The sequence below is a fragment of the Calonectris borealis genome, chromosome 22, assembly GCF_964195595.1.
Source record: "Calonectris borealis chromosome 22, bCalBor7.hap1.2, whole genome shotgun sequence".
Taxonomy (NCBI): Eukaryota; Metazoa; Chordata; class Aves; order Procellariiformes; family Procellariidae; genus Calonectris; species Calonectris borealis.
Window position 1 is genome coordinate 3,177,454 of NC_134333.1, and position 140,504 is coordinate 3,317,957.

The 140,504-nt window shown below is 55.8% G+C and overlaps 1 long non-coding RNA gene and 13 gene segments (V, D, J or C); all 14 read right to left on the reverse strand.

Moving 5' to 3' along the window:
* Positions 1–10,659: 10,659 nt before the first annotated feature.
* Positions 10,660–12,503, reverse strand: LOC142091758 (immunoglobulin heavy variable 3-48-like). The segment is given in 2 exon segments: positions 10,660–10,997; positions 12,476–12,503. Coding segments are annotated over 2 exon segments (366 nt in total).
* Positions 12,504–20,661: 8,158 nt separating this feature from the next.
* On the reverse strand, positions 20,662–21,382 carry LOC142091759 (Ig kappa chain V region 3381-like). The segment is given in 2 exon segments: positions 20,662–20,967; positions 21,341–21,382. Coding segments are annotated over 2 exon segments (348 nt in total).
* Positions 21,383–21,879: 497 nt separating this feature from the next.
* Positions 21,880–22,964, reverse strand: LOC142091628 (Ig heavy chain V region 6.96-like). The segment is given in 2 exon segments: positions 21,880–22,405; positions 22,852–22,964. Coding segments are annotated over 2 exon segments (396 nt in total).
* Positions 22,965–34,463: 11,499 nt separating this feature from the next.
* On the reverse strand, positions 34,464–35,424 carry LOC142091626 (Ig heavy chain V region 6.96-like). The segment is given in 2 exon segments: positions 34,464–34,830; positions 35,277–35,424. Coding segments are annotated over 2 exon segments (396 nt in total).
* A 5,120-nt stretch (positions 35,425–40,544) lies between these two features.
* LOC142091636 (uncharacterized) lies at positions 40,545–43,014 on the reverse strand. The gene is made up of 2 exons (XR_012676871.1): positions 42,550–43,014; positions 40,545–41,754 (listed from the first exon to the last, which is right to left on the reverse strand). It is a non-coding gene; the product is annotated as an uncharacterized LOC142091636 (long non-coding RNA).
* A 4,014-nt stretch (positions 43,015–47,028) lies between these two features.
* On the reverse strand, positions 47,029–48,002 carry LOC142091627 (Ig heavy chain V region 914-like). The segment is given in 2 exon segments: positions 47,029–47,403; positions 47,850–48,002. Coding segments are annotated over 2 exon segments (396 nt in total).
* A 4,090-nt stretch (positions 48,003–52,092) lies between these two features.
* Positions 52,093–53,570, reverse strand: LOC142091619 (T cell receptor delta variable 2-like). The segment is given in 2 exon segments: positions 52,093–52,944; positions 53,397–53,570. Coding segments are annotated over 2 exon segments (417 nt in total).
* Positions 53,571–68,110: 14,540 nt separating this feature from the next.
* LOC142091760 (Ig heavy chain V region 914-like) lies at positions 68,111–70,977 on the reverse strand. The segment is given in 2 exon segments: positions 68,111–68,448; positions 70,968–70,977. Coding segments are annotated over 2 exon segments (348 nt in total).
* A 2,903-nt stretch (positions 70,978–73,880) lies between these two features.
* Positions 73,881–75,326, reverse strand: LOC142091622 (T cell receptor delta variable 2-like). The segment is given in 2 exon segments: positions 73,881–74,265; positions 74,718–75,326. Coding segments are annotated over 2 exon segments (417 nt in total).
* Positions 75,327–89,491: 14,165 nt separating this feature from the next.
* LOC142091761 (Ig heavy chain V region C3-like) lies at positions 89,492–90,362 on the reverse strand. The segment is given in 2 exon segments: positions 89,492–89,829; positions 90,282–90,362. Coding segments are annotated over 2 exon segments (396 nt in total).
* A 4,898-nt stretch (positions 90,363–95,260) lies between these two features.
* LOC142091621 (T cell receptor delta variable 2-like) lies at positions 95,261–96,707 on the reverse strand. The segment is given in 2 exon segments: positions 95,261–95,645; positions 96,098–96,707. Coding segments are annotated over 2 exon segments (417 nt in total).
* A 14,091-nt stretch (positions 96,708–110,798) lies between these two features.
* LOC142091762 (Ig heavy chain V region C3-like) lies at positions 110,799–111,669 on the reverse strand. The segment is given in 2 exon segments: positions 110,799–111,136; positions 111,589–111,669. Coding segments are annotated over 2 exon segments (396 nt in total).
* A 4,610-nt stretch (positions 111,670–116,279) lies between these two features.
* On the reverse strand, positions 116,280–122,876 carry LOC142091763 (immunoglobulin heavy variable 4-59-like). The segment is given in 2 exon segments: positions 116,280–116,656; positions 122,796–122,876. Coding segments are annotated over 2 exon segments (435 nt in total).
* An 11,799-nt stretch (positions 122,877–134,675) lies between these two features.
* Positions 134,676–135,614, reverse strand: LOC142091694 (Ig heavy chain V region 914-like). The segment is given in 2 exon segments: positions 134,676–135,013; positions 135,459–135,614. Coding segments are annotated over 2 exon segments (396 nt in total).
* Positions 135,615–140,504: the final 4,890 nt, after the last annotated feature.

The following is a 140,504-nucleotide window of genomic DNA, read 5'->3' on the forward strand; positions in this document are numbered from 1 at the left end:
CACAGGACTCAGCAGGGACCAGGCTGTTGGGGCTCCTCAGCAGAGCAGGGACACTCCCTCCTCCGTGCTCCTCCTGCACAGCAGGAACCCAGAGCTCCCCCTACGACCTTTGCAGACACAGGACGGGACACCTACTGAGCCCTGACAAAGTGTCACCGTCTTGACGAGTACCACCATTTTGGGGAAGATTGCCCACTCCGCAGTGGCCCTCCACACTGCCCCTCCAGAGACTGTGCGAATCCTTCCCCTGCCCTCTCTTTCCATGGGTGCTCCAGCCTGGCCCCCTGGGGAGGGGATCCGCAGGACAGGGGTGGGAAAGGGACTTGCAGAGGGTAGAGGAACCCAGTGAAACTGGAGGCTGGGAAAAGAAGCAGGGGCATGCAGGGCCAGGGTGGTGCGGGGTGCCCCAGGGCCACTTGGGGCTACCTGGCTACTACGTGGTAGGACATGCTGGGTTCCCTATGGCCTCCAAACCCATGGAGGGCTGGAGTGTTATTCTGGCCCAGGGCACCCTCCGTATCCTTCCCTCTTAGGGGCCCCCACTGAAATCCATGCTGGCCCTCGGTGTGCACACATGAGCATACATGCACATGGAGCCAACGCTAACCACAGAGCAAAGAGACTCTTCATCATGTCCGGGGGAAAAGACACTCTGCAGCTCAGCTCCTGCTCTCGCACTACTCGGGGGCTCCCTGAACAACATGAGGTTTTAAACTCAATTCAACTCTGGATTTCCATGTTCAAATTTTAGTTCATCAATGCTCGTTGAGCTGTTCCTTAAACAAACCTCTCTCTGTCGCTTTCTGCCTGTGAGAGAGACTGGGAAATATGGACGAAGGTTAACAACATGTTCATGGTTTGTGTGTGCCTGTGGGAGACTCTGCTGCTGCTGCTGCAGCACCTCTGTGCCTGTTTCTGGGGAAAGCCAGCCCAGACGATTCCTGAGAAGCCTTCTTGCAGCCAACCACAAAAGACCTGGTGGGATTTAAACCCCCTCCTTCCCGTTCTGCCCTGGCCCTGCCTGTGTTTCAAGCACTGTGCCCTTTTCCAGCTCTCTGGTGCTGCAGAAATAGGTGGCTGTGCCTGCAGCTGACGGCGAGAGCACTTCCAGGGACAGCTGGGTCCTGGAGGGGTCCGCAGAGCTGGTGACTCGGGTCTGGAAGGATGAAGCAATGTGCTGGAGTCCCGTGAAAGGATACTGCTACACTATATGCTGCAGCTCTCTGCCAGGAGTCTGACGGATCCAGTCCCAAGCGTAGCTGCTGTCGCTGATGGGTACACCAGAGATGTGGCAGGTAAGCGTGAGAGACTCTGAGACATTCCCTGCCGTGGGGCCAGGGGCCTCTGTCTGCACCTGAGAAAGGGCACCTGCAACCCCGGGAGACAAGGATGAACAGGGAGTGACAGCTCAGGCTGACGTACTTGGGAGAATCTGGAACAGGGCCATCAAGATGACAAAGGGACTGGAGCATCTCGCCGATAAAAAAGGCTGTGAGAGCTGGGACAGTTTACCGTGGAGAAACGAAGGCTCATGGGGGGATCTCATCAAAGTACAGAAATACTTGAAGGGAAGGCGGAAAGAAGACCAGGTGCCGCTGAACATCAGAAAACACTTTTTCAGTGTGAGGGTGAGTGAGCACTGGCGCAGGTTGCCCAGGCAGCTTGGGGAATCTCGATACCTGCAGATATTCAAAAGCTGTCTGGACATGGCCCTGGGCAACTGGCTCCATTGCACCAGGTGACCTCTGGAGGGCCCTTCCAACCTCAACCATTCTGGGAAAACAGGGCCGCAAGAGCATGCTATGTTCCCCTTTGTGGCACCCTCATATTCCTCCACCACCCCTCTCCACTTAGATGGGACGGGCAATGACCTCGTGCACACGTGATCCCACATGGCCAGACTGGCTCCTGCTCACCTCTCCCCAGCTCCTCGCTGCTCACACACCTGCTCTGCTCTGGTTTCACACATCTCTGGACCTGTGACCCCAGTCCCAGCTCTTTGCCCCAAGCTCAGCCTGGACACTGTCTTGGCACAGAGATGGGCTATGACACCCATGTACTGGGTATCCACTGCAAGGTTTTGGTAGCAGGGTGCTGCAGGACAGGACAGGTACTGTCTCATGCTTGACACAGACTGTTCCAGCCAGCTCGGCAAGAGACCTGCTGCAGGACAAAGGGGTCCAGCACCTCCAGCAAAGCTGGAGTCAAAAGAGGGTGCAGCAGTGTGAGAAGTGAGGAAAGAAAGTGGAATCATCACCTCAATTTATGCAATATTTGAGCCCATGTGCCCATTGCCTCAAGTTATGCAATGCATGAACGGGCATGCTATCGTCCTGTGTGAAAACCTCCAACTCCTCTTCTGACCCTGTCTAATTAGCAAGGATGGGCAATGACACCGCGCACAGGGTGTTACACATGGCCGGAGCAGCTCCTGCTCACCTCTCCCCACCTCCTCTCTGCCCGTACATCCGCTCTGCTCAGGTTTCCCACATCTCTGGACCACTGACAGCACCCAGCCATGAGGAGACTCCCCCTCTCTCTGACCCCAGGCACAGCCACTCACTGACTCGCCCCTGAGATGGGCTGTGACCCCCGTGAACACGCAGGAGGAGCGAGCAGGAGGGGAGGAAGCTGATGCTGTTGGGGCACGCGCTGCGTGTCTCTCACTGTGGTCCCTGCAGGGTGCAGTCATAGGGCGCACTGTCCCCCAGCTCCAGCCCCGGGATGATCAGGGTCCCAGAGCTCTTGGCAGCCTGGCAGGAAAACCTCTGGCGGGCAGAAGGGGCTGTGTGGCTGTAGGGGCCTCCCTGGCCCTTGCTCTGCAGCAAGTACTGCAGGGGTCCACCGGGACGCTGACGGTACCAGGCCACGTAAATATAGGAGGCGTTGGAGCTGTAAGTGCATCGCAAGGTGCCGGTATTCCCTGCTCGCCACCGCACCGCAGACCTCGTCGCTCGGATCTCATCACCCTGAAATGCACCTGAAACAAAAGCAGGGCTGTTCACCCACCACTCTGCTCTCACTGGTGCAAGGTGGCTCACAAGGGGGTCAATGGAAGCAGGCAACGCTGTTGCCAAAGGCCGAGCTTTTTTCGGGCCCCAGGGTCGAAGGAGACCAAGGGAAGGCAGAGAGGGGCTGCAGGCAGGCAGAGCGGCCACGCTGGTTGGGTGACAGAAAGACACTGAAGCATCTCCACAGAATAAAATAGTGCATGTGGGACTCAGGAGGTGGAAACTGGCAGTGCCGGGAAAGGAGCTCTTGCAGAAAGGCCAGGACCACCGGCGGGGCGCAGTGACGGCCCCTCTCTCCCTGGGAATAGTCCTGCGCTGCCCCAGCACTCACCGGCTCCAAGTTGAGCCCATGAACGAAGATGATGGCGCCCATGTGTGAACATATTTAAGAGAGCTCAAAACAGTGCCCGGCAGTGTGAGAAGCAAGGAAATAAATGTGAGAAACAACCCTGCAGACACCAAGGCCAGTGAAGAAGCAGGGGGAGGGGGTGCTCCAGGTGCCACAGCACAGATTCCCCTGCAGCCTGTGGAAGAGACCAGGGCGGAGCAGGTATTTCCCTGCAGCCTGGGCAGGATCCCACGGCAGAGCACGTTCGTATGCCCTGACGGAAACCGGGGTCTGTGGAGAGCCCACGCTGGAGGAGGTTTATCCTGAAGGACTGCAGCCCTTGAGAAGGAACCACCCTGGAGCCATTTGTGAAGGACTGCAGACCAGGGGAGGGAGGAAGGAAGAGTAGAGATGAAGTGTTATGAACTGACCCCATTCCCCATGGGCCACTCAGGGAGAGGAGGTAGAGGAATTGGAAATCATGGAATCATAAAATTATAGAATCATTAAGGTTGGAAAAGACCTCTAAGATCCTGTCCAACCGTCAACCCAACACCACCATGCCCACTAAACCATGTCCTGGTTTAAACTAAACCTGGAGGAGACCAGGGCTGCCCCCGAGTCGGACACAGCTGAATACAGCCAGCTCAACAAGGACCCACCGCTGGCCAAAGCTGAGCCAATCGGCTAAGCTGGTGACGCCTCTGTGGTAACATACTGACAAAAAAGGTAAAAAATGCTGCACAGCGTTGTCGCAAATGAGTGGTTTGGAGGCCGCTCAAAGAATCACTGTTGACGGTATTAGCAGAAAGTGATTTTAATAGAAATTTATACAAGCGCGACTTAGCAGAGTTCAATGGCAAGGTTCACTCTATCACTACACGGATGAAGCGTACAAAGGAAAAGAGCATGGGAAACTGAGAAGTCCTTGGCTAATGAAAACACTACTTAGCAACAACTACAACATGAGCGTGTTATCAACAGTCTTCTCATACTAAATCCAAACCCCAGCACTAGGCCAGCTACTAGCAAGAAAATTACCTCTATCCCAGCCGAAGCCAGGGTATTGTGTTAGAACTGAGTTGGGATGATTTATACAGAGGCCGAGAACGAAAAGGTTAAGGGAGACCCTCCCGCTGAGTCACGAGGTTCAGAGAAGATCCGGCTGGATCTAATCTTAGTCTCAGACTTGGCCAACGGCTTATGTCTGATACAAAAAGGGTAAGGAGGCCCTCCTGTTGAGTCACGAGGTTCAGAGTAGACCCGGCTGGGCCTAGCCCTAGTCCCAGACTTGGGCAACAGTGTATGTCTAAAGATTATATGTTTAGCAGCAGTCTAAGGTTCATTTACAATCTTAAGCTAGATCATAAGATTTTAGCAGACTGTATTTGCTAGCAGGTACTTTCATCAATACACACACACACGGATGCAAAGATGGATAAATATACAAAGATATATCTGTTACAAATCCCCCTCGAGTTCAGCGAAATACTCACGTAAAATGTCTTGGCATTTCTCAACGGACAAAGCGTTGAGCCTCGAGGAGTATTGCAGCCCAGGTCCTGTGCCAACCGGCGACGGTCCTCCAAATATCACAAATCGAGAGTTTGCAAACTCTGAGGAGCGTTTCACTCAGAGGGAGCTTCTGGGCACAACCCACTGCGGTCCAGGAGAGCTCAAAGGGTCTCACTTAGGACCACCATTTATAGGTGCACAGATGATTGACTTCAGTCATCTCTAAATTTCCACCCTGGCCACAGGCCAAGGCGGTAGTGACTAAAATTCTGAAGGTTTTGGTGTTGTTACAACTGAGCTACAACTCAAATAAGATGGCGCCTGGGACAGGCACTGGGAGTGCGTTCCCAGCGTCAGCCATGCAGAGTTTCAGATATGGTCAAGGAGCGCTCAACCGCCAGACTCAGTACACCAAGGCTGAGGTTTCATGGGAATTTCTGAGATCAACAAGCGGCCCAGGGGAATGGGGGGAAGATGCACCACCACAAGCGTCTGCAAGAGAGAAAAGTAAGAAAAACGGTGAGATAAAAACCCCTGCAGACACCAAGGTCAGTGAAGAAGGAGGGGAAGGACGTGCTCCAGGCACTGGAGCAGAAATTCCCCTGCTGGCCATGGAGAAGACCATGGTGAAACAGGTTGTCCCCCTGCAGCCCATGGAAGCCTACGTCAGGGCAGATATCCACACTGCAGCCCGTGGAGGATCCCACACCACAGCAGTCAGATGTGCCCTGAAGGAAGCTGGTGCACGTAGAGAGCCCAGGCAGGAGCAGGTTTTCAGGAAGGAACTGCGGCCCTTGAGTGGTCCACGTTGGAGCAGTCTGTTCCTGAAGGACTGTACTCTGGGCAGGGCTCCCACGCTGGAGCAGGCCACGAAGGACTGTACACCATGGGAGGGACCCCACGCCAGAGCAGGGAAAAAGTGTGAGGAGGAAGGAGTGGCAGAGACGTGAAGTGTTACAAACTGACCACAAACCTCCTTCCCCATCTCCCTGCGCTCTTTGGGGTGTGGAGGAGGTAGAAGATTCGGGAACGAAGGAGTGAAGTTGAGCCTGGGAAGAAGGGGGGCGGGGGAGGCTTTGTGGTTGTTTCTCATTATCCTACTCTATTTTTCATTGGAATTACATTCATTTTTCCCAAGTCTGTTTTGCCTGTGATTGGTAAGTGGTCTACCTGTCTTTAGTTGGATTCATGAATTTTTAATTGTATTTCTTCCCAATGTCCCACTGAGGAAGGGGAGTGAGAGAGCTGCTTGGTGGGCATCTGGCAGCCCCCCAAGGTTAACACACCAGAGTGGCAAACACAGCTAATGGTATCCTGGCAGCACCAGCAGGAGTTTTCCCAGCAGGTCGAGGGAGGTGGTCCTTCCCCTCTGTCCGACACCGGTAAAGCTTCACCTGTAGTACTGTGTCCAGTTCTGTCCTCCCCAGTACAAGAGAGACATGGACGTACTTGGGAGAGTCCAGCAAAGGACCATGAAGATGACGAAGGGTCTGGAGCATCTCTCCTGTAAAAAAGGCTGTGAGAGCCCGGACTGTTTACGCTGGAGAAATGAAAGCTGGTGATGGATCTCATAAATGTACAGAAACACCTGAAAAGAGAGGGCAAAGAAGATGCAGCCAGGCATGAAGTCACATGAAGCAATAAACCTAGGGAAAAGAAGGAGGAAAGAGGGAATTCGGAGTCACGACTTTTGTCTTTATGTTCTTTATGTTGCTTGGTTTGTGCACGCAGCTTTTGCTTTACTTCTTACACTCCCTTTATCTCAACACACAAGTTTTCTCACTTTTACCCTTCTGATTCTCTCTCCCACCCCACTGCGGGTGACTAAGCAAGCAGCTGTGGGGGGCTCAGCCGCCTACCGCGCTTAGGGACGGTAGGCTGCCCACAACCTTGTCCTCTTCAGTTTTGAATATCTCCAAGAATGGAGACTACACAGCCTCAGGTATTTACACACGCTGACAAATCTACCCACAGGATTTTCTCCTCTGGATGCAGTAGTCCACAGTCTCACCAGTGCTGAGCTCAAGAGCAGCCCATCCCAATGAGCAAGGAGTCAGGTAAAAATGCCAGGAGCCTGCACGGATAAGCAAGGCTAGGGAAAACGCGGGCCCACTGCTGAATGGGATAGGGGACGTGGTGACACAGGACATGGAAAAGGGCTGAGGTACTGAATGTCTTATTCGCCTCAGTCTTTACAAACAAAACGGTCCTTCAGGAATCCCAGGTCCCAGAGTCCAGGGGGAAAGGCTGGAGCAAGCAAGATGTACCCTTTCACAGCCCATGTCACTCAGCACTTATCTAGTCCATCATGAGTGGCTTTGTCTACAGTGTTTCCAGCGCAGTGGGAAGTCCGGGCTGAGCGCGTAACTCAATTCAGAATACACAACATCCACTCTTTCCTCATCCACCAAGACCCGTTGTCTTATTGTAGAGGGCTTTAAATTTGGTTAAGGACCATTTCCACTTCACAGAGCCATGCTGACTGTCAGTGAGGAAGGAGGGGGAGGAGGTGCTCCAGGAGCCACAACAGAGATTCCCCTGCTGCCCCTGTTAAAGACCACGGTGATGCAGGTTGTTCGTCTGCAGCCCACGGAGGTCCACGGTGGAGCAGATACGAACCTACAGCCCAAGGAGGACCCCACGCCGGACCAAGGGGATGTGACCTGAAGCAAGCTGTCACCCTGTGGAGAGCTCACGCTGGAGCAGGCTCCTGACAGGAACCATGGTCCCGTGGAGAGACGAGCCCACACTGGAAAAGGCTTTCTAGCGGGACCGGTGCTCCGCAGGGGACTCATGCTGGAGCAGTCTCTTCCTGAAGGACTGCACCCCGTGCAAAGGACCCATGCTGGGGGATTTTGTGAAGAACTGCAGCCCACGAGAAGGATCCACACTGGAGAAGTTCATAAAGAACTGTGCCCCATGGGTGGGAGCCCACGCTGGAACAGGCAAAGAGCATGAGGAGGAAGGGGCGGCAGAGGCGAAGTGTTATAAACTGACTGCAACTCCCATTCCCCGTCCCCCTCTGCCACTCGGGAGGAGGAAGGCAGAGAAGTCGGGAGTGAAGTTGAGCCCGGGAAGAAGGAAAGGGGAAAGGCAAGGTGGTTTTAGATTTGTCCTTATTTCTTATTATCCTACTCTGATTTTGTTGGCTGCAAAGCAAATCCAGACATTGGCACCTGCAGCTGTCAGACTGCAAGCAGCTGCCTTAGCAGCAATGGCCAGCGTGCAGACCACGGGATGCGGGGCTGGCAGGGGCGCCTGCCAGAGCACGTGGCCCACATAATAGTGCACAAACCTCCTTACATCAAAGGAGGCAACTGGCTGCTATGAAGCAAGAACGGCCAAATTGTCAAAGTCACAACTGCCCCGTACCTCCAGCATTTGGAAAAAAACAGCCCTGCTAGGCCAAGGCTTTCCGCCAACACAGCTGCAACACCGGGAGTCCAAGGGACTGATAGGGCTCCGTGGACACACAGTACGGGTGAGCAATTGTCCTCCGGGTGACACTGGCAAGAAGACTGTGGGCGCATGCATTAATTATTCCATGGGTAGACCCTTCTACATCTACTTATACCGTCGACATTGAAGAATGTTGGGAATGGGCCGTGGCTATATGGGTGTCTTTGCGTAAACTGCCACGGATATCCCATGGACACCCTCAGCCTCTTTTGTCCTCTGCACATCAGAAGACATGTCCCTTAAAAGCCCCACCGGATGCAGTAACATCCCACGAAATGGGAAAACTACTCTTGCAGTCTACCAGCTGTCCATGAACCGCAGAGTAACGTTCATCTAGAGATAGTGGGACTTCACACATATTACACACAGTGACCTCGTGGGACCACAACAGAACCATTACATATTGAGAGAATAGTACCATTAATAGGACCATACAATCATGGAATCATAGAATCATACAATGTCTCAAGTTGGAAGGGACCCATAAGGATCATTGAGTCCAACTCCCTGCTCCTTGCAGGACTACCTAAAACTGAACCCTATGACTAAAAGCATCGTCCAGATGCTCCTGGAACTTTGACAGCCTTGGTGCCCTGGCCACTCCCCTGAGGACCCCAGTGACCGACCACCCTCACAGGGAAGAACCTTTTCCTAATGTCCAATCCAAACTTCCCCTGACGCAGCTTCATTCCATTTCCTTGTGTCCTATCGCTGGTCACCAGAAAGAGGAGATCAGCACCTCCCCCTCCGCTGCCCCCCTTGAGGAAGCTGTAGACTGCGATGAGGTCACCCCTCAGCCTTCTCTTCTCCAAGCTGAACAAGCCCAGTGACCTCAGCCGCTCCTCCTAATCTTGCCCTTGAGGCCTTTCACCATCTTGGTCACCCTCCTCTGGACACACTCTAATAGTTTGATGTCCTTCTTCTATTGAGGTGCCCAAAACTGCACACAGTACTCGAGGTGGGGCCGCACCAGTGCACTGCAGAGTGGGACAATCACCTCCCTCGACCGGTGAGCTATGCTGTGCTTGATGCACCCCAGGACACGGTTGGCTCTTTTGGCTGCCAGGGCACACTCTTGACTCATATTCAACTTGCCATCAACCCAAACCCCCACATCTCTTTCCGCACGGCTGCTCTCCAGCCTCTCGTTCCCCAATTTGTGCGTATAACCAGGATTACCACATCCCAGGTGGAGAATCCGCCACTCGCTCTTGTTACATTTCATAGGGTTGGTGACTGCCCAGCTCTCCAGTCTATCCAGATCTCTCTGTAAGGCCTCTCTGCCCTTGAGGGAGTCCACAGCTCCTCCTAGTTTAGTATCGTCGGCAAACTTATTTAATGTACATTCGAGTCCTGCATCCAGATCATTTATAAAAACATTAAAGAGCACTGGCTCTAAAATTGAGCCTGGGGGAACCCCGCTGGTGACTGCCCACCAGCCTGCTGGAACCCCACTGACTACAACTCTTTGATCCCAACCCGTCACCCAGTTGTTCACCCAACGTATTATGGACTTGCCTAGCTGTGTGCTAGGCATTTTGTCCAGAAGCACCCTCTGAGAGACAGCATCAAAAGCTTTGCTAACATTCAACAAAACCCCACATCTACCAGCTTCCCTTGGTCAACTAGATGGGTGGCCTTGTCATAACAGGACATTAAGTTAGTTAAGCAGGACTTTCCCCTCAAGGACCCATGCTGGCTATGACCAATGACTGCGTTGTCTCTCAAGCGCTTTTTCAATAACTCCCAGAATAACCTTCTCCATAATTTTACCAGGCACTGAAGTGAGACTCACAGGCCTGTAATTACCAGGGCCTTCCTTCTTTCCCTTCTTGAAAATTGGGATAATATCTGCCAGCTTCCAGTCGTCTGGCACCCCTCCAGACTCCCAAGACCATTGAAAAAGAATGGAGAGACGTCCTGGGATAACATCAGCCAGCTCTTTCAGTACCCTGGGATGAATCCCACCGGACCCCATAGATTTATGCACATCCAGCTGGAGCAATGCACATGAAATGTTATGAACAGACACCAAACTCCATTTCACATTGGACCCTGTGCTTCTCGGGGAGCGGAAGGGAATGAAGGAGTGAAGTTGAGCCTGGAAAGGAGGGCAGAAAGGGAGGAAGGTTTCTGTAGGGTTGGGGTTTTTTTTCATTCTCACCATTCAACTCTATTTTCATTGGCCATAAATTGAAATTCCTGCAGTGTGCAGGAAAGGCCAGGAACTCCTGTGGTGCACAGTGATGGCCCCTCACTGCCTAGGAACAGCTCTGAGCCCCCCTGCCCCAGCACTCTCCTGCCCAGCACCTCGCTCACCCTGTGCTGGGCCCCAGCAGGTTTGTGTTAAAGCTCAGCTGGATTTCCTGCCTCCGTGGGAAGAGCACAGAAGTAGCGGGCAGAGTCCCGGGGGTGCAGGGCACGCAGGGACAGAGATGACTCGGACCGGGAATCGTCCCGAGAAACCGTGGCTCGACCCTCCACTGACTGCTCGTATTCAATGACTGAGGCATCAAAGCGGATGTAGGACACCCACTCGAGTCTGCCACCGCCTGCCTGACGGTACCACAGAAAGGGATAAACCCCGAAGTCGAAGCCGGACGCCCGGCAGGAGAGGAGCACGGAGTCCCCCGGCGCTCGCAGCCCTCCGCCGGCCTCCACCAGGCTCCGCTGCGCCCACACCCCTGCGGACGGAGAGCGCAGGCAGCCGGGCAGGGCGCGCCCGCGGCCCGAGGCCGTTCCCCCGCCGCCCCGGCGCCCCCCGCCCCGGCACAGCCACCGCCGCCGCCCCCCTCTCTCCCGGCAAAGCCCCGCGCCCGGGCCAATGCCCCGCCTGCCCTCCGCGGGCTGAGCCGCGCCTGCTCCCGGCGCTCCGGCCCGGCCCGCGCCCCGAAGGCCTCCCGCCCCCGCCGCCCTCGCCCCCGTCCCTCTCCCGCCCCCTCTCCCTCTCCCTCGCCCCCCGCTCCCCGCTGCCCCGCGAAGGAAGCCGAGCGCCCGGCGACAGCGCGCCCGGCGCGGGAGCAGCCGCAGCCCCGGCGCCCCGGGGCCCCGGGCCGGGCAGGGCCGCCCGCGGGCAGCCCCAGCCCCGGGCCCAGCCCCGGCCTCGCTGCCCTCCCCGCCCGGCTCTCACCTGCCGGCCCCGCGGCCAAGGACAAGGCCAGGAGCCACGGCCCCAGCCCGGGCGCCATCGTGCCCTGCCGCGCCGGGGCGGCCGGGGCCGAAGGGCCCGCAGGGACCCGCAGAGGAGCCGAGCGGAGCCGCGCTCGGGCCCGCTCCTGCCCGCCCCGCCGGCTCGGCCCCTCGCCGGGGCAGCGCCGACGCCTCTGCCCGCCCCCGACGCGCCCGCCCCGGCCCGGCCCGGCCCGGCCCGGCCCCCCGGTGCCGCGGCCCCTGCGGGGGAGGAGAAGGGGGGCGCGGGGAGGGACGCGGGGCAGGGCCGGAGGCAACGGGGGAGCGCGGCGCCCCGGCAGACGAAGGCTCCTGGCCCGGCGCTCCCAGCGCGGCTCCGGCGCTGTCTCGCCCTGTCGCCCTGCCGATCGCAGCTGGGGCGGCCCCAGCCCCAGCCCGGCCCCGGGCCCAGCCCCAGGGACCGGCTGTCGCCCGCAGCGTCCCCTCGCAGGACCCTCCCCGTGCCCCGCACCCCCAGCCCGCCCTGGCCTCACTCCCATCCCCTGCCCGCGGGGACAAGACACACAGAGGGCTCTGCTGCCATCAGGGGGACCGCGGCAGGCTGCAGAAGTGGGCTGGCAGGAACCTCCTGCAGTTCAACACGGGGAAGAGCAAAGTCCTGCACCTGGGGAGGAACAACCCCCTGCCCCACGGCAGGCTGGGGGCTGCTCAGAGGGAAAGCACATGCTCAGAAAAGGACCCAAGGCTTCTGCTGGACAACAGCTTGACCAGAAATTTGCCCTGGTAGCAAAGAAGGTTAATGGAATCCTGGACTGCCTTAGACAAAGCATTGCCAGCAGGTCAGGGAGGTGATCCTTCCCCTCTAGTCAGCACTGGAGAGGTCACACCTGGAGTACTGGCTCCGCTTCTTGGCTCCCCAGTACAACAGAGACTTGGGCATTAAGGAGAGAGGCCAGTGAAGGCCAAGAAGGTGCTAATGGGAGTGGAGCACCTCTTACATGAGGAAAAGCTGACAGAGCTGGGACTTCTTTACCCTGGAGAACAGAAGGCTCGGGGGGCATCTCATCAATATATAGAAACGTATGAAGGGAGGGCGCAGGGAAGGCAGGGCCAAGCTCTTCTCAGTGGCGATCAATGACAGGTCAAGAGGCAATGCGCACAAACACAGAGGGATCCATCTGAACATCAGGAAACACTTTTTCACTGTCAGGAGGACCAAGCACTGGCACAGGTTCCCCAAAGACGTTGTGGAGTCTCCATGCTTGGAGATACTCAAAAGCTGACTGGACATGGTCCTGCGCAACTGGCCCTAGGTGGCCCGCCTTGAGCAGGGGGCTTGGACCAGATGACCTCCTGAGGTGCCTTCCAAATTCAGCCTTCCTGTGATTCTGTGGAAGACTCACAGGCATGTTCATGTCCTTTGCAGGTGATATGTGCCAGGGCAAAGGGGAAAACTGAAACTCAGACTTTTCCACTCCCCTGATGACTTCCAGAAACAGCTTTTTACAGGAGTGTCAAGGAAAACTCGCTTTCCTCTGACAGCTAAAAGTTTCAAAGTTGGAACTCAAGAGAGAAATCTGCAAGTGATACAAGACTAATATGGGCGGGTAAAACAGTAGCACACAGGAAAGCTGTTCAGCATGGTCCTGTCTGCTGTATTTCTGGCGTCTGCTGTACTTATGGTGAGGGGTCTCCTGTTAGAACTTAGGAAGTGGTGTTCTTTTGTAAAGTTGAAAACCCAGGAGCATGCACATGGGACAGGGTTGTACAACCACGTACACAAACTCAGAGCCTGGCTTCGGAAGGATGGGGAATAACATGCATCCCCATTTGACCGGTTGACTGGCTGCTTCTCGGAGCCTGAGAGGCCTATAGCTGGCCAGAGCTTGCTGCTAGAGGCAGGGTTCCTGGGCAGAGCGGAGGGAATTCAATCACACCCAAAGGCCACTGCCGGAGGATTGCCGGGGGTACGTGGTGGCCTGTTGGCAGCACACGCGGTAAGGAGGAAAGACTAGAGGTCTTCCCCCCCAATCAGGACGCAAGAGTACTCCCAAAGCACTTCCAGCCCCCAAAGCTGTCTCTTATGAGCTCTGGCTGGCCATCGGGCCTGCTGCTGTCCTTTCAGGCTCCCCAGAAAGGGTGTAAGAAAGGGGAGCAGAAGAGGAGCCACTTTTGCTCCTAGGATGGTAGAAGAGCTGAGGCTGTAATGGACCTCTGGAAAAGGTCTGGTTTAACCCTCCTGCTCGAAGCAGGGTCAACTAGAGTAGGTGTACTGGGCCTGGCAGGGATGGAGTTAACTTTCTTCATAGCAGCCTGTATGGGCAACGTTGCGACGTTTTGTGACCAATGCCGTGTTGATAACACACCCATGTTTTAGCTGTTGCTGAACAGCGCTTACACAGCGTCAGGGCCTTCTCTGTTTCTCATGTTGCCCACCAGCTGTACAGCTGACCGCAACTGGCCAAAGGGATATTCCATATGCATGATGGTGTGCAAAGCTGAGGGAAATAAGGAGGAAGGAGGAATGTTAGTCTGAACTAACCCTTATGTGTGATGAATCCGTGCTTTCCTTGAAATGGCTAAACATCTGCCTGCCGATGGGAAGTAGGGAATGAATTCCTTATTTTGCTTGGCTTGCACGTGCAGCTTTTGCTTTGCTTATTAAACTCTCTTTATCCCAACACACCCATTTTCTCACTTCACCCTTCCGATTCTGTCTCCTGTCCCACTGTGGAGGGAGTAAGTGAGCGCCTGTGTGGGGCTTAGCTGCCATCTCGGTTCAAACGACCGCAGTAGGCTGCCCACAGTGTTGTCCAGTTCAGTTTTGAATTGTCACCTCCACAGTAAAAAACGATTTTGTTACATTTATATGAAATCGCATTTTGTGTTTGTTGCCACATGTCCTGTCACTGGGTAACACTGAGAAAACACTGGCTCCATCTCCTTTGCAACCTGCATCAGGTATTTACATTGACAAATCCCCCCATAGCATTTTCTTCCCTACGCTACACAAACCCAGTTCTCTCAGGCTCTCCTTGTATGTCACATGCTCCCTTCCTCGTCTTCATGGCCCTTCATTGCATTTGCTCTGGCATGTCCATGTCTTTCCTATGCTGGGGAACCCAGAACCGGACGCAGTAGTTCACAGACTCACCAGTGCTTAGCTCAAGAGCAGCCCATCCCAATGAGCAAGGAGTCAGGTAAAAATGCCAGGAGCCTGCAGGGATAAACAAGGCTCGGGAAAATGCGGGCCCACTGCTGAATGGGATGGGAACCTGGTGACACAGGACATGGAGAAGGGCTGAGGTACTGAATGCCTTATTTGCCTCAGTCTTTACTAGCAAAACTGTCCTTCAGGAATCCCAGGTGCCAGAGTCCAGGGGGAAAGGCTGGAGCAAGCAAGATGTACCCTTTCACAGCCCATGTCACTGAGCACTTATCTAGTCCATCGTAAATAGCTTTGTCTACAACATTGCTAAGAGTAACAGTGTAGCTAAATTCAGAACACACAACATCTACTCCCTCCTCATCCACCAAGACCATTGTCCTATTGTAGAAGGCTTTCTAGTTGGTTAAGCAGGATTTCCATTTCACAAACCCATGCTGGCTGTTCCCTATCACCTTCTTGTCCTTCATATGTTTGGAAATGGTTTCCAGAACTATCTTCTTTATTTCTTTCAGGCCACAGAAACCTCTCCCAATCACCGTGACATGTTAAAGATTATTGGGAGTGGCCTCCAATGACATCAGCAAGCCCTCGCAGCACTCATGGGTGCACCCTATCAGTTCCCATAGAGTTGTGTCCCTCCCGGTTCTTTAACTATGCCTTGACATTATCCTCCTCCACAGACATAAGTCTTCCTGGCTCTGGACACTCCGAATGGCCTCAGAGACCCGGGATTCCTGAAAGCCACTATTGCCTGCAAGGAATGAGTCAGAGAGGATCCTCCCAGATCCCCTTTGCTTGAGTTTCTGCTTCCTCAGGAGGAACCATTCGTGAGCCTGAAGGTGGTGATCTCTGAAAATCAAGCAGCTCTCCCAGACCCCTCCTCTGTCCAGGACCATAGCCCATGGGGTTCTTCTAGGCAGGTCCCTGAAGAGCCCAGATTCTGCCCTCCTGAAGTCCAGGGCTGTGGTCATGCTTTTTGCATTGCTCCCTCCTCTCTGGATCCTGAGCTCAAACACTGCCTCATCACTGCAGCCAAGGCTGCCCCTCACCTTCACATCCACCACCAGTTCTTCCTCTGATGAAGTTTTCATCAGTGCGCTCCAGAAAACTGCTCGGTTGCTGGTGCCCTGCTGTGCTGTCCCACCAGCCAATATTGCTTCACGTCCGCCATGAGGAACAGGGCCAGTGAACATGGGACTTCTTCCAGTTGTCTGAAGAAGGCCTCATCTAATTCTTGGTCCTGAAGAGGTGATGTGTAGTAGCCTCACACCACAATGTTGATCTACCCTCCACTCCTGACCCGTACGCTATCAGGGGGCTCATCATACGTCCCAAAGCAGAGCTTCCAGCTGCTCTCTCGCAGACAGGGCAACTCCCCCTCCTCACTTTCCCAGCCTGTCTTTCCTAAGCACCCTGGCTCCATCCACTACAGTACTTCTCTAAGCTACCCAACCACATCGCCATGACCCCATAGCTCTACAGCCAAGCCACGGGGGAAACACTGGGTGGGCCATGGTGGACAGGAGGCCAGGCAAAGTGCAATAACCTGCACTTCACCACACAGCGTATGACGTTCCCAGAAGAGATCCTCTTGGATCATAAAGGGTATCAGCCCTTCAACCACACTTCCCTCCACCGCCTTTTACTGCAAGCACGCCAAAGGTCTGTTTCTTGCACCTGCCCTTGCGTCACACCAACCTCTGGTTAGCAGCTGCTAGAAAGAAATGCTGAAAAGTCTGTATTCTCTGTTAGTCGCTTTTTGGTGCACTCTGCTGCAGAGCTGCTCCAGGGTGAGGCCAGCACCACAGTAATACACTGCTTCATCCCCTTGCTTTGCTGCCTCGATCTGCAGTGTGAATCTGTTCTGGGAGCCCTCCACTGTTCCCTTAAAGCGATCCTGGAAACCTTCTCCATAGCTGTCACCCTCCTCGTAAATCCAGTCCAGAGCACCACGCGGCCCCTGCCGGTACCAGAACATGTAGTAGCTGCTCATTCTGCCTCCACTCATGCTGCACTGGAAGGTGACTCCATCGCCCTCTCGCACGGCCAGTTCCCTGACGTGTTGCTCCAAGGCCACCTGGCCAGTGACTGCTGCAGAGTGAGAACAAGCCATTGACCACTCCAAGATTCAGCAAAAGTCAGGGCAATGCTGGTGGAGGCATTGCCATGGCACTGGACCAGCGGGAAGACTAAATCCTCCTCTTTGAACCCAGCTGACAAAGATGGGCAGAGGAATCCAGCTGGTACCAGGAATCAGGGCTCATGAGGAAGGAGACACCACGTTTCCCTCCCTCCTTTTCCCTGTCAGTCAGGGAGCTTGATCTGATTTTCCCACTTGAAGCAGAGGAGGCAGGCTGGACAGAGGTGCCTAAATCATGGCTAGAAGAGGAGGAGGGCTGTTGCCACTGGGCTTCACAGGGATGGGTGAGGAGCTCGAGCCACGGGCAGGTCAGGCTGCAAGCAGTCAGCACAGCGCCACAGAGCCGTGCAGAGCACAGGCGCATGCTCAGATCCTGGGGGACATCACCCCTTCCTTTCACTTACCTAGCACGGGCAATAACCCCACGCACAGGGCAGTCCACATGGCCAGGCCCGCTCTGTCTCGCCTCTCTCCAGCTTCTCTCTGCCTGCAGGGCAGCTCTGCCCACACCTTCCCTGTCTCTGCCTCTGTGACTGCAGCCAGTCCTAGGCCCTCCTAGTCACTCCCTCGGTCCATGACAGCAGTGAAGGCGAGAGGCGGGGGTGGAGGAGCGGAAGAAGTTGAAGCTGTTGGTGCACTCCCGGGTGTCTCTCACCCTGCGGGGTGCAATAACAGAGCGCTCGCTTGGCAGGAAAACCTCTGGTGGGCAAAAGGTGACGTGTTGCTGTAGGGCCACCCCGACCCTCCTCGGAGGAAGGACTGCAGTGTTTATGCTGGGACTGCAGAGCTGGCCCTGGGCATGGCAGGTTGTCCTCCCAGGGGGCCAAGGTCCCTTGGTGCTGCTGTGCTGCTCCAGCATGGGAGCCCCTCAGCCCAGCTCCGCTTGGACAGGGCACCCCTAGGCAGACGTGCTCCTCACCCTGCTCCCTCCGCTCTGGCCCAACACCCTACTCCTCCACTTACTCCCTCGTGCTGACTCTTCTCCAGCTGACTCTTCATGTCAAAGCCCTCCCAGACCCCGCAAGCAGCAAAGCACCTCCAGGGCTCTGGGCAGATGAGATCCAGCATGTGCTTGGCGCTGAAGCTCTGGGGCAGAAGTGCAGGCTCAAGCCCCCCAGGTCACACCCTAAAACTCACGTGCCCAGGACTCAGCAGGGACCAGGCTGTCGGGGCTCCTCAGCAGAGCAGGGACACTCCCCTCTCCGTGCTCCTCCTGCACAGCAGGAACCCAGAGCTCCCCCTACGACCTTTGCAGCCACAGGACGGGACACCTACTGAGCCCTGACAAAGTGTCACCGTCTTGACGAGTACCACCATTTTGGGGAAGATTGCCCACTCCGCAGTGGCCCTCCACACTGCCCCTCCAGAGACTGTGCGAATCCTTCCCCTGCCCTCTCTTTCCATGGGTGCTCCAGCCTGGCCCCCTGGGGAGGGGATCCGCAGGACAGGGGTGGGAAAGGGACTTGCAGAGGGTAGAGGAACCCAGTGAAACTGGAGGCTGGGAAAAGAAGCAGGGGCATGCAGGGCCAGGGTGGTGCGGGGTGCCCCAGGGCCACTTGGGGCTACCTGGCTCCTACGTGGTAGGACATGCTGGGTTCCCTATGGCCCCCAAACCCATGGAGGGCTGGAGTGTTATTCTGGCCCAGGGCACCCTCCGTATCCTTCCCTCTTAGGGGCCCCCACTGAAATCCATGCTGGCCCTCGGTGTGCACACATGGGCATACATGCACATGGAGCCAACGCTAACCACAGAGCAAAGAGACTCTTCATCATGTCCGGGGGAAAAGACACTCTGCAGCTCAGCTCCTGCTCTCGCACTACTCGGGGGCTCCCTGAACAACATGAGGTTTTAAACTCAATTCAACTCTGGATTTCCATGTTCAAATTTTAGTTCATCAATGCTCGTTGAGCTGCTGCTTAAGCAAACTGCGTTCTCTGTCGCCTTCTGCCTGTGAGAGAGACTGGGAAACATTGACGAAGGTTAACAACATGTTCATGGTTTGTGTGTGCCTGTGGGAGACTCTGCTGCTGCTGCTGCAGCACCTCTGTGCCCGTTTCCGGGGAAAGCCAGCCCAGACGATTCCTGAGAAGCCTTCTTGCAGCCAACCACAAAAGACCTGGCGGGATTTAAACCCCCTCCTTCCCGTTCTGCCCTGGCCCTGCCTGTGTTTCAAGCACTGTGCCCTTTTCCAGCTCTCTGGTGCTGCAGAAATAGGTGGCTGTGTCTGCAGCTGATGGCGAGAGCACTTCCAGGGACAGCTGGGTCCTGGAGGGGTCCGCAGAGCTGGTGACTCGGGTCTGGAAGGATGAAGCAATGTGCTGGAGTCCCGTGAAAGGATACTGCTACACTATATGCTGCAGCTCTCTGCCAGGAGTCTGATGGATCCAGTCCCAAGCGTAGCTGCTGTCGCTGATGGGTACACCAGAGATGTGGCAGGTAAGCGTGAGAGACTCTGAGACCTTCCCTGCCGTGGGGCCAGGGGCCTCTGTCTGCACCTGAGAAAGGGCACCTGCAACCCCGGGAGACAAGGATGAACAGGGAGTGATAGCTCAGGCTGACGTACTTGGGAGAATCTGGCACAGGGCCATCAAGATGACGAAGGGACTGGAGCATCTCGCTGATAAAAAAGGCTGTGAGAGCTGGGACAGTTTATCCTGGAGAAACGAAGGCTCATGGGGGGATCTCATCAAGGTACAGAAATACTTGAAGGGAAGGTGTAAAGAAGACCGGGTGCCGCTGAACATCAGAAAACACTTTTTCAGTGTGAGAGTGAGTGAGCACTGGCGCAGGTTGCCCAGGCAGCTAGGGAAGTCTCCATGCCTGCAGATATTCAAAAGCTGTCTGGACATGGCCCTGGGCAACTAGCTCCAGGTGGCCCTCCTTGAGCAGGGCCATTGCACCAGGTGACCTCCGGAGGGCCCTTCCAACTTCAACCATTCTGGGAAAACAGGGCCGCAAGAGCATGCTGAGTTCTCCTTTGTAGCACCCTCATATTCCTCCACCACCCCTCTCCACTTAGATGGGACGGGCAATGACCTCGTGCACACGTGGTCCCACATGGCCAGTCTGGCTCCTGCTCACCTCTCCCCAGCTCCTCTCCGCTCACACACCTGCTCTGCTCTGGTTTCACACATCTCTGGACCTGTGACACCACCCAACCATGACCCCAGTCCCAGCTCTGTTCCCCAGGCACAGCCAGGTCACCGTCTCGGCACAGAGATGGGCTGTGACACCCATGTACTGGGTGTCCACTGCAAGGTTTTGGTAGCAGGGTGCTGCAGGGATGGCCTCTATGATGAGGCCAGGGAGTGTCTCATGCCTGACACAGCCTCATGCTCCAGCCAGCTTGGCAGCAGACCCGCCACAGGACAAGGCTAAGCCCAACAGCAAAGCTCACGGTGCCTAAGGCACAACATACGTGGGAGGAGTCAAAACAGGGTGCAGCAGTGTGAGAAGTGAGGAAAGAAAGTGGAATCATCACCTCAATTTATGCAATCTTTATGCCCATGTGCCAATTGCCCCAACGCCCATCGCCCATCGCCTCAAGTTACAGGATGCATGAAAGGATGTGCTAAGTTCCTCTGTGGGAACCTCCAACTCCTCCTCTGACCCTGTCTAATTAGCAAGGATGGGCAATGACACCGCGCACAGGGTGTTACACATGGCCGGAGCAGCTCCTGCTCACCTCTCCCCACCTCCCCTCTGCCCGTACATCCGCTCTGCTCAGGTTTCCCACATCTCTGGACCACTGACAGCACCCAGCCATGAGGAGACTCCCCCTCTCTCTGACCCTAGGCACAGCCACTCACTGACTCGCCCCTGAGATGGGCTGTGACCCCCGTGAACACGCAGGAGGAGCGAGCAGGAGGGGAGGAAGCTGATGCTGTTGGGGCACACGCTGCGTGTCTCTCACTGTGGTCCCTGCAGGGTGCAGTCATAGGGCGCACTGTCCCCCAGCTCCAGCCCCGGGATGATCAGGGTCCCAGAGCTCTTGGCAGCCTGGCAGGAAAACCTCTGGCGGGCAGAAGGGGCTGTGTGGCTGTAGGGGCCTCCCTGGCCCTTGCTCTGCAGCAAGTACTGCAGGGGTCCACCGGGACGCTGACGGTACCAGGCCACGTAAATATAGGAGGCGTTGGAGCTGTAAGTGCATCGCAAGGTGCCGGTATTCCCTGCTCGCCACCGCACCGCAGACCTCGTCGCTCGGATCTCATCACCCTGAAATGCACCTGAAACAAAAGCAGGGCTGTTCACCCACCACTCTGCTCTCACTGGTGCAAGGTGGCTCACAAGGGGGTCAATGGAAGCAGGCAACGCTGTTGCCAAAGGCCAAGCTTTTTTCGGGCCCCAGGGTCGAAGGGGACCAAGGGAAGGCAGAGAGGGGCTGCAGGCAGGCAGAGCGGCCACGCTGGTTGGGTGACAGAAAGACACTGAAGCATCTCCACAGAATGAAATATTGCATGTGGGACTCAGGAGGTGGAAACTGGCAGTGCCGGGAAAGGAGCTCTTGCAGAAAGGCCAGGACCACCGGCGGGGCGCAGTGACGGCCCCTCTCTCCCTGGGAATAGTCCTGAGCTGCCCCAGCCCTCACCGGCTCCAAGTTGAGCCCATGAACGAAGATGATGGCGCCCATGTGTGAACATATTTAAGAGAGCTCAAAACAGTGCCCGGCAGTGTGAGAAGCAAGGAAAGAAATGTGAGAAACAACCCTGCAGACACCAAGGCCAGTGAAGAAGCAGGGGGAGGGGGTGCTCCAGGTGCCACAGCACAGATTCCCCTGCAGCCTGTGGAAGAGACCAGGGCGGAGCAGGTATTTCCCTGCAGCCTGGGCAGGATCCCACGGCAGAGCACGTCAGTATGCCCTGACGGAAACCGGGGTCTGTGGAGAGCCCACGCTGGAGGAGGTTTATCCTGAAGGACTGCAGCCCTTGAGAAGGAACCACCCTGGAGCCATTTGTGAAGGACTGCAGACCGGGGGAGGGAGGAAGGAAGAGTAGAGATGAAGTGTTATGAACTGACCCCATTCCCCATGGCCCACTCAGGGAGAGGAGGTAGAGGAATTGCAAATGAAGGTATGAAGCACGGGAGGAAGGGGAGAGGTGTAGGCGGGAAGGTGTTTTTAGGTTTTAATTCTCACAATCCTACTCGATTTTAATAGGGAATGAAATAAAATTCCTGCAGTGTGCAGGAAAGGCCAGGAACTCCTGTGGTGCACAGTGATGGCCCCTCACTGCCTAGGAACAGCTCTGAGCCCCCCGCCCCAGCACTCTTCTGCCCAGCACCTCGCTCACCCTGTGCTGGGCCCCAGCAGGTTTGTGTTAAAGCTCAGCTGGATTTCCTGCCTCCGTGGGAAGAGCACAGAAGTAGCGGGCAGAGTCCCGGGGGTGCAGGGCACGCAGGGACAGAGATGACTCGGACCGGGAATTGTCCCGGGACGCCGTGGCTCGACCCTCCACTGACTGCCCGAATTTAATGAATGAGGCATCAAAGCTGATGTAGGACACCCACTCGAGTCTGCCACCGCCTGCCTGACGGTACCACAGAACGGCAGAACGCTCAAAGACGAAGCCGGACGCCCGGCAGGAGAGGAGCACGGAGTCCCCCGGCGATCGCAGCCCTCCGCCGGCCTCCACCAGGCTCCGCTGCGCCCACACCCCTGCGGACGGAGAGCGCAGGCAGCCGGGCAGGGCGCGCCCGCGGCCCGAGGCCGTTCCCCCGCCGCCCCGGCGCCCCCCGCCCCGGCACAGCCACCGCCGCCGCCCCCCTCTCTCCCGGCAAAGCCCCGCGCCCGGGCCAATGCCCCGCCTGCCCTCCGCGGGCTGAGCCGCGCCTGCTCCCGGCGCTCCGGCCCGGCCCGCGCCCCGAAGGCCTCCCGCCCCCGCCGCCCTCGCCCCCGTCCCTCTCCCGCCCCCTCTCCCTCTCCCTCGGCCCCCGCTCCCCGCTGCCCCGCGAAGGAAGCCGAGCGCCCGGCGACAGCGCGCCCGGCGCGGGAGCAGCCGCAGCCCCGGCGCCCCGGGGCCCCGGGCCGGGCAGGGCCGCCCGCGGGCAGCCCCAGCCCCGGGCCCAGCCCCGGCCTCGCTGCCCTCCCCGCCCGGCTCTCACCTGCCGGCCCCGCGGCCAAGGACAAGGCCAGGAGCCACGGCCCCAGCCCGGGCGCCATCGTGCCCTGCCGCGCCGGGGCGGCCGGGGCCGAAGGGCCCGCAGGGAGCCGCAGAGGAGCCGAGCGGAGCCGCGCCCGGGCCCGCTCCTGCCCGCCCCGCCGGCTCGGCCCCTTGCCGGGCAGCGCCGACGCCTCTGCCCGCCCCCGACACACCCGCCCCGCCCCGGCCCGGCCCCCCGGGGAGGGACGGGGGGCCGGGCCGGAGGCAGCGGAGGAGCGCGGCGCCCCGGCAGACGAAGGCTCCTGGCCCGGGGCTCCCAGCGCGGCTCCGGCGCTGCCCGCCCTGTCGCCCTGCCGAGCCCTGCGGAAGGCGCTCGGCGCCTCGGCCGGGCGCTGCTGGCGTGGAAGCGAGCCCCCGCCCCTCCCCCTTGCCCCCCACTCCCTTTTGCACCGCAGAGCTCCCCCTTCCCGCCCACCACCGCACCCTCACAAGCCTCAGGTCGTCCCTCCCATTTCTTGCAGCCTCTTCTTTCCCAGGCTGAACACTGGACACACAGCCGGTCCCCACGTTTAGTGACCAAGGGCATGAAGTCCAGCTTGAAGCTAGTGTAGAGCAACGTACCCCAGGAGCCAATATTGGGTCCAGCCGTGTTTAATGTCTTCATCCATCATTTGGAGGATGGAATAAAGAGCACCCCCCGAAAACTTCTTTTTGGGAGGAGGGGCAGCTACACCAGCGGGCTGTGCTGCCATCCAGAGGGACCTCGACAGGCTGGAGAACTGGGCTGATGGAAACTCGTGCAGTTCAACAAGGTGCACTGGTTTTCGCTGAGAGAGAGTTAATTTTCCTCCTAGTAGCTCGTACGGTGCGGTGTTTTGTGTTTGTGAGCAAAAGAGTGTTGATGACACGGGGATGTTTAACCTCTTGCTGAACAGCGCTTACACTGCTTCAAGGCCTTTTCTGTGTCTCACGCTGCCTCCCCAGCGATTACCTGGGGGTGGGCAATAAGGTGGGAGGGGACACAGCCGGGACAGCTGTCCCCAACTGACAAAGGAGTGTTCCACACCATATGACATAGTGCCCAGCAATAAAACTCAGGGAAAGAAGGAGGCAAGGGATTCCTTTGGAGTTACGGCGTTTGTCTTCCCAAGGAACCGTTCTGCGTGAGGCAGCCCTGCTTTCCTGAAAATGCCTGAACGCCTGCCTGCAGGTGGGAAGTCGGGAATGTGTTCCTTATTTTGATTGGCTTGTGTGCGCAGCTTTTTCTTCACCTGTTAAACTCTCTTGATCTCAACCCATGAGTTTTCTCTCTTTTACTCTTCTGATTCTCTCCCCCATCCTGCTGAGGGGGCAGTGAGGGAGCGCCTGTGTGGTGCTGAGCTGCCTGTCGGGGTTAACCCACAGCAGAAGGGAAAGGACCTCGTACCTGGAAGGAACAATCCCACGTACCAGTACGCACTGGGGGCCATAAAGCCCTAAGGCTCCTGGTGGAAACCAAGTCGAACGTGACCAGTAATGTGACCTTGTGGCTCTATTGGGTTTACATGGCAAGGTTTTGGAAGTAGCGTGGGCTGCACGAGTGGCCACTGTGAGAGGAGACCAGGGCTGCCCCCATGTCGGACACAGCTGATTCCAGCCAGCTCCAAAAAGGACCCACCACTGGCCAAAGCTGAGCCAATCAGCTAAGCCCATGGCACCTCTGTGAGAACATGTTTACAACAAGGTAAAAAATGCTGCACAACGGCTGCGAGAGAGAAAAGTAAGAAAAACTGTGAGATGGAAAGTCCCTGCAGACACCAAAGTCACTGAACAAGGAGGAGGTGCTCCAGGTGCCAGAGCAGAGATTGCCCCGCAGCCTGTGGAGAAGACCATGGTGAAACAGGTTGTCCCCCTGCAGCCCATGGAAGCCTACGTCAGAGCAGATATCCACACTGCAGCCCGTGGAGGACCCCACGTTGCAGCAGTCAGATGTGCCCTGAAGGAAGCTGGTGCACATAGAGAGCCCAGGCAGGAGCAGGTTTTCAGGCAGGAACTGCGACCCATTGGGAGGCCCATGCTGGAGCAGTCTGTTCCTGAAGGACCGTACTCTGGGGAGAGGCCCCACACTGGAGCAGTTCACGAAGGACTGTATAGTGTTGGAGGGACCCCAGACCAGAGCAGGGGATAGGCGTGAGGAGAAAGAAGTGGCAGGGACAAAGTGTTATGAACTGACCACTTCCCCCCTTCCCCATCTCCCTGCGCTGCTTGGGGCAGGGAGGAGGTGGAAAAGTTGGGAATGAAGGAGTGAAGTTCAGCAAGGGAAGAAGGAGGAATGGGGGACGATTTCTTATTTCTGTTGTTGTTTCTCATTACCCTACTCTGTTTTGGATTGGCAATGCATTAATTTCCGCCAAGTCTCTTCTCCTGTGATTTGTAAGCCATCTACCTGCCTTTATTTTGACTCATGAATTTTTAATCTTCTTTTCTCCCCCTGCTCCAGTGTGGAAGGGGAGTGAGAGAGCGGCTTGGTGGGCATCTGGCAGCCCCCCAAGGTTAACACCCCAGAGTGGCCAACGCAGCTAATGGTATCCTGGGCGGCACCAGGAGGAGTGTTGCCAGAAGGTCAAGGGAGGTGATCCTTCCCACCTATTCAGCACCAGTGAGGCCACACCTGGAGTACTGTGTCCAGTTCTGGTCTCCCCTGTACTGGAAAGACATGGACATACTAAGACGAACCAAAGAAGGAGGCTGAGGGGAGACCTTATCGCACTCTACAGCTACCTGAAAGGAGGTTGTAGCGAGGTGGGGGTTGGTCTCTTCTCCCAAGTAACAAGCGATATTACGAGAGGAAATGGCCTCAACTTGCGCCAAGGGAGGTTTAGATTGGACATTAGGAAAAATTTTTTTCCTGAAAGAGTGGTCAAGCATTGGAACAGGCTGCCCAGGGAAGTGTGGAGTCGCCATCCCTGGAAGTAGTTAAAAGACCTGTAGATGTGGCGCTTAGGGACATGGTTCAGTGGGCATGGTGTGTTGGTTTGACGGTTGGACTCGATGATCTTAGAAGTCTTTTCCAACCTTAACGATTCTATGAGTCAATGATTCTAAGGACCATTCAGATGATTAAGAAATGGCATCATGTCTCCTTTGATGAATAGCCGAATGAGCTGGGACTATTTGCCCTGGAGAAGAGAAGGCTTGGCAGGGGGTGAATCTCACCAATGTACAGAAATGTCTGGGGGGCCCACAGAGACAGGACACACGGTGTGGAAAAAACACCCATGCTAACCCCTCGCCCCACACTCCCCCACTCAGCTCCGCATGGCTCCTCTTTGCCCCCCTCCAGCCCTCGGCTCTCCCCTCCTGGCTCTCCCACACCACCTGGTTCCTGCCAGGCTGCAGGGTTGTCCCTCAGAGACCCCTTCAGGCCAGGCTGCACCGCCTGACCCCTTTCCCCCCGAACATCCAGGGGACAGGGGCAGTGTGGGCTGCCTGAATGCGGAGAGGGGGCACAGCACCAAAATGGTCTCTGTGCCCTGCTCTGCCCTGGCAGTTTGTAACCCAAACTATGTCGATAACACACCCATGTTTCAGCTATTGCTGAACAGTGCTTACACAGCGTCAGGGCCTTCTCTGTTTCTCACGTTGCCACCAGCTGTACAGCTGACCGCCACCGGCCAAAGGGATACTGCATTCCGCGTGATGTCCTGCGAAGCAATACATCTGAGGGAGAGAAGGAGGAAAGGGGGATGTTTGGAGTTTGGCATCTGTCTTCCCAAGTAAACATTATGCGTGAGGAAGCCCTGCTTTCCTGGAAATGCCTAAACACCTGCTCGCCGATGGGAAGGAGGATTGTATTCCTTATTTCGCTTGGCTTGCATGTGCAGCTTTTGCTTTACTTATTAAACTGTCTTTATCTCAGCACACAAGTCTTCTCTCTTATACCCTTCTGATTCTGTCCCCCATCCCACTGCCGAGGGAGAAAGCAAGTGGTTGTGTGTCCCCTGACGTTAAGGGGACAGACAGGTTATTTTAGGAATACTTGGCAGAATGATGACAGCATTAAATCATACTTACGATTAAAGCTTTATTTTCTCAATGGGACGTTATGATTAAAAGAGCACAGAATTCATGAGTAAAAACGGCACAGGATTTCTACCGGCAGAATCAATACAGTACAATCTCTAAGACGTGTATTACAGAATTTATAATACCACTTACCTTAATCACCTAAATCCTAAAATAACTTACAATTTCTAAAGATCTGGATCCTCTGCAGATCAGGTCACACCTTATTACATGGTTTGCTGAATCAATATAACAGCCACAATCTAGGCTCAAAGATCCTATAAAAGGATACAAGTTACTCAGCCGATCCTCGGAGGAAGCAGACAACCTTGGAGGCGTCCCTGGCCAGGGGAGGTCACGGGTCTCACTGTCCAGCAGCAGTTCCAGTCCATGTTCCCCCCTTAGGACTTGTAACTGCTCGATTTTATAGACGGTGCTCTGGGTGCTGTTATGCCTCCCTGTCCTCTGACGGGGTCATCAACAACACTTGGTTGGCCGGTGCCTGGGGCCTTTGAGGCCGGCAAGAGAGGGAGTAATCTCCTGGCACCCAGGAACTTTGAGGCCAGTAGGGAGGAGAGGAAGAAATCTGTGTGGTTTGTCTACGTGGTTCACAGGACCTTCAGGGCCTGATGACAACGGGAAAGGGAATGAATTCGTGACCCACTCAGTCAGAGAGAACAGCTGCTTTCCTTCTGAAATGCTGTTCGTTACGCTAACCACACTACCAGGGGTCGGGAGCAGGGGGTACCGGTTACAGTGGGGCTGAGCTGCCTATGGGGGTTCACCACAAGACAATGGAAAGTGCAAAGTCCTGCACCTGGGGAGGAAAAACCCCACGTACCAGTATACACTGGGGGCCGTCCAGCTGGAAAGGTCCTAAGGCCTTTCCTTGGTGGACACCAAGTTGAACATGAGCCAGCAATGGGACCTCGCAGCTCTATTGGGTTTACGTGGTAAGGTTTTGGAAGCAGCGTGCACGAGTGGCCGCTGTGAGAGGAGACCAGGGCTGCCCCCGAGTCGGACACAGCTGATTCCAGCCAGCTCAACAAGGACCCACCGCTGGCCAGAGCTGAGCCAATCGGCTAAGCTGGTGACACCTCTGTGATAACATACTGACAAAAAAGGTAAAAAATGCTGCACAGCGTTGTCGCGAATGAGTGGTTTAGAGGCCGCTCAAAGAATCACTGTTGACGGTATTAGCAGAAAGTGATTTTAATAGAAATTTATACAAGCGCGACTTAGCAGAGTTCAATGGCAAGGTTCACTCTATCACTTACTACACGGATGAAGTGTACAAAGGAAAAGAGCATGGGAAACTGAGAAGTCCTTGGCTAATGAAAACACTACTTAGCAACAACTACAACATGAGCGTGTTATCAACAGTCTTCTCATACTAAATCCAAACCCCAGCACTAGGCCAGCTACTAGCAAGAAAATTACCTCTATCCCAGCCGAAGCCAGGGTATTGTGTTAGAACTGAGTTGGGATGATTTATACAGAGGCCGAGAACGAAAAGGTTAAGGGAGACCCTCCCGCTGAGTCACGAGGTTCAGAGAAGATCCGGCTGGATCTAATCTTAGTCTCAGACTTGGGCAATGGCTTATGTCTGATACAAAAAGGGTAAGGAGGCCCTCCTGTTGAGTCACTAGGTTCAGAGTAGACCTGGCTGGTCCTAGCCCTGTATTTGCTAGCAGGTACTTTCATCAATACACACACACACGGATGCAAAGATGGATAAATATACAAAGATATATCTGTTAAAAATCCCCCTCGAGTTCAGCGAAATACTCACGTAAAATGTCTTGGCATTTCTCAACGGACAAAGCGTTGAGCCTCGAGGAGTATTGCAGCCCAGGTCCTGTGCCAACCGGCGACGGTCCTCCAAATATCACAAATTGAGAGTTTGCAAACTCTGAGGAGCGTTTCACTCAGAGGGAGTTTTGGGCACAACCCGCTGCGGTCCAGGAGAGCTCAAAGGGTCTCACTTAGGACCACCATTTATAGGTGCACAGATGATTGACTTCAGTCATCTCTAAATTTCCACCCTGGCCACAGGCCAAGGCGGTAGTGACTAAAATTCTGAAGGTTTCAGTCTTGTTACAACTGAGCTACAACTCAAATAAGATGGCGCTGGGAGTGCGTTCCCAGCCTCAGCCATGCAGAGTTTCCGATATGGTCAAGGAGCGCTCAACCGCCAGACTCAGTACACCAAGGCCGAGGTTTCATGGGAATTTCTGAGATCAACAAGCGGCCCAGGAGAAGTGGGGGGAGATGCACCACCACAAGCGTCTGCAAGAGAGAAAAGTAAGAAAAACGGTGAGATAAAAACCCCTGCAGACACCAAGGTCAGTGAAGAAGGAGGGGAAGGACGTGCTCCAGGCACTGGAGCAGAAATTGCTCTGCTGGCCATGGAGAAGACCATGGTGAAACAGGTTGTCCCCCTGCAGCCCATGGAAGCCTACGTCAGGGCAGATATCCACACTGCAGCCCGTGGAGGACCCCACACCACAGCAGTCAGATGTGCCCTGAAGGAGGCTGGTGCACGTAGAGAGCCCAGGCAGGAGCAGGTTTTCAGGAAGGAACTGCGGCCCTTGAGTGGTCCACGTTGGAGCAGTCTGTTCCTGAAGGACTGTACTCTGGGGAGGGCTCCCACGCTGGAGCAGGCCACGAAGGACTGTACACCATGGGAGGGACCCCACGCCAGAGCAGGGAAAAAGTGTGAGGAGGAAGGAGTGGCAGAGATGTGAAGTGTTACAAACTGACCACAAACCTCCTTCCCCATCTCCCTGCGCGGTTTGGGGTGTGGAGGAGGTAGAAGATTCGGGAACGAAGGAGTGAAGTTGAGCCTGGGAAGAAGGGGGGCGGGGGAGGCTTTGTGGTTGTTTCTCATTATCCTACTATATTTTTCATTGGAATTACATTCATTTTTCCCAAGTCTGTATTGCCTGTGATTGGTAAGTGGTCTACCTGTCTTTAGTTGGATTCATGAATTTTTAATTGTATTTCCTCCCAATGTCCCACTGAGGAAGGGGAGTGAGAGAGCTGCTTGGTGGGCATCTGGCAGCCCCCCAAGGTTAACACACCAGAGTGGCCAGCGCAGCTAATGGTATCCTGGCAGCACCAGCAGGAGTTTTCCCAGCAGGTCGAGGGAGGTGGTCCTTCCCCTCTGTTCGACACCGGTAAAGCTTCACCTGTAGTACTGTGTCCAGTTCTGGCCTCCCCAGTACAAGAGAGACTTGGACGTACTTGGGAGAGTCCAACAAAGGACCATGAAGATGACGAAGGGGCTGGAGCATGTCTCCTGTAAAAAAGGCTGTGAGAGCTGGGACTGTTTACTCCAGAGAAATGAAAGCTGGTGATGGATCTCATAAATGTACAGAAACACCTGAAAAGAGAGGGCAAAGAAGATGCAGCCAGGCATGAAGTCACATGAAGCAATAAACCTAGGGAAAAGAAGGAGGAAAGAGGGAATTCGGAGTCACGACTTCTGTCTTTATGTTCTTTATGTTGCTTGGTTTGTGCACGCAGCTTTTGCTTTACTTCTTACACTCTCTTTATCTCAACACACAAGTTTTCTCACTTTTACCCTTCTGATTCTCTCTCCCACCCCACTGCGGGTGACTAAGCAAGCAGCTGTGTGGGGCTCAGCCGCCTACCGGGCTTAGGGACGGTAGGCTGCCCACAACCTTGTCCTCTTCAGTTTTGAATATCTCCAAGAATGGAGACTACACAGCCTCAGGTATTTACACACGCTGACAAATCTACCCACAGGATTTTCTCCTCTGGATGCAGTAGTCCACAGTCTCACCAGTGCTGAGCTCAAGAGCAGCTCATCCCAATGAGCAAGGAGTCAGGTAAAAATGCCAGGAGCCTGCAGGGATAAGCAAGGCTAGGGAAAACGCGGGCCCACTGCTGAATGGGATAGGGGACCTGGTGACACAGGACACGGAAAAGGGCTGAGGTACTGAATGTCTTATTTGCCTCAGTCTTTACTAGCAAAACCGTCCTTCAGGACTCCCAGGTCCCAGAGTCCAGGGGCAAAGGCTGGAGCAAGCAAGATGTACCCTTTCACAGCCCATGTCACTCAGCACTTATCTAGTCCATCATGAGTGGCTTTGTCTACAGTGTTTCCAGCGCAGTGGGAAGTCCGGGCTGAGCGCATAACTCAATTCAGAATACACAACATCCACTCTTTCCTCATCCACCAAGACCCGTTGTCTTCTTGTAGAGGGCTTTAAATTTGGTTAAGGACCATTTCCACTTCACAGAGCCATGCTGACTGTCAGTGAGGAAGGAGGGGGAGGAGGTGCTCCAGGAGCCACAACAGAGATTCCCCTGCTGCCCCTGTTAAAGACCACGGTGATGCAGGTTGTTCGTCTGCAGCCCACGGAGGTCCACGGTGGAGGAGATACGAACCTACAGCCCAAGGAGGACCCCACGCCGGACCAAGGGGATGTGACCTGAAGCAAGCTGTCACCCTGTGGAGAGCTCACGCTGGAGCAGGCTCCTGACAGGAACCATGGTCCCGTGGAGAGACGAGCCCATGCTGGAGAAGGCTTTCTAGCAGGACCGGTGCTCCGCAGGGGACTCATGCTGGAGCAGTCTCTTCCTGAAGGACTGCACCCCGTGCAAAGGACCCATGCTGGGGGATTTTGTGAAGAACTGCAGCCCACGAGAAGGATCCACACTGGAGAAGTTCATGAAGAACTGTGCCCCATGGCTGGGAGCCCACGCTGGAACAGGCAAAGAGCATGAGGAGGAAGGGGCGGCAGAGACGAAGTGTTATAAACTGACTGCAACTCCCATTCCCCATCCCCCTCTGCCACTCGGGAGGAGGAAGGCAGAGAAGTCGGGAGTGAAGTTGAGCCCGGGAAGAAGGAAAGGGGAAAGGCAAGGTGTTTTTAGATTTGTCCTTATTTCTTATTATCCTACTCTGATTTTGTTGGCTGCAAAGCAAATCCAGACATTGGCACCTGCAGCTGTCAGACTGCAAACAGCTGCCTTAGCAGCAATGGCCAGCATGCAGACCACGGGATGCGGGGCTGGCAGGGGCGTCTGCCAGAGCACGTGGCCCAAATAATAGTGCACAGCCTCCTTACATCAAAGGAGGCAACTGGCTGCTATGAAGCAAGAACGGCCAAATTGTCAAAGTCACAACTGCCCCGTACCTCCAGCATTTGGAAAATACCAGCCCTGCTAGGCCAAGGCTTTCCGCCAACACAGCTGCAACACCGGGAGTCCAAGGGACTGATAGGGCTCCGTGGACACACACTACAGGTGAGCAATTGTCCTCCGGGTGACACTGGCAAGAAGACTGTGGGCGCATGCATTAATTATTCCATGGGTAGACCCTTCTACATCTACTTATACCATCAACATTGAAGAATGTTGGGAATGGGCCGTGGCTATATGGGTGTCTTTGCGTAAACTGCCACGGATATCCCATGGACACCCTCAGCCTCTTTTGTCCTCTGCACATCAGAAGACATGTCCCTGAAAAGCCCCACAGGATGAAGTAACATCCCACGAAATGGGAAAACTACTCTTGCAGTCTACCAGCTGTCCATGAACCGCAGAGTAATGTTCGTCTAGAGATAGTGGGACTTCACACATATTACACACAGTGACCTCGTGGGACCACAACAGAACCATTACATATTGAGAGAATAGTACCATTAATAGGACCATACAACCATGGAATCATAGAATCATACAATGTCTCAAGTTGGAAGGGACCCATAAGGATCATTGAGTCCAACTCCCTGCTCCTCGCAGGACTACCTAAAACTGAACCCTATGACTAAAAGCATCGTCCAGATGCTCCTGGAACTTTGACAGCCTTAGTGCCCTGGCCACTCCCCTGAGGAGCCCAGTGACCGACCACCCTCTCAGGGAAGAACCTTTTCCTAATGTCCAATCCAAACTTCCCCCGACGCAGCTTCATTCCATTTCCTCGTGTCCTATCGCTGGTCACCATAAAGAGGAGAACAGCACCTCCCCCTCTGCTGCCCCCCTTGAGGAAGCTGTAGACTGCGATGAGGTCACCCCTCAGCCTTCTCTTCTCCAAGCTGAACAAGCCCAGTGACCTCAGCCGCTCCTCCTAATCTTGCCCTCGAGGCCTTTCACCATCTTGGTCATCCTCCTCTGGACACACTCTAATAGTTTGATGTCCTTCTTCTATTGAGGTGCCCAAAACTGCACACAGTACTCGAGGTGGGGCCGCACCAGTGCACTGCAGAGTGGGACAATCACCTCCCTCGACCGGTGAGCTATGCTGTGCTTGATGCACCCCAGGACACGGTTGGCTCTTCTGGCTGCCAGGGCACACTCTTGACTCATATTCAACTTGCCATCAACCCAAACCCCCACATCTCTTTCCGCGCGGCTGCTCTCCAGCCTCTCGTTCCCCAATTTGTGCGTATAACCAGGATTACCACATCCCATGTAGAGAATCCGGCACTCGCTCTTGTTACATTTCATAGGGTTGGTGACTGCCCAGCTCTCTAGTCTATCCACATCTCTCTGTAAGGCCTCTCTGCCCTTGAGGGAGTCCACAGCTCCTCCTAGTTTAGTATCGACAGCAAACTTACTTAATGTACATTTGAGTCCTGCATGCAGATCATTTATAAAAACATTAAAGAGCACTGGCTCTAAAATTGAGCCTGGGGGAACCCCGCTGGTGACTGCCCGCCAGCCTGCTGGAACCCCACTGACTACAACTCTTTGATCCCAACTCGTCACCCAGTGGTTCACCCAACGTATTATGGACTTGCCTAGCTGTGTGCTAGGCATTTTGTCCAGAAGCACCCTCTGAGAGACAGCATCAAAAGCTTTGCTAACATTCAACAAAGCCCCACATCTACCAGCTTCCCTTGGTCAACTAGATGGGTGGCCTTGTCATAACAGGACATTAAGTTAGTTAAGCAGGACTTTCCCCTCAAGAACCCATGCTGGCTATGACCAATGACTGCGTTGTCTCTCAAGTATTTGTCGGTAACTCCCAGAATAATCTTCCCCATAATTTTACCAGGCACTGAAGTGAGACTCACAGGCCTGTAATTACCAGGGTCTTCCTTCTTTCCCTTCTTGAAAACTGGATATTTGCCAGCTTCCAGTCGTCTGGCACCCCTCCAGACTCCCAAGACCATTGAAAAAGAACGGAGAGACGTCCTGGGATAACATCAGCCAGCTCTTTCAGTACCCTGGGATGAATCCCACCGGACCCCATAGATTTATGCACATCCAGCTGGAGCAATGCACATGAAATGTTATGAACAGACACCAAACTCCATTTCACATTGGATCCTGTGCTTCTCGGGGAGCGGAAGGGAATGAAGGAGTGAAGATGAGCCTGGAAAGAAGGAGAGCAGAGAGGGAAGAAGGTTTCTTTAGGGTTGGGGTTTTTTTTCATTCTCACCATTCAACTCTATTTTAATTGGCCATAAATTAAAATTCCTGCAGTGTGCAGGAAAGGCCAGGAACTCCGGCAGTGGACAGTGATGGCCCCTCACTGCTTGGGGACAGCCCTGACACCCTACCCCAAGTACTCCCCCACCCCACAGCTTCCACACCCTGTGCTGGGCCCCAGCAGGTTTGTGTTAAAGCTCAGCTGGATTTCCTGCCTCCGTGGCAACAGCACAGAAGTAGCGGGCAGAGTCCCGGGGGTGCAGGGCACGCAGGGACAGAGATGACTCGGACCGGGAATTGTCCCGGGACGCCGTGGCTCGACCCTCCACGGCTGCCCCGTACCGCTTTGCAGAACCCGCGGAGCTGATGACGGACACCCGCTCGAGTCTGCCACCGGCTGCCTGACGGTACCACCAAAGGTAAAGCTTCCCGAAGTCGAAGCCGGACGCCCGGCAGGAGAGGAGCACGGAGTCCCCCGGCGCTCGCAGCCCTCCGCCGGCCTCCACCAGGCTCCGCTGCGCCCACACCCCTGCGGACGGAGAGCGCAGGCAGCCGGGCAGGGCGCGCCCGCGGCCCGAGGCCGTTCCCCCGCCGCCCCGGCGCCCCCCGCCCCGGCACAGCGACCGCCGCCGCCCCCCTCTCTCCCGGCAAAGCCCCGCGCCCGGGCCAATGCCCCGCCTGCCCTCCGCGGGCTGAGCCGCGCCTGCTCCCGGCGCTCCGGCCCGGCCCGCGCCCCGAAGGCCTCCCGCCCCCGCCGCCCTCGCCCCCGTCCCTCTCCCGCCCCCTCTCCCTCTCCCTCGCCCCCCGCTCCCCGCTGCCCCGCGAAGGAAGCCGAGCGCCCGGCGACAGCGCGCCCGGCGCGGGAGCAGCCGCAGCCCCGGCGCCCCGGGGCCCCGGGCCGGGCAGGGCCGCCCGCGGGCAGCCCCAGCCCCGGGCCCAGCCCCGCGCTCGCTGCCCTCCCCGCCCGGCTCTCACCTGCCGGCCCCGCGGCCAAGGACAAGGCCAGGAGCCACGGCCCCAGCCCGGGCGCCATCGTGCCCTGCCGCGCCGGGGCGGCCGGGGCCGAAGGGCCCGCAGGGAGCCGCAGAGGAGCCGAGCGGAGCCGCGCTCGGGCCCGCTCCTGCCCGCCCCGCCGGCTCGGCCCCTCGCCGGGGCAGGGCCGACGCCTCTGCCCGCCCCCGACACACCCGGCCCGGCCCGGCCCCCCGGTGCCGCGGCCCCTGCGGGGGAGGAGAAGGGGGGCGCGGGAAGGGACGCGGGGCAGGGCCGGGGGCAGCGCAGGAGCGCGGCGCCCCGGCAGACGAAGGCTCCTGGCCCGGCGCTCCCAGCGCGGCTCCGGCGCTGCCCGCCCTGTCGCCCTGCCGAGCCCTGCGGAAGGCGCTCGGCGCCTCGGGCGGGCGCTGCTGGCGGGGAAGCGAGCCCCCGCCCCTCCCCCTTGCCCCCCACTCCCTTTTGCACCGCAGAGCTCCCCCTTCCCCCCCCCCACCGCACCCTCACAAGCCTCAGGTCGTCCCTCCCATTTCTTGCAGCCTCTTCTTTCCCAGGCTGAACACTGGACACACAGCCGGTCCCCACGTTTAGTGACCAAGGGCATGAAGTCCAGCTTGAAGCTGGTGTAGAGCAACGTACCCCAGGAGCCAATATTGGGTCCAGCCGTGTTTAATGTCTTCATCCATGATTTGGAGGATGGAATAAAGAGCACCCCCAGCAAACTTCTTTTTGGGAGGAGGGGCAGCTACACCAGCGGGCTGTGCTGCCATCCAGAGGGACCTCGACAGGCTGGAGAAGTGTGCTGATGGAAACTCGTGCAGTTCAACAAGGTGCACTGGTTTTCGCTGGGACAGAGTTAATTTTCCTCCTAGTAGCTCGTACGGTGCGGTGTTTTGTGTTTGTGAGCAAAAGAGTGTTGATGACACGGGGATGTTTAACCTCTTGCTGAACAGCGCTTACACTGCTTCAAGGCCTTTTCTGTGTCTCACGCTGCCTCCCCAGCGATTACCTGGGGGTGGGCAATAAGGTGGGAGGGGACACAGCCGGGACAGCTGTCCCCAAGTGACAAAGGAGTGTTCCACACCATATGACATAGTGCCCAGCAATAAAACTCAGGGAAAGAAGGAGGCAAGGGGTTCGTTTGGAGTTACGGCGTTTGTCTTCCCAAGGAACCGTTCTGTGTGAGGCAGCCCGGCTTTCCTGAAAATGCCTGAACGCCTGCCTGCAGGCGGGAAGTCGGGAATGTGTTCCTTATTTTGATTGGCTTGTGCGCGCAGCTTTTTCTTCACCTGTTAAACTCTCTTGATCTCAACCCATGAGTTTTCTCTCTTTTACTCTTCTGATTCTCTCCCCCATCCTGCTGAGGGGGCAGTGAGGGAGCGCCTGTGTGGTGCTGAGCTGCCTGTCGGGGTTAACCCACAGCAGAAGGGAAAGGACCTCGTACCTGGGAGGAACAATCCCACGTACCAGTACGCGCTGGGGGCCACAAGGCCCTAAGGCTCCTGATGGAAACCAAGTCGAACGTGACCAGTAATGTGACCTTGTGGCTCTATTGGGTTTACATGGCAAGGTTTTGGAAGTAGCGTGGGCTGCACAAGTGGCCACTGTGAGAGGAGACCAGGTCTGCCCCCATGTCGGACACAGCTGATTCCGGCCAGCTCCAAAAAGGACCCACCACTGGCCAAAGCTGAGCCAATCAGCTAAGCCCATGGCACCTCTGTGAGAACATGTTTACAACAAGGTAAAAAATGCTGCACAACGGCTGCGCGAGAGAAAAGTAAGAAAAACTGTGAGATGGAAAGTCCCTGCAGACACCAAAGTCACTGAACAAGGAGGAGGTGCTCCAGGTGCCAGAGCAGAGATTGCCCCGCAGCCTGTGGAGAAGATCATGGTGAAACAGGTTGTCCCCCTGCAGCCCATGGAAGCCTACGTCAGGGCAGATATCCACACTGCAGCCCGTGGAGGACCCCATGTTGCAGCAGTCAGATGTGCCCTGAAGGAGGCTGGTGCACATAGAGAGCCCAGGCAGGAGCAGGTTTTCAGGCAGGAACTGCGACCCATTGGGAGGCCCATGCTGGAGCAGTCTGTTCCTGAAGGACCATACTCTGGGGAGAAGCCCCACACTGGAGCAGTTCACGAAGGACTGTATAGTGTTGGAGGGACCCCAGACCAGAGCAGGGGATAGGCGTGAGGAGAAAGGAGTGGCAGGGACAAAGTGTTATGAACTGACCACTTCCCCCCTTCCCCATCTCCCTGCGCTGCTTGGGGCGGGGAGGAGGTGGAAAAGTTGGGAATGAAGGAGTGAAGTTCAGCAAGGGAAGAAGGAGGAATGGGGGACGATTTCTTATTTCTGTTGTTGTTTCTCATTACCCTACTCTGTTTTGGATTGGCAATGCATTAATTTCCACCAAGTCTCTTTTCCTGTGATTTGTAAGCCATCTACCTGCCTTTATTTTGACTCATGAATTTTTAATCTTCTTTTCTCCCCCTGCTCCAGTGTGGAAGGGGAGTGAGAGAGCGGCTTGGTGGGCATCTGGCAGCCCTCCAAGGTTAACACCCCAGAGTGGCCAACGCAGCTAATGGTATCCTGGGCGGCACCAGGAGGAGTGTTGCCAGAAGGTCAAGGGAGGTGGTCCTTCCCACCTATTCAGCACCAGTGAGGCCACACCTGGAGTACTGTGTCCAGTTCTGGTCTCCCCTGTACTGGAAAGACATGGACATACTAAGACGAACCAAAGAAGGAGGCTGAGGGGAGACCTTATCGCACTCTACAGCTACCTGAAAGGAGGTTGTAGCGAGGTGGGGGTTGGTCTCTTCTCCCAAGTAACAAGCGATATTACGAGAGGAAATGGCCTCAACTTGCGCCAAGGGAGGTTTAGATTGGACATTAGGAAAAATTTTTTTCCTGAAAGAGTGGTCAAGCATTGGAACAGGCTGCCCAGGGAAGTGGTGGAGTCGCCATCCCTGGAAGTAGTTAAAAGACCTGTAGATGAGGTGCTTAGGGACATGGTTCAGTGGGCATGGTGGTGTTGGTTTGACGGTTGGACTCGATGAAGTCTTTTCCAACCTTAACGATTCTATGAGTCAATGATTCTAAGGACCATTCAGATGATTAAGAAATGGCATCATGTCTCCTTTGATGAATAGCCGAATGAGCTGGGACTATTTGCCCTGGAGAAGAGAAGGCTTGGCAGGGGGTGAATCTCACCAATGTACAGAAATGTCTGGGGGGCCCACAGAGACAGGACACACGGTGTGGAAAAGACACCCATGCTAACCCCTCGCCCCACACTCCCCCACTCAGCTCCGCATGGCTCCTCTTTGCCCCCCTCCAGCCCTCGGCTCTCCCCTCCTGGCTCTCCCACACCACCTGGTTCCTGCCAGGCTGCAGGGTTGTCCCTCAGAGACCCCTTCAGGCCAGGCTGCACCGCCTGACCCCTTTCCCCCCAAACATCCAGGGGACAGGGGCAGTGTGGGCTGCCTGAATGCGGAGAGGGGGCACAGCACCAAAATGGTCTCTGTGCCCTGCTCTGCCCTGGCAGTTTGTAACCCAAACTATGTCGATAACACACCCATGTTTCAGCTATTGCTGAACAGTGCTTACACAGCGTCAGGGCCTTCTCTGTTTCTCACGTTGCCACCAGCTGTACAGCTGACCACCACCGGCCAAAGGGATACTGCATTCCGCGTGATGTCCTGCGAAGCAATACATCTGAGGGAGAGAAGGAGGAAAGGGGGATGTTTGGAGTTTGGCATCTGTCTTCCCAAGTGAACATTATGCGTGAGGAAGCCCTGCTTTCCTGGAAATGCCTAAACACCTGCTCGCCGATGGGAAGGAGGATTGTATTCCTTATTTCGCTTGGCTTGCATGTGCAGCTTTTGCTTTACTTATTAAACTGTCTTTATCTCAGCACACAAGTCTTCTCTCTTATACCCTTCTGATTCTGTCCCCCATCCCACTGCCGAGGGAGAAAGCAAGTGGTTGTGTGTCCCCTGACGTTAAGGGGACAGACAGGTTATTTTAGGGATCCTTGGCAGAATGATGACAGCATTAAATCATAGTTACAATTAAAGCTTTATTTTCTTAACAGGACGTTATGATTAAAAGAGCACAGAATTCATGAGTAAAAACGGCACAGGATTTCTACCGGCAGAATCAATACAGTACAATCTCTAAGACGTGTATTACAGAATTTATAATACCACTTACCTTAATCACCTAGATCCTAAAATAACTTACAATTTCTAAAGATCTGGATCCTCTGCAGATCAGGTCACACCTTATTACATGGTTTGCTGAATCAATATAACAGCCACAATCTAGGCTCAAAGATCCTATAAACGGATACAAGTTACTCAGCCGATCCTCGGAGGAAGCAGACAAAGCTGGAGGCGTCCCTGGCCAGGGGAGGTCACGGGTCTCACTGTCCAGCAGCAGTTCCAGTCCATGTTCCCCCCTTAGGACTTGTAACTGCTCGATTTTATAGACGGTGCTCTGGGTGCTGTTATGCCTCCCTGTCCTCTGACGGGGTCATCAACAACACTTGGTTGGCCGGTGCCTGGGGCCTTTGAGGCCGGCAAGAGAGGGAGTAATCTCCTGGCACCCAGGAACTTTGAGGCCAGTAGGGAGGAGAGGAAGAAATCTGTGTGGTTTGTCTACGTGGTTCACAGGACCTTCAGGGCCTGATGACAACGGGAAAGGGAATGAATTCGTGACCCACTCAGTCAGAGAGAACAGCTGCTTTCCTTCTGAAATGCTGTTCGTTACGCTAACCACACTACCAGGGGTCGGGAGCAGGGGGTACCGGTTACAGTGGGGCTGAGCTGCCTATGGGGGTTCACCACAAGACAATGGAAAGTGCAAAGTCCTGCACCTGGGGAGGAAAAACCCCACGTACCAGTATACACTGGGGGCCGTCCAGCTGGAAAGGTCCTAAGGCCTTTCCTTGGTGGACACCAAGTTGAACATGAGCCAGCAATGGGACCTCGCAGCTCTATTGCGTTTATGTGGCAAGGTTTTGGAAGCAGCGTGCACAAGTGGCCGCTGTGAGAGGAGACCAGGGCTGCCCCCGAGTCGGACACAGCTGATTCCAGCCAGCTCAACAAGGACCCACCGCTGGCCAAAGCTGAGCCAATCGGCTAAGCTGGTGACGCCTCTGTGGTAACATACTGACAAAAAAGGTAAAAAATGCTGCACAGCGTTGTCGCGAATGAGTGGTTTGGAGGCCGCTCAAAGAATCACTGTTGACGGTATTAGCAGAAAGTGATTTTAATAGAAATTTATACAAGCGCGACTTAGCAGAGTTCAATGGCAAGGTTCACTCTATCACTTACTACACGGATGAAGCGTACAAAGGAAAAGAGCATGGGAAACTGAGAAGTCCTTGGCTAATGAAAACACTACTTAGCAACAACTACAACATGAGCGTGTTATCAACAGTCTTCTCATACTAAATCCAAACCCCAGCACTAGGCCAGCTACTAGCAAGAAAATTACCTCTATCCCAGCCGAAGCCAGGGTGTTGTGTTAGAACTGAGTTGGGATGATTTATACAGAGGCCGAGAACGAAAAGGTTAAGGGAGACCCTCCCGCTGAGTCACGAGGTTCAGAGAAGATCCGGCTGGATCTAATCGTAGTCTCAGACTTGGGCAACGGCTTATGTCTGATACAAAAAGGGTAAGGAGGCCCTCCTGTTGAGTCACGAGGTTCAGAGCAGACCTGGCTGGGCCTAGCCCTAGTCCCAGACTTGGGCAACGGCTTATGTGTAAAGATTATATGTTTAGCAGCAGTCTAAGGTTCATTTACAACCTTAAGCTAGATCATAAGATTTTAGCAGACTGTATTTGCTAGCAGGTACTTTCATCAATACACACACACACGGATGCAAAGATGGATAAATATACAAAGATATATCTGTTAAAAATCCCCCTCGAGTTCAGCGAAATACTCACGTAAAATGTCTTGGCATTTCTCAACGGACAAAGCGTTGAGCCTCGAGGAGTATTGCAGCCCAGGTCCTGTGCCAGCTGGCGACGGTCCTCCAAATATCACAAATCGAGAGTTTGCAAACTCTGAGGAGCGTTTCACTCAGAGGGAGTTTTGGGCACAACCCACTGCGGTCCAGGAGAGGTCAAAGGGTCTCACTTAGGACCACCATTTATAGGTGCACAGATGATTGACTTCAGTCATCTCTAAATTTCCATCCTGGCCACAGGCCAAGGCGGTAGTGACTAAAATTCTGAAGGTTTTGGTCTTGTTACAACTGAGCTACAACTCAAATAAGATGGCGCCTGGGACAGACAGTGGGAGTGCGTTCCCAGCGTCAGCCATGCAGAGTTTCTGATATGGTCAAGGAGCGCGCAACCGCCAGACTCAGTACACCAAGGCCGAGGTTTCATGGGAATTTCTGAGATCAACGAGCGGCCCAGGGGAATGGGGGGGAAGATGCACCACCACAAGCATCTGCAAGAGAGAAAAGTAAGAAAAACGGTGAGATAAAAACCCCTGCAGACACCAAGGTCAGTGAAGAAGGAGGGGAAGGACGTGCTCCAGGCACTGGAGCAGAAATTCCCCTGCTGGCCATGGAGAAGACCATGGTGAAACAGGTTGTCCCCCTGCAGCCCATGGAAGCCTACGTCAGGGCAGATATCCACACTGCAGCCCGTGGAGGACCCCACACCACAGCAGTCAGATGTGCCCTGAAGGAAGCTGGTGCACGTAGAGAGCCCAGGCAGGAGCAGGTTTTCAGGAAGGAACTGCGGCCCTTGAGTGGTCCACGTTGGAGCAGTCTGTTCCTGAAGGACTGTACTCTGGGGAGGGCTCCCACGCTGGAGCAGGCCACGAAGGACTGTACACCCTGGGAGGGACCCCACGCCAGAGCAGGGAAAAACCTCTGAGGAGGAAGGAGTGGCAGAGACGTGAAGTGTTACAAACTGACCACAAACCTCCTTCCCCATCTCCCTGCGCTCTTTGGGGTGTGGAGGAGGTAGAAGATTCGAGAATGAAGGAGTGAAGTTGAGCCTGGGAAGAAGGGGGGCGGGGGAGGCTTTGTGGTTGTTTCTCATTATCCTACTCTATTTTTCATTGGAATTACATTCATTTTTCCCAAGTCTGTTTTGCCTGTGATTGGTAAGTGGTCCACCTGTCTTTAGTTGGATTCATGAATTTTTAATTGTATTTCCTCCCAATGTCCCACTGAGGAAGGGGAGTGAGAGAGCTGCTTGGTGGGCATCTGGCAGCCCCCCAAGGTTAACACACCAGAGTGGCCAGCGCAGCTAATGGTATCCTGGCAGCACCAGCAGGAGTTTTCCCAGCAGGTCGAGGGAGGTGGTCCTTCCTCTCTGTTCGACACCGGTAAAGCTTCACCTGTAGTACTGTGTCCAGTTCTGGCCTCCCCAGTACAAGAGAGACATGGACGTACTTGGGAGAGTCCGGCAAAGGACCATGAAGATGACGAAGGGTCTGGAGCATCTCTCCTGTAAAAAAGGCTGTGAGAGCTGGGACTGTTTACGCTGGAGAAATGAAAGCTGGTGATGGATCTCATAAATGTACAGAAACACCTGAAAAGAGAGGGCAAAGAAGATGCAGCCAGGCATGAAGTCACATGAAGCAATAAACCTAGGGGAAAGGAGGAGGAAAGAGGGAATTCGGAGTCACGACTTTTGTCTTTATGTTCTTTATGTTGCTTGGTTTGTGCACGCAGCTTTTGCTTTACTTCTTACACTCTCTTTATCTCAACACACAAGTTTTCTCACTTTTACCCTTCTGATTCTCTCTCCCACCCCACTGCGGGTGACTAAGCAAGCAGCTGTGTGGGGCTCAGCCGCCTACCGCGCTTAGGGACGGTAGGCTGCCCACAACCTTGTCCTCTTCAGTTTTGAATATCTCCAAGAATGGAGACTACACAGCCTCAGGTATTTACACACGCTGACAAATCTACCCACAGGATTTTCTCCTCTGGATGCAGTAGTCCACAGTCTCACCAGTGCTGAGCTCAAGAGCAGCCCATCCCAATGAGCAAGGAGTCAGGTAAAAATGCCAGAAGCCTGCAGGGATAAGCAAGGCTAGGGAAAACGCGGGCCCACTGCTGAATGGGATAGGGGACGTGGTGACACAGGACATGGAAAAGGGCTGAGGTACTGAATGTCTTATTCGCCTCAGTCTTTACAAGCAAAACCGTCCTTCAGGACTCCCAGGTCCCAGAGTCCAGGGGCAAAGGCTGGAGCAAGCAAGATGTACCCTTTCACAGCCCATGTCACTCAGCACTTATCTAGTCCATCATGAGTGGCTTTGTCTACAGTGTTTCCAGCGCAGTGGGAAGTCCGGGCTGAGCGCGTAACTCAATTCAGAATACACAACATCCACTCGTTCCTCATCCACCAAGACCCATTGTCTTATTGTAGAGGGCTTTAAATTTGGTTAAGGACCATTTCCACTTCACAGAGCCATGCTGACTGTCAGTGAGGAAGGAGGGGGAGGAGGTGCTCCAGGAGCCACAACAGAGATTCCCCTGCTGCCCCTGTTAAAGACCACGGTGATGCAGGTTGTTCGTCTGCAGCCCACGGAGGTCCACGGTGGAGGAGATACGAACCTACAGCCCAAGGAGGACCCCACGCCGGACCAAGGGGATGTGACCTGAAGCAAGCTGTCACCCTGTGGAGAGCTCACGCTGGAGCAGGCTCCTGACAGGAACCATGGTCCCGTGGAGAGACGAGCCCACACTGGAAAAGGCTTTCTAGCGGGACCGGTGCTCCGCAGGGGACTCATGCTGGAGCAGTCTCTTCCTGAAGGACTGCACCCCGTGCAAAGGACCCATGCTGGGGGATTTTGTGAAGAACTGCAGCCCACGAGAAGGATCCACACTGGAGAAGTTCATGAAGAACTGTGCCCCATGGCTGGGAGCCCACGCTGGAACAGGCAAAGAGCATGAGGAGGAAGGGGCGGCAGAGACGAAGTGTTATAAACTGACTGCAACTCCCATTCCCCGTCCCCCTCTGCCACTCGGGAGGAGGAAGGCAGAGAAGTCGGGAGTGAAGTTGAGCCCGGGAAGAAGGAAAGGGGAAAGGCAAGGTGTTTTTAGATTTGTCCTTATTTCTTATTATCCTACTCTGATTTTGTTGGCTGCAAAGCAAATCCAGACATTGGCACCTGCAGCTGTCAGACTGCAAGCAGCTGCCTTAGCAGCAATGGCCAGCGTGCAGACCACGGGATGCGGGGCTGGCAGGGGCGTCTGCCAGAGCACGTGGCCCAAATAATTGTGCACAGCCTCCTTACACCAAAGGAGGCAACTGGCTGCTATGAAACAAGAACGGCCAAATTGTCAAAGTCACAACTGCCCCGTACCTCCAGCATTTGGAAAATACCAGCCCTGCTAGGCCAAGGCTTTCCGCCAACACAGCTGCAACACCGGGAGTCCAAGGGACTGGTAGGGCTCCGTGGACACACACTACAGGTGAGCAATTGTCCTCCGGGTGACACTGGCAAGAAGACTGTGGGCGCATGCATTAATTATTCCATGGGTAGACCCTTCTACATCTACTTATACCATCAACATTGAAGAATGTTGGGAATGGGCCGTGGCTATATGGGTGTCTTTGCGTAAACTGCCACGGATATCCCATGGACACCCTCAGCCTCTTTTGTCCTCTGCACATCAGAAGACATGTCCCTTAAAAGCCCCACAGGATGAAGTAACATCCCACGAAATGGGGAAACTACTCTTGCAGTCTACCAGCTGTCCATGAACCGCAGAGTAATGTTCGTCTAGAGATAGTGGGACTTCACACATATTACACACAGTGACCTCGTGGGACCACAACAGAACCATTACATATTGAGAGAATAGTACCATTAATAGGACCATACAATCATGGAATCATAGAATCATACAATGTCTCAAGTTGGAAGGGACCCATAAGGATCATTGAGTCCAACTCCCTGCTCCTTGCAGGACTACCTAAAACTGAACCCTATGACTAAAAGCATCGTCCAGATGCTCCTGGAACTTTGACAGCCTTAGTGCCCTGGCCACTCCCCTGAGGAGCTCAGTGACCGACCACCCTCTCAGGGAAGAACCTTTTCCTAATGTCCAATCCAAACTTCCCCTGATGCAGCTTCATTCCATTTCCTCGTGTCCTATTGCTGGTCACCAGAAAGAGGAGATCAGCACCTCCCCCTCTGCTGCCCCCCTTGAGGAAGCTGTAGACTGCGATGAGGTCACCCCTCAGCCTTCTCTTCTCCAAGCTGAACAAGCCCAGTGACCTCAGCCGCTCCTCCTAATCTTGCCCTCGAGGCCTTTCACCATCTCGGTCACCCTCCTCTGGACACACTCTAATAGTTTAACGTCCTTCTTCTATTGAGGTGCCCCAAACTGCACACAGTACTCGAGGTGGGGCCGCACCAGTGCACTGCAGAGTGGGACAATCACCTCCCTCGACCGGTGAGCTATGCTGTGCTTGATGCACCCCAGGACACGGTTGGCTCTTTTGGCTGCCAGGGCACACTCTTGACTCATATTCAACTTGCCATCAACCCAAACACCCACATCTCTTTCCGCGCTGCTGCTCTCCAGCCTCTCATTCCCCAATTTGTGCGTATAACCAGGATTACCACATCCCAGGTGGAGAATCCAGCACTTGCTCTTGTTACATTTCATAGGGTTGGTGACTGCCCAGCTCTCCAGTCTATCCAGATCTCTCTGTAAGGCCTCTCTGCCCTTGAGGGAGTCCACAGCTCCTCCTAGTTTAGTATCGTCGGCAAACTTACTTAATGTACATTCGAGTCCTGCGTCCAGATCATTTATAAAAACATTAAAGAGCACTGGCCCTAAAATTGAGCCTGGGGGAACCCCGCTGGTGACTGCCCGCCAGCCTGCTGGAACCCCACTGACTACAACTCTTTGATCCCAACCCGTCACCCAGTGGTTCACCCAACGTATTATGGACTTGCCTAGCTGTGTGCTAGGCATTTTGTCCAGAAGCACCCTCTGAGAGACAGCATCAAAAGCTTTGCTAACATTCAACAAAACCCCACATCTACCAGCTTCCCTTGGTCAACGAGATGGGTGGCCTTGTCATAACAGGACATTAAGTTAGTTAAGCAGGACTTTCCCCTCAAGAACCCATGCTGGCTATGACCAATGACTGCGTTGTCTCTCAAGTATTTGTCAGTAACTCCCAGAATAATCTTCCCCATAATTTTACCAGGCACTGAAGTGAGACTCACAGGCCTGTAATTACTAGGGTCTTCCTTCTTTCCCTTCTTGAAAACTGGGATATTTGCCAGCTTCCAGTCGTCTGGCACCCCTCCAGACTCCCAAGACCATTGAAAAAGAACGGAGAGACGTCCTGGGATAACATCAGCCAGCTCTTTCAGTACCCTGGGATGAATCCCACCGGACCCCATAGATTTATGCACATCCAGCTGGAGCAATGCACATGAAATGTTATGAACAGACACCAAACTCCATTTCACATTGGATCCTGTGCTTCTCGGGGAGCGGAAGGGAATGAAGGAGTGAAGATGAGCCTGGAAAGAAGGAGAGCAGAGAGGGAGGAAGGTTTCTTTAGGGTTGGGTTTTTTTTTCATTCTCACCATTCAACTATATTTTAATTGGCCATAAATTAAAATTCCTGCAGTGTGCAGGAAAGGCCAGGAACTCCGGCAGTGGACAGTGATGGCCCCTCACTGCCTGGGGACAGCCCTGACACCCTACCCCAAGTACTCCCCCACCCCACAGCTTCCACACCCTGTGCTGGGCCCCAGCAGGTTTGTGTTAAAGCTCAGCTGGATTTCCTGCCTCCGTGGCAACAGCACAGAAGTAGCGGGCAGAGTCCCGGGGGTGCAGGGCACGCAGGGACAGAGATGACTCGGACCGGGAATTGTCCCGGGACGCCGTGGCTCGACCCTCCACGGCTGCCCCGTACCGCTTTGTACTACCCGAGATGCTGATGAAGGACACCCACTCGAGTCTGCCACCGGCTGCCTGACGGTACCACAGAACGGCATAAACCCCGAAGTTGAAGCCGGACGCCCGGCAGGAGAGGAGCACGGAGTCCCCCGGCGCTCGCAGCCCTCCTCCGGCCGCCACCAGCCTCCACTGCGCCCACACCCCTGCGGACGGAGAGCGCAGGCAGCCGGGCAGGGCGCGCCCGCGGCCCGAGGCCGTTCCCCCGCCGCCCCGGCGCCCCCCGCCCCGGCACAGCGACCGCCGCCGCCCCCCTCTCTCCCGGCAAAGCCCCGCGCCCGGGCCAATGCCCCGCCTGCCCTCCGCGGGCTGAGCCGCGCCTGCTCCCGGCGCTCCGGCCCGGCCCGCGCCCCGAAGGCCTCCCGCCCCCGCCGCCCTCGCCCCCGTCCCTCTCCCGCCCCCTCTCCCTCTCCCTCGCCCCCCGCTCCCCGCTGCCCCGCGAAGGAAGCCGAGCGCCCGGCGACAGCGCGCCCGGCGCGGGAGCAGCCGCAGCCCCGGCGCCCCGGGGCCCCGGGCCGGGCAGGGCCGCCCGCGGGCAGCCCCAGCCCCGGGCCCAGCCCCGGCCTCGCCGCCCTCCCCGCCCGGCTCTCACCTGCCGGCCCCGCGGCCAAGGACAAGGCCAGGAGCCACGGCCCCAGCCCGGGCGCCATCGTGCCCTGCCGCGCCGGGGCGGCCGGGGCCGAAGGGCTCGCAGGGACCCGCAGAGGAGCCGAGCGGAGCCGCGCTCGGGCCCGCTCCTGCCCGCCCCGCCGGCTCGGCCCCTCGCCGGGGCAGGGCCGACGCCTCTGCCCGCCCCCGACGCGCCCGCCCCGCCCCGGCCCGGCCCGGCCCGGCCCGGCCCCCCGGTGCCGCGGCCCCTGCGGGGGAGGAGAAGGGGGGCGCGGGGAGGGACGCGGGGCCGGGCCGGAGGCAACGGAGGAGCGCGGCGCCCCGGCAGACGAAGGCTCCTGGCCCGGCGCTCCCAGCGCGGCTCCGGCGCTGCCCGCCCTGTCGCCCTGCCGATCGCAGCCGGGGCGACCCCAGCCCCAGCCCGGCCCCGGCCCCGGCCCCGGCCCCGGCCCCGGCCCCGGCCCCGGTCCCGGCCGCGGCCCCGGCCCCGGCCCCGGCCCCGGCCCCGGCCCCGGCCCCGGCCGCGGCCCCCGCCCCGGCCCCAGCCCCAGCCCGGCCCCGGGCCCAGCCCCAGGGACCGGCTGTCGCCCGCAGCGTCCCCTCGCAGGACCCTCCCCGTGCCCCGCACCCCCAGCCCGCCCTGGCCTCACTCCCATCCCCTGCCCGCGGGGACAAGACACACAGAGGGCTCTGCTGCCATCAGGGGGACCGCGACAGGCTGCAGAAGTGGGCTGGCAGGAACCTCCTGCAGTTCAACACGGGGAAGAGCAAAGTCCTGCACCTGGGGAGGAACAACCCCCTGCCCCACGGCAGGCTGGGGGCTGCTCAGAGGGAAAGCACATGCTCAGAAAAGGACCCAAGGCTTCTGCTGGACAACAGCTTGACCAGAAATTTGCCCTGGTAGCAAAGAAGGTTAATGGAATCCTGGACTGCCTTAGACAAAGCATTGCCAGCAGGTCAGGGAGGTGATCCTTCCCCTCTGGTCAGCACTGGAGAGGTCACACCTGGAGTACTGGCTCCTCTTCTTGGCACCCCAGAACAGGAGACTTGGGCAAAAAGGTGAGAGGCCAGTGAAGGCCAAGAAGGTGATAATGGGAGTGGAGCACCTCTTACATGAGGAAAAGCTGACAGAGCTGGGACTTCTTTACCCTGGAGAAGAGAAGGCTCGGGGGGCATCTCATCAACATATAGAAACGTATGAAGGGAGGGCGCAGGGAAGGCAGGGCCAAGCTCTTTTCAGTGGTGATCAGTGACAGGTCAAGAGGCAATGCGCACAAACACAGAAGGATCCATCTGAACATCAGGAAACACTTTTTCACTGTCAGGAGGACCAAGCACTGGCACAGGTTGCCCAAAGACGTTGTGGAGTCTCCATGCTTGGAGATACTCAAAAGCTGACTGGACATGGTCCTGGGCAACTGGCCCCAGGTGGCCCGCCTTGACCAGGGGGCTTGGACCAGATGACCTCCTGAGGTGCCTCCCAAATTCAGCCTTCCTGTGATTCTGTGGAAGACTCACAGGCACGTTCACGTCCTTGCAGGTGATACGTGGCAGGGCAAAGGGGAAAACTGAAACTCAGACTTTTCCACTCCCCTGATGACTTCCAGAAACAGCTTTTTTACAGGAGTGTCGAGGAAAACTCGCTGTCCTCTGTCAGCTAAAAGTTTCAAAGTTGGAACTCAAGAGAGAAATCTGCAAGTGATACAAGACTAATATGGGCAGGTAAAACAGTAGCACACAGGAAAGCTGTTCAGCATGGTTCTGTCTGCTGTATTTCTGGCGTCTGCTGTACTTATGGTGAGGGGTCTCCTGTTAGAACTTAGGAAGTGGTGTTCTTTTGTAAATTGAAAACCCAGGAGCATGCACATGGGACGGGGTTGTACAACCACGTACACAAACTCAGAGCCTGGCTTCGGAAGGATGGGGAAGAACATGCATCCCCATTTGAGTGGTTGACTGGCTGCTTCTCGGAGCCTGAGAGGCCTATAGCTGGCCAGAGCTTGCTGCTAGAGGCAGGGTTCCTGGGCAGAGCGGAGGGAATTCAATCACACCCAAAGGCCACTGCCGGAGGATTGCCGGGGGTACGTGGCAGCATGTTGGCAGCACACGCGGTAAGGAGGAAAGACTAGAGGTCTTCCCCCCCAATCAGGACGCAAGAGTACTCCCAAAGCACTTCCAGCTCCCAAAGCTGTCTCTTATGAGCTCTGGCTGGCCATCGGGCCTGCTGCTGTCCTTTCAGGCTCCCCAGAAAGGGTGTAAGAAAGGGGAGCAGAAGAGGAGCCACTTTTGCTCCTAGGATGGTAGAAGAGCTGAGGCTGTAATGGACCTCTGGAAAAGGTCTGGTTTAACCCTCCTGCTCGAAGCAGGGTCAACTAGAGTAGGTGTACTGGGTCTGGCAGGGATGGAGTTAACTTTCTTCACAGCAGCCTGTATGGGCAACGTTGCGATGTTTTGTGACCAATGCCGTGTTGATAACACACCCATGTTTTAGCTGTTGCTGAACAGCGCTTACACAGCGTCAGGGCCTTCTCTGTTTCTCATGTTGCCCACCAGCTGTACAGCTGACCGCAACTGGCCAAAGGGATATTCCATATGCATGATGGTGTGCAGTAGGCTGCCCACAGTGTTCTCCAGTTCAGTTTTCAATTCTCACCTCAATAGTAAAAAAAACATCTTGTTACATTTATACGGAATTGCATTTTGTGTTTCTTGCCACATGTCCTGTCACAGGATAACATTGAAAAAACACTGGCTCCATCTCCTTTGCAACCTGCATCAGGTATTTACACACATTGACAAATCCCCCCATAGCATTTTCTTCCCTACGCTACACAAACCCAGTTCTCTCAGGCTCTCCTTGTATGTCACATGCTCCCTTCCTCATCTTCATGGCCCTTCATTGCATTTGCTCTGGCATGTCCATGTCTTTCCTGTGCTGGGGAACCCAGAACTGGACGCAGTAGTTCACAGACTCACCAATGCTGAGCTCAAGAGCAGCCCATCCCAATGAGCAAGGATCAGGTAAAAATGCCAGGAGCCTGCAGGGATAAACAAGGCTCGGGAAAATGCGGGCCCACTGCTGAATGGGATGGGAACCTGGTGACACAGGACATGGAGAAGGGCTGAGGTACTGAATGCCTTATTTGCCTCAGTCTTTACAAGCAAAACCGTCCTTCAGGAATCCCAGGTCCCAGAGTCCAGGGGGAAAGGCTGGAGCAAGCAAGATGTACCTTTGCACAGTCCATGTCACTCAGCACTTGTCTAGTCCATCATAAATAGCTTTGTCTACAACATTGCTAAGCGTAACAGTGAGGAAAGCGTAGCTAAATTCAGAACACACAACATCTACTCCCTCCTCATCCACCAAGACCATTGTCCTATTGTAGAAGGCTTTCAAGTTGGTTAAGCAGGATTTCCATTTCACAAACGCATGCTGGCTGTTCCCTATCACCTTCTTGTCCTTCATATGTTTGGAAATGGTTTCCAGAACTATCTTCTTTATTTCTTTCAGGCCACAGAAACCTCTCCCAATCACCGTGACATGTCAAAGATTATTGGGAGTGGCCTCCAATGACATCAGTGAGCCCTCATGGGTGCACCCTATCAGTTCCCATAGAGTTGTGTCCCTCCCGGTTCTTTAACTATGCCTTGACATTATCCTCCTCCGCGGACATAAGTCTTCCTGGCTCTGGACACTCCGAATGGCCTCAGAGACCCGGGATTCCTGAAAGCCACTATTGCCTGCAAGGAACGAGTCAGAGAGGATCCCTCCCAGATCACCTTTGCTTGACTTTCTGCTTCCTCAGGAGGAACCATTCGTGAGCCTGAAGGAGGTGATCTCTGAAAATCAAGCAGCTCCCCCAGACCCCTCCTCTGTCCAGGACCATAGCCCATGGGGTTCTTCTAGGCAGGTCCCCGAAGAGCCCAGATTCTGCCCTCCTGAAGTCCAGGGCTGTGGTCATGCTTTTTGCATTGCTCCCTCCTCTCTGGATCCTGAGCTCAAACACTGCATCATCACTGCAGCCAAGGCTGCCCCTCACCTTCACATCCACCACCAGTTCTTCCTCTGAGGAAGTTTTCATCAGTGCGCTCCAGAAAACTGCTCGGTTGCTGGTGCCCTGCTGTGCTGTCCCACCAGCCAATATTGCTTCACGTCCGCCATGAGGAACAGGGCCAGTGAACATGGGACTTCTTCCAGTTGTCTGAAGAAGGCCTCATCTAATTCTTGGTCCTGAAGAGGTGATGTGTAGTAGCCTCACACCACAATGTTGATCTACCCGCCACTCCTGACCCGTACGCTATCAGGGGGCTCATCATACGTCCCAAAGCAGAGCTTCCAGCTGCTCTCTCGCAGACAGGGCAACTCCCCCTCCTCACTTTCCCAGCCTGTCTTTCCTAAGCACCCTGGCTCCATCCACTACAGTACTTCTCTAAGCTACCCAACCACATCGCCATGATCCCATAGCTCTACAGCCAAGCCACGGGGGAAACACTGGGCCATGGTGGACAGGAGGCCAGGCAAAGTGCAATAACCTGCACTTCACCACACAGCGTATGACGTTCCCAGAAGAGATCCTCTTGGATCATAAAGGGTATCAGCCCTTCAACCACACTTCCCTCCACCGCCTTTTACTGCAAGCACGCCAAAGGTCTGTTTCTTGCACCTGCCCTTGCGTCACACCAACCTCTGGTTAGCAGCTGCTAGAAAGAAATGCTGAAAAGTCTGTATTCTCTGTCAGTCGCTTTTTGGTGCACTCTGCTGCAGAGCTGCTCCAGGGTGAGCCTGGCACCACAGTAATACACTGCTTCATCCCCTTGCTTTGCTGCCTCGATCTGCAGTGTGAATCTGTTCTGGGAGCCCTCCACTGTTCCCTTAAAGCGATCCTGGAAACCTTCTCCATAGCTGTCACCCTCCTTGTAAATCCAGTCCAGAGCACCACGCGGCCCCTGCCGGTACCAGAACATGTAGTAGCTGCTCATTCTGCCTCCACTCATGCTGCACTGGAAGGTGACTCCATCGCCCTCTCGCACGGCCAGTTCCCTGACGTGTTGCTCCAAGGCCACCTGGCCAGTGACTGCTGCAGAGTGAGAACAAGCCATGACCACTCCAAGATTCAGCAAAAGTCAGGGCAATGCTGGTGGAGGCATTGCCATGGCACTGGACCAGCGGGAAGACTAAATCCTCCTCTTTGAACCCAGCTGACAAAGATGGGCGGAGGAATCCAGCTGGTACCAGGAATCAGGGCTCATGAGGAAGGAGACACCACGTTTCGCTCCCTCCTTTTCCCTGTCAGTCAGGGAGCTTGATCTGATTTTCCCATTTGAAGCAGAGGAGGCAGGCTGGACAGAGGTGCCTAAATCATGGCTAGAAGAGGAGGAGGGCTGTTGCCACTGGGCTTCACAGGGATGGGAGAGGAGCTCGAGCCACGGGCAGGTCAGGCTGCAAGCAGTCAGCACAGCGCCACAGAGCCGTGCAGAGCACAGGCGCATGCTCAGATCCTGGGGGACATCACCCCTTCCTTTCACTTACCTAGCACGGGCAATAACCCCACGCACAGGGCAGTCCACATGGCCAGGCCCGCTCTGTCTCGCCTCTCTCCAGCTTCTCTCTGCCTGCAGGGCAGCTCTGCCCACACCTTCCCTGTCTCTGCCTCTGTGACTGCAGCCAGTCCTAGGCCCTCCTAGTCACTCCCTCGGTCCATGACAGCAGTGAAGGCAAGAGGCGGGGGTGGAGGAGCGGAAGAAGTTGAAGCTGTTGGTGCACTCCCGGGTGTCTCTCACCCTGCGGGGTGCAATAACAGAGCGCTCGCTTGGCAGGAAAACCTCTGGTGGGCAAAAGGTGACGTGTTGCTGTAGGGCCACCCCGACCTTCCTCGGAGGAAGGACTGCAGTGTTTATGCTGGGACTGCAGAGCTGGCCCTGGGCATGGCAGGTTGTCCTCCCAGGGGGCCAAGGTCCCTTGGTGCTGCTGTGCTGCTCCAGCATGGGAGCCCCTCAGCCCAGCTCCGCTTGGACAGGGCACCCCTAGGCAGACGTGCTCCTCACCCTGCTCCCTCCGCTCTGGCCCAACACCCTACTCCTCCACTTACTCCCTCGTGCTGACTCTTCTCCAGCTGACTCTTCATGTCAAAGCCCTCCCAGACCCCGCAAGCAGCAAAGCACCTCCAGGGCTCTGGGCAGATGAGATCCAGCATACGCTTGGCGCTGAAGCTCTGGGGCAGAAGTGCAGGCTCAAGACCCCCAGGTCACACCCTAAAACTCATGTGCCCAGGACTCAGCAGGGACCAGGCTGTTGGGGCTCCTCAGCAGAGCAGGGACACTCCCTTCTCCGTGCTCCTCCTGCACAGCAGGAACCCAGAGCTCCCCCTACGACCTTTGCAGACACAGGACGGGACACCTACTGAGCCCTGACAAAGTGTCACCGTCTTGACGAGTACCACCATTTTGGGGAAGATTGCCCACTCCGCAGTGGCCCTCCACACTGCCCCTCCAGAGACTGTCCGAATCCTTCCCCTGCCCTCTCTTTCCATGGGTGCTCCAGCCTGGCCCCCTGGGGAGGGGATCTGCAGGACAGGGGTGGGAAAGGGACTTGCAGAGGGTAGAGGAACCCAGTGAAACTGGAGGCTGGGAAAAGAAGCAGGGGCATGCAGGGCCAGGGTGGTGCGGGGTGCCCCAGGGCCACTTGGGGCTACCTGGCTCCTACGTGGTAGGACATGCCGGGTTCCCTATGGCCTCCAAACCCATGGAGGGCTGGAGTGTTATTCTGGCCCAGGGCACCCTCCGTATCCTTCCCTCTTAGGGGCCCCCACTAAAATCCATGCTGGCCCTCGGTGTGCACACATGGGCATACATGCACATGGAGCCAACGCTAACCACAGAGCAAAGAGACTCTTCATCATGTGCGGGGGAAAAGACACTCTGCAGCTCAGCTCCTGCTCTCGCACTACTCTGGGGCTCCCTGAACAACATGAGGTTTCAAACTCAGTTCAACTCTGGATTTCCATGTTCAAATTTTAGTTCATCAATGCTCGTTGAGCTGCTTCTTAAGCAAACTGCGTTCTCTGTCGCCTTCTGCCTGTGAGAGAGACTGGGAAATATGGACAAAGGTTAACAACATGTTCATGGTTTGTGTGTGCCTGTGGGAGACTCTGCTGCTGCTGCTGCAGCACCTCTGTGCCCGTTTCCGGGGAAAGCCAGCCCAGACGATTCCTGAGAAGCCTTCTTGCAGCCAACCACAAAAGACCTGGCGGGATTTAAACCCCCTCCTTCCCGTTCTGCCCTGGCCCTGCCTGTGTTTCAAGCACTGTGCCCTTTTCCAGCTCTCTGGTGCTGCAGAAATAGGTGGCTGTGTCTGCAGCTGACGGCGAGAGCACTTCCAGGGACAGCTGGGTCCTGGAGGGGTCCGCAGAGCTGGTGACTCGGGTCTGGAAGGCTGAAGCAATGTGCTGGAGTCCCGTGAAAGGATACTGCTACACTGTATGCTGCAGCTCTCTGCCAGGAGTCTGACGGATCCAGTCCCAAGCGTAGCTGCTGTCGCTGATGGGTACACCAGAGATGTAGCAGGTAAGCGTGAGAGACTGAGACCTTCCCTGCCGTGGGGCCAGGGGCCTCTGTCTGCACCTGAGAAAGGGCACCTGCAACCCCGGGAGACAAGGATGAACAGGGAGTGATAGCTCAGGCTGACGTACTTGGCAGAATCTGGAACAGGGCCATCAAGATGACGAAGGGACTGGAGCATCTCGCCAATAAAAAAGGCTGTGAGAGCTGGGACAGTTTATCCTGGAGGCTCATGGGGGGATCTCATCAAGGTACAGAAATACCTGAAGGGAAGGTGTAAAGAAGACCGGGTTCCTCTGAATGTCAGAAAACACTTTTTCAGTGTGAGGGTGAGTGAGCACTGGCGCAGGTTGCCCAGGCAGCTAGGGAAGTCTCCATACCTGCAGATATTCAAGAGCTGCCTGGACATGGCCCTGGGCAACTGGCTCCAGGTGGCCCTCCTTGAGCAGGGCCATTGCACCAGGTGACCTCCGGAGGGCCCTTCCAACCTCAACCATTCTGGGAAAACAGGGCCGCAAGAGCATGCTATGTTCTCCTTTGTGGCACCCTCATATTCCTCCACCACCCCTGTCCACTTAGAAGGGACGGGCAATGACCTCGTGCACACGTGGTCCCACATGGCCAGACTGGCTCCTGCTCACCTCTCCCCAGCTCCTCTCCGCTCACACACCTGCTCTGCTCTGGTTTCTCACATCTCTGGACCTGTGATACCACCCAACCATGACCCCAGTCCCAGCTCTGTTCCCCAGGCACAGCCAGGTCACCGTCTCAGCACAGAGATGGGCTGTGACACCCATGTACTGGGTGTCCACTGCAAGGTTTTGGTAGCAGGGTGCTGCAGGGATGGCCAGGTACTGTCTCATGCCTGACACAGCCTGTTCCAGCCAGCTCAGCAAGAGACCCGCTGCAGGACAAAGGTAAGCCCATCAGCAGAGCTGGAGTCAAAACAGGGTGCAGCAGTGTGAGAAGTGAGGAAAGAAAGTGGAATCATCGCCTCAATTTATGCAATATTTGAGCCCATGTGCCCATTGCCTCAAGTTATGCAATGCATGAACGGGCATGCTATCGTCCTGTGTGAAAACCTGCAACTCCTCCTCTGACCCTGTCTAATTAGCAAGGATGGGCAATGACACCGCGCACAGGGTGTTACACATGGCCGGAGCAGCTCCTGCTCACCTCTCCCCACCTCCTCTCTGCCCGTACATCCGCTCTGCTCAGGTTTCCCACATCTCTGGACCACTGACAGCACCCAGCCATGAGGAGACTCCCCCTCTCTCTGACCCTAGGCACAGCCACTCACTGACTCGCCCCTGAGATGGGCTGTGACCCCCGTGAACACGCAGGAGGAGCGAGCAGGAGGGGAGGAAGCTGATGCTGTTGGGGCACGCGCTGCGTGTCTCTCACTGTGGTCCCTGCAGGGTGCAGTCATAGGGCGCACTGTCCCCCAGCTCCAGCCCCGGGATGATCAGGGTCCCAGAGCTCTTGGCAGCCTGGCAGGAAAACCTCTGGCGGGCAGAAGGGGCTGTGTGGCTGTAGGGGCCTCCCTGGCCCTTGCTCTGCAGCAAGTACTGCAGGGGTCCACCGGGACGCTGACGGTACCAGGCCACGTAAATATAGGAGGCGTTGGAGCTGTAAGTGCATCGCAAGGTGCCGGTATTCCCTGCTCGCCACCGCACCGCAGACCTCGTCGCTCGGATCTCATCACCCTGAAATGCACCTGAAACAAAAGCAGGGCTGTTCACCCACCACTCTGCATTCACTGGTGCAAGGTGGCTCACAAGGTGGCTCACAAGGGGGTCAATGGAAGCAGGCAACGCTGTTGCCAAAGGCCAAGCTTTTTTCGGGCCCCAGGAACGAAGGAGACCAAGGGAAGGCAGAGAGGGGCTGCAGGCAGGCAGAGCGGCCACGCTGGTTGGGTGACAGAAAGACACTGAAGCATCTCCACAGAATGAAATAGTGCATGTGGGACTCAGGAGGTGGAAACTGGCAGTGCCGGGAAAGGAGCTCTTGCAGAAAGGCCAGGACCACCGGCGGGGCGCAGTGACGGCCCCTCTCTCCCTGGGAATAGTCCTGAGCTGCCCCAGCACTCACCAGCTCCAAGTTGAGCCCATGAACGAAGATGATGGCGCCCATGTGTGAACATATTTAAGAGAGCTCAAAACAGTGCCCGGCAGTGTGAGAAGCAAGGAAAGAAAGCGTGAGAAACAACCCTGCAGACACCAAGGGCAGTGAAGAAGCAGGGGGAGGAGGTGCTCCAGGTGCCACAGCACAGATTCCCCTGCAGCCTGTGGAAGAGACCAGGGCAGAGCAGGTATTCCCCTGCAGCCTGGGCAGGATCCCAGGGCAGAGCACGTTCGTATGCCCTGACGGAAACTGGGGTCTGTGGAAAGCCCACGCTGGAGGAGGTTTATCCTGAAGGACTGCAGCCCTTGAGAAGGAACCACCCTGGAGCCATTTGTGAAGGACTGCAGACCGGGGGAGGGAGGAAGGAAGAGTAGAGATGAAGTGTTATGAACTGACCCCATTCCCCATTCCCACAGGCCACTCAGGGAGAGGAGGTAGAGGAATTGGAAATCATGGAATCATAAAATTATAGAATCATTAAGGTTGGAAAAGACCTCTAAGATCATCGTGTCCAACCGTCAACCCAACACCACCATGCCCACTAAACCATGTCCTGGTTTAAACTAAACCTGGAGGAGACCAGGGCTGCCCCCGAGTCAGACACAGCTGATTCCAGCCAGCTCAACAAGGACCCACCGCTGGCCAAAGCTGAGCCAATCGGCTAAGCTGGTGATGCCTCTGTGGTAACATACTGACAAAAAAGGTAAAAAATGCTGCACAGCGTTGTCGCGAATGAGTGGTTTGGAGGCCGCTCAAAGAATCACTGTTGACGGTATTAGCAGAAAGTGATTTTAATAGAAATTTATACAAGCGCGACTTAGCAGAGTTCAATGGCAAGGTTCACTCTATCACTTACTACACGGATGAAGTGTACAAAGGAAAAGAGCATGGGAAACTGAGAAGTCCTTGGCTAATGAAAACACTACTTAGCAACAACTACAACATGAGCGTGTTATCAACAGTCTTCTCATACTAAATCTAAACCCCAGCACTATGCCAGCTACTAGCAAGAAAATTACCTCTATCCCAGCCGAAGCCAGGGTATTGTGTTAGAACTGAGTTGGGATGATTTATACAGAGGCCGAGAACGAAAAGGTTAAGGGAGACCCTCCCGCTGAGTCACGAGGTTCAGAGAAGATCCGGCTGGATCTAATCGTAGTCTCAGACTTGGGCAACGGCTTATGTCTGATACAAAAAGGGTAAGGAGGCCCTCCTGTTGAGTCACGAGGTTCAGAGTAGACCCGGCTGGGCCTAGCCCTAGTCCCAGACTTGGGCAACGGTGTATGTCTAAAGATTATATGTTCAGCAGCAGTCTAAGGTTCATTTAAGAACCTCAATCTTAAGCTAGATCATAAGATTTTAGCAGACTGTATTTGCTAGCAGGTACTTTCATCAATACACACACACACGGATGCAAAGATGGATAAATATACAAAGATATATCTGTTAAAAATCCCCCTCGAGTTCAGCGAAATACTCACGTAAAGTGTCTTGGCATTTCTCAACGGACAAAGCGTTGAGCCTCGAGGAGTATTGCAGCCCAGGTCCTGTGCCAACCGGCGACGGTCCTCCAAATATCACAAATCGAGAGTTTGCAAACTCTGAGGAGCGTTTCACTCAGAGGGAGTTTTGGGCACAACCCGCTGCGGTCCAGGAGAGCTCAAAGGGTCTCACTTAGGACCACCATTTATAGGTGCACAGATGATTGACTTCAGTCACCTGTAAATTTCCATCCTGGCCACAGGCCAAGGCGGTAGTGACTAAAATTCTGAAGGTTTTGGTGTTGTTACAACTGAGCTACAACTCAGATAAGATGGCGCCTGGGACAGGCACTGGGAGTGCGTTCCCAGCCTCAGCCATGCAGAGTTTCCGATATGGTCAAGGAGCGCTCAACCGCCAGACTCCGTACACCAAGGCCGAGGTTTCAGGGAATTTCTGAGATCAACGAGCGGCCCAGGGGAATGGGGGGGAAGATGCACCACCACAAGCATCTGCGAGAGAGAAAAGTAAGAAAAACAGTGAGATAAAAACCCCTGCAGACACCAAGGTCAGTGAAGAAGGAGGGGAAGGACGTGCTCCAGGCGCCAGAGCAGAAATTCACCTGCAGCCCCTGGAAAAGAGCATGGTGAAACAGGTTGTCCCCCTGCAGCCCATGGAAGCCTACGTCAGGGCAGATATCCACACTGCAGCCCGTGGAGGACCCCACACCACAGCAGTCAGATGTGCCCTGAAGGAAGCTGGTGGACATAGAGAGCCCAGGCAGGAGCAGGTTTTCAGGCAGGAACTGCGACCCATTGGGAGGCCCATGCTGGAGCAGTCTGTTCCTGAAGGACCGTACTCTGGGGAGAGGCCCCACACTGGAGCAGTTCACGAAGGACTGTATAGTGTTGGAGGGACCCCAGACCAGAGCAGGGGATAGGCGTGAGGAGAAAGGAGTGGCAGGGACAAAGTGTTATGAACTGACCACTTCCCCCCTTCCCCATCTCCCTGCGCTGCTTGGGGTGTGGAGGAGGTAGAGAAGTTGGGAATGAAGGAGTGAAGTTGAGGCTGGGAAGAAGGAGGAATGGGGGACGATTTCTTATTTCTGTTGTTGTTTCTCATTACCCTACTCTATTTTGGATTGGCAATGCATTAATTTCCGCCAAGTCTCTTCTCCTGTGATTTGTAAGCCATCTACCTGCCTTTAGTTTGACTCATGAATTTTTAATCTTCTTTTCTCCCCCCGCTCCAGTGTGGAAGGGGAGTGAGAGAGCAGCTTGGTGGGCATCTGGCAGCCCCCCAAGGTTAACACACCAGAGTGGCCAACGCAGCTAATGGTATCCTGGGCGGCACCAGGAGTTTTCCCAGCAGGTTGAGGGAGGTGGTCCTTCCCCTCTGTCCGACACTGGTAAACCTTCACCTGTAGTACTGTGTCCAGTTCTGGCCTCCCCAGTACAAGAGAGACTTGGACGTACTTGGGAGAGTCCAGCAAAGGACCATGAAGATGACGAAGGGGCTGGAGCATCTCTCCTGTAAAAAAGGCTGTGGGAGCTGGGACTGTTTACTCCGGAGAAATGAAAACTGGTGATGGATCTCATAAATGTACAGAAACACCTGAAAAGAGAGGGCAAAGAAGATGCAGCCAGGCATGAAGTCACGTGAAGCAATAAACCTAGGGGAAAGGAGGAGGAAAGAGGGATATTCGGAGTCATGACTTCTGTCTTTCCCAAGTAACCGTTATGCGTGATGAAGGCCGGCTTTCCTAAAAATGCCTAAACATCCGCCTGCCAATGGGAAGTCAGGAATGAATTCCTTATGTTGCTTGGTTTGTGCACGCAGCTTTTGCTTTACTTCTTACACTCTCTTTATCTCAACACACAAGTTTTCTCACTTTTACCCTTCTGATTCTCTCTCCCACCCCACTGCGGGTGACTAAGCAAGCAGCTGTGTGGGGCTCAGCCGCCTACCGGGCTTAGGGACGGTAGGCTGCCCACAACCTTGTCCTCTTCAGTTTTGAATATCTCCAAGAATGGAGACTACACAGCCTCAGGTATTTACACACACTGACAAATCTACCCACAGGATTTTCTCCTCTGGATGCAGTAGTCCACAGTCTCACCAGTGCTGAGCTCAAGAGGAGTCCATCCCAACAAGTAAGGAGTCAGGTAAAAATGCCAGGAGCCTGCAGGGATAAGCAAGGCTAGGGAAAATGCGGGCCCACTGCTGAATGGGATAGGGGACCTGGTGACACAGGACATGGAGAAGGGCTGAGGTACTGAATGCCTTATTTGCCTCAGTCTTTACTAGCAAGACCGTCTTTCAGGAAGCCCAGGTGCCAGAGTCCAGGGGGAAAGGCTGGAGCAAGCAAGATGTACCTTTGCACAGTCCATGTCACTGAGCACTTATCTAGTCCATAATAAGTAGCTTTGTCTCCAACATTTCCAGGGTAGTCACTGCTAAAAGTGTAACTACATTCAGAATACACAACATCCACTCTCTCCTCATCGACCAAGACCCGTTGTCAGCGAGGAAGGAGGGGGAGAAGGTGCTCCAGGTGCCGCAGCAGAGATTCCCCTGCAGCCGGTGGTGAAGACCATGGTGATACAGGTTGTCCCCCTGCAGCCCATGAAGTTCTACGGTGGAGCAGATATCCACCCTGCAGCCTGTGGAGGACCCCACGCCAGAGCAGGTGGACGTGACCTCAAGCAAGCTGTCACCCCGTGGAGAGCTCACGCTGGAGCAGGCTCCTGACAGTAACTGCGGTCCCGTGGAGAGACGAGCCCATGCTGGAGAAGGCTTTCTAGCAGGACCTGTGCCCCTTTCATTGTATTGTTTATACTTTCATGCATTGTCATACTTTCATTGTATTGCTTCCCCCTGTTCAGCTGAGGTGGGGGACTGATAGAGCGGCTTGTCGGGCACCTGGTGGCCAACCAAGCTCAACCCAGAACACCTTGTCTACTTCTTCTTCTTGATCAGGTGATCGGTAGTAGCCACGTGGCCCAAATAATAGTGCGCAGCCTCCTTACATCAAAGGAGGCAACTGTCTGCTATGAAACAAGAAGGGCCAAGTTGTCAAAGTCACAACTGCCCCGTACCTCCAGCATTTGGAAAAAAACAGCCCTGCTAGGCCAAGGCTTTCCGCCAACACAGCTGCAACACCGGGAGTCCAAGGGACTGATAAGCCTCCATGGACACACAGTACAGTGAGCAATTGTCCTCCGGGTGACACTGGCAAGAAGACTGTGAGCGCATGCATTAATTATTCCACGGGTAGACCCCTCTACATCTACTTATACCGTCGACATTGAAGAATGTTGGGAATGGACCGCGGCTATATGGGTGTCTTTGCGTAAACTGCCACGGATATCCCATGGACACCCTCAGCCTCTTTTGTCTTCCGCACTTCAGAAGACATGTCCCTTAAAAGCCCCACCGGATGCAGTAACATCCCACGAAATGGGAAAACTACTCTTGCAGTCTACCAGCTGTCCATGAACCGCAGAGTAACGTTCATCTAGAGATAGTGGGACTTCACACATATTACACACAGTGACCTCGTGGGACCACAACAGAACCATTACATATTGAGAGAATAGTACCATTAATAGGACCATACAACCATGGAATCATAGAATCATACAATGTCCCAAGTTGGAAGGGACCCATAAGGATCGAACGAGGACGCAGATGAAGGCCCATCCAGGGGGTTGCCCGAGGAGAGGCAGCCAGCCCCACAAATTACGACTGCCTCCGCTAAGAAAAAAAGGAGGGTAATTGTCATTGGTGATTCCCTTCTGAGGGGGACCGAGGGCCCAATTTGTCGGCCGGACCCATCCCACAGGGAAGTCTGCTGCCTCCCTGGGGCCCGGGTGAAGGACATCACTAGGAAGCTCCCCAGTCTCGTGCAGGCCTCCGATTACTACCCACTACTGGTTATACAGGCTGGCAGTGAGGAGGTTGCAGGGAGAAGTCCCGAAGGGATCAAAAGGGACTTCAGGGCGCTGGGGCGACTGGTAGGAGGATCGGGAGCACAGGTAGTTTTTTCCTCGATCCCTTTAGTGGCGGGGCGGAACACCGAAAGGAACAGGAAAACTCATCGGATCAACACGTGGCTCAGGGGCTGGTGCCATCAACAGAATTTTGGCTTCTTTGACCACGGGGAGGTTTCCCCGGCACCGGGCCTGCTGGCGACGGACAGAGTTCAGCTGTCTCGCAGGGGGAAAAGGATTCTCGCATATGAGTTGGCCGGGCTCATCGAGAGGGCTTTAAACTAGATTCGAAGGGGGACGGGGATAAAACCAGGCTCTCTAGAGAAGAGCCTAGGGTCCGCACGCCATTGTCGGGGGAGAAATCGGCAGCCCAGCTCAAGTGCATCTACACCAATGCATGCAGCATGGGCGTCAAACAGGAGGAGCTGGAAGCCATTGTGCAGCGGGGTAGCTATGACTTAGTCGCCATCACGGAAACGTGGTGGGATGAGTCGCACGATTGGAGTGCTGCAATGGACGGCTATAAGCTTTTCAGAAGGAACAGGCGAGGAAGGAGAGGCGGTGGAGTAGCCCTGTATGTTAGGGAATGCTTCGACTGTCTAGAGCTCAATGATAGTGATGACGAGGTCGAGTGCTTGTGGGTAAGGATGAGGGGGAAGGCCAACAAGGCAGATATCCTGCTGGGGGTCTGTTATAGACCACCTGGCCAGGAAGAGGAGGCAGACGAAATATTCTACCAGAGGCTGGCAGAAGTCTCCCAGTCGCTAGCCCTTGTTCTTGTGGGGGACTTCAACTTTCCGGATGTCTGCTGGAAATACCACACGGCAGAGAGGAAACAGTCGAGGAGGTTCCTGGAGTGTGTGGAGGATAACTTCCTGACGCAGCTGGTAAGCGAGCCCACCAGGGGAGATGCCTCGCTTGACCTGCTGTTCACGAACAGAGAAGGGCTGGTGGGAGATGTGGTGGTCGGAGGCCGGCTTGGGCTTAGTGACCATGAAATGGTAGAATTTTCGATACTTGGTGAAGTAAAGAGGGGGGCCAGCAAAACCGCTACCATGGACTTCCGGCGGGCGGACTTTGGCCTGCTCAGGACACTGGTCGAGAGGATCCCTTGGGAGACGGTCCTGAAGGGCAAAGGGGTCCAGGAAGGCTGGACGTTCTTCAAGAAGGAAGTCTTAAAGGCGCAGGAGCGGGCTGTCCCCATGTGCCGCAAGAAGAACGGGCGGGGAAGGCGACCGGCCTGGCTGAACGGGGAGCTCTGGCTGGGACTCAGGGAAAAAAGGAGAGTTTATCACTTGTGGAGGAAGGGTCAGGCAACTCAGGAAGAGTACAGGGATCGCGTTAGGTCGTGCAGAGAGGAAATTAGAAAGGCAAAAGCCCAGCTAGAACTCAACCTGGCCACTGTCGTGAGAGACAACAAAAAATGCTTTTATAAGTATGTTAATGACAAAAGGAGAGCCAAGGAGAATCTCCATCCTCTATTGGATGCAGGGGGGAACGTTGCCACCAAGGATGAGGAAAAGGCTGAGGTACTCAACGCCTTCTTTGCCTCAGTCTTTAGTAGTCAGAATGGTTATCCTCAGGGTACTCAGCCCCCTGAGCTGGAAGACAGGGACGACGAGCAGGATAAACCCCCCATAATCCAAGAGGAAGAAGTTAATGACCTGCTACGCCACCTGGACATTCACAAGTCTATGGGGCCAGATGGGATCCACCCGAGGGTTCTGAGGGAGCTGGCGGAGGAGCTTGCCGAGCCGCTCTCCATCATTTACCAGCAGTCCTGGTTAACTGGGGAGGTCCCGGACGACTGGAGGCTCGCCAATGTGACTCCCATCTACAAGAAGGGCCGGAAGGAGGATCCAGGGAACTACAGGCCGGTCAGCCTGACCTCGGTGCCGGGGAAGATCATGGAGCGGTTCGTTTTGAGGGTGCTCACGAGCCATGTCCAGGACAACCAGGGGATCAGGCCCAGCCAGCACGGGTTCATGGAAGGCAGGTCCTGCTTGACCAACCTGATCTCCTTCTATGACCAGGTGACCCGCCTAGTGGATGAGGGAAAGGCAGTGGATGTGGTCTACTTGGACTTCAGTAAGGCCTTTGACACTGTCTCCCACAGCATTCTCCTAGAGAAGCTGGCGGCTCACGGCCTAGACAGGTACACTCTTCGCTGGGTAAAAAACTGGCTGGACGGCCGAGCCCAGAGAGTTGTGGTGAACGGAGTTAAATCCAGTTGGCGGCCGGTCACGAGCGGTGTTCCCCAGGGCTCAGTACTGGGGCCGGTCCTGTTCAATATCTTTATCGATGATCTGGACGAGGGGATCGAGTGCTCCCTCAGTAAGTTTGCAGATGACACCAAGTTGGGCGGGAGTGTTGATCTGCTGGAGGGTAGGAAGGCTCTGCAGAGGGACCTGGACAGGCTGGATCCATGGGCCGAGGCCAACTGTATGAGGTTCAACAAGGCCAAGTGCCGGGTCCTGCACTTCGGCCACAACAACCCCAGGCAACGCTACAGGCTTGGGGAAGAGTGGCTGGAAAGCTGCCCAGAGGAAAAGGACCTGGGGGTACTGGTTGACAGCCGGCTGAACATGAGCCGGCAGTGTGCTCAGGTGGCCAAGAAGGCCAACGGCATCCTGGCCTGTATCAGAAATAGTGTGGCCAGCAGGAATAGGGAGGTGATCGTGCCCCTGTACTCGGCACTGGTGAGGCCGCACCTTGAATACTGTGTTCAGTTTTGGGCCCCTCACTACAAGAAGGACATGGAGGTGCTGGAGCGCGTCCAGAGGAGAGCAACGAAGCTGGTGAAGGGCCTGGAGCACAAGTCTTATGAGGAGCGGCTGAGGGAACTGGGGTTGTTTAGCCTGGAGAAGAGGAGGCTGAGGGGAGACCTCATCGCGCTCTACAACTACCTGAAAGGAGGGTGTAGCGAGGTGGGTGTTGGTCTCTTCTCCCAAGTAACTAGCGATAGGACGAGAGGAAATGGCCTCAAGTTGCGCCAAGGGAGGTTTAGATTGAACATTAGGAAAAATTTCTTTACTGAAAGAGTGGTCAGGCCTTGGAACAGGCTGCCCAGGGAAGTGGTGGAGTCACCATCCCTGGAGGTATTTAAAAGACGTGTAGATGAGGCCCTTAGGGACATGGTGTAGTGGGCATGGTGGTGTTGGGTTGACGGTTGGACACGATGATCTTAGAGGTCTTTTCCAACCTGTATGATTCTATGATTCTATGATTCTATGATCATTGAGTCCAACTCCCTGCTCCTTGCAGGACTACCTAAAACTGAACCCTATGACTAAAAGCACCGTCCAGATGCTCCTGGAACTTTGACAGCCTTGGTGCCCTGGCCACTTCCCTTGGAAGCCTGTTCCAGTGACCGACCACCCTCTCAGGGAAGAACCTTTTCCTAATGTCCAATCCAAACTTCCCCCGACGCAGCTTCATTCCATTTCCTCGTGTCCTATTGCTGGTCACCAGAAAGAGGAGATCAGCACCTCCCCCTCTGCTGCCCCCCTTGAGGAAGCTGTAGACTGCGATGAGGTCACCCCTCAGCCTTCTCTTCTCCAAGCTGAACAAGCCCAGTGACCTCAGCCGCTCCTCATAATCTTGCCCTCGAGGCCTTTCACCATCTCGGTCATCCTCCTCTGGACACACTCTAATAGTTTGATGTCCTTCTTCTATTGAGGTGCCCAAAACTGCACACAGTACTCGAGGTGGGGCCGCACCAGTGCACCGCAGAGTGGGACAATCACCTCCCTCGACCGGCGAGCTATGCTGTGTTTGATGCACCCCAGGACACAGTTGGCTCTTTTGGCTGCCAGGGCACACTCTTGACTCATATTCAACTTGCCATCAACCCAAACCCCCACATCTCTTTCCGCGCGGCTGCTCTCCAGCCTCTCGTTCCCCAATTTGTGCGTATAACCAGGATTACCACATCCCAGGTGGAGAATCCGGCACTTGCTCTTGTTACATTTCATAGGGTTGGTGACTGCCCAGCTCTCCAGTCTATCCAGATCTCTCTGTAAGGCCTCTCTGCCCTTGAGGGAGTCCACAGCTCCTCCTAGTTTAGTATCGACAGCAAACTTACTTAATGTACATTCGAGTCCTGCATCCAGATCATTTATAAAAACATTAAAGAGCACTGGCTCTAAAATTGAGCCTGGGGGAACCCCGCTGGTGACTGCCCGCCAGCCTGCTGGAACCCCACTGACTACAACTCTTTGAGCCCAACCCGTCACCCAGTTGTTCACCCAACGTATTATGGACTTGCCTAGCTGTGTGCTAGGCATTTTGTCCAGAAGCACCCTCTGAGAGACAGCATCAAAAGCTTTGCTAACATTCAACAAAACCCCACATCTACCAGCTTCCCTTGGTCAACGAGATGGGTGGCCTTGTCATAACAGGACATTAAGTTAGTTAAGCAGGACTTTCCCCTCAAGAACCCATGCTGGCTATGACCAATGACTGCGTTGTCTCTCAAGTATTTGTCAGTAACTCCCAGAATAACCTTCTCCATAATTTTACCAGGCACTGAAGTGAGACTCACAGGCCTGTAATTACCAGGGTCTTCCTTCTTTCCCTTCTTGAAAACTGGGATATTTGCCAGCTTCCAGTCGTCTGGCACCCCTCCAGACTCCCAAGACCACTGAAAAAGAACGGAGAGACATCCTGGGATAACATCAGCCAGCTCTTTCAGTACCCTGGGATGAATCCCACCGGACCCCATAGATTTATGCACATCCAGCTGGAGCAATGCACATGAAATGTTATGAACAGACACCAAACTCCATTTCACATTGGACCCTGTGCTTCTCTGGGAGCGGAAGGGAATGAAGGAGTGAAGTTGAGCCTGGAAAGAAGGAGGGCAGAGAGGGAGGAAGGTTTCTTTAGGGTTGGGGTTTCTTTTCATTCTCACCATTCAACTCTATTTTAATTGGCCACAAATTAAAATTCCTGCAGTGTGCAGGAAAGGCCAGGAACTCCGGCAGTGGACAGCGATGGCCCCTCACTGCTTGGGGACAGCCCTGACACCCTACCCCAAGTACTCCCCCACCCCACAGCTTCCACACCCTGTGCTGGGCCCAGCAGGTTTGTGTTAAAGCTCAGCTGGATTTCCTGCCTCCGTGCGAACAGCGCAGAAGTAGCGGGCAGAGTCCCGGGGGTGCAGGGCACGCAGGGACAGAGATGACTCGGACCGGGAATTGTCCCGGGACGCCGTGGCTCGACCCTCCACGGCTGCCCCGTACCGCTTTGCAGAACCCTCGGAGCTGATGTAGGACACCCACTCGAGTCTGCCACCGGCTGCCTGACGGTACCACCGAATGGAAAAAAGCTCAAAGCGGTAGCCGGACGCCCGGCAGGAGAGGAGCACGGAGTCCCCCGGCGCTCGCAGCCCTCCTCCGGCCGCCACCAGCCTCCACTGCGCCCACACCCCTGCGGACGGAGAGCGCAGGCAGCCGGGCAGGGCGCGCCCGCGGCCCGAGGCCGTTCCCCCGCCGCCCCGGCGCCCCCCGCCCCGGCACAGCGACCGCCGCCGCCCCCCTCTCTCCCGGCCAAGCCCCGCGCCCGGGCCAATGCCCCGCCTGCCCTCCGCGGGCTGAGCCGCGCCTGCTCCCGGCGCTCCGGCCCGGCCCGCGCCCCGAAGGCCTCCCGCCCCCGCCGCCCTCGCCCCCGGCCCTCTCCCGCCCCCTCTCCCTCTCCCTCGCCCCCCGCTCCCCGCTGCCCCGCGAAGGAAGCCGAGCGCCCGGCGACAGCGCGCCCGGCGCGGGAGCAGCCGCAGCCCCGGCGCCCCGGGGCCCCGGGCCGGGCAGGGCCGCCCGCGGGCAGCCCCAGCCCCGGGCCCGGGCCCAGCCCCGGCCTCGCTGCCCTCCCCGCCCGGCTCTCACCTGCCGGCCCCGCGGCCAAGGACAAGGCCAGGAGCCACGGCCCCAGCCCGGGCGCCATCGTGCCCTGCCGCGCCGGGGCGGCCGGGGCCGAAGGGCTCGCAGGGAGCCGCAGAGGAGCCGAGCGGAGCCGCGCTCGGGCCCGCTCCTGCCCGCCCCGCCGGCTCGGCCCCTCGCCGGGGCAGGGCCGACGCCTCTGCCCGCCCCCGACGCGCCCGCCCCGCCCCGGCCCGGCCCGGCCCGGCCCCCCGGTGCCGCGGCCCCTGCGGGGGAGGAGAGGGGGGGCGCGGGGAGGGACGCGGGGCCGGGCCGGAGGCAACGGAGGAGCGCGGCGCCCCGGCAGACGAAGGCTCCTGGCCCGGCGCTCCCAGCGCGGCTCCGGCGCTGCCCGCCCTGTCGCCCTGCCGATCGCAGCTGGGGCGGCCCCAGCCCCAGCCCGGCCCCGGCCCCGGCCCCGGCCGCGGCCCCGGTCCCGGCCGCGGCCCCGGCCCCGGCCCCGGCCCCGGCCGCGGCCCCGGCCCCGGCCCCAGCCCCAGCCCGGCCCCGGGCCCAGCCCCAGGGACCGGCTGTCGCCCGCAGCGTCCCCTCGCAGGACCCTCCCCGTGCCCCGCACCCCCAGCCCGCCCTGGCCTCACTCCCATCCCCTGCCCGCGGGGACAAGACACACAGAGGGCTCTGCTGCCATCAGGGGGACCGCGACAGGCTGCAGAAGTGGGCTGGCAGGAACCTCCTGCAGTTCAACACGGGGAAGAGCAAAGTCCTGCACCTGGGGAGGAACAACCCCCTGCCCCACGGCAGGCTGGGGGCTGCTCAGAGGGAAAGCACATGCTCAGAAAAGGACCCAAGGCTTCTGCTGGACAACAGCTTGACCAGAAATTTGCCCTGGTAGCAAAGAAGGTTAATGGAATCCTGGACTGCCTTAGACAAAGCATTGCCAGCAGGTCAGGGAGGTGATCCTTCCCCTCTGGTCAGCACTGGAGAGGTCACACCTGGAGTACTGGCTCCTCTTCTTGGCTCTCCAGGACAGGAGACTTGGACATAAAGGAGAGAGGCCAGTGAAGGCCAAGAAGGTGCTAATGGGAGTGGAGCACCTCTTACATGAGGAAAAGCTGACAGAGCTGGGACTTCTTTACCCTGGAGAAGAGAAGGCTCGGGGGGCATCTCATCAACATATAGAAACGTATGAAGGGAGGGCGCAGGGAAGGCAGGGCCAAGCTCTTTTCAGTGGTGATCAGTGACAGGTCAAGAGGCAATGCGCACAAACACAGAGGGATCCATCTGAACATCAGGAAACACTTTTTCACTGTCAGGAGGACCAAGCACCGGCACAGGTTGCCCAAAGACGTTGTGGAGTCTCCATGCTTGGAGATACTCAAAAGCTGACTGGACATGGTCCTGGGCAACTGGCCCCAGGTGGCCCGCCTTGACCAGGGGGCTTGGACCAGATGACCTCCTGAGGTGCCTCCCAAATTCAGCCTTCCTGTGATTCTGTGGAAGACTCACAGGCACGTTCACGTCCTTGCAGGTGATACGTGGCAGGGCAAAGGGGAAAACTGAAACTCAGACTTTTCCACTCCCCTGATGACTTCCAGAAACAGCTTTTTTACAGGAGTGTCGAGGAAAACTCGCTGTCCTCTGTCAGCTACAAGTTTCAAAGTTGGAACTCAAGAGAGAAATCTGCAAGTGATACAAGACTAATATGGGCGGGTAAAACAGTAGCACACAGGAAAGCTGTTCAGCATGGTTCTGTCTGCTGTATTTCTGGCGTCTGCTGTACTTATGGTGAGGGGTCTCCTGTTAGAACTTAGGAAGTGGTGTTCTTTTGTAAATTGAAAACCCAGGAGCATGCACATGGGACAGGGTTGTACAACCACGTACACAAACTCAGAGCCTGGCTTCGGAAGGATGGGGAAGAACATGCATCCCCATTTGACCGGTTGACTGGCTGCTTCTCGGAGCCTGAGAGGCCTATAGCTGGCCAGAGCTTGCTGCTAGAGGCAGGGTTCCTGGGCAGAGTGGAGGGAATTCAATCACACCCAAAGGCCACTGCTGGAGGATTGCAGGGGGTACGTGGCAGCATGTTGGCAGCACACGCGGTAAGGAGGAAAGACTAGAGGTCTTCCCCCCCAATCAGGACGCAAGAGTACTCCCAAAGCACTTCCAGCCCCCAAAGCTGTCTCTTATGAGCTCTGGCTGGCCATCGGGCCTGCTGCTGTCCTTTCAGGCTCCCCAGAAAGGGTGTAAGAAAGGGGAGCAGAAGAGGAGCCACTTTTGCTCCTAGGATGGTAGAAGAGCTGAGGCTGTAATGGACCTCTGGAAAAGGTCTGGTTTAACCCTCCTGCTCGAAGCAGGGTCAACTAGAGTAGGTGTACTGGGTCTGGCAGGGATGGAGTTAACTTTCTTCACAGCAGCCTGTATGGGCAACGTTGCGACGTTTTGTGACCAATGCCGTGTTGATAACACACCCATGTTTTAGCTGTTGCTGAACAGTGCTTACACAGCCTCAGGGCCTTCTCTGTTTCTCATGTTGCCCACCAGCTGTACAGCTGACCGCAACTGGCCAAAGGGATATTCCATATGCATGATGGTGTGCGAAGCTGAGGGAAATAAGGAGGAAGGAGGAATGTTAGTCTGAACTAACCCTTATGTGTGATGAATCCCTGCTTTCCTCGAAATGGCTAAACATCCGCCTGCCGATGGGAAGTAGGGAATGAATTCCTTATTTTGCTTGGCTTGCACGTGCAGCTTTTCCTTTGCTTATTAAACTCTCTTTATCCCAACACACACATTTTCTCACTTCACCCTTCCGATTCTGTCTCCTGTCCCACTGTGGAGGGAGTAAGTGAGCGCCTGTGTGGGGCTTAGCTGCCATCTCGGTTCAAACGACCGCAGTAGGCTGCCCACAGTGTTGTCCAGTTCAGTTTTCAATTGTCACCTCAATAGTAAAAAAACCATCTTGTTACATTTATACGGAATTGCATTTTGTGTTTCTTGCCACATGTCCTGTCACAGGATAACATTGAAAAAACACTGGCTCCATCTCCTTTGCAACCTGCATCAGGTATTTACACACATTGACAAATCCCCCCATAGCATTTTCTTCCCTACGCTACACAAGCCCCGTTCTCTCAGGCTCTCCTTGTATGTCACATGCTCCCTTCCTCGTCTTCATGGCCCTTCATTGCATTTGCTCTGGCATGTCCATGTCTTTCCTGTGCTGGGGAACCCAGAACCGGACGCAGTAGTTCACAGACTCACCAATGCTGAGCTCAAGAGCAGCCCATCCCAATGAGCAAGGATCAGGTAAAAATGCCAGGAGCCTGCAGGGATAAACAAGGCTAGGGAAAATGCGGGCCCACTGCTGAATGGGATGGGAACCTGGTGACACAGGACATGGAGAAGGGCTGAGGTACTGAATGCCTTATTTGCCTCAGTCTTTACAAGCAAAACCGTCCTTCAGGAATCCCAGGTCCCAGAGTCCAGGGGGAAAGGCTGGAGCAAGCAAGATGTACCTTTGCACAGTCCATGTCACTCAGCACTTATCTAGTCATTGTAAATAGCTTTGTCTACAACATTGCTAAGCGTAACAGTGAGGAAAGCGTAGCTAAATTCAGAACACACAACATCTACTCCCTCCTCATCCACCAAGACCATTGTCCTATTGTAGAAGGCTTTCAAGTTGGTTAAGCAGGATTTCCATTTCACAAACGCATGCTGGCTGTTCCCTATCACCTTCTTGTCCTTCATATGTTTGGAAATGGTTTCCAGAACTATCTTCTTTATTTCTTTCAGGCCACAGAAACCTCTCCCAATCACCGTGACATGTCAAAGATTATTGGGAGTGGCCTCCAATGACATCAGCAAGCCCTCTCAGCACTCATGGGTGCACCCTATCAGTTCCCATAGAGTTGTGTCTCTCCCGGTTCTTTAACTATGCCTTGACATTATCCTCCTCCACGGACATAAGTCTTCCTGGCTCTGGACACTCCGAATGGCCTCAGAGACCCGGGATTCCTGAAAGCCAGTATTGCCTGCAAGGAACGAGTCAGAGAGGATCCCTCCCAGATCACCTTTGCTTGACTTTCTGCTTCCTCAGGAGGAACCATTCGTGAGCCTGAAGGAGGTGATCTCTGAAAATCAAGCAGCTCTCCCAGACCCCTCCTCTGTCCAGGACCATCGCCCATGGGGTTCTTCTAGGCAGGTCCCCGAAGAGCCCAGATTCTGCCCTCCTGAAGTCCAGGGCTGTGGTCATGCTTTTTGCATTGCTCCCTCCTCTCTGGATTCTGAGCTCAAACACTGCATCATCACTGCAGGCAAGGCTGCCCCTCACCTTCACATCCACCACCAGTTCTTCCTCTGATGAAGTTTTCATCAGTGCGCTCCAGAAAACTGCTCGGTTGCTGGTGCCCTGCTGTGCTGTCCCACCAGCCAATATTGCTTCACGTCCGCCATGAGGAACGGGGCCAGTGAACATGGGACTTCTTCCAGTTGTCTGAAGAAGGCCTCATCTAATTCTTGGTCCTGAAGAGGTGATGTGTAGTAGCCTCACACCACAATGTTGATCTACCCTCCACTCCTGACCCGTACGCTATCAGGGGGCTCATCATACGTCCCAAAGCAGAGCTTCCAGCTGCTCTCTCGCAGACAGGGCAACTCCCCCTCCTCACTTTCCCAGCCTGTCTTTCCTAAGCACCCTGGCTCCATCCACTACAGTACTTCTCTAAGCTACCCAACCACATCGCCATGACCCCATAGCTCTACAGCCAAGCCACGGGGGAAACACTGGGCCATGGTGGACAGGAGGCCAGGCAAAGTGCAATAACCTGCACTTCACCACACAGCGTATGACGTTCCCAGAAGAGATCCTCTTGGATCATAAAGGGTATCAGCCCTTCAACCACACTTCCCTCCACTGCCTTTTACTGCAAGCACGCCAAAGGTCTGTTTCTTGCACCCGCCCTTGCGTCACACCAACCTCTGGTTAGCAGCTGCTAGAAAGAAATGCTGAAAAGTCTGTATTCTCTGTCAGTCGCTTTTTGGTGCACTCTGCTGCAGAGCTGCTCCAGGGTGAGCCTGGCACCACAGTAATACACTGCTTCATCCCCTTGCTTTGCTGCCTGGATCTGCAGTGTGAATCTGTTCTGGGAGCCCTCCACTGTTCCCTTAAAGCGATCCTGGAAACCTTCTCCATAGCTGTCACCCTCCTTGTAAATCCAGTCCAGAGCACCACTCGGCCCCTGCCGGTACCAGAACATGTAGTAGCTGCTCATACTGCCTCCACTCATGCTGCACTGGAAGGTGACTCCATCGCCCTCTCGCACGGCCAGTTCCCTGACGTGTTGCTCCAAGGCCACCTGGCCAGTGACTGCTGCAGAGTGACAACAAGCCATGACCACTCCAAGATTCAGCAAAAGTCAGGGCAATGCTGGTGGAGGCATTGCCATGGCACTGGACCAGCGGGAAGACTAAATCCTCCTCTTTGAACCCAGCTGACAAAGATGGGCGGAGGAATCCAGCTGGTACCAGGAATCAGGGCTCATGAGGAAGGAGACACCACGTTTCCCTCCCTCCTTTTCCCTGTCAGTCAGGGAGCTTGGTCTGATTTGCCCACTTGAAGCAGAGGAGGCAGGCTGGACAGAAGTGCCTAAATCATGGCTAGAAGAGGAGGAGGGCTGTTGCCATTGGGCTTCACAGGGATGGGTGAGGAGCTCGAGCCACGGGCAGGTCAGGCTGCAAGCAGTCAGCACAGCGCCACAGAGCCGTGCAGAGCACAGGCGCATGCTCAGATCCTGGGGGACATCACCCCTTCCTTTCACTTACCTAGCACGGGCAATAACCCCACGCACAGGGCAGTCCACATGGCCAGGCCCGCTCTGTCTCGCCTCTCTCCAGCTTCTCTCTGCCTGCAGGGCAGCTCTGCCCACACCTTCCCTGTCTCTGCCTCTGTGACTGCAGCCAGTCCTAGGCCCTCCTAGTCACTCCCTCGGTCCATGACAGCAGTGAAGGCGAGAGGCGGGGGTGGAGGAGCGGAAGAAGTTGAAGCTGTTGGTGCACTCCCGGGTGTCTCTCACCCTGCGGGGTGCAATAACAGAGCGCTCGCTTGGCAGGAAAACCTCTGGTGGGCAAAAGGTGACGTGTTGCTGTAGGGCCACCCCGACCTTCCTCGGAGGAAGGACTGCAGTGTTTATGCTGGGACTGCAGAGCTGGCCCTGGGCATGGCAGGTTGTCCTCCCAGGGGGCCAAGGTCCCTTGGTGCTGCTGTGCTGCTCCAGCATGGGAGCCCCTCAGCCCAGCTCCGCTTGGACAGGGCACCCCTAGGCAGACGTGCTCCTCACCCTGCTCCCTCCGCTCTGGCCCAACACCCTACTCCTCCACTTACTCCCTCGTGCTGACTCTTCTCCAGCTGACTCTTCATGTCAAAGCCCTCCCAGACCCCGCAAGCAGCAAAGCACCTCCAGGGCTCTGGGCAGATGAGATCCAGCATACGCTTGGCGCTGAAGCTCTGGGGCAGAAGTGCAGGCTCAAGCCCCCCAGGTCACACCCTAAAACTCACGTGCACAGGACTCAGCAGGGACCAGGCTGTCGGGGCTCCTCAGCAGAGCAGGGACACTCCCTCCTCCGTGCTCCTCCTGCACAGCAGGAACCCAGAGCTCCCCCTACGACCTTTGCAGCCACAGGACGGGACACCTACTGAGCCCTGACAAAGTGTCACCGTCTTGACGAGTACCACCATTTTGGGTAAGATTGCCCACTCCGCAGTGGCCCTCCACACTGCCCCTCCAGAGACTGTCCGAATCCTTCCCCTGCCCTCTCTTTCCATGGGTGCTCCAGCCTGGCCCCCTGGGGAGGGGATCTGCAGGACAGGGGTGGGAAAGGGACTTGCAGAGGGTAGAGGAACCCAGTGAAACTGGAGGTTGGGAAAAGAAGCAGGGGCATGCAGGGCCAGGGTGGTGCGGGGTGCCCCAGGGCCACTTGGGGCTACCTGGCTCCTACGTGGTAGGACATGCCGGGTTCCCTATGGCCCCCAAACCCATGGAGGGCTGGAGTGTTATTCTGGCCCAGGGCACCCTCCGTATCCTTCCCTCTTAGGGGCCCCAACTGAAATCCATGCTGGCCCTCGGTGTGCACACATGGGCATACATGCACATGGAGCCAACGCTAACCACAGAGCAAAGAGACTCTTCATCATGTCCGGGGGAAAAGACACTCTGCAGCTCAGCTCCTGCTCTCGCACTACTCGGGGGCTCCCTGAACAACATGAGGTTTCAAAACTCAGTTCAACTCTGGATTTCCATGTTCAAATTTTAGTTCATCAATGCTCGTTGAGCTGCTTCTTAAGCAAACTGCGTTCTCTGTCGCCTTCTGCCTGTGAGAGAGACTGGGAAATATGGACGAAGGTTAACAACATGTTCATGGTTTGTGTGTGCCTGTGGGAGACTCTGCTGCTGCTGCTGCAGCACCTCTGTGCCCGTTTCCGGGGAAAGCCAGCCCAGACGATTCCTGAGAAGCCTTCTTGCAGCCAACCACAAAAGACCTGGCGGGATTTAAACCCCCTCCTTCCCGTTCTGCCCTGGCCCTGCCTGTGTTTCAAGCACTGTGCCCTTTTCCAGCTCTCTGGTGCTGCAGAAATAGGTGGCTGTGCCTGCAGCTGACGGCGAGAGCACTTCCAGGGACAGCTGGGTCCTGGAGGGGTCCGCAGAGCTGGTGACTCGGGTCTGGAAGGATGAAGCAATGTGCTGGAGTCCCGTGAAAGGATACTGCTACACTATATGCTGCAGCTCTCTGCCAGGAGTCTGACGGATCCAGTCCCAAGCGTAGCTGCTGTCGCTGATGGGTACACCACAGATGTGGCAGGTAAGCGTGAGAGACTGAGACCTTCCCTGCCGTGGGGCCAGGGGCCTCTGTCTGCACCTGAGAAAGGGCACCTGCAACCCCGGGAGACAAGGATGAACAGGGAGTGATAGCTCAGGCTGACGTACTTGGGAGAATCTGGCACAGGGCCATCAAGATGACAAAGGGACTGGAGCATCTTGCTGATAAAAAAGGCTGTGAGAGCTGGGACAGTTTACCCTGGAGAAACGAAGGCTCATGGGGGGATCTCATTAAGGTACAGAAATACCTGAAGGGAAGGTGTAAAGAAGACCAGGTGCCGCTGAACATCAGAAAACACTTTTTCAGTGTGAGGGTGAGTGAGCACTGGCGCAGGTTGCCCAGGCAGCTAGGGAAGTCTCCAAGCCTGCAGATATTCAAAAGCTGTCTGGACATGGCCCTGGGCAACTGGCTCCAGGTGGCCCCGCTTGAGCAGGGCCATTGCACCAGGTGACCTCCGGAGGGCCCTTCCAACCTCAACCATTCTGGGAAAACAGGGCCGCAAGAGCATGCTGAGTTCTCCTTTGTAGCACCCTCATATTCCTCCACCACCCCTGTCCACTTAGATGGGACGGGCAATGACCTCGTGCACACGTGGTCCCACATGGCCAGACTGGCTCCTGCTCACCTCTCCCCAGCTCCTCTCCGCTCACACACCTGCTCTGCTCTGGTTTCACACATCTCTGGACCTGTGACACCACCCAACCATGACCCCAGTCCCAGCTCTGTTCCCCAAGCACAGCCAGGTCACCGTCTCGGCACAGAGATGGGCTGTGACACCCATGTACTGGGTGTCCACTGCAACGTTTTGGTAGCAGGGTGCTGCAGGGATGGCCTCTATGATGAGGCCAGGGACTGTCTCATGCCTGATACAGCCTCATGCTCCAGCCAGCTTGGCAGCAGACCCGCCACAGGACAAGGCTAAGCCCACCAGCAAAGCTCACGGTGCCTAAGGCACAACATACGTGGGAGGAGTCAAAACAGGGTGCAGCAGTGTGAGAAGTGAGGAAAGAAAGTGGAATCATCACCTCAATTTATGCAATCTTTATGCCCATGTGCCAATTGCCCCAACGCCCATCGCCCATCGCCTCAAGTTACAGGATGCATGAAAGGATGTGCTAAGTTCCTCTGTGGGAACCTCCAACTCCTCCTCTGACCCTGTCCAATTAGCAAGGATGGGCAATGACACCACGCTCAGGGTGTTACACATGGCCGGAGCAGCTCCTGCTCACCTCTCCCCACCTCCTCTCTGCCCGTACATCCGCTCTGCTCAGGTTTCCCACATCTCTGGACCACTGACAGCACCCAGCCATGAGGAGACTCCCCCTCTCTCTGACCCCAGGCACAGCCACTCACTGACTCGCCCCTGAGATGGGCTGTGACCCCCGTGAACACGCAGGAGGAGCGAGCAGGAGGGGAGGAAGCTGATGCTGTTGGGGCACGCGCTGCGTGTCTCTCACTGTGGTCCCTGCAGGGTGCAGTCATAGGGCGCACTGTCCCCCAGCTCCAGCCCCGGGATGATCAGGGTCCCAGAGCTCTTGGCAGCCTGGCAGGAAAACCTCTGGCGGGCAGAAGGGGCTGTGTGGCTGTAGGGGCCTCCCTGGCCCTTGCTCTGCAGCAAGTACTGCAGGGGTCCACCGGGACGCTGACGGTACCAGGCCACGTAAATATAGGAGGCGTTGGAGCTGTAAGTGCATCGCAAGGTGCCGGTATTCCCTGCTCGCCACCACACCGCAGACCTCATCGCTCGGATCTCATCACCCTGAAATGCACCTGAAACAAAAGCAGGGCTGTTCACCCACCACTCTGCTCTCACTGGTGCAAGGTGGCTCACAAGGGGGTCAATGGAAGCAGGCAACGCTGTTGCCAAAGGCCAAGCTTTTTTCGGGCCCCAGGGTCGAAGGGGACCAAGGGAAGGCAGAGAGGGGCTGCAGGCAGGCAGAGCGGCCACGCTGGTTGGGTGACAGAAAGACACTGAAGCATCTCCACAGAATGAAATAGTGCATGTGGGACTCAGGAGGTGGAAACTGGCAGTGCCGGGAAAGGAGCTCTTGCAGAAAGGCCAGGACCACCAGCGGGGCGCAGTGACAGCCCCTCTCTCCCTGGGAATAGTCCTGCGCTGCCCCAGCACTCACCGGCTCCAAGTTGAGCCCATGAACGAAGATGATGGCGCCCATGTGTGAACATATTTAAGAGAGCTCAAAACAGTGCCCGGCAGTGTGAGAAGCAAGGAAAGAAATGTGAGAAACAACCCTGCAGACACCAAGGCCAGTGAAGAAGCAGGGGGAGGAGGTGCTCCAGGTGCCACAGAGCACAAATTCCCCTGCAGCCTGTGGAAGAGACCAGGGCAGAGCAGGTATTTCCCTGCAGCCTGGGCAGGATCCCACGGCAGAGCACGTCAGTATGCCCTGACGGAAACTGGGGTCTGTGGAGAGCCCACGCTGGAGGAGGTTTATCCTGAAGGACTGCAGCCCTTGAGAAGGAACCACCCTGGAGCCATTTGTGAAGGACTGCAGACCAAGGGAGGGAGGAAGGAAGAGTAGAGATGAAGTGTTATGAACTGACCCCATTCCCCATTCCCACAGGCCACTCAGGGAGAGGAGGTAGAGGAATTGGAAATCATGGAATCATAAAATTATAGAATCATTAAGGTTGGAAAAGACCTCTAAGATCATCGTGTCCAACCGTCAACCCAACACCACCATGCCCACTAAACCATGTCCTGGTTTAAACTAAACCTGGAGGAGACCAGGGCTGCCCCCGAGTCGGACACAGCTGATTCCAGCCAGCTCAACAAGGACCCACCGCTGGCCAAAGCTGAGCCAATCGGCTAAGCTGGTGACGCCTCTGTGGTAAAATACTGACAAAAAAGGTAAAAAATGCTGCACAGCGTTGTCGCGAATGAGTGGTTTGGAGGCCGCTCAAAGAATCACTGTTGACGGTATTAGCAGAAAGTGATTTTAATAGAAATTTATACAAGCGCGACTTAGCAGAGTTCAATGGCAAGGTTCACTCTATCACTTACTACACGGATGAAGCGTACAAAGGAAAAGAGCATGGGAAACTGAGAAGTCCTTGGCTAATGAAAACACTACTTAGCAACAACTACAACATGAGCGTGTTATCAACAGTCTTCTCATACTAAATCCAAACCCCAGCACTATGCCAGCTACTAGCAAGAAAATTACCTCTATCCCAGCCGAAGCCAGGGTATTGTGTTAGAACTGAGTTGGGATGATTTATACAGAGGCCGAGAACGAAAAGGGTAAGGGAGACCCTCCCATTGAGTCACGAGGTTCAGAGAAGATCCGGCTGGATCTAATCGTAGTCTCAGACTTGGGCAACGGCTTATGTCTGATACAAAAAGGGTAAGGAGGCCCTCCTGTTGAGTCACGAGGTTCAGAGTAGACCCGGCTGGGCCTAGCCCTAGTCCCAGACTTGGGCAACAGTGTATGTCTAAAGATTATATGTTCAGCAGCAGTCTAAGGTTCATTTACAATCTTAAGCTAGATCATAAGATTTTAGCAGACTGTATTTGCTAGCAGGTACTTTCATCAATACACACACACACGGATGCAAAGATGGATAAATATACAAAGATATATCTGTTAAAAATCCCCCTCGAGTTCAGCGAAATACTCACGTAAAGTGTCTTGGCATTTCTCAACGGACAAAGCGTTGAGCCTCGAGGAGTATTGCAGCCCAGGTCCTGTGCCAACCGGCGACGGTCCTCCAAATATCACAAATCGAGAGTTTGCAAACTCTGAGGAGCGTTTCACTCAGAGGGAGTTTTGGGCACAACCCACTGCGGTCCAGGAGAGCTCAAAGGGTCTCACTTAGGACCACCATTTATAGGTGCACAGATGATTGACTTCAGTCACCTGTAAATTTCCATCCTGGCCACAGGCCAAGGCGGTAGTGACTAAAATTCTGAAGGTTTTGGTGTTGTTACAACTGAGCTACAACTCAGATAAGATGGCGCCTGGGACAGGCACTGGGAGTGCGTTCCCAGCCTCAGCCATGCAGAGTTTCCGATATGGTCAAGGAGCGCTCAACCACCAGACTCCGTACACCAAGGCCGAGGTTTCAGGGGATTTCTGAAATCAACAAGCGGCCCAGGGGGATGGGGGGGAAGATGCACCACCACAAGCATGTGCGAGAGAGAAAAGTAAGAAAAACAGTGAGATAAAAACCCCTGCAGACACCAAGGTCAGTGAAGAAGGAGGGGAAGGACGTGCTCCAGGCGCCAGAGCAGAGATTCACCTGCAGCCCCTGGAAAAGACCATGGTGAAACAGGTTGTCCCCCTGCAGCCCATGGAAGCCTACGTCAGGGCAGATATCCACACTGCAGCCCGTGGAGGACCCCATGTTGCAGCAGTCAGATGTGCCCTGAAGGAAGCTGGTGCACATAGAGAGCCCAAGCGGGAGCGGGTTTTCAGGCAGGAACTGCGACCCATTGGGAGGCCCATGCTGGAGCAGTCTGTTCCTGAAGGACCGTACTCTGGGGAGAGGCCCCACACTGGAGCAGTTCACGAAGGACTGTATAGTGTTGGAGGGACCCCAGACCAGAGCAGGGGATAGGCGTGAGGAGAAAGGAGTGGCAGGGACAAAGTGTTATGAACTGACCACTTCCCCCCTTCCCCATCTCCCTGCGCTGCTTGGGGCGGGGAGGAGGGGGAAAAGTTGGGAATGAAGGAGTGAAGTTCAGCAAGGGAAGAAGGAGGAATGCGGGACGATTTCTTACTTCTGTTGTTGTTTCTCATTACCCTACTCTATTTTGGATCGGCAATGCATTAATTTCCCCCAAGTCTCTTTTCCTGTGATTTGTAAGCCATCTACCTGCCTTTAGTTTGACTCATGAATTTTTAATCTTCTTTTCTCCCCCCGCTCCAGTGTGGAAGGGGAGTGAGAGAGCAGCTTGGTGGGCATCTGGCAGCCCCCCAAGGTTAACACACCAGAGTGGCCAACGCAGCTAATGGTATCCTGGGCGGCACCAGGAGTTTTCCCAGCAGGTTGAGGAAGGTGGTCCTTCTCCTCTGTCCGACACTGGTAAACCTTCACCTGTAGTACTGTGTCCAGTTCTGGCCTCCCCAGTACAAGAGAGACTTGGACGTACTTGGGAGAGTCCAGCAAAGGACCATGAAGATGACGAAGGGGCTGGAGCATCTCTCCTGTAAAAAAGGCTGTGGGAGCTGGGACTGTTTACGCTGGAGAAATGAAAACTGGTGATGGATCTCATAAATGTACAGAAACACTTGAAAAGAGAGGGCAAAGAAGATGCAGCCAGGCATGAAGTCACGTGAAGCAATAAACCTAGGGGAAAGAAGGAGGAAAGAGGGATATTCGGAGTCATGACTTTTGTCTTTCCCAAGTAACCGTTATGCGTGATGAAGGCCGGCTTTCCTAAAAATGCCTAAACATCCGCCTGCCAATGGGAAGTCAGGAATGAATTCCTTATGTTGCTTGGTTTGTGCACGCAGCTTTTGCTTTACTTCTTACACTCTCTTTATCTCAACACACAAGTTTTCTCACTTTTACCCTTCTGATTCTCTCTCCCACCCCACTGCGGGTGACTAAGCAAGCAGCTGTGTGGGGCTCAGCCGCCTACCGGGCTTAGGGACGGTAGGCTGCCCACAACCTTGTCCTCTTCAGTTTTGAATATCTCCAAGAATGGAGACTACACAGCCTCAGGTATTTACACACACTGACAAATCTACCCACAGGATTTTCTCCTCTGGATGCAGTAGTCCACAGTCTCACCAGTGCTGAGCTCAAGAGGAGTCCATCCCAACAAGTAAGGAGTCAGGTAAAAATGCCAGGAGCCTGCAGGGATAAGCAAGGCTAGGGAAAATGCGGGCCCACTGCTGAATGGGATAGGGGACCTGGTGACACAGGACATGGAGAAGGGCTGAGGTACTGAATGCCTTATTCGCCTCAGTCTTTACTAGCAAGACCGTCTTTCAGGAAGCCCAGGTGCCAGAGTCCAGGGGGAAAGGCTGGAGCAAGCAAGATGTACCTTTGCACAGTCCATGTCACTGAGCACTTATCTAGTCCATAATAAGTAGCTTTGTCTCCAACATTTCCAGGGTAGTCACTGCTAAAAGTGTAACTACATTCAGAATACACAACATCCACTCTCTCCTCATCGACCAAGACCCGTTGTCAGCGAGGAAGGAGGGGGAGAAGGTGCTCCAGGTGCCGCAGCAGAGATTCCCCTGCAGCCGGTGGTGAAGACCATGGTGATACAGGTTGTCCCCCTGCAGCCCATGAAGTTCTACGGTGGAGCAGATATCCACCCTGCAGCCTGTGGAGGACCCCACGCCAGAGCAGGTGGACGTGACCTCAAGCAAGCTGTCACCCCGTGGAGAGCTCACGCTGGAGCAGGCTCCTGACAGTAACTGCGGTCCCGTGGAGAGACGAGCCCACGCTGGAGAAGGCTTTCTAGCAGGACCTGTGCCCCTTTCATTGTATTGTTTATACTTTCATGCATTGTCATACTTTCATTGTATTGCTTCCCCCTGTTCAGCTGAGGTGGGGGACTGATAGAGCGGCTTGTCGGGCACCTGGTGGCCAACCAAGCTCAACCCAGAACACCTTGTCTACTTCTTCTTCTTGATCAGGTGATCGGTAGTAGCCACGTGGCCCAAATAATAGTGCGCAGCCTCCTTACATCAAAGGAGGCAACTGTCTGCTATGAAACAAGAAGGGCCAAGTTGTCAAAGTCACAACTGCCCCGTACCTCCAGCATTTGGAAAAAAACAGCCCTGCTAGGCCAAGGCTTTCCGCCAACACAGCTGCAACACCGGGAGTCCAAGGGACTGATAAGCCTCCATGGACACACAGTACAGTGAGCAATTGTCCTCCGGGTGACACTGGCAAGAAGACTGTGAGCGCATGCATTAATTATTCCACGGGTAGACCCCTCTACATCTACTTATACCGTCGACATTGAAGAATGTTGGGAATGGACCGCGGCTATATGGGTGTCTTTGCGTAAACTGCCACGGATATCCCATGCACACCCTGAGCCTCTTTTGTCTTCCGCACTTCAGAAGACATGTCCCTTAAAAGCCCCACCGGATGCAGTAACATCCCACGAAATGGGAAAACTACTCTTGCAGTCTACCAGCTGTCCATGAACCGCAGAGTAACGTTCATCTAGAGATAGTGGGACTTCACACATATTACACACAGTGACCTCGTGGGACCACAACAGAACCATTACATATTGAGAGAATAGTACCATTAATAGGACCATACAACCATGGAATCATAGAATCATACAATGTCCCAAGTTGGAAGGGACCCATAAGGATCGAACGAGGACGCAGATGAAGGCCCATCCAGGGGGTTGCCCGAGGAGAGGCAGCCAGCCCCACAAATTACGACTGCCTCCGCTAAGAAAAAAAGGAGGGTAATTGTCATTGGTGATTCCCTTCTGAGGGGGACCGAGGGCCCAATTTGTCGGCCGGACCCATCCCACAGGGAAGTCTGCTGCCTCCCTGGGGCCCGGGTGAAGGACATCACTAGGAAGCTCCCCAGTCTCGTGCAGGCCTCCGATTACTACCCACTACTGGTTATACAGGCTGGCAGTGAGGAGGTTGCAGGGAGAAGTCCCGAAGGGATCAAAAGGGACTTCAGGGCGCTGGGGCGACTGGTAGGAGGATCGGGAGCACAGGTAGTTTTTTCCTCGATCCCTTTAGTGGCGGGGCGGAACACCGAAAGGAACAGGAAAACTCATCGGATCAACACGTGGCTCAGGGGCTGGTGCCATCAACAGAATTTTGGCTTCTTTGACCACGGGGAGGTTTACATGGCACCGGGCCTGCTGGCGACGGACGGAGTTCAGCTGTCTCGCAGGGGGAAAAGGATTCTCGCGTGTGAGTTGGCCGGGCTCATCGAGAGGGCTTTAAACTAGATTCGAAGGGGGACGGGGATAAAACCAGGCTCTCTAGAGAAGAGCCTAGGGTCCGCACGCCATTGTCGGGGGAGAAATCGGCAGCCCAGCTCAAGTGCATCTATACCAATGCACGCAGCATGGGCGGCAAACAGGAGGAGCTGGAAGCCATTGTGCAGCGGGGTAGCTATGACTTAGTCGCCATCACGGAAACGTGGTGGGATGAGTCGCACGATTGGAGTGCTGCAATGGACGGCTATAAGCTTTTCAGAAGGAACAGGCGAGGAAGGAGAGGCGGTGGAGTAGCCCTGTATGTTAGGGAATGCTTCGACTGTCTAGAGCTCAATGATAGTGATGACGAGGTCGAGTGCTTGTGGGTAAGGATGAGGGGGAAGGCCAACAAGGCAGATATCCTGCTGGGGGTCTGTTATAGACCACCTGGCCAGGAAGAGGAGGCAGACGAAATATTCTACCAGAGGCTGGCAGAAGTCTCCCAGTCGCTAGCCCTTGTTCTTGTGGGGGACTTCAACTTTCCGGATGTCTGCTGGAAATACCACACGGCAGAGAGGAAACAGTCGAGGAGGTTCCTGGAGTGTGTGGAGGATAACTTCCTGACGCAGCTGGTAAGCGAGCCCACCAGGGGAGATGCCTCGCTTGACCTGCTGTTCACGAACAGAGAAGGGCTGGTGGGAGATGTGGTGGTCGGAGGCCGGCTTGGGCTTAGTGACCATGAAATGGTAGAATTTTCGATACTTGGTGAAGTAAAGAGGGGGGCCAGCAAAACCGCTACCATGGACTTCCGGCGGGCGGACTTTGGCCTGCTCAGGACACTGGTCGAGAGGATCCCTTGGGAGACGGTCCTGAAGGGCAAAGGGGTCCAGGAAGGCTGGACGTTCTTCAAGAAGGAAGTCTTAAAGGCGCAGGAGCGGGCTGTCCCCATGTGCCGCAAGAAGAACGGGCGGGGAAGGCGACCGGCCTGGCTGAACGGGGAGCTCTGGCTGGGACTCAGGGAAAAAAGGAGAGTTTATCACTTGTGGAGGAAGGGTCAGGCAACTCAGGAAGAGTACAGGGATCGCGTTAGGTCGTGCAGAGAGGAAATTAGAAAGGCAAAAGCCCAGCTAGAACTCAACCTGGCCACTGTCATGAGAGACAACAAAAAATGCTTTTATAAGTATGTTAATGACAAAAGGAGAGCCAAGGAGAATCTCCATCCTCTATTGGATGCGGGGGGGAACGTTGCCACCAAGGATGAGGAAAAGGCTGAGGTACTCAACGCCTTCTTTGCCTCAGTCTTTAGTAGTCAGAATGGTTATCCTCAGGGTACTCAGCCCCCTGAGCTGGAAGACAGGGACGACGAGCAGGATAAACCCCCCATAATTCAAGAGGATGAAGTTCATGACCTGCTATGCCACCTGGATGTTCACAAGTCTATGGGGCCAGATGGGATCCACCCGAGGGTTCTGAGGGAGCTGGCGGAGGAGCTTGCCGAGCCGCTCTCCATCATTTACCAGCAGTCCTGGTTAACTGGGGAGGTCCCGGACGACTGGAGGCTCGCCAATGTGACTCCCATCTACAAGAAGGGCCGGAAGGAGGATCCAGGGAACTACAGGCCGGTCAGCCTGACCTCGGTGCCGGGGAAGATCATGGAGCGGTTCGTTTTGAGGGTGCTCACGAGCCATGTCCGGGACAACCAGGGGATCAGGCCCAGCCAGCACGGGTTCATGGAAGGCAGGTCCTGCTTGACCAACCTGATCTCCTTCTATGACCAGGTGACCCGCCTAGTGGATGAGGGAAAGGCAGTGGATGTGGTCTACTTGGACTTCAGTAAGGCCTTTGACACTGTCTCCCACAGCATTCTCCTAGAGAAGCTGGCGGCTCACGGCCTAGACAGGTACACTCTTCGCTGGGTAAAAAACTGGCTGGACGGCCGAGCCCAGAGAGTTGTGGTGAACGGAGTTAAATCCAGTTGGCGGCCGGTCACGAGCGGTGTTCCCCAGGGCTCAGTACTGGGGCCGGTCCTGTTCAATATCTTTATCGATGATCTGGACGAGGGGATCGAGTGCTCCCTCAGTAAGTTTGCAGATGACACCAAGTTGGGCGGGAGTGTTGATCTGCTGGAGGGTAGGAAGGCTCTGCAGAGGGACCTGGACAGGCTGGATCCATGGGCCGAGGCCAACTGTATGAGGTTCAACAAGGCCAAGTGCCGGGTCCTGCACTTCGGCCACAACAACCCCAGGCAACGCTACAGGCTTGGGGAAGAGTGGCTGGAAAGCTGCCCAGAGGAAAAGGACCTGGGGGTACTGGTTGACAGCCGGCTGAACATGAGCCGGCAGTGTGCTCAGGTGGCCAAGAAGGCCAACGGCATCCTGGCCTGTATCAGAAATAGTGTGGCCAGCAGGAATAGGGAGGTGATCGTGCCCCTGTACTCGGCACTGGTGAGGCCGCACCTTGAATACTGTGTTCAGTTTTGGGCCCCTCACTACAAGAAGGACATGGAGGTGCTGGAGCGCGTCCAGAGGAGAGCAACGAAGCTGGTGAAGGGCCTGGAGCACAAGTCTTATGAGGAGCGGCTGAGGGAACTGGGGTTGTTTAGCCTGGAGAAGAGGAGGCTGAGGGGAGACCTCATCGCGCTCTACAACTACCTGAAAGGAGGGTGTAGCGAGGTGGGTGTTGGTCTCTTCTCCCAAGTAACTAGCGATAGGACGAGAGGAAATGGCCTCAAGTTGCGCCAAGGGAGGTTTAGATTGAACATTAGGAAAAATTTCTTTACTGAAAGAGTGGTCAGGCCTTGGAACAGGCTGCCCAGGGAAGTGGTGGAGTCACCATCCCTGGAGGTATTTAAAAGACGTGTAGATGAGGCCCTTAGGGACATGGTGTAGTGGGCATGGTGGTGTTGGGTTGACGGTTGGACACGATGATCTTAGAGGTCTTTTCCAACCTGTATGATTCTATGATTCTATGATTCTATGATCATTGAGTCCAACTCCCTGCTCCTTGCAGGACTACCTAAAACTGAACCCTATGACTAAAAGCACCGTCCAGATGCTCCTGGAACTTTGACAGCCTTGGTGCCCTGGCCACTTCCCTTGGAAGCCTGTTCCAGTGACCGACCACCCTCTCAGGGAAGAACCTTTTCCTAATGTCCAATCCAAACTTCCCCCGACGCAGCTTCATTCCATTTCCTCGTGTCCTATTGCTGGTCACCAGAAAGAGGAGATCAGCACCTCCCCCTCTGCTGCCCCCCTTGAGGAAGCTGTAGACTGCGATGAGGTCACCCCTCAGCCTTCTCTTCTCCAAGCTGAACAAGCCCAGTGACCTCAGCCGCTCCTCATAATCTTGCCCTCGAGGCCTTTCACCATCTCGGTCATCCTCCTCTGGACACACTCTAATAGTTTGATGTCCTTCTTCTATTGAGGTGCCCAAAACTGCACACAGTACTCGAGGTGGGGCCGCACCAGTGCACCGCAGAGTGGGACAATCACCTCCCTCGACCGGCGAGCTATGCTGTGTTTGATGCACCCCAGGACACAGTTGGCTCTTTTGGCTGCCAGGGCACACTCTTGACTCATATTCAACTTGCCATCAACCCAAACCCCCACATCTCTTTCCGCGCGGCTGCTCTCCAGCCTCTCGTTCCCCAATTTGTGCGTATAACCAGGATTACCACATCCCAGGTGGAGAATCCGGCACTTGCTCTTGTTACATTTCATAGGGTTGGTGACTGCCCAGCTCTCCAGTCTATCCAGATCTCTCTGTAAGGCCTCTCTGCCCTTGAGGGAGTCCACAGCTCCTCCTAGTTTAGTATCGACAGCAAACTTACTTAATGTACATTCGAGTCCTGCATCCAGATCATTTATAAAAACATTAAAGAGCACTGGCTCTAAAATTGAGCCTGGGGGAACCCCGCTGGTGACTGCCCGCCAGCCTGCTGGAACCCCACTGACTACAACTCTTTGAGCCCAACCCGTCACCCAGTGGTTCACCCAACGTATTATGGACTTGCCTAGCTGTGTGCTAGGCATTTTGTCCAGAAGCACCCTCTGAGAGACAGCATCAAAAGCTTTGCTAACATTCAACAAAACCCCACATCTACCAGCTTCCCTTGGTCAACGAGATGGGTGGCCTTGTCATAACAGGACATTAAGTTAGTTAAGCAGGACTTTCCCCTCAAGAACCCATGCTGGCTATGACCAATGACTGCGTTGTCTCTCAAGTATTTGTCAGTAACTCCCAGAATAACCTTCTCCATAATTTTACCAGGCACTGAAGTGAGACTCACAGGCCTGTAATTACCAGGGTCTTCCTTCTTTCCCTTCTTGAAAACTGGGATATTTGCCAGCTTCCAGTCGTCTGGCACCCCTCCAGACTCCCAAGACCACTGAAAAAGAACGGAGAGACATCCTGGGATAACATCAGCCAGCTCTTTCAGTACCCTGGGATGAATCCCACCGGACCCCATAGATTTATGCACATCCAGCTGGAGCAATGCACATGAAATGTTATGAACAGACACCAAACTCCATTTCACATTGGACCCTGTGCTTCTCCGGGAGCGGAAGGGAATGAAGGAGTGAAGTTGAGCCTGGAAAGAAGGAGGGCAGAGAGGGAGGAAGGTTTCTTTAGGGTTGGGGTTTCTTTTCATTCTCACCATTCAACTCTATTTTAATTGGCCACAAATTAAAATTCCTGCAGTGTGCAGGAAAGGCCAGGAACTCCGGCAGTGGACAGCGATGGCCCCTCACTGCTTGGGGACAGCCCTGACACCCTACCCCAAGTACTCCCCCACCCCACAGCTTCCACACCCTGTGCTGGGCCCAGCAGGTTTGTGTTAAAGCTCAGCTGGATTTCCTGCCTCCGTGCGAACAGCGCAGAAGTAGCGGGCAGAGTCCCGGGGGTGCAGGGCACGCAGGGACAGAGATGACTCGGACCGGGAATTGTCCCGGGACGCCGTGGCTCGACCCTCCACGGCTGCCCCGTACCGCTTTGCAGAACCCGCGGAGCTGATGTAGGACACCCACTCGAGTCTGCCACCGGCTGCCTGACGGTACCACCGAATGGAAAAAAGCTCAAAGCGGTAGCCGGACGCCCGGCAGGAGAGGAGCACGGAGTCCCCCGGCGCTCGCAGCCCTCCTCCGGCCGCCACCAGGCTCCACTGCGCCCACACCCCTGCGGACGGAGAGCGCAGGCAGCCGGGCAGGGCGCGCCCGCGGCCCGAGGCCGTTCCCCCGCCGCCCCGGCGCCCCCCGCCCCGGCACAGCGACCGCCGCCGCCCCCCTCTCTCCCGGCCAAGCCCCGCGCCCGGGCCAATGCCCCGCCTGCCCTCCGCGGGCTGAGCCGCGCCTGCTCCCGGCGCTCCGGCCCGGCCCGCGCCCCGAAGGCCTCCCGCCCCCGCCGCCCTCGCCCCCGTCCCTCTCCCGCCCCCTCTCCCTCTCCCTCGCCCCCCGCTCCCCGCTGCCCCGCGAAGGAAGCCGAGCGCCCGGCGACAGCGCGCCCGGCGCGGGAGCAGCCGCAGCCCCGGCGCCCCGGGGCCCCGGGCCGGGCAGGGCCGCCCGCGGGCAGCCCCAGCCCCGGGCCCGGGCCCAGCCCCGGCCTCGCTGCCCTCCCCGCCCGGCTCTCACCTGCCGGCCCCGCGGCCAAGGACAAGGCCAGGAGCCACGGCCCCAGCCCGGGCGCCATCGTGCCCTGCCGCGCCGGGGCGGCCGGGGCCGAAGGGCTCGCAGGGAGCCGCAGAGGAGCCGAGCGGAGCCGCGCTCGGGCCCGCTCCTGCCCGCCCCGCCGGCTCGGCCCCTCGCCGGGGCAGGGCCGACGCCTCTGCCCGCCCCCGACGCGCCCGCCCCGCCCCGGCCCGGCCCGGCCCGGCCCCCCGGTGCCGCGGCCCCTGCGGGGGAGGAGAGGGGGGGCGCGGGGAGGGACGCGGGGCCGGGCCGGAGGCAACGGAGGAGCGCGGCGCCCCGGCAGACGAAGGCTCCTGGCCCGGCGCTCCCAGCGCGGCTCCGGCGCTGCCCGCCCTGTCGCCCTGCCGATCGCAGCTGGGGCGGCCCCAGCCCCAGCCCGGCCCCGGCCCCGGCCCCGGCCGCGGCCCCGGTCCCGGCCGCGGCCCCGGCCCCGGCCCCGGCCCCGGCCGCGGCCCCGGCCCCGGCCCCAGCCCCAGCCCGGCCCCGGGCCCAGCCCCAGGGACCGGCTGTCGCCCGCAGCGTCCCCTCGCAGGACCCTCCCCGTGCCCCGCACCCCCAGCCCGCCCTGGCCTCACTCCCATCCCCTGCCCGCGGGGACAAGACACACAGAGGGCTCTGCTGCCATCAGGGGGACCGCGACAGGCTGCAGAAGTGGGCTGGCAGGAACCTCCTGCAGTTCAACACGGGGAAGAGCAAAGTCCTGCACCTGGGGAGGAACAACCCCCTGCCCCACGGCAGGCTGGGGGCTGCTCAGAGGGAAAGCACATGCTCAGAAAAGGACCCAAGGCTTCTGCTGGACAACAGCTTGACCAGAAATTTGCCCTGGTAGCAAAGAAGGTTAATGGAATCCTGGACTGCCTTAGACAAAGCATTGCCAGCAGGTCAGGGAGGTGATCCTTCCCCTCTGGTCAGCACTGGAGAGGTCACACCTGGAGTACTGGCTCCTCTTCTTGGCTCTCCAGGACAGGAGACTTGGACATAAAGGAGAGAGGCCAGTGAAGGCCAAGAAGGTGCTAATGGGAGTGGAGCACCTCTTACATGAGGAAAAGCTGACAGAGCTGGGACTTCTTTACCCTGGAGAAGAGAAGGCTCGGGGGGCATCTCATCAACATATAGAAACGTATGAAGGGAGGGCGCAGGGAAGGCAGGGCCAAGCTCTTTTCAGTGGTGATCAGTGACAGGTCAAGAGGCAATGCGCACAAACACAGAGGGATCCATCTGAACATCAGGAAACACTTTTTCACTGTCAGGAGGACCAAGCACCGGCACAGGTTGCCCAAAGACGTTGTGGAGTCTCCATGCTTGGAGATACTCAAAAGCTGACTGGACATGGTCCTGGGCAACTGGCCCCAGGTGGCCCGCCTTGACCAGGGGGCTTGGACCAGATGACCTCCTGAGGTGCCTCCCAAATTCAGCCTTCCTGTGATTCTGTGGAAGACTCACAGGCACGTTCACGTCCTTGCAGGTGATACGTGGCAGGGCAAAGGGGAAAACTGAAACTCAGACTTTTCCACTCCCCTGATGACTTCCAGAAACAGCTTTTTTACAGGAGTGTCGAGGAAAACTCGCTGTCCTCTGTCAGCTACAAGTTTCAAAGTTGGAACTCAAGAGAGAAATCTGCAAGTGATACAAGACTAATATGGGCGGGTAAAACAGTAGCACACAGGAAAGCTGTTCAGCATGGTTCTGTCTGCTGTATTTCTGGCGTCTGCTGTACTTATGGTGAGGGGTCTCCTGTTAGAACTTAGGAAGTGGTGTTCTTTTGTAAATTGAAAACCCAGGAGCATGCACATGGGACAGGGTTGTACAACCACGTACACAAACTCAGAGCCTGGCTTCGGAAGGATGGGGAAGAACATGCATCCCCATTTGACCGGTTGACTGGCTGCTTCTCGGAGCCTGAGAGGCCTATAGCTGGCCAGAGCTTGCTGCTAGAGGCAGGGTTCCTGGGCAGAGTGGAGGGAATTCAATCACACCCAAAGGCCACTGCTGGAGGATTGCAGGGGGTACGTGGCAGCATGTTGGCAGCACACGCGGTAAGGAGGAAAGACTAGAGGTCTTCCCCCCCAATCAGGACGCAAGAGTACTCCCAAAGCACTTCCAGCCCCCAAAGCTGTCTCTTATGAGCTCTGGCTGGCCATCGGGCCTGCTGCTGTCCTTTCAGGCTCCCCAGAAAGGGTGTAAGAAAGGGGAGCAGAAGAGGAGCCACTTTTGCTCCTAGGATGGTAGAAGAGCTGAGGCTGTAATGGACCTCTGGAAAAGGTCTGGTTTAACCCTCCTGCTCGAAGCAGGGTCAACTAGAGTAGGTGTACTGGGTCTGGCAGGGATGGAGTTAACTTTCTTCATAGCAGCCTGTATGGGCAACGTTGCGACGTTTTGTGACCAATGCCGTGTTGATAACACACCCATGTTTTAGCTGTTGCTGAACAGTGCTTACACAGCCTCAGGGCCTTCTCTGTTTCTCATGTTGCCCACCAGCTGTACAGCTGACCGCAACTGGCCAAAGGGATATTCCATATGCATGATGGTGTGCGAAGCTGAGGGAAATAAGGAGGAAGGAGGAATGTTAGTCTGAACTAACCCTTATGTGTGATGAATCCCTGCTTTCCTCGAAATGGCTAAACATCCGCCTGCCGATGGGAAGTAGGGAATGAATTCCTTATTTTGCTTGGCTTGCACGTGCAGCTTTTCCTTTGCTTATTAAACTCTCTTTATCCCAACACACACATTTTCTCACTTCACCCTTCCGATTCTGTCTCCTGTCCCACTGTGGAGGGAGTAAGTGAGCGCCTGTGTGGGGCTTAGCTGCCATCTCGGTTCAAACGACTGCAGTAGGCTGCCCACAGTGTTCTCCAGTTCAGTTTTCAATTGTCACCTCAATAGTAAAAAAACCATCTTGTTACATTTATACGGAATTGCATTTTGTGTTTCTTGCCACATGTCCTGTCACAGGATAACATTGAAAAAACACTGGCTCCATCTCCTTTGCAACCTGCATCAGGTATTTACACACATTGACAAATCCCCCCATAGCATTTTCTTCCCTACGCTACACAAGCCCCGTTCTCTCAGGCTCTCCTTGTATGTCACATGCTCCCTTCCTCGTCTTCATGGCCCTTCATTGCATTTGCTCTGGCATGTCCATGTCTTTCCTGTGCTGGGGAACCCAGAACCGGACGCAGTAGTTCACAGACTCACCAATGCTGAGCTCAAGAGCAGCCCATCCCAATGAGCAAGGATCAGGTAAAAATGCCAGGAGCCTGCAGGGATAAACAAGGCTAGGGAAAATGCGGGCCCACTGCTGAATGGGATGGGAACCTGGTGACACAGGACATGGAGAAGGGCTGAGGTACTGAATGCCTTATTTGCCTCAGTCTTTACAAGCAAAACCGTCCTTCAGGAATCCCAGGTCCCAGAGTCCAGGGGGAAAGGCTGGAGCAAGCAAGATGTACCTTTGCACAGTCCATGTCACTCAGCACTTATCTAGTCATTGTAAATAGCTTTGTCTACAACATTGCTAAGCGTAACAGTGAGGAAAGCGTAGCTAAATTCAGAACACACAACATCTACTCCCTCCTCATCCACCAAGACCATTGTCCTATTGTAGAAGGCTTTCAAGTTGGTTAAGCAGGATTTCCATTTCACAAACCCATGCTGGCTGTTCCCTATCACCTTCTTGTCCTTCATATGTTTGGAAATGGTTTCCAGAACTATCTTCTTTATTTCTTTCAGGCCACAGAAACCTCTCCCAATCACCGTGACATGTCAAAGATTATTGGGAGTGGCCTCCAATGACATCAGCAAGCCCTCTCAGCACTCATGGGTGCACCCTATCAGTTCCCATAGAGTTGTGTCTCTCCCGGTTCTTTAACTATGCCTTGACATTATCCTCCTCCACGGACATAAGTCTTCCTGGCTCTGGACACTCCGAATGGCCTCAGAGACCCGGGATTCCTGAAAGCCAGTATTGCCTGCAAGGAATGAGTCAGAGAGGATCCTCCCAGATCACCTTTGCTTGACTTTCTGCTTCCTCAGGAGGAACCATTCGTGAGCCTGAAGGAGGTGATCTCTGAAAATCAAGCAGCTCCCCCAGACCCCTCCTCTGTCCAGGACCATCGCCCATGGGGTTCTTCTAGGCAGGTCCCCGAAGAGCCCAGATTCTGCCCTCCTGAAGTCCAGGGCTGTGGTCATGCTTTTTGCATTGCTCCCTCCTCTCTGGATCCTGAGCTCAAACACTGCCTCATCACTGCAGCCAAGGCTGCCCCTCACCTTCACATCCACCACCAGTTCTTCCTCTGATGAAGTTTTCATCAGTGCGCTCCAGAAAACTGCTCAGTTGCTGGTGCCCTGCTGTGCTGTCCCACCAGCCAATATTGCTTCACGTCCCCCATGAGGAACAGGGCCAGTGAACATGGGACTTCTTCCAGTTGTCTGAAGAAGGCCTCATCTAATTCTTGGTCCTGAAGAGGTGATGTGTAGTAGCCTCACACCACAATGTTGATCTACCCGCCACTCCTGACCCGTACGCTATCAGGGGGCTCATCATACGTCCCAAAGCAGAGCTTCCAGCTGCTCTCTCGCAGACAGGGCAACTCCCCCTCCTCACTTTCCCAGCCTGTCTTTCCTAAGCACCCTGGCTCCATCCACTACAGTACTTCTCTAAGCTACCCAACCACATCGCCATGATCCCATAGCTCTACAGCCAAGCCACGGAGGAAACACTGGGCCATGGTGGACAGGAGGCCAGGCAAAGTGCAATAACCTGCACTTCACCACACAGCGTATGACGTTCCCAGAAGAGATCCTCTTGGATCATAAAGGGTATCAGCCCTTCAACCACACTTCCCTCCACTGCCTTTTACTGCAAGCACGCCAAAGGTCTGTTTCTTGCACCCGCCCTTGCGTCACACCAACCTCTGGTTAGCAGCTGCTAGAAAGAAATGCTGAAAAGTCTGTATTCTCTGTCAGTCGCTTTTTGGTGCACTCTGCTGCAGAGCTGCTCCAGGGTGAGCCTGGCACCACAGTAATACACTGCTTCATCCCCTTGCTTTGCTGCCTGGATCTGCAGTGTGAATCTGTTCTGGGAGCCCTCCACTGTTCCCTTAAAGCGATCCTGGAAACCTTCTCCATAGCTGTCACCCTCCTTGTAAATCCAGTCCAGAGCACCACTCGGCCCCTGCCGGTACCAGAACATGTAGTAGCTGCTCATACTGCCTCCACTCATGCTGCACTGGAAGGTGACTCCATCGCCCTCTCGCACGGCCAGTTCCCTGACGTGTTGCTCCAAGGCCACCTGGCCAGTGACTGCTGCAGAGTGAGAACAAGCCATGACCACTCCAAGATTCAGCAAAAGTCAGGGCAATGCTGGTGGAGGCATTGCCATGGCACTGGACCAGCGGGAAGACTAAATCCTCCTCTTTGAACCCAGCTGACAAAGATGGGCGGAGGAATCCAGCTGGTACCAGGAATCAGGGCTCATGAGGAAGGAGACACCACGTTTCCCTCCCTCCTTTTCCCTGCCAGTCAGGGAGCTTGGTCTGATTTGCCCACTTGAAGCAGAGGAGGCAGGCTGGACAGAAGTGCCTAAATCATGGCTAGAAGAGGAGGAGGGCTGTTGCCATTGGGCTTCACAGGGATGGGTGAGGAGCTCGAGCCACGGGCAGGTCAGGCTGCAAGCAGTCAGCACAGCGCCACAGAGCCGTGCAGAGCACAGGCGCATGCTCAGATCCTGGGGGACATCACCCCTTCCTTTCACTTACCTAGCACGGGCAATAACCCCACGCACAGGGCAGTCCACATGGCCAGGCCCGCTCTGTCTCGCCTCTCTCCAGCTTCTCTCTGCCTGCAGGGCAGCTCTGCCCACACCTTCCCTGTCTCTGCCTCTGTGACTGCAGCCAGTCCTAGGCCCTCCTAGTCACTCCCTCGGTCCATGACAGCAGTGAAGGCGAGAGGCGGGGGTGGAGGAGCGGAAGAAGTTGAAGCTGTTGGTGCACTCCCGGGTGTCTCTCACCCTGCGGGGTGCAATAACAGAGCGCTCGCTTGGCAGGAAAACCTCTGGTGGGCAAAAGGTGACGTGTTGCTGTAGGGCCACCCCGACCTTCCTCGGAGGAAGGACTGCAGTGTTTATGCTGGGACTGCAGAGCTGGCCCTGGGCATGGCAGGTTGTCCTCCCAGGGGGCCAAGGTCCCTTGGTGCTGCTGTGCTGCTCCAGCATGGGAGCCCCTCAGCCCAGCTCCGCTTGGACAGGGCACCCCTAGGCAGACGTGCTCCTCACCCTGCTCCCTCCGCTCTGGCCCAACACCCTACTCCTCCACTTACTCCCTCGTGCTGACTCTTCTCCAGCTGACTCTTCATGTCAAAGCCCTCCCAGACCCCGCAAGCAGCAAAGCACCTCCAGGGCTCTGGGCAGATGAGATCCAGCATACGCTTGGCGCTGAAGCTCTGGGGCAGAAGTGCAGGCTCAAGACCCCCAGGTCACACCCTAAAACTCATGTGCACAGGACTCAGCAGGGACCAGGCTGTTGGGGCTCCTCAGCAGAGCAGGGACACTCCCTTCTCCGTGCTCCTCCTGCACAGCAGGAACCCAGAGCTCCCCCTACGACCTTTGCAGCCACAGGACGGGACACCTACTGAGCCCTGACAAAGTGTCACCGTCTTGACGAGTACCACCATTTTGGGTAAGATTGCCCACTCCGCAGTGGCCCTCCACACTGCCCCTCCAGAGACTGTCCGAATCCTTCCCCTGCCCTCTCTTTCCATGGGTGCTCCAGCCTGGCCCCCTGGGGAGGGGATCCGCAGGACAGGGGTGGGAAAGGGACTTGCAGAGGGTAGAGGAACCCAGTGAAACTGGAGGCTGGGAAAAGAAGCAGGGGCATGCAGGGCCAGGGTGGTGCGGGGTGCCCCAGGGCCACTTGGGGCTACCTGGCTCCTACGTGGTAGGACATGCCGGGTTCCCTATGGCCTCCAAACCCATGGAGGGCTGGAGTGTTATTCTGGCCCAGGGCACCCTCCGTATCCTTCCCTCTTAGGGGCCCCCACTGAAATCCATGCTGGCCCTCGGTGTGCACACATGGGCATACATGCACATGGAGCCAACGCTAACCACAGAGCAAAGAGACTCTTCATCATGTCCAGGGGAAAAGACACTCTGCAGCTCAGCTCCTGCTCTCGCACTACTCTGGGGCTCCCTGAACAACATGAGGTTTCAAAACTCAGTTCAACTCTGGATTTCCATGTTCAAATTTTAGTTCATCAATGCTCGTTGAGCTGCTTCTTAAGCAAACTGCGTTCTCTGTCGCCTTCTGCCTGTGAGAGAGACTGGGAAATATGGACGAAGGTTAACAACATGTTCATGGTTTGTGTGTACCTGTGGGAGACTCTGCTGCTGCTGCTGCAGCACCTCTGTGCCCGTTTCCGGGGAAAGCCAGCCCAGACGATTCCTGAGAAGCCTTCTTGCAGCCAACCACAAAAGACCTGGCGGGATTTAAACCCCCTCCTTCCCGTTCTGCCCTGGCCCTGCCTGTGTTTCAAGCACTGTGCCCTTTTCCAGCTCTCTGGTGCTGCAGAAATAGGTGGCTGTGTCTGCAGCTGACGGCGAGAGCACTTCCAGGGACAGCTGGGTCCTGGAGGGGTCCGCAGAGCTGGTGACTCGGGTCTGGAAGGATGAAGCAATGTGCTGGAGTCCCGTGAAAGGATACTGCTACACTATATGCTGCAGCTCTCTGCCAGGAGTCCAGTCCCAAGCGTAGCTGCTGTCGCTGATGGGTACACCAGAGATGTGGCAGGTAAGCGTGAGAGACTCTGAGACCTTCCCTGCCGTGGGGCCAGGGGCCTCTGTCTGCACCTGAGAAAGGGCACCTGCAACCCCGGGAGACAAGGATGAACAGGGAGTGATAGCTCAGGCTGACGTACTTGGGAGAATCTGGAACAGGGCCATCAAGATGACAAAGGGACTGGAGCATCTCGCCAATAAAAAAGGCTGTGAGAGCTGGGACAGTTTATCCTGGAGGCTCATGGGGGGATCTCATCAAGGTACAGAAATACCTGAAGGGAAGGTGTAAAGAAGACCGGGTTCCTCTGAATGTCAGAAAACACTTTTTCAGTGTGAGGGTGAGTGAGCACTGGCGCAGGTTGCCCAGGCAGCTAGGGAAGTCTCCATACCTGCAGATATTCAAGAGCTGCCTGGACATGGCCCTGGGCAACTGGCTCCAGGTGGCCCTCCTTGAGCAGGGCCATTGCACCAGGTGACCTCCGGAGGGCCCTTCCAACCTCAACCATTCTGGGAAAACAGGGCCGCAAGAGCATGCTATGTTCTCCTTTGTGGCACCCTCATATTCCTCCACCACCCCTGTCCACTTAGAAGGGACGGGCAATGACCTCGTGCACACGTGGTCCCACATGGCCAGACTGGCTCCTGCTCACCTCTCCCCAGCTCCTCTCCGCTCACACACCTGCTCTGCTCTGGTTTCTCACATCTCTGGACCTGTGATACCACCCAACCATGACCCCAGTCCCAGCTCTGTTCCCCAGGCACAGCCAGGTCACCGTCTCAGCACAGAGATGGGCTGTGACACCCATGTACTGGGTGTCCACTGCAAGGTTTTGGTAGCAGGGTGCTGCAGGGATGGCCAGGTACTGTCTCATGCCTGACACAGCCTGTTCCAGCCAGCTCAGCAAGAGACCCGCTGCAGGACAAAGGTAAGCCCATCAGCAGAGCTGGAGTCAAAACAGGGTGCAGCAGTGTGAGAAGTGAGGAAAGAAAGTGGAATCATCGCCTCAATTTATGCAATATTTGAGCCCATGTGCCCATTGCCTCAAGTTATGCAATGCATGAACGGGCATGCTATCGTCCTGTGTGAAAACCTGCAACTCCTCCTCTGACCCTGTCTAATTAGCAAGGATGGGCAATGACACCGCGCACAGGGTGTTACACATGGCCGGAGCAGCTCCTGCTCACCTCTCCCCACCTCCTCTCTGCCCGTACATCTGCTCTGCTCAGGTTTCCCACATCTCTGGACCACTGACAGCACCCAGCCATGAGGAGACTCCCCCTCTCTCTGACCCCAGGCACAGCCACTCACTGACTCGCCCCCGAGATGGGCTGTGACCCCCGTGAACACGCAGGAGGAGCGAGCAGGAGGGGAGGAAGCTGATGCTGTTGGGGCACGCGCTGCGTGTCTCTCACTGTGGTCCCTGCAGGGTGCAGTCATAGGGCGCACTGTCCCCCAGCTCCAGCCCCGGGATGATCAGGGTCCCAGAGCTCTTGGCAGCCTGGCAGGAAAACCTCTGGCGGGCAGAAGGGGCTGTGTGGCTGTAGGGGCCTCCCTGGCCCTTGCTCTGCAGCAAGTACTGCAGGGGTCCACCGGGACGCTGACGGTACCAGGCCACGTAAATATAGGAGGCGTTGGAGCTGTAAGTGCATCGCAAGGTGCCGGTATTCCCTGCTCGCCACCGCACCGCAGACCTCGTCGCTCGGATCTCATCACCCTGAAATGCACCTGAAACAAAAGCAGGGCTGTTCACCCACCACTCTGCATTCACTGGTGCAAGGTGGCTCACAAGGTGGCTCACAAGGGGGTCAATGGAAGCAGGCAACGCTGTTGCCAAAGGCCAAGCTTTTTTCGGGCCCCAGGAACGAAGGAGACCAAGGGAAGGCAGAGAGGGGCTGCAGGCAGGCAGAGCGGCCACGCTGGTTGGGTGACAGAAAGACACTGAAGCATCTCCACACAATGAAATAGTGCATGTGGGACTCAGGAGGTGGAAACTGGCAGTGCCGGGAAAGGAGCTCTTGCAGAAAGGCCAGGACCACCGGCGGGGCGCAGTGACGGCCCCTCTCTCCCTGGGAATAGTCCTGAGCTGCCCCAGCACTCACCAGCTCCAAGTTGAGCCCATGAACGAAGATGATGGCGCCCATGTGTGAACATATTTAAGAGAGCTCAAAACAGTGCCCGGCAGTGTGAGAAGCAAGGAAAGAAAGCGTGAGAAACAACCCTGCAGACACCAAGGGCAGTGAAGAAGCAGGGGGAGGAGGTGCTCCAGGTGCCACAGCACAGATTCCCCTGCAGCCTGTGGAAGAGACCAGGGCAGAGCAGGTATTTCCCTGCAGCCTGGGCAGGATCCCAGGGCAGAGCACGTTCGTATGCCCTGACGGAAACTGGGGTCTGTGGAAAGCCCACGCTGGAGGAGGTTTATCCTGAAGGACTGCAGCCCTTGAGAAGGAACCACCCTGGAGCCATTTGTGAAGGACTGCAGACCGGGGGAGGGAGGAAGGAAGAGTAGAGATGAAGTGTTATGAACTGACCCCATTCCCCATTCCCACAGGCCACTCAGGGAGAGGAGGTAGAGGAATTGGAAATCATGGAATCATAAAATTATAGAATCATTAAGGTTGGAAAAGACCTCTAAGATCATCGTGTCCAACCGTCAACCCAACACCACCATGCCCACTAAACCATGTCCTGGTTTAAACTAAACCTGGAGGAGACCAGGGCTGCCCCCGAGTCAGACACAGCTGATTCCAGCCAGCTCAACAAGGACCCACCGCTGGCCAAAGCTGAGCCAATCGGCTAAGCTGGTGATGCCTCTGTGGTAACATACTGACAAAAAAGGTAAAAAATGCTGCACAGCGTTGTCGCGAATGAGTGGTTTGGAGGCCGCTCAAAGAATCACTGTTGACGGTATTAGCAGAAAGTGATTTTAATAGAAATTTATACAAGCGCGACTTAGCAGAGTTCAATGGCAAGGTTCACTCTATCACTTACTACACGGATGAAGCGTACAAAGGAAAAGAGCATGGGAAACTGAGAAGTCCTTGGCTAATGAAAACACTACTTAGCAACAACTACAACATGAGCGTGTTATCAACAGTCTTCTCATACTAAATCTAAACCCCAGCACTATGCCAGCTACTAGCAAGAAAATTACCTCTATCCCAGCCGAAGCCAGGGTATTGTGTTAGAACTGAGTTGGGATGATTTATACAGAGGCCGAGAACGAAAAGGTTAAGGGAGACCCTCCCGCTGAGTCACGAGGTTCAGAGAAGATCCGGCTGGATCTAATCGTAGTCTCAGACTTGGGCAACGGCTTATGTCTGATACAAAAAGGGTAAGGAGGCCCTCCTGTTGAGTCACGAGGTTCAGAGTAGACCCGGCTGGGCCTAGCCCTAGTCCCAGACTTGGGCAACGGTGTATGTCTAAAGATTATATGTTCAGCAGCAGTCTAAGGTTCATTTACAATCTTAAGCTAGATCATAAGATTTTAGCAGACTGTATTTGCTAGCAGGTACTTTCATCAATACACACACACACGGATGCAAAGATGGATAAATATACAAAGATATATCTGTTAAAAATCCCCCTCGAGTTCAGCGAAATACTCACGTAAAGTGTCTTGGCATTTCTCAACGGACAAAGCGTTGAGCCTCGAGGAGTATTGCAGCCCAGGTCCTGTGCCAACCGGCGACGGTCCTCCAAATATCACAAATCGAGAGTTTGCAAACTCTGAGGAGCGTTTCACTCAGAGGGAGTTTTGGGCACAACCCGCTGCGGTCCAGGAGAGCTCAAAGGGTCTCACTTAGGACCACCATTTATAGGTGCACAGATGATTGACTTCAGTCACCTGTAAATTTCCATCCTGGCCACAGGCCAAGGCGGTAGTGACTAAAATTCTGAAGGTTTTGGTGTTGTTACAACTGAGCTACAACTCAGATAAGATGGCGCCTGGGACAGGCACTGGGAGTGCGTTCCCAGCCTCAGCCATGCAGAGTTTCCGATATGGTCAAGGAGCGCTCAACCGCCAGACTCCGTACACCAAGGCCGAGGTTTCAGGGAATTTCTGAGATCAACGAGCGGCCCAGGGGAATGGGGGGGAAGATGCACCACCACAAGCATCTGCGAGAGAGAAAAGTAAGAAAAACAGTGAGATAAAAACCCCTGCAGACACCAAGGTCAGTGAAGAAGGAGGGGAAGGACGTGCTCCAGGCGCCAGAGCAGAAATTCACCTGCAGCCCCTGGAAAAGAGCATGGTGAAACAGGTTGTCCCCCTGCAGCCCATGGAAGCCTACGTCAGGGCAGATATCCACACTGCAGCCCGTGGAGGACCCCACACCACAGCAGTCAGATGTGCCCTGAAGGAAGCTGGTGGACATAGAGAGCCCAGGCAGGAGCAGGTTTTCAGGCAGGAACTGCGACCCATTGGGAGGCCCATGCTGGAGCAGTCTGTTCCTGAAGGACCGTACTCTGGGGAGAGGCCCCACACTGGAGCAGTTCACGAAGGACTGTATAGTGTTGGAGGGACCCCAGACCAGAGCAGGGGATAGGCGTGAGGAGAAAGGAGTGGCAGGGACAAAGTGTTATGAACCGACCACTTCCCCCCTTCCCCATCTCCCTGCGCTGCTTGGGGTGTGGAGGAGGTAGAGAAGTTGGGAATGAAGGAGTGAAGTTGAGGCTGGGAAGAAGGAGGAATGGGGGACGATTTCTTATTTCTGTTGTTGTTTCTCATTACCCTACTCTATTTTGGATTGGCAATGCATTAATTTCCGCCAAGTCTCTTCTCCTGTGATTTGTAAGCCATCTACCTGCCTTTAGTTTGACTCATGAATTTTTAATCTTCTTTTCTCCCCCCGCTCCAGTGTGGAAGGGGAGTGAGAGAGGAGCTTGGTGGGCATCTGGCAGCCCCCCAAGGTTAACACACCAGAGTGGCCAACGCAGCTAATGGTATCCTGGGCGGCACCAGGAGTTTTCCCAGCAGGTTGAGGGAGGTGGTCCTTCCCCTCTGTCCGACACTGGTAAACCTTCACCTGTAGTACTGTGTCCAGTTCTGGCCTCCCCAGTACAAGAGAGACTTGGACGTACTTGGGAGAGTCCAGCAAAGGACCATGAAGATGACGAAGGGGCTGGAGCATCTCTCCTGTAAAAAAGGCTGTGGGAGCTGGGACTGTTTACTCCGGAGAAATGAAAACTGGTGATGGATCTCATAAATGTACAGAAACACCTGAAAAGAGAGGGCAAAGAAGATGCAGCCAGGCATGAAGTCACGTGAAGCAATAAACCTAGGGGAAAGGAGGAGGAAAGAGGGATATTCAGAGTCATGACTTCTGTCTTTCCCAAGTAACCGTTATGCGTGATGAAGGCCGGCTTTCCTAAAAATGCCTAAACATCCGCCTGCCAATGGGAAGTCAGGAATGAATTCCTTATGTTGCTTGGTTTGTGCACGCAGCTTTTGCTTTACTTCTTACACTCTCTTTATCTCAACACACAAGTTTTCTCACTTTTACCCTTCTGATTCTCTCTCCCACCCCACTGCGGGTGACTAAGCAAGCAGCTGTGTGGGGCTCAGCCGCCTACCGGGCTTAGGGACGGTAGGCTGCCCACAACCTTGTCCTCTTCAGTTTTGAATATCTCCAAGAATGGAGACTACACAGCCTCAGGTATTTACACACACTGACAAATCTACCCACAGGATTTTCTCCTCTGGATGCAGTAGTCCACAGTCTCACCAGTGCTGAGCTCAAGAGGAGTCCATCCCAACAAGTAAGGAGTCAGGTAAAAATGCCAGGAGCCTGCAGGGATAAGCAAGGCTAGGGAAAATGCGGGCCCACTGCTGAATGGGATAGGGGACCTGGTGACACAGGACATGGAGAAGGGCTGAGGTACTGAATGCCTTATTTGCCTCAGTCTTTACTAGCAAGACCGTCTTTCAGGAAGCCCAGGTGCCAGAGTCCAGGGGGAAAGGCTGGAGCAAGCAAGATGTACCTTTGCACAGTCCATGTCACTGAGCACTTATCTAGTCCATAATAAGTAGCTTTGTCTCCAACATTTCCAGGGTAGTCACTGCTAAAAGTGTAACTACATTCAGAATACACAACATCCACTCTCTCCTCATCGACCAAGACCCGTTGTCAGCGAGGAAGGAGGGGGAGAAGGTGCTCCAGGTGCCGCAGCAGAGATTCCCCTGCAGCCGGTGGTGAAGACCATGGTGATACAGGTTGTCCCCCTGCAGCCCATGAAGTTCTACGGTGGAGCAGATATCCACCCTGCAGCCTGTGGAGGACCCCACGCCAGAGCAGGTGGACGTGACCTCAAGCAAGCTGTCACCCCGTGGAGAGCTCACGCTGGAGCAGGCTCCTGACAGTAACTGCGGTCCCGTGGAGAGACGAGCCCACGCTGGAGAAGGCTTTCTAGCAGGACCTGTGCCCCTTTCATTGTATTGTTTATACTTTCATGCATTGTCATACTTTCATTGTATTGCTTCCCCCTGTTCAGCTGAGGTGGGGGACTGATAGAGCGGCTTGTCGGGCACCTGGTGGCCAACCAAGCTCAACCCAGAACACCTTGTCTACTTCTTCTTCTTGATCAGGTGATCGGTAGTAGCCACGTGGCCCAAATAATAGTGCGCAGCCTCCTTACATCAAAGGAGGCAACTGTCTGCTATGAAACAAGAAGGGCCAAGTTGTCAAAGTCACAACTGCCCCGTACCTCCAGCATTTGGAAAAAAACAGCCCTGCTAGGCCAAGGCTTTCCGCCAACACAGCTGCAACACCGGGAGTCCAAGGGACTGATAAGCCTCCATGGACACACAGTACAGTGAGCAATTGTCCTCCGGGTGACACTGGCAAGAAGACTGTGAGCGCATGCATTAATTATTCCACGCGTAGACCCCTCTACATCTACTTATACCGTCGACATTGAAGAATGTTGGGAATGGACCGCGGCTATATGGGTGTCTTTGCGTAAACTGCCACGGATATCCCATGCACACCCTGAGCCTCTTTTGTCTTCCGCACTTCAGAAGACATGTCCCTTAAAAGCCCCACCGGATGCAGTAACATCCCACGAAATGGGAAAACTACTCTTGCAGTCTACCAGCTGTCCATGAACCGCAGAGTAACGTTCATCTAGAGATAGTGGGACTTCACACATATTACACACAGTGACCTCGTGGGACCACAACAGAACCATTACATATTGAGAGAATAGTACCATTAATAGGACCATACAACCATGGAATCATAGAATCATACAATGTCCCAAGTTGGAAGGGACCCATAAGGATCGAACGAGGACGCAGATGAAGGCCCATCCAGGGGGTTGCCCGAGGAGAGGCAGCCAGCCCCACAAATTACGACTGCCTCCGCTAAGAAAAAAAGGAGGGTAATTGTCATTGGTGATTCCCTTCTGAGGGGGACCGAGGGCCCAATTTGTCGGCCGGACCCATCCCACAGGGAAGTCTGCTGCCTCCCTGGGGCCCGGGTGAAGGACATCACTAGGAAGCTCCCCAGTCTCGTGCAGGCCTCCGATTACTACCCACTACTGGTTATACAGGCTGGCAGTGAGGAGGTTGCAGGGAGAAGTCCCGAAGGGATCAAAAGGGACTTCAGGGCGCTGGGGCGACTGGTAGGAGGATCGGGAGCACAGGTAGTTTTTTCCTCGATCCCTTTAGTGGCGGGGCGGAACACCGAAAGGAACAGGAAAACTCATCGGATCAACACGTGGCTCAGGGGCTGGTGCCATCAACAGAATTTTGGCTTCTTTGACCACGGGGAGGTTTACATGGCACCGGGCCTGCTGGCGACGGACGGAGTTCAGCTGTCTCGCAGGGGGAAAAGGATTCTCGCGTGTGAGTTGGCCGGGCTCATCGAGAGGGCTTTAAACTAGATTCGAAGGGGGACGGGGATAAAACCAGGCTCTCTAGAGAAGAGCCTAGGGTCCGCACGCCATTGTCGGGGGAGAAATCGGCAGCCCAGCTCAAGTGCATCTATACCAATGCACGCAGCATGGGCGGCAAACAGGAGGAGCTGGAAGCCATTGTGCAGCGGGGTAGCTATGACTTAGTCGTCATCATGGAAACATGGTGGGATGAGTCGCACGATTGGAGTGCTGCAATGGACGGCTATAAGCTTTTCAGAAGGAACAGGCGAGGAAGGAGAGGCGGTGGAGTAGCCCTGTATGTTAGGGAATGCTTCGACTGTCTAGAGCTCAATGATAGTGATGACGAGGTCGAGTGCTTGTGGGTAAGGATGAGGGGGAAGGCCAACAAGGCAGATATCCTGCTGGGGGTCTGTTATAGACCACCTGGCCAGGAAGAGGAGGCAGACGAAATATTCTACCAGAGGCTGGCAGAAGTCTCCCAGTCGCTAGCCCTTGTTCTTGTGGGGGACTTCAACTTTCCGGATGTCTGCTGGAAATACCACACGGCAGAGAGGAAACAGTCGAGGAGGTTCCTGGAGTGTGTGGAGGATAACTTCCTGACGCAGCTGGTAAGCGAGCCCACCAGGGGAGATGCCTCGCTTGACCTGCTGTTCACGAACAGAGAAGGGCTGGTGGGAGATGTGGTGGTCGGAGGCCGGCTTGGGCTTAGTGACCATGAAATGGTAGAATTTTCGATACTTGGTGAAGTAAAGAGGGGGGCCAGCAAAACCGCTACCATGGACTTCCGGCGGGCGGACTTTGGCCTGCTCAGGACACTGGTCGAGAGGATCCCTTGGGAGACGGTCCTGAAGGGCAAAGGGGTCCAGGAAGGCTGGACGTTCTTCAAGAAGGAAGTCTTAAAGGCGCAGGAGCGGGCTGTCCCCATGTGCCGCAAGAAGAACGGGCGGGGAAGGCGACCGGCCTGGCTGAACGGGGAGCTCTGGCTGGGACTCAGGGAAAAAAGGAGAGTTTATCACTTGTGGAGGAAGGGTCAGGCAACTCAGGAAGAGTACAGGGATCGCGTTAGGTCGTGCAGAGAGGAAATTAGAAAGGCAAAAGCCCAGCTAGAACTCAACCTGGCCACTGTCGTGAGAGACAACAAAAAATGCTTTTATAAGTATGTTAATGACAAAAGGAGAGCCAAGGAGAATCTCCATCCTCTATTGGATGCGGGGGGGAACGTTGCCACCAAGGATGAGGAAAAGGCTGAGGTACTCAACGCCTTCTTTGCCTCAGTCTTTAGTAGTCAGAATGGTTATCCTCAGGGTACTCAGCCCCCTGAGCTGGAAGACAGGGACGACGAGCAGGATAAACCCCCCATAATTCAAGAGGATGAAGTTCATGACCTGCTATGCCACCTGGATGTTCACAAGTCTATGGGGCCAGATGGGATCCACCCGAGGGTTCTGAGGGAGCTGGCGGAGGAGCTTGCCGAGCCGCTCTCCATCATTTACCAGCAGTCCTGGTTAACTGGGGAGGTCCCGGACGACTGGAGGCTCGCCAATGTGACTCCCATCTACAAGAAGGGCCGGAAGGAGGATCCAGGGAACTACAGGCCGGTCAGCCTGACCTCGGTGCCGGGGAAGATCATGGAGCGGTTCGTTTTGAGGGTGCTCACGAGCCATGTCCGGGACAACCAGGGGATCAGGCCCAGCCAGCACGGGTTCATGGAAGGCAGGTCCTGCTTGACCAACCTGATCTCCTTCTATGACCAGGTGACCCGCCTAGTGGATGAGGGAAAGGCAGTGGATGTGGTCTACTTGGACTTCAGTAAGGCCTTTGACACTGTCTCCCACAGCATTCTCCTAGAGAAGCTGGCGGCTCACGGCCTAGACAGGTACACTCTTCGCTGGGTAAAAAACTGGCTGGACGGCCGAGCCCAGAGAGTTGTGGTGAACGGAGTTAAATCCAGTTGGCGGCCGGTCACGAGCGGTGTTCCCCAGGGCTCAGTACTGGGGCCGGTCCTGTTCAATATCTTTATCGATGATCTGGACGAGGGGATCGAGTGCTCCCTCAGTAAGTTTGCAGATGACACCAAGTTGGGCGGGAGTGTTGATCTGCTGGAGGGTAGGAAGGCTCTGCAGAGGGACCTGGACAGGCTGGATCCATGGGCCGAGGCCAACTGTATGAGGTTCAACAAGGCCAAGTGCCGGGTCCTGCACTTCGGCCACAACAACCCCAGGCAACGCTACAGGCTTGGGGAAGAGTGGCTGGAAAGCTGCCCAGAGGAAAAGGACCTGGGGGTACTGGTTGACAGCCGGCTGAACATGAGCCGGCAGTGTGCTCAGGTGGCCAAGAAGGCCAACGGCATCCTGGCCTGTATCAGAAATAGTGTGGCCAGCAGGAATAGGGAGGTGATCGTGCCCCTGTACTCGGCACTGGTGAGGCCGCACCTTGAATACTGTGTTCAGTTTTGGGCCCCTCACTACAAGAAGGACATGGAGGTGCTGGAGCGCGTCCAGAGGAGAGCAACGAAGCTGGTGAAGGGCCTGGAGCACAAGTCTTATGAGGAGCGGCTGAGGGAACTGGGGTTGTTTAGCCTGGAGAAGAGGAGGCTGAGGGGAGACCTCATCGCGCTCTACAACTACCTGAAAGGAGGGTGTAGCGAGGTGGGTGTTGGTCTCTTCTCCCAAGTAACTAGCGATAGGACGAGAGGAAATGGCCTCAAGTTGCGCCAAGGGAGGTTTAGATTGAACATTAGGAAAAATTTCTTTACTGAAAGAGTGGTCAGGCCTTGGAACAGGCTGCCCAGGGAAGTGGTGGAGTCACCATCCCTGGAGGTATTTAAAAGACGTGTAGATGAGGCCCTTAGGGACATGGTGTAGTGGGCATGGTGGTGTTGGGTTGACGGTTGGACACGATGATCTTAGAGGTCTTTTCCAACCTGTATGATTCTATGATTCTATGATTCTATGATCATTGAGTCCAACTCCCTGCTCCTTGCAGGACTACCTAAAACTGAACCCTATGACTAAAAGCACCGTCCAGATGCTCCTGGAACTTTGACAGCCTTGGTGCCCTGGCCACTTCCCTTGGAAGCCTGTTCCAGTGACCGACCACCCTCTCAGGGAAGAACCTTTTCCTAATGTCCAATCCAAACTTCCCCCGACGCAGCTTCATTCCATTTCCTCGTGTCCTATTGCTGGTCACCAGAAAGAGGAGATCAGCACCTCCCCCTCTGCTGCCCCCCTTGAGGAAGCTGTAGACTGCGATGAGGTCACCCCTCAGCCTTCTCTTCTCCAAGCTGAACAAGCCCAGTGACCTCAGCCGCTCCTCATAATCTTGCCCTCGAGGCCTTTCACCATCTCGGTCATCCTCCTCTGGACACACTCTAATAGTTTGATGTCCTTCTTCTATTGAGGTGCCCAAAACTGCACACAGTACTCGAGGTGGGGCCGCACCAGTGCACCGCAGAGTGGGACAATCACCTCCCTCGACCGGCGAGCTATGCTGTGTTTGATGCACCCCAGGACACAGTTGGCTCTTTTGGCTGCCAGGGCACACTCTTGACTCATATTCAACTTGCCATCAACCCAAACCCCCACATCTCTTTCCGCGCGGCTGCTCTCCAGCCTCTCGTTCCCCAATTTGTGCGTATAACCAGGATTACCACATCCCAGGTGGAGAATCCGGCACTTGCTCTTGTTACATTTCATAGGGTTGGTGACTGCCCAGCTCTCCAGTCTATCCAGATCTCTCTGTAAGGCCTCTCTGCCCTTGAGGGAGTCCACAGCTCCTCCTAGTTTAGTATCGACAGCAAACTTACTTAATGTACATTCGAGTCCTGCATCCAGATCATTTATAAAAACATTAAAGAGCACTGGCTCTAAAATTGAGCCTGGGGGAACCCCGCTGGTGACTGCCCGCCAGCCTGCTGGAACCCCACTGACTACAACTCTTTGAGCCCAACCCGTCACCCAGTGGTTCACCCAACGTATTATGGACTTGCCTAGCTGTGTGCTAGGCATTTTGTCCAGAAGCACCCTCTGAGAGACAGCATCAAAAGCTTTGCTAACATTCAACAAAACCCCACATCTACCAGCTTCCCTTGGTCAACGAGATGGGTGGCCTTGTCATAACAGGACATTAAGTTAGTTAAGCAGGACTTTCCCCTCAAGAACCCATGCTGGCTATGACCAATGACTGCGTTGTCTCTCAAGTATTTGTCAGTAACTCCCAGAATAACCTTCTCCATAATTTTACCAGGCACTGAAGTGAGACTCACAGGCCTGTAATTACCAGGGTCTTCCTTCTTTCCCTTCTTGAAAACTGGGATATTTGCCAGCTTCCAGTCGTCTGGCACCCCTCCAGACTCCCAAGACCACTGAAAAAGAACGGAGAGACATCCTGGGATAACATCAGCCAGCTCTTTCAGTACCCTGGGATGAATCCCACCGGACCCCATAGATTTATGCACATCCAGCTGGAGCAATGCACATGAAATGTTATGAACAGACACCAAACTCCATTTCACATTGGACCCTGTGCTTCTCTGGGAGCGGAAGGGAATGAAGGAGTGAAGTTGAGCCTGGAAAGAAGGAGGGCAGAGAGGGAGGAAGGTTTCTTTAGGGTTGGGGTTTCTTTTCATTCTCACCATTCAACTCTATTTTAATTGGCCACAAATTAAAATTCCTGCAGTGTGCAGGAAAGGCCAGGAACTCCGGCAGTGGACAGCGATGGCCCCTCACTGCTTGGGGACAGCCCTGACACCCTACCCCAAGTACTCCCCCACCCCACAGCTTCCACACCCTGTGCTGGGCCCAGCAGGTTTGTGTTAAAGCTCAGCTGGATTTCCTGCCTCCGTGCGAACAGCGCAGAAGTAGCGGGCAGAGTCCCGGGGGTGCAGGGCACGCAGGGACAGAGATGACTCGGACCGGGAATTGTCCCGGGACGCCGTGGCTCGACCCTCCACGGCTGCCCCGTACCGCTTTGCAGAACCCGCGGAGCTGATGTAGGACACCCACTCGAGTCTGCCACCGGCTGCCTGACGGTACCACCGAATGGAAAAAAGCTCAAAGCGGTAGCCGGACGCCCGGCAGGAGAGGAGCACGGAGTCCCCCGGCGCTCGCAGCCCTCCTCCGGCCGCCACCAGGCTCCACTGCGCCCACACCCCTGCGGACGGAGAGCGCAGGCAGCCGGGCAGGGCGCGCCCGCGGCCCGAGGCCGTTCCCCCGCCGCCCCGGCGCCCCCCGCCCCGGCACAGCGACCGCCGCCGCCCCCCTCTCTCCCGGCCAAGCCCCGCGCCCGGGCCAATGCCCCGCCTGCCCTCCGCGGGCTGAGCCGCGCCTGCTCCCGGCGCTCCGGCCCGGCCCGCGCCCCGAAGGCCTCCCGCCCCCGCCGCCCTCGCCCCCGTCCCTCTCCCGCCCCCTCTCCCTCTCCCTCGCCCCCCGCTCCCCGCTGCCCCGCGAAGGAAGCCGAGCGCCCGGCGACAGCGCGCCCGGCGCGGGAGCAGCCGCAGCCCCGGCGCCCCGGGGCCCCGGGCCGGGCAGGGCCGCCCGCGGGCAGCCCCAGCCCCGGGCCCGGGCCCAGCCCCGGCCTCGCTGCCCTCCCCGCCCGGCTCTCACCTGCCGGCCCCGCGGCCAAGGACAAGGCCAGGAGCCACGGCCCCAGCCCGGGCGCCATCGTGCCCTGCCGCGCCGGGGCGGCCGGGGCCGAAGGGCTCGCAGGGAGCCGCAGAGGAGCCGAGCGGAGCCGCGCTCGGGCCCGCTCCTGCCCGCCCCGCCGGCTCGGCCCCTCGCCGGGGCAGGGCCGACGCCTCTGCCCGCCCCCGACGCGCCCGCCCCGCCCCGGCCCGGCCCGGCCCGGCCCCCCGGTGCCGCGGCCCCTGCGGGGGAGGAGAGGGGGGGCGCGGGGAGGGACGCGGGGCCGGGCCGGAGGCAACGGAGGAGCGCGGCGCCCCGGCAGACGAAGGCTCCTGGCCCGGCGCTCCCAGCGCGGCTCCGGCGCTGCCCGCCCTGTCGCCCTGCCGATCGCAGCTGGGGCGGCCCCAGCCCCAGCCCGGCCCCGGCCCCGGCCCCGGCCGCGGCCCCGGTCCCGGCCGCGGCCCCGGCCCCGGCCCCGGCCCCGGCCGCGGCCCCGGCCCCGGCCCCAGCCCCAGCCCGGCCCCGGGCCCAGCCCCAGGGACCGGCTGTCGCCCGCAGCGTCCCCTCGCAGGACCCTCCCCGTGCCCCGCACCCCCAGCCCGCCCTGGCCTCACTCCCATCCCCTGCCCGCGGGGACAAGACACACAGAGGGCTCTGCTGCCATCAGGGGGACCGCGACAGGCTGCAGAAGTGGGCTGGCAGGAACCTCCTGCAGTTCAACACGGGGAAGAGCAAAGTCCTGCACCTGGGGAGGAACAACCCCCTGCCCCACGGCAGGCTGGGGGCTGCTCAGAGGGAAAGCACATGCTCAGAAAAGGACCCAAGGCTTCTGCTGGACAACAGCTTGACCAGAAATTTGCCCTGGTAGCAAAGAAGGTTAATGGAATCCTGGACTGCCTTAGACAAAGCATTGCCAGCAGGTCAGGGAGGTGATCCTTCCCCTCTGGTCAGCACTGGAGAGGTCACACCTGGAGTACTGGCTCCTCTTCTTGGCTCTCCAGGACAGGAGACTTGGACATAAAGGAGAGAGGCCAGTGAAGGCCAAGAAGGTGCTAATGGGAGTGGAGCACCTCTTACATGAGGAAAAGCTGACAGACCTGGGACTTCTTTACCCTGGAGAAGAGAAGGCTCGGGGGGCATCTCATCAACATATAGAAACGTATGAAGGGAGGGCGCAGGGAAGGCAGGGCCAAGCTCTTTTCAGTGGTGATCAGTGACAGGTCAAGAGGCAATGCGCACAAACACAGAGGGATCCATCTGAACATCAGGAAACACTTTTTCACTGTCAGGAGGACCAAGCACCGGCACAGGTTGCCCAAAGACGTTGTGGAGTCTCCATGCTTGGAGATACTCAAAAGCTGACTGGACATGGTCCTGGGCAACTGGCCCCAGGTGGCCCGCCTTGACCAGGGGGCTTGGACCAGATGACCTCCTGAGGTGCCTCCCAAATTCAGCCTTCCTGTGATTCTGTGGAAGACTCACAGGCACGTTCACGTCCTTGCAGGTGATACGTGGCAGGGCAAAGGGGAAAACTGAAACTCAGACTTTTCCACTCCCCTGATGACTTCCAGAAACAGCTTTTTTACAGGAGTGTCGAGGAAAACTCGCTGTCCTCTGTCAGCTACAAGTTTCAAAGTTGGAACTCAAGAGAGAAATCTGCAAGTGATACAAGACTAATATGGGCGGGTAAAACAGTAGCACACAGGAAAGCTGTTCAGCATGGTTCTGTCTGCTGTATTTCTGGCGTCTGCTGTACTTATGGTGAGGGGTCTCCTGTTAGAACTTAGGAAGTGGTGTTCTTTTGTAAATTGAAAACCCAGGAGCATGCACATGGGACAGGGTTGTACAACCACGTACACAAACTCAGAGCCTGGCTTCGGAAGGATGGGGAAGAACATGCATCCCCATTTGACCGGTTGACTGGCTGCTTCTCGGAGCCTGAGAGGCCTATAGCTGGCCAGAGCTTGCTGCTAGAGGCAGGGTTCCTGGGCAGAGTGGAGGGAATTCAATCACACCCAAAGGCCACTGCCGGAGGATTGCAGGGGGTACGTGGCAGCATGTTGGCAGCACACGCGGTAAGGAGGAAAGACTAGAGGTCTTCCCCCCCAATCAGGACGCAAGAGTACTCCCAAAGCACTTCCAGCCCCCAAAGCTGTCTCTTATGAGCTCTGGCTGGCCATCGGGCCTGCTGCTGTCCTTTCAGGCTCCCCAGAAAGGGTGTAAGAAAGGGGAGCAGAAGAGGAGCCACTTTTGCTCCTAGGATGGTAGAAGAGCTGAGGCTGTAATGGACCTCTGGAAAAGGTCTGGTTTAACCCTCCTGCTCGAAGCAGGGTCAACTAGAGTAGGTGTACTGGGTCTGGCAGGGATGGAGTTAACTTTCTTCACAGCAGCCTGTATGGGCAACGTTGCGACGTTTTGTGACCAATGCCGTGTTGATAACACACCCATGTTTTAGCTGTTGCTGAACAGTGCTTACACAGCCTCAGGGCCTTCTCTGTTTCTCATGTTGCCCACCAGCTGTACAGCTGACCGCAACTGGCCAAAGGGATATTCCATATGCATGATGGTGTGCAGTAGGCTGCCCACAGTGTTCTCCAGTTCAGTTTTCAATTGTCACCTCAATAGTAAAAAAACCATCTTGTTACATTTATACAGAATTGCATTTTGTGTTTCTTGCCACATGTCCTGTCACAGGATAACATTGAAAAAACACTGGCTCCATCTCCTTTGCAACCTGCATCAGGTATTTACACACATTGACAAATCCCCCCATAGCATTTTCTTCCCTACGCTACACAAGCCCCGTTCTCTCAGGCTCTCCTTGTATGTCACATACTCCCTTCCTCATCTTCATGGCCCTTCATTGCATTTGCTCTGGCATGTCCATGTCTTTCCTGTGCTGGGGAACCCAGAACCGGACGCAGTAGTTCACAGACTCACCAATGCTGAGCTCAAGAGCAGCCCATCCCAATGAGCAAGGATCAGGTAAAAATGCCAGGAGCCTGCAGGGATAAACAAGGCTCGGGAAAATGCGGGCCCACTGCTGAATGGGATGGGAACCTGGTGACACAGGACATGGAGAAGGGCTGAGGTACTGAATGCCTTATTCGCCTCAGTCTTTACAAGCAAAACCGTCCTTCAGGAATCCCAGGTCCCAGAGTCCAGGGGGAAAGGCTGGAGCAAGCAAGATGTACCTTTGCACAGTCCATGTCACTGAGCACTTGTCTAGTGCATCGTAAATAGCTTTGTCTACAACATTGCTAAGAGTAACAGTGAGGAAAGCGTAGCTAAATTCAGAACACACAACATCTACTCCCTCCTCATCCACCAAGACCATTGTCCTATTGTAGAAGGCTTTCAAGTTGGTTAAGCAGGATTTCCATTTCACAAACTCATGCTGGCTGTTCCCTATCACCTTCTTGTCCTTCATATGTTTGGAAATGGTTTCCAGAACTATCTTCTTTATTTCTTTCAGGCCACAGAAACCTCTCCCAATCACCGTGACATGTCAAAGATTATTGGGAGTGGCCTCCAATGACATCAACAAGTCCTCGCAGCACTCATGGGTGCACCCTATCAGTTCCCATAGTGTTGTGTCCCTCCCGGTTCTTTAACTATGCCTTGACATTACCCTCCTCCGCGGACATAAGTCTTCCTGGCTCTGGACACCCCGAATGGCCTCAGAGACCCAGGATTCCTGAAAGCCACTATTGCCTGCAAGGAATGAGTCAGAGAGGATCCTCCCAGATCACCTTTGCTTGACTTTCTGCTTCCTCAGGAGGAACCATTCGTGAGCCTGAAGGAGGTGATCTCTGAAAATCAAGCAGCTCCCCCAGACCCCTCCTCTGTCCAGGACCATCGCCCATGGGGTTCTTCTAGGCAGGTCCCCGAAGAGCCCAGATTCTGCCCTCCTGAAGTCCAGCGCTGTGGTCATGCTTTTTGCATTGCTCCCTCCTCTCTGGATCCTGAGCTCAAACACTGCCTCATCACTGCAGCCAAGGCTGCCCTTCACCTTCACATCCACCACCAATTCTTCCTCTGATGAAGTTTTCATCAGTGCACTCCAGAAAACTGCTCGGTTGCTGGTGCCCTGCTGTGCTGTCCCACCAGCCAATATTGCTTCACGTCCACCATGAGGAACAGGGCCAGTGAACATGGGACTTCTTCCAGTTGTCTGAAGAAGGCCTCATCTAATTCTTGGTCCTGAAGAGGTGATGTGTAGTAGCCTCACACCACAATGTTGATCTACCCGCCACTCCTGACCCGTACGCTATCAGGGGGCTCATCATACGTCCCAAAGCAGAGCTTCCAGCTGCTCTCTCGCAGACAGGGCAACTCCCCCTCCTCACTTTCCCAGCCTGTCTTTCCTAAGCACCCTGGCTCCATCCACTACAGTACTTCTCTAAGCTACCCAACCACATCGCCATGATCCCATAGCTCTACAGCCAAGCCACGGGGGAAACACTGGGCCATGGTGGACAGGAGGCCAGGCAAAGTGCAATAACCTGCACTTCACCACACAGCGTATGACGTTCCCAGAAGAGATCCTCTTGGATCATAAAGGGTATCAGCCCTTCAACCACACTTCCCTCCACCGCCTTTTACTGCAAGCACGCCAAAGGTCTGTTTCTTGCACCTGCCCTTGCGTCACACCAACCTCTGGTTAGCAGCTGCTAGAAAGAAATGCTGAAAAGTCTGTATTCTCTGTCAGTCGCTTTTTGGTGCACTCTGCTGCAGAGCTGCTCCAGGGTGGGGCCAGCACCACAGTAATACACTGCTTCATCCCCTTGCTTTGCTGCCTGGATCTGCAGTGTGAATCTGTTCTGGGAGCCCTCCACTGTTCCCTTAAGGCGATCCTGGAAACCTTCTCCATAGCTGTCACCCTCCTCGTAAATCCAGTCCAGAGCACCACGCGGCCCCTGCCGGTACCAGAACATGTAGTAGCTGCTCATACTGCCTCCACTCATGCTGCACTGGAAGGTGACTCCATCGCCCTCTCGCACGGCCAGTTCCCTGACGTGTTGCTCCAAGGCCACCTGGCCAGTGACTGCTGCAGAGTGAGAACAAGCCATGACCACTCCAAGATTCAGCAAAAGTCAGGGCAATGCTGGTGGAGGCATTGCCATGGCACTGGACCAGTTGAAGGACTAAATCCTCCTCTTTGAACCCAGCTGACAAAGATGGGCGGAGGAATCCAGCTGGTACCAGGAATCAGGGCTCATGAGGAAGGAGACACCACGTTTCCCTCCCTCCTTTTCCCTGTCAGTCAGGGAGCTTGATCTGATTTTCCCACTTGAAGCAGAGGAGGCAGGCTGGACAGAGGTGCCTAAATCATGGCTAGAAGAGGAGGAGGGCTGTTGCCACTGGGCTTCACAGGGATGGGTGAGGAGCTCGAGCCACGGGCAGCTCAGGCTGCAAGCAGTCAGCACAGCGCCACAGAGCCGTGCAGAGCACAGGCGCATGCTCAGATCCTGGGGGACATCACCCCTTCCTTTCACTTACCTAGCACGGGCAATAACCCCACGCACAGGGCAGTCCACATGGCCAGGCCCGCTCTGTCTCGCCTCTCTCCAGCTTCTCTCTGCCTGCAGGGCAGCTCTGCCCACACCTTCCCTGTCTCTGCCTCTGTGACTGCAGCCAGTCCTAGGCCCTCCTAGTCACTCCCTCGGTCCATGACAGCAGTGAAGGCGAGAGGCGGGGGTGGAGGAGCGGAAGAAGTTGAAGCTGTTGGTGCACTCCCGGGTGTCTCTCACCCTGCGGGGTGCAATAACAGAGCGCTCGCTTGGCAGGAAAACCTCTGGTGGGCAAAAGGTGACGTGTTGCTGTAGGGCCACCCCGACCCTCCTCGGAGGAAGGACTGCAGTGTTTATGCTGGGACTGCAGAGCTGGCCCTGGGCATGGCAGGTTGTCCTCCCAGGGGGCCAAGGTCCCTTGGTGCTGCTGTGCTGCTCCAGCATGGGAGCCCCTCAGCCCAGCTCCGCTTGGACAGGGCACCCCTAGGCAGACGTGCTCCTCACCCTGCTCCCTCCGCTCTGGCCCAACACCCTACTCCTCCACTTACTCCCTCGTGCTGACTCTTCTCCAGCTGACTCTTCATGTCAAAGCCCTCCCAGACCCTGCAAGCAGCAAAGCACCTCCAGGGCTCTGGGCAGATGAGATCCAGCATGTGCTTGGCGCTGAAGCTCTGGGGCAGAAGTGCAGGCTCAAGCCCCCCAGGTCACACCCTAAAACTCACGTGCACAGGACTCAGCAGGGACCAGGCTGTCGGGGCTCCTCAGCAGAGCAGGGACGCTCCCTTCTCCGTGCTCCTCCTGCACAGCAGGAACCCAGAGCTCCCCCTACGACCTTTGCAGCCACAGGACGGGACACCTACTGAGCCCTGACAAAGTGTCACCGTCTTGACGAGTACCACCATTTTGGGGAAGATTGCCTACTCCGCAGTGGCCCTCCACACTGCCCCTCCAGAGACTGTGCGAATCCTTCCCCTGCCCTCTCTTTCCATGGGTGCTCCAGCCTGGCCCCCTGGGGAGGGGATCCGCAGGACAGGGGTGGGAAAGGGACTTGCAGAGGGTAGAGGAACCCAGTGAAACTGGAGGCTGGGAAAAGAAGCAGGGGCATGCAGGGTCAGGGTGGTGCGGGGTGCCCCAGGGCCACTTGGGGCTACCTGGCTCCTACGTGGTAGGACATGCTGGGTTCCCTATGGCCCCCAAACCCATGGAGGGCTGGAGTGTTATTCTGGCCCAGGGCACCCTCCGTATCCTTCCCTCTTAGGGGCCCCCACTGAAATCCATGCTGGCCCTCGGTGTGCACACATGGGCATACATGCACATGGAGCCAACGCTAACCACAGAGCAAAGAGACTCTTCATCATGTCCGGGGAAAAGACACTCTGCAGCTCAGCTCCTGCTCTCGCACTACTTGGGGGCTCCCTGAACAACATGAGGTTTCAAAACTCAGTTCAACTCTGGATTTCCATGTTCAAATTTTAGTTCATCAATGCTCGTTGAGCTGCTTCTTAAGCAAACTGCGTTCTCTGTCGCCTTCTGCCTGTGAGAGAGACTGGGAAATATGGACAAAGGTTAACAACATGTTCATGGTTTGTGTGTACCTGTGGGAGACTCTGCTGCTGCTGCTGCAGCACCTCTGTGCCCGTTTCTGGGGAAAGCCAGCCCAGACGATTCCTGAGAAGCCTTCTTGCAGCCAACCACAAAAGACCTGGCGGGATTTAAACCCCCTCCTTCCCGTTCTGCCCTGGCCCTGCCTGTGTTTCAAGCACTGTGCCCTTTTCCAGCTCTCTGGTGCTGCAGAAATAGGTGGCTGTGTCTGCAGCTGACGGCGAGAGCACTTCCAGGGACAGCTGGGTCCTGGAGGGGTCCGCAGAGCTGGTGACTCGGGTCTGGAAGGCTGAAGCAATGTGCTGGAGTCCCGTGAAAGGATACTGCTACACTATATGCTGCAGCTCTCTGCCAGGAGTCTGACGGATCCAGTCCCAAGCGTAGCTGCTGTCGCTGATGGGTACACCAGAGATGTGGCAGGTAAGCGTGAGAGACTCTGAGACCTTCCCTGCCGTGGGGCCAGGGGCCTCTGTCTGCACCTGAGAAAGGGCACCTGCAACCCCGGGAGACAAGGATGAACAGGGAGTGATAGCTCAGGCTGACGTACTTGGGAGAATCTGGAACAGGGCCATCAAGATGACGAAGGGACTGGAGCATCTCGCTGATAAAAAAGGCTGTGAGAGCTGGGACAGTTTATCCTGGAGAAACGAAGGCTCATGGGGGGATCTCATCAAGGTACAGAAATACTTGAAGGGAAGGCGGAAAGAAGACCAGGTGCCGCTGAACATCAGAAAACACTTTTTCAGTGTGAAGGTGAGTGAGCACTGGCGCAGGTTGCCCAGGCAGCTAGGGAAGTCTCCATGCCTGCAGATATTCAAAAGCTGTCTGGACATGGCCCTGGGCAACTGCCTCCAGGTGGGCCTCCTTGAGCAGGGCCATTGCACCAGGTGACCTCCGGAGGGCCCTTCCAACCTCAACCATTCTGGGAAAACAGGGCCGCAAGAGCATGCTGAGTTCTCCTTTGTAGCACCCTCATATTCCTCCACCACCCCTCTCCACTTAGATGGGACGGGCAATGACCTCGTGCACACGTGGTCCCACATGGCCAGACTGGCTCCTGCTCACCTCTCCCCAGCTCCTCTCCGCTCACACACCTGCTCTGCTCTGGTTTCACACATCTCTGGACCTGTGACACCACCCAACCATGACCCCAGTCCCAGCTCTGTTCCCCAGGCACAGCCAGGTCACCGTCTCGGCACAGAGATGGGCTGTGACACCCATGTACTGGGTGTCCACTGCAAGGTTTTGGTAGCAGGGTGCTGCAGGGATGGCCTCTATGATGAGGCCAGGGACTGTCTCATGCCCGACACAGCCTCATGCTCCAGCCAGCTTGGCAGCAGACCCGCCACAGGACAAGGCTAAGCCCACCAGCAAAGCTCACGGTGCCTAAGGCACAACATACGTGGGAGGAGTCAAAACAGGGTGCAGCAGTGTGAGAAGTGAGGAAAGAAAGTGGAATCATCACCTCAATTTATGCAATCTTTATGCCCATGTGCCAATTGCCCCAACGCCCATCGCCCATCGCCTCAAGTTACAGGATGCATGAAAGGATGTGCTAAGTTCCTCTGTGGGAACCTCCAACTCCTCTTCTGACCCTGTCTAATTAGCAAGGATGGGCAATGACACCGCGCACAGGGTGTTACACATGGCCGGAGCAGCTCCTGCTCACCTCTCCCCACCTCCTCTCTGCCCGTACATCCGCTCTGCTCAGGTTTCCCACATCTCTGGACCACTGACAGCACCCAGCCATGAGGAGACTCCCCCTCTCTCTGACCCCAGGCACAGCCACTCACTGACTCGCCCCTGAGATGGGCTGTGACCCCCGTGAACACGCAGGAGGAGCGAGCAGGAGGCGAGCAAGCTGATGCTGTTGGGGCACGCGCTGCGTGTCTCTCACTGTGGTCCCTGCAGGGTGCAGTCATAGGGCGCACTGTCCCCCAGCTCCAGCCCCGGGATGATCAGGGTCCCAGAGCTCTTGGCAGCCTGGCAGGAAAACCTCTGGCGGGCAGAAGGGGCTGTGTGGCTGTAGGGGCCTCCCTGGCCCTTGCTCTGCAGCAAGTACTGCAGGGGTCCACCGGGACGCTGACGGTACCAGGCCACGTAAATATAGGAGGCGTTGGAGCTGTAAGTGCATCGCAAGGTGCCGGTATTCCCTGCTCGCCACCACACCGCAGACCTCGTCGCTCGGATCTCATCACCCTGAAATGCACCTGAAACAAAAGCAGGGCTGTTCACCCACCACTCTGCTCTCACTGGTGCAAGGTGGCTCACAAGGGGGTCAATGGAAGCAGGCAACGCTGTTGCCAAAGGCCGAGCTTTTTTCGGGCCCCAGGGACGAAGGGGACCAAGGGAAGGCAGAGAGGGGCTGCAGGCAGGCAGAGCGGCCAGGCTGCTTGGGTGACACTGAAGCATCTCCACAGAATGAAATATTGCATGTGGGACTCAGGAGGTGGAAACTGGCAGTGCCGGGAAAGGAGCTCTTGCAGAAAGGCCAGGACCACCGGCGGGGCGCAGTGACGGCCCCTCTCTCCCTGGGAATAGTCCTGCGCTGCCCCAGCACTCACCGGCTCCAAGTTGAGCCCATGAACGAAGATGATGGCGCCCATGTGTGAACATATTTAAGAGAGCTCAAAACAGTGCCCGGCAGTGTGAGAAGCAAGGAAAGAAAGCGTGAGAAACAACCCTGCAGACACCAAGGCCAGTGAAGAAGCAGGGGGAGGAGGTGCTCCAGGTGCCACAGCACAGATTCCCCTGCAGCCTGTGGAAGAGACCAGGGCAGAGCAGGTATTTCCCTGCAGCCTGGGCAGGATCCCACGGCAGAGCACGTTCGTATGCCCTGACGGAAACCGGGGTCTGTGGAGAGCCCACGCTGGAGGAGGTTTATCCTGAAGGACTGCAGCCCTTGAGAAGGAACCACCCTGGAGCCATTTGTGAAGGACTGCAGACCGGGGGAGGGAGGAAGGAAGAGTAGAGATGAAGTGTTATGAACTGACCCCATTCCCCATGGCCCACTCAGGGAGAGGAGGTAGAGGAATTGCAAATGAAGGTATGAAGCACGGGAGGAAGGGGAGAGGTGTAGGGGGGAAGGTGTTTTTAGGTTTTAATTCTCACAATCCTACTCGATTTTAATAGGGAATGAAATAAAATTCCTGCAGTGTGCAGGAAAGGCCAGGAACTCCTGTGGTGCACAGTGATGGCCCCTCACTGCCTAGGAACAGCTCTGAGCCCCCCGCCCCAGCACTCTCCTGCCCAGCACCTCGCTCACCCTGTGCTGGGCCCCAGCAGGTTTGTGTTAAAGCTCAGCTGGATTTCCTGCCTCCGTGGGAACAGCACAGAAGTAGCGGGCAGAGTCCCGGGGGTGCAGGGCACGCAGGGACAGAGATGACTCGGACCGGGAATTGTCCCGGGATGCCGTGGCTCGACCCTCCACTGAGTGCCCGAATTTAATGAATGAGGCATCAAAACCGATGAAGGACACCCACTCGAGTCTCCCACCGCCTGCCTGACGGTACCACAGAACGGCAGAACGCTCAAAGTCGAAGCCGGACGCCCGGCAGGAGAGGAGCACGGAGTCCCCCGGCGCTCGCAGCCCTCCGCCGGCCTCCACCAGGCTCCGCTGCGCCCACACCCCTGCGGACGGAGAGCGCAGGCAGCCGGGCAGGGCGCGCCCGCGGCCCGAGGCCGTTCCCCCGCCGCCCCGGCGCCCCCCGCCCCGGCACAGCGACCGCCGCCGCCCCCCTGTCTCCCGGCCAAGCCCCGCGCCCGGGCCAATGCCCCGCCTGCCCTCCGCGGGCTGAGCCGCGCCTGCTCCCGGCGCTCCGGCCCGGCCCGCGCCCCGAAGGCCTCCCGCCCCCGCCGCCCTCGCCCCCGTCCCTCTCCCGCCCCCTCTCCCTCTCCCTCTCCCTCGCCCCCCGCTCCCCGCTGCCCCGCGAAGGAAGCCGAGCGCCCGGCGACAGCGCGCCCGGCGCGGGAGCAGCCGCAGCCCCGGGGCCCCGGGCCGGGCAGGGCCGCCCGAGGGCAGCCCCAGCCCCGGGCCCAGCCCCGGCCTCGCTGCCCTCCCCGCCCGGCTCTCACCTGCCGGCCCCGCGGCCAAGGACAAGGCCAGGAGCCACGGCCCCAGCCCGGGCGCCATCGTGCCCTGCCGCGCCGGGGCGGCCGGGGCCGAAGGGCCCGCAGGGACCCGCAGAGGAGCCGAGCGGAGCCGCGCTCAGCCCCGCTCCTGCCCGCCCCGCCGGCTCGGCCCCTCGCCGGGGCAGCGCCGACGCCTCTGCCCGCCCTCGACGCGCCCGCCCCGCCCCGGCCCGGCCCGGCCCGGCCCCCCGGTGCCGCGGCCCCTGCCGGGGAGCAGAAGGGGGGCGCGGGAAGGGACGCGGGGCCAGGCCGGGGGCAGCGCAGGAGCGCGGCGCCCCGGCAGACGAAGGCTCCTGGCCCGGCGCTCCCAGCGCGGCTCCGGCGCTGCCCGCCCTGTCGCCCTGCCGAGCCCTGCGGAAGGCGCTCGGCGCCTCGGCCGGGCGCTGCTGGCGTGGAAGCGAGCCCCCGCCCCTCCCCCTTGCCCCCCACTCCCTTTTGCACCGCAGAGCTCCCCCTTCCCCCCCACCACCGCACCCTCACAAGCCTCAGGTCGTCCCTCCCATTTCTTGCAGCCTCTTCTTTCCCAGGCTGAACACTGGACACACAGCCGGTCCCCACGTTTAGTGACCAAGGGCATGAAGTCCAGCTTGAAGCTGGTGTAGAGCAACGTACCCCAGGAGCCAATATTGGGTCCAGCCGTGTTTAATGTCTTCATCCATCATTTGGAGGATGGAATAAAGAGCACCCCCCGAAAACTTCTTTTTGGGAGGAGGGGCAGCTACACCAGCGGGCTGTGCTGCCATCCAGAGGGACCTCGACAGGCTGGAGAAGTGTGCTGATGGAAACTCGTGCAGTTCAACAAGGTGCACTGGTTTTCGCTGGGACAGAGTTAATTTTCCTCCTAGTAGCTCGTACGGTGCGGTGTTTTGTGTTTGTGAGCAAAAGAGTGTTGATGACACGGGGATGTTTAACCTCTTGCTGAGCAGCGCTTACACTGCTTCAAGGCCTTGTCTGTGTCTCACGCTGCCTCCCCAGCGATTACCTGGGGGTGGGCAATAAGGTGGGAGGGGACACAGCCAGGACAGCTGTCCCCGAGTGACAAAGGAGTGTTCCACACCATATGACATAGTGCCCAGCAATAAAACTCAGGGAAAGGAGGAGGCAAGGGATTCCTTTGGAGTTACGGCGTTTGTCTTCCCAAGGAACCGTTCTGTGTGAGGCAGCCCTGCTTTCCTGAAAATGCCTGAACGCCTGCCTGCAGGCGGGAAGTCGGGAATGTGTTCCTTATTTTGATTGGCTTGTGCGCGCAGCTTTTTCTTCACCTGTTAAACTCTCTTGATCTCAACCCATGAGTTTTCTCTCTTTTACTCTTCTGATTCTCTCCCCCATCCTGCTGAGGGGGCAGTGAGGGAGCGCCTGTGTGGTGCTGAGCTGCCTGTCGGGGTTAACCCACAACAGAAGGGAAAGGACCTCGCACCTGGAAGGAACAATCCCACGTACCAGTACGCGCTGGGGGCCGTAAAGCCCTAAGGCTCCTGGTGGAAACCAAGTCGAACGTGACCAGTAATGTGACCTTGTGGCTCTACTGGGTTTACATGGCAAGGTTTTGGAAGTAGCGTGGGCTGCACGAGTGGCCACTGTGAGAGGAGACCAGGTCTGCCCCCATGTCGGACACAGCTGATTCCAGCCAGCTCCAAAAAGGACCCACCACTGGCCAAAGCTGAGCCAATCAGCTAAGCCCATGGCACCTCTGTGAGAACATGTTTACAACAAGGTAAAAAATGCTGCACAACGGCTGCGAGAGAGAAAAGTAAGAAAAACTGTGAGATGGAAAGTCCCTGCAGACACCAAAGTCACTGAACAAGGAGGAGGTGCTCCAGGTGACAGAGCAGAGATTGCCCCGCAGCCTGTGGAGAAGACCATGGTGAAACAGGTTGTTCCCCTGCAGCCCATGGAAGCCTACGTCAGAGCAGATATCCACACTGCAGCCCGTGGAGGACCCCATGTTGCAGCAGTCAGATGTGCCCTGAAGGAGGCCGGTGCACGTAGAGAGCCCAGGCAGGAGCGGGTTTTCAGGCAGGAACTGCGACCCATTGGGAGGCCCATGCTGGAGCAGTCTGTTCCTGAAGGACCGTACTCTGGGGAGAGGCCCCACACTGGAGCAGTTCACGAAGGACTGTATAGTGTTGGAGGGACCCCAGACCAGAGCAGGGGATAGGCGTGAGGAGAAAGGAGTGGCAGGGACAAAGTGTTATGAACTGACCACTTCCCCCCTTCCCCATCTCCCTGCGCTGCTTGGGGCGGGGAGGAGGTGGAAAAGTTGGGAATGAAGGAGTGAAGTTCAGCAAGGGAAGAAGGAGGAATGGGGGACGATTTCTTACTTCTGTTGTTGTTTCTCATTACCCTACTCTGTTTTGGATTGGCAATGCATTAATTTCCGCCAAGTCTCTTCTCCTGTGATTTGTAAGCCATCTACCTGCCTTTATTTTGACTCATGAATTTTTAATCTTCTTTTCTCCCCCTGCTCCAGTGTGGAAGGGGAGTGAGAGAGCGGCTTGGTGGGCATCTGGCAGCCCCCCAAGGTTAACACCCCAGAGTGGCCAACGCAGCTAATGGTATCCTGGGCGGCACCAGGAGGAGTGTTGCCAGAAGGTCAAGGGAGGTGGTCCTTCCCACCTATTCAGCACCAGTGAGGCCACACCTGGAGTACTGTGTCCAGTTCTGGTCTCCCCTGTACTGGAAAGACATGGACATACTAAGATGAACCAAAGAAGGAGACTGAGGGGAGACCTTATCGCACTCTACAGCTACCTGAAAGGAGGTTGTAGCGAGGTGGGTGTTGGTCTCTTCTCCCAAGTAACAAGCGATATTACGAGAGGAAATGACCTCAAGTTGCGCCAAGGGAGCTTTAGATTGGACATTAGGAAAAATTTTTTTCCTGAAAGAGTGGTCAAGCATTGGAACAGGCTGCCCAGGGAAGTGTGGAGTCGCCATCCCTGGAAGTAGTTAAAAGACCTGTAGATGAGGTGCTTAGGGACATGGTTTAGTGGGCATGGTGGTGTTGGTTTGACGGTTGGACTCGATGATCTTAGAGGTCTTTTCCAACCTTAACGATTCTATGATTCAATGATTCTAAGGACCATTCAGATGATTAAGAAATGGCATCATGTCTCCTTTGATGAATAGCCGAATGAGCTGGGACTATTTGCCCTGGAGAAGAGAAGGCTTGGCAGGGGGTGAATCTCACCAATTTACAGAAATGTCTGGGGGGCCCACAGAGACAAGACACACGGTGTGGGAAAGACACCCATGCTAACCCCTCGCCCCACACTCCCCCACTCAGCTCCGCATGGCTCCTCTTTGCCCCCCTCCAGCCCTCGGCTCTCCCCTCCTGGCTCTCCCACACCACCTGGTTCCTGCCAGGCTGCAGGGTTGTCCCTCAGAGACCCCTTCAGGCCAGGCTGCACCGCCTGACCCCTTTCCCCCCAAACATCCAGGGGACAGGGGCAGTGTGGGCTGCCTGAATGCGGAGAGGGGGCACAGCACCAAAATGGTCTCTGTGCCCTGCTCTGCCCTGGCAGTTTGTAACCCAAACTATGTCGATAACACACCCATGTTTTCGCTATTGCTGAACAGTGCTTACACAGCGTCAGGGCCTTCTCTGTTTCTCACGTTGCCACCAGCTGTACAGCTGACCGCCACCGGCCAAAGGGATACTGCATTCCGCATGATGTCCTGCGAAGCAATACATCTGAGGGAGAGAAGGAGGAAAGGGGGATGTTTGGAGTTTGGCATCTGTCTTCCCAAGTGAACATTATGCGTGAGGAAGCCCTGCTTTCCTGGAAATGCCTAAACACCTGCTCGCCGATGGGAAGGAGGATTGTATTCCTTATTTCGCTTGGCTTGCATGTGCAGCTTTTGATTTACTTATTAAAATGTCTTTATCTCAGCACACAAGTCTTCTCTCTTATACCCTTCTGATTCTGTCCCCCATCCCACTGCCGAGGGAGAAAGCAAGTGGTTGTGTGTCCCCTGACGTTAAGGGGACAGACAGGTTATTTTAGGGATCCTTGGCAGAATGATGACAGCATTAAATCATAGTTACAATTAAAGCTTTATTTTCTTAACAGGACGTTATGATTAAAAGAGCACAGAATTCATGAGTAAAAACGGCACAGGATTTCTACCGGCAGAATCAATACAGTACAATCTCTAAGACGTGTCTTACAGAATTTATAATACCACTTACCTTAATCACCTAGATCCTAAAATAACTTACAATTTCTAAAGATCTGGATCCTCTGCAGATCAGGTCACACCTTATTACATGGTTTGCTGAATCAATATAACAACCACAATCTAGGCTCAAAGATCCTATAAAAGGATACAAGTTACTCAGCCGATCCTCGGAGGAAGCAGACAACCTTGGAGGCGTCCCTGGCCAGGGGAGGTCACGGGTCTCACTGTCCAGCAGCAGTTCCAGTCCATGTTCCCTTCTTAGGACTTGTAACTGCTCGATTTTATAGACGGTGCTCGGGGTGCTGTTATGCCTCCCTGTCCTCTGATGGGGTCATCAACAACACTTGGTTGGCCGTTGCCTGGAGCCTTTGAGGCCGGCAAGAGAGGGAGTAATCTCCTGGCACCCAGGAACTTTGAGGCCAGTAGGGAGGAGAGGAAGAAATCTGTGTGGTTTGTCTACGTGGTTCACAGGACCTTCAGGGCCTGATGACAACGGGAAAGGGAATGAATTCGTGACCCACTCAGTCAGAGAGAACGGCTGCTTTCCTTCTAAAATGCTGTTCGTTACGCTAACGACACTACCAGGGGTCGGGAGCAGGGGGTACCGGTCACAGTGGGGCTGAGCTGCCTATGGGGGTTCACCACAAGACAATGGAAAGTGCAAAGTCCTGCACCTGGGGAGGAAAAACCCCACGTACCAGTATACACTGGGGGCCATCCAGCTGGAAAGGTCCTAAGGCCTTTCCTTGGTGGACACCAAGTTGAACATGAGCCAGCAATGGGACCTCGCAGCTCTATTGGGTTTATGTGGCAAGGTTTTGGAAGCAGCGTGCACGAGTGGCCGCTGTGAGAGGAGACCAGGGCTGCCCCCGAGTCGGACACAGCTGATTCCAGCCAGCTCAACAAGGACCCACCGCTGGCCAAAGCTGAGCCAATCGGCTAAGCTGGTGACGCCTCTGTGATAACATACTGACAAAAAAGGTAAAAAATGCTGCACAGCGTTGTCGCGAATGAGTGGTTTGGAGGCCGCTCAAAGAATCACTGTTGACGGTATTAGCAGAAAGTGATTTTAATAGAAATTTATACAAGCGCGACTTAGCAGAGTTCAATGGCAAGGTTCACTCTATCACTTACTACACGGATGAAGCGTACAAAGGAAAAGAGCATGGAAAACTGAGAAGTCCTTGGCTAATGAAAACACTACTTAGCAACAACTACAACATGAGCGTGTTATCAACAGTCTTCTCATAGTAAATCCAAACCCCAGCACTAGGCCAGCTACTAGCAAGAAAATTACCTCTATCCCAGCCGAAGCCAGGGTATTGTGTTAGAACTGAGTTGGGATGATTTATACAGAGGCCGAGAACGAAAAGGTTAAGGGAGACCCTCCCGCTGAGTCACGAGGTTCAGAGAAGATCCGGCTGGATCTAATCTTAGTCTCAGACTTGGGCAACGGCTTATGTCTGATACAAAAAGGGTAAGGAGGCCCTCCTGTTGAGTCACGAGGTTCAGAGCAGACCCGACTGGGCCTAGCCCTAGTCCCAGACTTGGGCAACGGTGTATGTCTAAAGATTATATGTTTAGCAGCAGTCTAAGGTTCATTTACAATCTTAAGCTAGATCATAAGATTTTAGCAGACTGTATTTGCTAGCAGGTACTTTCATCAATACACACACACACGGATGCAAAGATGGATAAATATACAAAGATATATCTGTTAAAAATCCCCCTCGAGTTCAGCGAAATACTCACGTAAAATGTCTTGGCATTTCTCAACGGACAAAGCGTTGAGCCTCGAGGAGTATTGCAGCCCAGGTCCTGTGCCAACCGGCGACGGTCCTCCAAATATCACAAATCGAGAGTTTGCAAACTCTGAGGAGCGTTTCACTCAGAGGGAGTTTTGGGCACAACCCACTGCGGTCCAGGAGAGCTCAAAGGGTCTCACTTAGGACCACCATTTATAGGTGCACAGATGATTGACTTCAGTCATCTCTAAATTTCCATCCTGGCCACAGGCCAAGGCGGTAGTGACTAAAATTCTGAAGGTTTTGGTGTTGTTACAACTGAGCTACAACTCAAATAAGATGGCGCCTGGGACAGGCACTGGGAGTGCGTTCCCAGCCTCAGCCATGCAGAGTTTCCGATATGGTCAAGGAGCGCTCAACCGTCAGACTCCGTACACCAAGGCCGAGGTTTCATGGGAATTTCTGAGATCAACGAGCGGCCCAGGGGAATGGGGGGGAAGGTGCACCACCACAAGCATCTGTGAGAGAGAAAAGTAAGAAAAACAGTGAGATAAAAACCCCTGCAGACACCAAGGTCAGTGAAGAAGGAGGGGAAGGACGTGCTCCAGGCGCCAGAGCAGAGATTCTCCTGCAGCCCATGGAGAAGACCATGGTGAAACAGGTTGTCCCCCTGCAGCCCATGGAAGCCTACGTCAGGGCAGATATCCACACTGCAGCCCGTGGAGGACCCCACACCACAGCAGTCAGATGTGCCCTGAAGGAGGCTGGTGCACGTAGAGAGCCCAGGCAGGAGCAGGTTTTCAGGAAGGAACTGCGGCCCTTGAGTGGTCCACATTGGAGCAGTCTGTTCCTGAAGGACTGTACTCTGGGGAGGGCTCCCACGCTGGAGCAGGCCATGAAGGACTGTACACCATGGGAGGGACCCCACGCCAGAGCAGGGAAAAACCTCTGAGGAGGAAGGAGTGGCAGAGACGTGAAGTGTTACAAACTGACCACAAACCTCCTTCCCCATCTCCCTGTGTGGTTTGGGGTGTGGAGGAGGTAGAAGATTCAAGAATGAAGGAGTGAAGTTGAGCCTGGGAAGAAGGGGGGCGGGGGAGGCTTTGTGGTTGTTTCTCATTATCCTACTCTATTTTTCATTGGAATTACATTCATTTTTCCCAAGTCTGTTTTGCCTGTGATTGGTAAGTGGTCTACCTGTCTTTAGTTGGATTCATGAATTTTTAATTGTATTTCCTCCCAATGTCCCACTGAGGAAGGGGAGTGAGAGAGCTGCTTGGTGGGCATCTGGCAGCCCCCCAAGGTTAACACACCAGAGTGGCCAGCGCAGCTAATGGTATCCTGGCAGCACCAGCAGGAGTTTTCCCAGCAGGTTGAGGGAGGTGGTCCTTCCTCTATGTTCGACACCGGTAAAGCTTCACCTGTAGTACTGTGTCCAGTTCTGGCCTCCCCAGTACAAGAGAGATTTGGACGTACTTGGGAGAGTCCAGCAAAGGACCATGAAGATGACGAAGGGGCTGGAGCATCTCTCCTGTAAAAAAGGCTGTGAGAGCTGGGACTGTTTACTCCAGAGAAATGAAAGCTGGTGATGGATCTCATAAATGTACAGAAACACCTGAAAAGAGAGGGCAAAGAAGATGCAGCCAGGCATGAAGTCACGTGAAGCAATAAACCTAGGGGAAAGAAGGAGGAAAGAGGGATATTCGGAGTCATGACTTTTGTCTTTCCCAAGTAACCGTTATGCGTGATGAAGGCCGGCTTTCCTAGAAATGCCTAAACATCTGCCTGCCAATGGGAAGTCAGGAATGAATTCCTTATGTTGCTTGGTTTGTGCACGCAGCTTTTGCTTTACTTCTTACACTCTCTTTATCTCAACACACAAGTTTTCTCACTTTTACCCTTCTGATTCTCTCTCCCACCCCACTAAGCAAGCAGCTGTGTGGGGCTCAGCCGCCTACCGGGCTTAGGGACGGTAGGCTGCCCACAACCTTGTCCTCTTCAGTTTTGAATATCTCCAAGAATGGAGACTACACAGCCTCAGGTATTTACACACACTGACAAATCTACCCACAGGATTTTCTCCTCTGGATGCAGTAGTCCACAGTCTCACCAGTGCTGAGCTCAAGAGCAGCTCATCCCAATGAGCAAGGAGTCAGGTAAAAATGCCAGGAGCCTGCACGGATAAGCAAGGCTAGGGAAAATGCGGGCCCACTGCTGAATGGGATAGGGGACGTGGTGACACAGGACATGGAAAAGGGCTGAGGTACTGAATGCCTTATTCGCCTCAGTCTTTACGAACAAAACCGTCCTTCAGGACTCCCAGGTCCCAGAGTCCAGGGGGAAAGGCTGGAGCAAGCAAGATGTACCCTTTCACAGCCCATGTCACTCAGCACTTATCTAGTCCATCATGAGTGGCTTTGTCTACACTGTTTCCAGCGCAGTGGGAAGTCCGGGCTGAGCGCGTAACTCAATTCAGAATACACAACATCCACTCTTTCCTCATCCACCAAGACCCGTTGTCTTATTGTAGAGGGCTTTAAATTTGGTTAAGGCCCATTTCCACTTCACAAAGCCATGCTGACTGTCAGTGAGGAAGGAGGGGGAGGAGGTGCTCCAGGAGCCACAACAGAGATTCCCCTGCTGCCCCTGTTAAAGACCACGGTGATGCAGGTTGTTCGTCTGCAGCCCACGGAGGTCCACGGTGGAGGAGATACGAACCTACAGCCCAAGGAGGACCCCACGCCGAACCAAGGGGATGTGACCTGAAGCAAGATGTCACCCTGTGGAGAGCTCACGCTGGAGCAGGCTCCTGACAGGAATCATGGTCCCGTGGAGAGACGAGCCCACGCTGGAGAAGGCTTTCTAGCAGGACCGGTGCTCCGCAGGGGACTCATGCTGGAGCAGTCTCTTCCTGAAGGACTGCACCCCGTGCAAAGGACCCATGCTGGGGGATTTTGTGAAGAACTGCAGCCCACGAGAAGGATCCACACTGGAGAAGTTCATGAAGAACTGTGCCCCATGGCTGGGAGCCCACGCTGGAACAGGCAAAGAGCATGAGGAGGAAGGGGCGGCAGAGACGAAGTGTTATAAACTGACCACAACTCCCATTCCCCATCCCCCTCTGCCACTCGGGAGGAGGAAGGCAGAGAAGTCGGGAGTGAAGTTGAGCCCGGGAAGAAGGAAAGGGGAAAGGCAAGGTGTTTTTAGATTTGTCCTTATTTCTTATTATCCTACTCTGATTTTGTTGGCTGCAAAGCAAATCCAGACATTGGCACCTGCAGCTGTCAGACTGCAAGCAGCTGCCTTAGCAGCAATGGCCAGCGTGCAGACCACGGGATGCGGGGCTGGCAGGGGCGCCTGCCAGAGCACGTGGCCCACATAATAGTGCACAGCCTCCTTACATCAAAGGAGGCAACTGGCTGCTATGAAGCAAGAACGGCCAAATTGTCAAAGTCACAACTGCCCCGTACCTCCAGCATTTGGAAAATACCAGCCCTGCTAGGCCAAGGCTTTCCGCCAACACAGCTGCAACACCGGGAGTCCAAGGGACTGGTAGGGCTCCGTGGACACACACTACAGGTGAGCAATTGTCCTCCGGGTGACACTGGCAAGAAGACTGTGGGCGCATGCATTAATTATTCCATGGGTAGACCCTTCTACATCTACTTATACCATCAACATTGAAGAATGTTGGGAATGGGCCGTGGCTATATGGGTGTCTTTGCGTAAACTGCCACGGATATCCCATGGACACCCTCAGCCTCTTTTGTCCTCTGCACATCAGAAGACATGTCCCTGAAAAGCCCCACAGGATGAAGTAACATCCCACGAAATGGGAAAACTACTCTTGCAGTCTACCAGCTGTCCATGAACCGCAGAGTAACGTTCATCTAGAGATAGTGGGACTTCACACATATTACACACAGTGACCTCGTGGGACCACAACAGAACCATTACATATTGAGAGAATAGTACCATTAATAGGACCATACAATCATGGAATCATAGAATCATACAATGTCTCAAGTTGGAAGGGACCCATAAGGATCATTGAGTCCAACTCCCTGCTCCTTGCAGGACTACCTAAAACTGAACCCTATGACTAAAAGCATCGTCCAGATGCTCCTGGAACTTTGACAGCCTTGGTGCCCTGGCCACTCCCCTGAGGAGCTCAGTGAACGACCACCCTCACAGGGAAGAACCTTTTCCTAATGTCCAATCCAAACTTCCCCTGATGCAGCTTCATTCCATTTCCTCGTGTCCTATCGCTGGTCACCAGAAAGAGGAGATCAGCACCTCCCCCTCTGCTGCCCCCCTTGAGGAAGCTGTAGACTGCAACGAGGTCACCCCTCAGCCTTCTCTTCTCCAAGCTGAACAAGCCCAGTGACCTCAGCCGCTCCTCCTAATCTTGCCCTTGAGGCCTTTCACCATCTCGGTCATCCTCCTCTGGACACACTCTAATAGTTTAATGTCCTTCTTCTATTGAGGTGCCCAAAACTGCACACAGTACTCGAGGTGGGGCCGCACCAGTGCACTGCAGAGTGGGACAATCACCTCCCTCGACCGGTGAGCTATGCTGTGCTTGATGCACCCCAGGACACGGTTGGCTCTTTTGGCTGCCAGGGCACACTCTTGACTCATATTCAACTTGCCATCAACCCAAACACCCACATCGCTTTCCGCGCTGCTGCTCTCCAGCCTCTCGTTCCCCAATTTGTGCGTATAACCAGGATTACCACATCCCAGGTGGAGAATCCGCCACTCGCTCTTGTTACATTTCATAGGGTTGGTGACTGCCCAGCTCTCCAGTCTATCCAGATCTCTCTGTAAGGCCTCTCTGCCCTTGAGGGAGTCCACAGCTCCTCCTAGTTTAGTATCGTCGGCAAACTTACTTAATGTACATTCGAGTCCTGCATCCAGATCATTTATAAAAACATTAAAGAGCACTGGCTCTAAAATTGAGCCTGGGGGAACCCCGCTGGTGACTGCCCGCCAGCCTGCTGGAACCCCACTGACTATAACTCTTTGAGCCCAACCCGTCACCCAGTGGTTCACCCAACGTATTATGGACTTGCCTAGCTGTGTGCTAGGCATTTTGTCCAGAAGCACCCTCTGAGAGACAGCATCAAAAGCTTTGCTAACATCCAACAAAACCCCACATCTACCAGCTTCCCTTGGTCAACTAGATGGGTGGCCTTGTCATAAGAGGACATTAAGTTAGTTAAGCAGGACTTTCCCCTCAAGGACCCATGCTGGCTATGACCAATGAGTGCGTTGTCTCTCAAGTATTTGTCAGTAACTCCCAGAATAATCTTCCCCATAATTTTACCAGGCACTGAAGTGAGACTCACAGGCCTGTAATTACCAGGGTCTTCCTTCTTTCCCTTCTTGAAAACTGGGATATTTGCCAGCCTCCAGTCGTCTGGCACCCCTCCAGACTCCCAAGACCATTGAAAAAGAACGGAGAGACGTCCTGGGATAACATCAGCCAGCTCTTTCAGTACCCTGGGATGAATCCCACCGGACCCCATAGATTTATGCACATCCAGCTGGAGCAATGCACATGAAATGTTATGAACAGACACCAAACTCCATTTCACATTGGACCCTGTGCTTCTCGGGGAGCGGAAGGGAATGAAGGAGTGAAGTTGAGCCTGGAAAGGAGGGCAGAAAGGGTGGAAGGTTTCTGTAGGGTTGGGGTTTTTTTTCATTCTCACCATTCAACTCTATTTTAATTGGCCATAAATTAAAATTCCTGCAGTGTGCAGGAAAGGCCAGGAACTCCGGCAGTGGACAGTGATGGCCCCTCACTGCCTGGGGACAGCCCTGACACCCTACCCCAAGTACTCCCCCACCCCACAGCTTTCACACACTGTACCGGGGCCCCAGCAGGTTTGTGTTAAAGCTCAGCTGGATTTCCTGCCTCCGTGGCAACAGCACAGAAGTAGCGGGCAGAGTCCCGGGGGTGCAGGGCACGCAGGGACAGAGATGACTCGGACCGGGAATTGTCCCGGGACGCCGTGGCTCGACCCTCCACGGCTGCCCCGTACCGCTTTGCAGAACCCGCGGAGTTGATGTAGGACACCCACTCGAGTCTGCCATCGGCTGCCTGACGGTACCACAGAAGGCGATAAACCCCGAAGTCGAAGCCGGACGCCCGGCAGGAGAGGAGCACGGAGTCCCCCGGCGCTCGCAGCCCTCCGCCGGCCTCCACCAGGCTCCACTGCGCCCACACCCCTGCGGACGGAGAGCGCAGGCAGCCGGGCAGGGCGCGCCCGCGGCCCGAGGCCGTTCCCCCGCCGCCCCGGCGCCCCCCGCCCCGGCACAGCGACCGCCGCCGCCCCCCTCTCTCCCGGCCAAGCCCCGCGCCCGGGCCAATGCCCCGCCTGCCCTCCGCGGGCTGAGCCGCGCCTGCTCCCGGCGCTCCGGCCCGGCCCGCGCCCCGAAGGCCTCCCGCCCCCGCCGCCCTCGCCCCCGTCCCTCTCCCGCCCCCTCTCCCTCTCCCTCGCCCCCGTTCCCCGCTGCCCCGCGAAGGAAGCCGAGCGCCCGGCGACAGCGCGCCCGGCGCGGGAGCAGCCGCAGCCCCGGCGCACCGGGGCCCCGGGCCGGGCAGGGCCGCCCGCGGGCAGCCCCAGCCCCGGGCCCAGCCCCGCGCTCGCTGCCCTCCCCGCCCGGCTCTCACCTGCCGGCCCCGCGGCCAAGGACAAGGCCAGGAGCCACGGCCCCAGCCCGGGCGCCATCGTGCCCTGCCGCGCCGGGGCGGCCGGGGCCGAAGGGCCCGCAGGGAGCCGCAGAGGAGCCGAGCGGAGCCGCGCTCGGGCCTGCTCCTGCCCGCCCCGCCGGCTCGGCCCCTCGCCGGGGCAGCGCCGACGCCTCTGCCCGCCCCCGACACACCCGCCCCGCCCCGGCCCGGCCCGGCCCCTGCGGGGGAGGAGAAGGGGGGCGCAGGGAGGGACGCGGGGCCGGGCCGGAGGCAGCGGAGGAGCGCGGCGCCCCGGCAGACGAAGGCTCCTGGCCCGGCGCTCCCAGCGCGGCTCCGGCGCTGCCCGCCCTGTCGCCCTGCCGATCGGAGCCGGGGCGACCCCGGCCCCGGCTCCTGCCCCGGCCGCGGCCCCGGCCCCGGCCCCGGCCCCGGCCCCGGCCCCGGCCCCGGGCCCAGCCCCAGCCCGGCCCCGGGCCCAGCCCCAGGGACCGGCTGTCGCCCGCAGCGTCCCCTCGCAGGACCCTCCCCGTGCCCCGCACCCCCAGCCCGCCCTGGCCTCGCTCCCATCCCCTGCCCGCGGGGACAAGACACACAGAGGGCTCTGCTGCCATCAGGGGGACCGCGACAGGCTGCAGAAGTGGGCTGGCAGGAACCTCCTGCAGTTCAACACGGGGAAGAGCAAAGTCCTGCACCTGGGGAGGAACAACCCCCTGCCCCACGGCAGGCTGGGGGCTGCTCAGAGGGAAAGCACATGCTCAGAAAAGGACCCAAGGCTTCTGCTGGACAACAGCTTGACCAGAAATTTGCCCTGGTAGCAAAGAAGGTTAATGGAATCCTGGACTGCCTTAGACAAAGCATTGCCAGCAGGTCAGGGAGGTGATCCTTCCCCTCTGGTCAGCACTGGAGAGGTCACACCTGGAGTACTGGCTCCTCTTCTTGGCACCCCAGAACAGGAGACTTGGGCAAAAAGGAGAGAGGCCAGTGAAGGCCAAGAAGGTGCTAATGGGAGTGGAGCACCTCTTACATGAGGAAAAGCTGACAGAGCTGGGACTTCTTTACCCTGGAGAAGAAAAGGCTCGGGGGGCATCTCATCAACATATAGAAACGTATGAAGGGAGGGCGCAGGAAAGGCAGGGCCAAGCTCTTTTCAGTGGTGATCAGTGACAGGTCAAGAGGCAATGCGCACAAACACAGAGGGATCCATCTGAACATCAGGAAACACTTTTTCACTGTCAGGAGGACCAAGCACCGGCACAGGTTGCCCAAAGACGTTGTGGAGTCTCCATGCTTGGAGATACTCAAAAGCTGACTGGACATGGTCCTGGGCAACTGGCCCCAGGTGGCCCGCCTTGACCAGGGGGCTTGGACCAGATGACCTCCTGAGGTGCCTCCCAAATTCAGCCTTCCTGTGATTCTGTGGAAGACTCACAGGCACGTTCACGTCCTTGCAGGTGATACGTGGCAGGGCAAAGGGGAAAACTGAAACTCAGACTTTTCCACTCCCCTGATGACTTCCAGAAACAGCTTTTTTACAGGAGTGTCGAGGAAAACTCGCTGTCCTCTGTCAGCTAAAAGTTTCAAAGTTGGAACTCAAGAGAGAAATCTGCAAGTGATACAAGACTAATATGGGCGGGTAAAACAGTAGCACACAGGAAAGCTGTTCAGCATGGTTCTGTCTGCTGTATTTCTGGCGTCTGCTGTACTTATGGTGAGGGGTCTCCTGTTAGAACTTAGGAAGTGGTGTTCTTTTGTAAATTGAAAACCCAGGAGCATGCACATGGGACAGGGTTGTACAACCACGTACACAAACTCAGAGCCTGGCTTCGGAAGGATGGGGAATAACATGCATCCCCATTTGACCGGTTGACTGGCTGCTTCTCGGAGCCTGAGAGGCCTATAGCTGGCCAGAGCTTGCTGCTAGAGGCAGGGTTCCTGGGCAGAGTGGAGGGAATTCCATCACACCCAAAGGCCACTGCCGGAGGATTGCAGAGGGTACGTGGCGGCATGTTGGCAGCACGCGCGGTAAGGAGGAAAGACTAGAGGTCTTCCCCCCCAATCAGGACGCAAGAGTACTCCCAAAGCACTTCCAGCCCCCAAAGCTGTCTCTTATGAGCTCTGGCTGGCCATCGGGCCTGCTGCTGTCCTTTCAGGCTCCCCAGAAAGGGTGTAAGAAAGGGGAGCAGAAGAGGAGCCACTTTTGCTCCTAGGATGGTAGAAGAGCTGAGGCTGTAATGGACCTCTGGAAAAGGTCTGGTTTAACCCTCCTGCTCGAAGCAGGGTCAACTAGAGTAGGTGTACTGGGTCTGGCAGGGATGGAGTTAACTTTCTTCACAGCAGCCTGTATGGGCAACGTTGCGACGTTTTGTGACCAATGCCGTGTTGATAACACACCCATGTTTTAGCTGTTGCTGAACAGTGCTTACACAGCCTCAGGGCCTTCTCTGTTTCTCATGTTGCCCACCAGCTGTACAGCTGACCGCAACTGGCCAAAGGGATATTCCATATGCATGATGGTGTGCAGTAGGCTGCCCACAGTGTTCTCCAGTTCAGTTTTCAATTGTCACCTCAATAGTAAAAAAAACATCTTGTTACATTTATACGGAATTGCATTTTGTGTTTCTTGCCACATGTCCTGTCACAGGATAACATTGAAAAAACACTGGCTCCATCTCCTTTGCAACCTGCATCAGGTATTTACACACATTGACAAATCCCCCCATAGCATTTTCTTCCCTACGCTACACAAGCCCCGTTCTCTCAGGCTCTCCTTGTATGTCACATGCTCCCTTCCTCATCTTCATGGCCCTTCATTGCATTTGCTCTGGCATGTCCATGTCTTTCCTGTGCTGGGGAACCCAGAACCGGACGCAGTAGTTCACAGACTCACCAATGCTGAGCTCAAGAGCAGCCCATCCCAATGAGCAAGGATCAGGTAAAAATGCCAGGAGCCTGCAGGGATAAACAAGGCTCGGGAAAATGCGGGCCCACTGCTGAATGGGATGGGAACCTGGTGACACAGGACATGGAGAAGGGCTGAGGTACTGAATGCCTTATTCGCCTCAGTCTTTACAAGCAAAACCGTCCTTCAGGAATCCCAGGTCCCAGAGTCCAGGGGGAAAGGCTGGAGCAAGCAAGATGTACCTTTGCACAGTCCATGTCACTGAGCACTTGTCTAGTGCATCGTAAATAGCTTTGTCTACAACATTGCTAAGAGTAACAGTGAGGAAAGCGTAGCTAAATTCAGAACACACAACATCTACTCCCTCCTCATCCACCAAGACCATTGTCCTATTGTAGAAGGCTTTCAAGTTGGTTAAGCAGGATTTCCATTTCACAAACTCATGCTGGCTGTTCCCTATCACCTTCTTGTCCTTCATATGTTTGGAAATGGTTTCCAGAACTATCTTCTTTATTTCTTTCAGGCCACAGAAACCTCTCCCAATCACCGTGACATGTCAAAGATTATTGGGAGTGGCCTCCAATGACATCAACAAGTCCTCGCAGCACTCATGGGTGCACCCTATCAGTTCCCATAGTGTTGTGTCCCTCCCGGTTCTTTAACTATGCCTTGACATTACCCTCCTCCGCGGACATAAGTCTTCCTGGCTCTGGACACCCCGAATGGCCTCAGAGACCCAGGATTCCTGAAAGCCACTATTGCCTGCAAGGAATGAGTCAGAGAGGATCCTCCCAGATCACCTTTGCTTGACTTTCTGCTTCCTCAGGAGGAACCATTCGTGAGCCTGAAGGAGGTGATCTCTGAAAATCAAGCAGCTCCCCCAGACCCCTCCTCTGTCCAGGACCATCGCCCATGGGGTTCTTCTAGGCAGGTCCCCGAAGAGCCCAGATTCTGCCCTCCTGAAGTCCAGCGCTGTGGTCATGCTTTTTGCATTGCTCCCTCCTCTCTGGATCCTGAGCTCAAACACTGCCTCATCACTGCAGCCAAGGCTGCCCTTCACCTTCACATCCACCACCAATTCTTCCTCTGATGAAGTTTTCATCAGTGCGCTCCAGAAAACTGCTCGGTTGCTGGTGCCCTGCTGTGCTGTCCCACCAGCCAATATTGCTTCACGTCCACCATGAGGAACAGGGCCAGTGAACATGGGACTTCTTCCAGTTGTCTGAAGAAGGCCTCATCTAATTCTTGGTCCTGAAGAGGTGATGTGTAGTAGCCTCACACCACAATGTTGATCTACCCGCCACTCCTGACCCGTACGCTATCAGGGGGCTCATCATACGTCCCAAAGCAGAGCTTCCAGCTGCTCTCTCGCAGACAGGGCAACTCCCCCTCCTCACTTTCCCAGCCTGTCTTTCCTAAGCACCCTGGCTCCATCCACTACAGTACTTCTCTAAGCTACCCAACCACATCGCCATGATCCCATAGCTCTACAGCCAAGCCACGGGGGAAACACTGGGCCATGGTGGACAGGAGGCCAGGCAAAGTGCAATAACCTGCACTTCACCACACAGCGTATGACGTTCCCAGAAGAGATCCTCTTGGATCATAAAGGGTATCAGCCCTTCAACCACACTTCCCTCCACCGCCTTTTACTGCAAGCACGCCAAAGGTCTGTTTCTTGCACCTGCCCTTGCGTCACACCAACCTCTGGTTAGCAGCTGCTAGAAAGAAATGCTGAAAAGTCTGTATTCTCTGTCAGTCGCTTTTTGGTGCACTCTGCTGCAGAGCTGCTCCAGGGTGGGGCCAGCACCACAGTAATACACTGCTTCATCCCCTTGCTTTGCTGCCTGGATCTGCAGTGTGAATCTGTTCTGGGAGCTCTCCACTGTTCCCTTAAAGCGATCCTGGAAACCTTCTCCATAGCTGTCACCCTCCTTGTAAATCCAGTCCAGAGCACCACGCGGCCCCTGCCGGTACCAGAACATGTAGTAGCTGCTCATTCTGCCTCCACTCATGCTGCACTGGAAGGTGACTCCATCGCCCTCTCGCACGGCCAGTTCCCTGACGTGTTGCTCCAAGGCCACCTGGCCAGTGACTGCTGCAGAGTGAGAACAAGCCATGACCAC